Genomic DNA, 136984 nt, shown 5'->3' with positions numbered 1-136984 from the left:
TCAACTATTTTGGAAAAGACAGGAAGGATTGAAACTGATCTGTAGTTTTCTATTTTGTTGTTGTCACCTTTCTTAAAAATGGGTGTTACCTGTGCTATTTTTAGTTGTCTGGAAAGGTGCCTGATTCTATTATATTGTTGGCTGCTGCAGACAGAGGTACAGAGACATTTTGGCTACAGGCTTTTAAAACATTAGTATTTAGGCCATCATGCCCAGCTGAATTAGAGGGTTTTAGAGAGCTAATGATGCCCATTATTTCTGCACAGTTTGTGGGGGCTAGATATATACTATGGTCACATGTATTACCTTTAACACTGTAGTGCATGTTTTTACAGGGTGTTTCAAAAATGACCGGTATATTTGAAACGGCAATAAAAACTAAACGAGCAGCGATAGAAATACACCGTTTGTTGCAATATGCTTGGGACAACAGTACATTTTCAGGCGGACAAACTTTCGAAATTACAGTAGTTACAATTTTCAACAACAGATGGCACTGCAAGTGATGTGAAAGATATAGAAGACAACGCAGTCTGTGGGTGCGCCATTCTGTACGTCGTCTTTCTGCTGTAAGCGTGTGCTGTTCACAACGTGCAAGTGTGCTGTAGACAACATGGTTTATTCCTTAGAACAGAGGATTTTTCTGGTGTTGGAATTCCACCGCCTAGAACACAGTGTTGTTGCAACAAGACGAAGTTTTCAACGGAGGTTTAATGTAACCAAAGGACCGAAAAGCGATACAATAAAGGATCTGTTTGAAAAATTTCAACGGACTGGGGACGTAACGGATGAACGTGCTGGAAAGGTAGGGCGACCGCGTACGGCAACCACAGAGGGCAACGCGCAGCTAGTGCAGCAGGTGATCCAACAGCAGCCTTGGGTTTCCGTTCGCCGTGTTGCAGCTGCGGTCCAAATGACACCAACGTCCACGTATCATCTCATGCGCCAGAGTTTACACCTCTATCCATACAAAATTCAAATGCGGCAACCCCTCAGCGCCACTACCATTGCTGCACGAGAGACATTCGCTAACAATATAGTGCACAGGATTGATGACGGCGATATGCATGTGGGCAGCATTTGGTTTACTGACGAAGCTTATTTTTACCTGGACGGCTTCGTCAATAAACAGAACTGGCGCATATGGGGAACCGAAAAGCTCCATGTTGCAGTCCCATCGTCCCTGCATCCTCAAAAAGTACTGGTCTGGGCCGCCATTTCTTCCAAAGGAATCATTGGCCCATTTTTCAGATCCGAAACGATTACTGCATCACGCTATCTGGACATTCTTCGTGAATTTGTGGCGCTACAAACGGCATTAGACGACACTGCGAACACCTCGTGGTTTATGCAAGATGGTGCCCGGCCACATCGCACGGCCGACGTCTTTAATTTCCTGAATGAATATTTCGATGATCGTGCGATTGCTTTGGGCTATCCGAAACATACAGGAGGAGGCGTGGATTGGGCTCCCTATTCGCCAGACATGAACCCCTGTGACTTCTTTCTGTGGGGACACTTGAAAGACCAGGTGTACCGCCAGAATCCAGAAACAATTGAACAGCTGGAGCAGTACATCTCATCTGCATGTGAAGCCATTCCGCCAGACACATTGTCATAGGTTTCGGGTAATTTCATTCAGAGACTACGCCATATTATTGCTACGCATGGTGGATATGTGGAAAATATCGTACTATAGAGTTTCCCAGACCGCAGCGCCATCTGTTGTTGAAAATTGTAACTACTGTAATTTCGAAAGTTTGTCTGCCTGAAAATGTACTGTTGTCCCAAGCATATTGCAACAAACGGTGTATTTCTGTCGCTGCTCGTTTAGGTTTTATTGCCGTTTCAAATATACCGGTCATTTTTGAAACACCCTGTATGTTTGTCATTCATGGCTTCCCCTACGGAAGAAAAATATTCATTAAAAATATTTGCAATTTCCAGTTGGTCTTTTGTGAGCATGCCATTGTGGTTAATAGTAAAGTCCATACAGGATTTGTCATTGCAGGTTCTAAAACTGTTTATGACTGCCCAGATGATGGTACACCTTAGGGAAATGGCAGCAAGGGGCAGGAAAGTACACCATGTGCACTCAGTGTGTATGCCTGGGGGCCTCATTCAACATGTTGAAGAGGCTATTCCAGCAGCCACTGAAGAAACAGGGTGCAACCAACTGCAGATTGTGGCACACGTTGGAACAAATGATGCCTGCTGTCTGGGCTCCGAAGTCATTCTTGGGTCATTCCAGCGACTGGCAGGATTGAGAAGACCAGCCTTTCACTTCGAGTTTCGACGAAGCTCACAATTTGGAACATTGTCCACAGAACTGATCATGACCCTTTGGTTCTGAGTCGAATGGAAGAACTGAACCAGAGGCTTTGAAAGTTCTGTGACAAACTAGGCTGTGATTTCCTGGACTTCCACCATAGGGTTGAGAACTGTAGGATCCCCCAATATACTTCAGGTGTGCACTACACGTAAGAGGCTGCCACTCAGGTACATTACTGTGTGTGGGGTGCACACGAGGGGTTTTTAGATTAGGTGACTCTCCATCCAATCCAGATAACGACAGCAGTAGGAAAACCCTGAAGTAAGGTCGAAAGAAATGCCTCCCACAGGTGAGAGAGCATTAACATCTTAATGGTAAATTGCCAAAGAATTCATTACAGAGTGCCAGAATTTGAAGCACTCACGAAAAGCAGTGAAGCTCACATAAGACTAGGTACAGGAAACTGGTTGAAACCTGAAATTGATAGTGAGATTATCGGGGAAAATTTAAGTGTATATTGAAAGGACAGGCAAATGGGAAATGATGGTGGTGTATTTGTTCCAGTAGTTTTTTTAACTCAAATTGACTGAGATAGAAATTGAAGCTGCATGTGAGACTGTTTGGGCAAGACTCAGTATCAGGGGTGGACGTAAAAGGATAATTAGATCCTTCTGTCACCCACCAGACTCATCTCCTGATGTAACCGTAAACTGTAGAGAAAACCTCAGTTTATTTGTACATACGTTCCCCAATAATACAGTAATTATTGGTGGAACTTTAATCATCCAACAATAAATTGGGAAAATTACAGTTTGGTTAGTGGTGAGTGTGATAAAACATCCTGTGGAACTTTACTAAATGCCTTCCATGAAAACTACCTAGAACAGGTAGCTAGAAACCCCACTCATTATGGAAATATATTGGATCTAATGGCAACAAATAGACCTGACTTCTTTGAGGATGTCCACATCAAAACTGGTATCGGTGACGATGACACGACTGTGGCAACAATGATTACCAAAGTACCAAGGACAACTAAAACAAGCAGAAAGATATCTACATTCAGTAAACTAGATAAAAATCAGTAATGTCTTATCTCAATGAGGAACCTGAAACTTTCAGCATCAGTCAGGAGCATGCAGAGGAACTCTGGCTCATGTTTAAAAGAATAGTTTACCACACATCGGATAGAGATGTACACAGTAGAACAGTCCATAATGGGAGGGAACATCCAAGGTATACAGTCAATGTAAAGAAACTTCTAAAGAAAGAGAGATTACTGCATAATAGGTGTAAAATGAAGCGTAGAACTATAGACAGAGAGATGCTGAATGAAACACATTTGACTGTCAAGAGAGCAATGTTTGATGTCTTCTATGGCTACCATAGCAGAATATGGTCAAATGACATTTCACAAAATCAAAGGAAATTCTCGTCGTAAGGCTGTTAGTGACACAAAAGTTAAGTGTCCAGTCCCTGGCGAATGAGACAAGAACTGAAATTGAGGGTAGCAATGCAAAAACTGAAATGCTTAACTCCATTTCCAAATGTCCCGTTACAAAGGAAAACCCAGAAGAATTGCCCCAATTTAACCCTCACAACTACTGAAAAGATGAATGAAATAAATATTAATGTCAGCGGTGTTGAGAAACAGCTGAAACCGTTAAAATAGACCAAGGTTCCAGGCCCTGATGGAATCCCTGTCAGATTCTACACTGAATTTGGGGTGGGGCTAGCCCCTCTTCTAACTACAATGTATCATAGATCCCTTGAACAAAAAACTGTGCCCAGTTGTTGGTAAAAAGACACAGGTTGGTTGGTTGGTTTGGGGAAGGAGACCAGACAGCAAGGTCATCGGTCTCATCGGATTAGGGAAGGACGGGGAAGGAAGTCGGCCGCGCCCTTTGAAAGGAACCATCCCGGCATTTGCCTGGAGCAATTTAGGGAAATCACGGAAAACCTAAATCAGGATGGCCGGACACGGGATGGAACCGTTGTCCTCCCGAATGCGAGTCCAGTGTCTAACCACAAAGACACAGGTCATATCCATCTACAAGAAGGTTAGTAGAAGTGATCCACAAAACTACTGTCCAATATTCTTGACATAAATTTGTTGTAGAATCTCAGAACATATTCTGAGCTCAAAAATAATGAGATATCTTGAACAGAATGATCTCCTCAATGCCAGCCAGCATGGATTTCGAAAAAATTGATCATGTGAAACCCAAATTGCACTCTTCTCACATGACATACTGAAAGCTTTAGATCAAAGCAATCAGGTAGATGCAGTGTTTCTTGAGTTCCGAAAAGCATTTCACTCAGTACAGTACCTAACGCTTGTTGTCAAAAGTACCATTATACGGGGTATCAAGTGAAATTTGTGACTGGATTGAAGACTTTATGGTAGGGAGGACACAGCATGTTGTGTTGGATGGAGTGTCATTGTCAGATGTAGAAGTAACTTTGGGTGTGCCCCAGGGAAGTGTAAGGGGACTCTTGCTATTTATGTTGTGTTTCAATGACATTGCAGACAATTTTAATAACAAAATCAGGGTTTTTGCAGATCATGCAGTTATTTATAATGCAGCAGTATCTGAGAGAAGCTGCATAAATATTCAGTCCGATCTTGATCAGATTTAAATGTGGTGCAGAGATAGTTAACTTGCTCTAAATGTTCAGAAATGTAAAATTTTGCACTTCACAAAACGAAAAAGCATAGTATCCTCTGACTATAATATCAATGAGTCACTGTTGGACTCGGCCAACTCATACAAATACCTGGGTGTAACACTTTGTAGGGGTATGAAATGGAATGATCACGTAGGGTGAGTCATGGGTAAAGTAGGTGGTAGACTTTAGTTTATTGGCAGAAATCTGGGGAAGTGCAATCAGTCTACAAAAGAGATTGCTCACAAATCACTCATGGATCCATTGTAGAATATTGCTCAAGTGTGTGGGACCTGAACCAGATAGGACCAACAGGAGATACTGAATGTATATAGAAAAGGGCAGCACAAATGGTCACAGGTTTGTTTAATCTGTGGGAGAGTGTCAGAGAGATACTGAAGGAACTGCACTGGCAGACTTGAAGACAGATGTTAACTATCCCAAGAAAGTCTATTAACAAAGTTTCAAGAACCAGCTTTAAATGATTACTCTAGGGATATACTACACTCATGCTCATAAATTAAGGATAATGCTGATACATGGTGAAACAGTGCTCTGGTGGGCAGTTTGCGGGTTTAAATCACCTCAGGGTATGACCATGCGGTGCATTTGAGCTGCGGTCGTTGCACGGTGGTGCTGGCAGCAGTCCACATCACAGAGGTGTGTTGGTGCATGTCAGAGTATGGTGCAGCGAGTAAGTGTGCAGACGTTTTCAGATGTGCTAATGGTGACTGTGTGTTGAAAATGGCTCAAAGAACAGATATTGATAGCGTTAAGAGGGGTAGAACACTAGGGCGACTGGAGGCTGGTCAAACACAGCAGGTCGTAGCACGGGCCCTCTGTGTGCCACAAAGTGTGATCTCAAGATTATAGCAACAATTCCAGCAGACAAGAAACATGTCCAGGCGCTACAGTACAGGAAGTCCACAGTGTACAACACCACAAGAAGACCGATATCTCACCATCAGTGCCTGCAGACGGCCACGGAGCCACGGAGTACTGCAGGTAGCCTTTCTCGGGACCTTACCGCAGCCACTGGAACAGTTGTGTCCAGACACACAGTCTACACACGACTGAATAGACCTGGTTTATTCACCCGGAGACCTGCAAGGTGCATTCCACTGAGCCCTGGTCACAGGAGAGCCCATATTGCCTGGTGTCCAGAACACAGTACACGGTCATTGTAACAGTGGTCCCAGGTTATGTTCAGGGATGAGTCCAGGTATAGTCTGAACAGTGATTCTGGCCGGCTTTTCATCTGGCGTGAACCAGGAACCGGATACCAACCTCCGACCTCTTACTGTCCTTGATAGGGACCTGTATGCAGGTCGTCGTTTGATGGTGTGGGGTGGAATTATGATTGCTGCACGTACACCCCTTTGACAGATGAACTGTAACAGGTCAGGTGTATCGGGACATCATTTTGCACCAGTATGTCCACCTTTTCAGGGATGCAATGGGTCCCACCTTCCTCCTGATGCATGATAATGCACAGCCCCACCGAGCTGCCATCGTGGAGGAGTACCTTGAAACAGAAGATAACAGGTGAATGGAGTGACCTACCTGTTCTCCAGACCTAAACCCCATTGGGCATGTCTGGGATGCTCTCGGTCGATGTATCACTGCATGTCTTCAAACCCCTACAACACTTCATGAGCTCCAATAGGTACTGGTGCAACAATGGGAGGCTATACCCCAGCAGCTGCTCAACCACCTGATCCTGAGTATGCCAACCCATTGTGCAGCCTGTGTACATGTGCATGATGATCATATCCCATATTGATGTCAGGGTACATGCGCAGGAAACAGTGGCTTTTGTAGCACATGTGTTTCGGGATCGTTTTCTCGACTTATCACCAATACCATGGAATTACAGATCTGTGTCGTGTGTGTTCCCTATGCGCCTATGCTATTAGTGCCAGTTTTGAGTAGTGCCTCGTTGTGTGGCACCACATTCTGCAGTTATCCTTAATTTATGAGCATGAGTGTATAACCCCCTACATATCGCTAACATTAGGATCGTGAGGATAAGCTTACAATAATTACTGGATGCAAAGGAGCGTTCAAACAATCATTCTTCCTACACTCCATACTTGAATGGAACAGGAAGAAACTCTAATAACTGGTACAGTGGGAGTACCCTCCGCCTTGCCCTCACGGTGGTTTGCAGAGGATGGATGTAGATGTAGAACAGATTATTGGTACACCTACAACCACCTCCAGTTAGGTCATTGTCAGTTAGTTATCTTTTGTATCTCTTCTCTCACAGCAGTCCGTAGATCCACCAATACTGGATAGCTCTTACAAAAGAATGGCTTGTACTGTTTTACCTTAAACTCACTTACATACTCCTCAATCATTCCCGGTTTATCAAAAAATGTGTCTATATCTTCATAAAATGCCTTCCAGTTGATTTTTCTTCCTCTGATGTTGTTGTTGTTGTTGTTGTTGTTGTGGTCTTCAGTCCTGAGACTGGTTTGATGCAGCTCTCCATGCTACTCTATCCTGTGCAAGCTTCTTCATCTCCCAGTACTTACTGCAACCTACATCCTTCTGAATCTGCTTAGTGTATTCATCTCTTGGTCTCCATCTACAATTTTTACCCTCCACGCTGCCCTCCAGTGCTAAATTTGTGATCCCTTGATGCCTCAGAACATGTCCTACCAACCAATCCTTTCTTCTAGTCAAGTTGTGCCACAAACTCCTCTTCTCCCCTATTCTATTCAATACCTCATTAGTTATGTGATCTACCCATCTTATCTTCAGCATTCTTCTGTAACACCACATTTCGATAGCTTCTATTCTCTTCTTGTCTAAACTATTTATCGTCCATGTTTCACTTCCATACATGGCTACACTCCAAATACTTTCAGAAACGACTTCCTGATACTTAAATCTCTGCTCGATGTTAACAAATTTCTCTTCTTCAGAAACGCTTTCCTTGCCATTGCCAGTCTACATTTTATATCCTCATTACTTCGACCATCATCAGTTATTTTGCTCCCCAAATAGCAAAACTCCTTTACTACTGTAAGTTTCTCATTTCCTAATCTAATTCCCTCAGCATCACCCGACTTAATTCGACTACATTCCATTATCCTCGTTTTGCTTTTGTTGATGTTCATCTTATATCCTCTTTTCAAGACACTGTCCATTCCGTTCAACTGCTCTTCCAAGTCCTTTGCTGTCTCTGACAGAATTACAATGTCATTGGCGAACCTCAACCTCTTCTCCATGGATTTTAATACCTACTCCGAATTTTTCTTTTGTTTCCTTTACTGCTTGCTCAATATGCAGATTGAATAACATCGGGGAGAGGCTACTCTGATAACACATACAATTCTCTCACTTTCAATTTAAAGTTACTCAGTAACTCCTATTTTGCATGTTTCATTTCTCCTACTACAGTAATATTAGTAGAAGACCTATGTATTAATTGTAATAGGTAGTCATGTTATTCTTTTGTTTCCCTGTTTTACCAGTAATACCAACCACAAACATTTTCGTATCTGGTGATATGGGGCAAGGATACTTTTCTTCTCTTTACTGCTAGCAATTCCTGTGAAATTAATGATGTTTCACTCCCAGTATCTAAGTGAATAACAACTTTCTTTTGAAAAATATAGCCCACTACTAGTGGTATATCTCATTCAGTCCTATATTTTATTTTCTCTTCTTCAAGTAACCACTCACGAGTAATTATCGGGCATGTAAGGGCTGCTATCTTCTCTCTATGAGGGCCTGCTTTTCCTTTCTTACATCGGGAAGCCTGGCCCTTGCCCCAGAACATCCACTGTTTTCTGACAGCTGGTGCAAAAACAGTGGCTTATTAGCACCTACGTTGTGTATATTACTAGAATTAAATTTCTGAGATCTCCTTGATTATGTCTGTTATTGTTATTTTGCTTCCTTACTTTACAATATTTACTTTCATTTTTCCCCTTGGAATTTAGGTGTATAATTGTTTCCATCATTGTCTGATCGACAGTAGTCACTTTGTCTGGTCTCCTCGTACCTTGCACATCATTTCACGACCTTCAATAAACATTAACAAATCATTCTCTGTTGTCCACTCTTAATAGCATATTTCCTTTCTTAGATGGTAAGGTAACCTTTGAACCAACACTCAGCATACTTCTTATAATTGCCCCAGCTATAATCATAGTATCTTGGGTCAAGTATCTCAAGCATTAACTTTTCTTGAGACTGGACAACCTATATTATTTCTTAAACTTCTTCTGAAAATCATTCCAAAATAATTCTTGTGAATGAGTGGTTCCCCATCCAGTAGCACATCCTTCAAAATACCTTAGTGCAAAATCACTTTCTTGGACTCATCCCAACATTTAGGCAAAGATTTAGAAGATAGTCTTAAGAAAAACATAGGATATAATCTTCCTCTGTTTTGAATTTAGGAAATTGTTTGGATAAATTTGTCCCATTTTCTAGGTGTGATACTAATAATCCTACAGGAAACCCAAAATTATTGGTAAACCTCTTTCTATTAATTTCATCTTTCAATTTGTCCAAATCACCCCCAATTTCTTAACACAGCCTCTGTTGTTTCTGATGAATGAGGTGTACTGACAGACGATTCAATCTATCATGTACGTTTTGCTCCAGTAAATCACTAACGTGCTCCTCCAAAGTCAAAAAGACTACTCTTAGGATCTGACATTGTAGTTACATATGAATCTTTGTTAAGCTCTAAATCCTTTAATCGAACTGTCGTGTCTGAGATTTGTCTAGGGACCCACTTAGTTAAATCTTTATTCTGGTTTAGAACCTTATTTACATACCTAAACTGATCATTATTGTCATTTCTTACTAAGTCATACTACTCTGAAAATGAAATGAAATGAAATGAAGTCCCATGCTTCTTTACAGAGCGTAGGGGAACGATGCGGGAGATCTGCACTGCTTTACTAGGCAAGGTCCTAGTGGAGGTGGTTTGCCATTGCCTTCCTCCGACCGTGATGGGGATGAATGATGATGATGAAGACGACACAACAACACCCAGTCATCTTGAGGCAGGAAAAATTCCTGACCCCGCCAGGAATCGAACCCGGGACCCCGTGCTCGGGAAGCGAGAACGCTACCACGAGACCACGATCAGCGGACTCATACTACACTAGACTCTCGCTAATCCGGCCCTCCATAGTCTGGCCCCTCAGTAATCTGGCGTACGTCCAAAAAATGCGCACAATGAATTATCGTGCACAATAATGATTAGTTAAACAATGCTTTATATACTGTATTTGAAATTGTAGCTTTCTTTACAATTTGGAATCATGTCTTCCAAAAGGAAACATGTTAAGCTAGATCTCAAGCAGAAACTCGAAATTTTAGATACGTTAAATCGAGGTTCTTCGCAGAAAGCCATTGCTGCCGAGTTCAATGTTGGACGAGCAACTATTTATGACATCAAAAAGAAAGAAGATGTTATTCGACAGTACTCAACACAAGTGGATAGTGAGTTGGGAAAATGGAAGGCTATGTGAAAGAGTGAGCGTGGAGAATGGGACGTAGCTGTTTATAGATGGTTCATACAACAACGCAGTAAAGGAATTCCAGTCAGTGGCCCGATTATAAAGGAAAAAGCAGTTGCATTTAACAAACAACTTGGCGGTAGTAACTTGTTTGCAGCGAGCGCAAAGGTTGGCTAACAAACTGGAAAAAATGACATGGCATTCGGCAGCTGACAGTCACTGGGATAAGTCACTCAGCTAATGATAAGGATGCTCATGAGTTTGTAAGCAAGATACAGAAGATAATAGAGGAAGAATATTAAACTGCTGATGCCTTGTGTAATGCTGATGAAGCATGACTCTTACAAGATGCTTCCTTCAAAAACATTAGCTGCCAAGAACAAGAAGGAAGCTCACGGTTACAAGCAACGGAAATAGCACGTAACATTAATGTTGTGTTGTAATGCAAATGGGAGTCATAAACTACCGCTTATAGTGATTGGAAAATCTCAACATCCACGTTGTTTTCAACACACTGACATAAATACTCTACCAGTGCAGTATTGCACTCTGAAGAAAGCGTGGAAGGACAGACAAATATTCTCTCCGTGGTTCCATGAAACGTTTGTACCAGCAATGAGAAAAGAGCTAAAGAAGAAAAAGCTTCCACTGAAAGCTATCCTTATAATTGACAATGCTCCCAGCCATTCTTCATGTGCTTCTCTAAAGTCCAATGGTATACATGTACAAGCACTTTTTCTCCCACCCAGTGTGACAGCCCTAATTCAGCCCATGGACCAGGGAATTTTGGAATCAATTAAATGTCATTATTGACATTCACTTCTCATCTCCTTGCTGAATGAAAGTGAAAATAACTCTATCAAGACTATACTGAAGGCATGTAAAGCAATTAGCATACATGGTGATGTTTTCCAAGCAGCCGAAGCATGGGATAAAGTGTAGCGTGCTACCATAATGAAGAGCTGGAGAAAATTGTGGCTACCCTTTGATGCCGAGTTGGATCCAGTAGTGAGTGACAGCAATGAGCCAGTCAGTTCGGAATTATCAATTACATTGTACACTGACAAGTTCCATAACCTTCCAGGAGGAGAAGAAATTGATGATGAAGATGTTACTAATTGGCTGAATGAGGGAAAGCTTCGATATGGACCAAACTTACAGATGAAATAATAATCAAAAGTGTGTAAGAAAGTAATGATAAAAGTGATGAAGAAGAGGACACAGGAGGAGGGAGCATGAAGATTTCTCACACTGCTAGTGCTGAAGCTGCCGAGGTCTTCCTGGAGTACATCATGCAACAACCAGATACGTGCAGTACTGATGTAATGCTTATAAAGCGATTGCGTGATAAAGCATGCCACCGTCGCGTATCATCATTGCGACAGTTAAAAATGAGGGACATGTTTCATAGTGAGTGATACGACTGTAATTATGTAGAGTATACACTCATGGACTAAGTTTTCTTTGAAAAATAATGTATTTTTGGATTTAATAAAGTATATCCTCTATGTTTTAAAATTGTATCCTTTGGTTTAATAAAGTACAGTACACTATATCCCCTACGTTTTCAAAATAAATAAAAAACAAAATAAATGAATAAAATAAATTTCAGACACTCAGTAATCTGGCACTTCCACTAATCCAGCACCCATATGTGCCAGGAATGGCCGGATTAGCGAGAGTCTAATGTACTTAGTCACCTCCGAACATAACCCCTCTGTTAAGGACAAATGGCGGACTATAGTTTGGATATAATATTGTTCATTTCTATCTTTTTGTTGTGCAGGTCCCTTACGTATTCTTCAAGTTGCTGATTTGTCGTTTATAATTTGATTTTTAATTCATCACCTTGAGTTCTGATACCTGCAGTTAATTCAACCTTATTTGCATCTTGCTTGGTATCTAAATTTTCAATAATTTTTTTACTAAACTGCTCATTCCAACTTGTCAAGAATTCTTTCATATATTGCTACATGTTTATGTAGATGTATATCTCATCTGAAACTGACCTCCTCCTGCTGCAGATTGCCACCCCTACTGGGTTGATCTGGCAACGGCCTTGCCGCAGTGGATACACCGGTTCCCGTGAGATCACCGAAGTTCAGTGCTGTCGGGATTGGTCGGCAGTTGGATGGGTGACCATCCAGGCCGCCATGCACTGTTGCTATTTTTCGTGGTGCACTCAGCCTCGTGATGCCAATTGATGAGCTACTCGACCGAATAGTAGCAGCTTCGGTCAAGAATACCATCAAAACGACCGGGAGAGCGGTGTGCTGACCCCACGCTCCTCCTATCCGCATCCTCCTCTGAGGATGACATGGCGGTCGGATGGTCCCGGTAGGCCACTCGTGGCCTGAAGACGGTGGTGGTGGTTGTTGGTATGTTTAAGGGGGACTAAACAGCGAAGGTCATCAGTCCCCCCTGAAGACGGAGTACTGGGTTGATCTATTAAAACAAACTTTCAACCACAAATACACTCTAACTATTCATGAGACAAACCACCACCACTGCTTGAGTAACTCACTGTATTTCAGTGACGACAGGGAACTGGAACACCATGCTGTAATGACTTGTGCGTTGTGTGGTTATCGTGGCTTTTAACCACATTGCTCAGGACAACAGCACGATTTGTCAAAAATTCTTCCTTCTAAGATCTGTTTTTGATTGTATTTAACATATTCTTCTTACTCGAATTTCATCGATTTTCCAGCATAGAAATATTCTGGGTCCTTCACTAAGTCTTCATGATGATATGTTTTGTAATTTACGAGAGATGGCAGTGTGTTTAGATTAAGATTGCCATTACTGTGAAATTCTGAACTACTACTTCTTCTGTATTCAACTTTCAGACCAACCATGTAGTTCTCATTTAACACAGACTTCCCCAGTGTAGTAATTTCTGCGCTGGAAGCTGTAATTTTTTCTCAAATTCTAACTTTCTGCTAAAGAGTAGAAAGCACTTTTTCAAAAATATGCTTATATTGCTCCATAAGTTAAATTAACATCAACACTTCATATCAGACAGTGAACATACATTGGTCAGACATTGATTCTGTAATGTGTTCACTTATTACAGCTCTGTACAAAACGGACAACTAAGCCTCATCTCTCCTCTGTGACATCACTTCCATTGTCACAGTACACACTGTTCATCAGGGAACGACTCCTTTCCTTCTCAGCCTGTCCGATAAGGGGATGACTTCTCCAAACTCTCCCCATTTCGAAAACCTCACCAGTCCTTTTCCTTCACCCCTCTTCCTTCCCCTTCAACTCCTGCCAGGAGGAGGAGCTACTGGCTTCAAAAGCTTTCAAATTTGAATACCTTTATACGTGTGTTCTGCTGCCACTTGGTGAATTTTTTTGTCTATAAAATACGTTTTTTTCGAGAACTGATTATTTTTGTTTAGTAATTGTACTTATATTTAACAATGTAAGTAAAGACAGATTGCTATTTACCATAAAAATGACACTCACATACAGATTTTGGCCACAGCTTTCATCACTAAAACACACACACACACACACACACACACACACACAAAAGCAAGCAAGCACACCTTACGTGCAAATGACTGCCTGTCCTATCCAAAGGCCTCACATTTAGCTCTACAGCCAAATTTAACCATGCTGGACTTGTCGAAGATCTACTGTCCTCCTCCTAATACCTGCAATGGAAGCATTTCTTTGCCGCCAATCCCTCCAACCAAAACCACTCAAATTCCAACAATGAATGCTGCCTTTTCCAGTTCATACCACCAATCAACTATAATCGTCTTCCCCCCTCTCACCTTACCTCCAACTTAGCCTCATCATCCTTCCCAGGTCCCTTCCTCAGAACACCACCCTTTCACTAGAAGAAAGAACAGCCATACACAAACCTCAAAACAAATCCTGACCTAATCATCCTACCTGCAGACAAATGTTTCACCACTGTTGTTATGAATTGCAGTGAGTACCTGGCAGAAGGCCTCCATCTATAAACTCTGCCAAATTGATCCCATCCTGGAAGTCCAACACAAACTCCAATCCCTACTTAAGGCCTTAGGCCCTTCCCAGAACGTCTGCCCTGAACACATTATCCTCCTCACCCCTATGACACCCCAATACTCATCTTCTACATGTTCCCCAAATTCCACACCCAACAATTCTGGGTGCCCCAATGTGGCTGGTTGTTGTGCCCCCATTGAAATAATTTCAGCCCTCATTGACCAACACCAACCAAGTGCCCATGACCTAGCCTCACACATCGACATCCACCAGTTCCTTCACAGACTCTCCACCTCTTTACCCCCCAATCCTTACTCGTCACTGTTGACGTCACCTCCTCATACACCAACATCCTCATGCTTATGGTCTTACTAATGTTGAACACTATCTTTCCGAACATCCTTCAGACTCCAAACCCACCACCTCATTACTCGTACACTTTACTAACTTCATCTTAACCCACAACTACATCTCATTTGAAAGGAAGGTGTATAAACATATCTGCGGCACAGGCGTGGACACCTGCATTGGCATCCTCCAGTGCCAATCTTTTTATGTGCCATCTAGAGGAGACCTTCCTAGCCTCCCATAACACCAAGCTCCTAGTCTGTTTAGGTACATCGATATTTATCATCTTCAAGATCTGGACTCAGGGCCAAGACACCCTATCTTCATTCCTTCACAACTTTAATACCTTCTCCCCCATCCACTTCACGTGGTCCTCCTCAAACCAACATGCTACATTCCTAGATGCTGACCTCCTCCTCTGATGGCTCCATCTGCACCTCTGTCCACATTAAACCCATCCATCGCCAACAGCACCTGCATTTTGCCAGCTGTCATCCCTTTCACGCCAAAAAATCTCTCCCATATAGCCTGGCTACCCAGGGACGGTGTATCTTTGCACAGCTTTTTATATTGATATGACTACCAACTAGCTATCCAGCAGGATCAATGGCCACCACCAAACTATGGCCAAGAGTGAAGTCGACCACCCTGTGGTACAGCATGCAGCTAAACATAACACACTTGATTTCAATGGCTGCTTCACTGCCCAATCCATCTGGATCCTTCCCTAAACCACCAACTTTACTGAACTGCACAGATGGGAGTTACCCTTACAAAACATTCTCCACTCCCGTAATTATCCCAGACTCAACCTAAGGTAACATACTGTCCCCACATCCTCTGTCCTATCATCTCCTCCCCATTCTCATCTCCCACCATGTTCATTTGCAGCCCTCTGCCAACGCATCTACCCATCATTCCCTGCTCCTCTCCTACTTTGCTCCTTATTTCCCCACCTCCCTGCCCCACAACCTCCTGATGCTTCATCTGTTGGCAGTCTACTCCCTTCACACTACACCAGTCAGGGTTTGTCACTCTCCCCACCCATACACAACTAGCCCTTTCTCACTCCCTCCAGATTGCTGCTTGCATCCCTCCTGATGTTGCATTCCAGCCCGAGATGCCGGTCATGTGAGCGTGAGGTGTGATTGCCTCTGTGTGTGTGTTAATTGTACCTGTCTGCAACTTGACATGTCTTTTTTTTTATGGTAAGTAGCAATCTGTCTATTCCTATATTGTTGATATTCCTACCTGGGGTTTCCATAGTTTGATTTTACATATATTTAAATTCATTATACAATATGAGACATGATCACAGATATTTGCTTAACATTTTAATGTCATTTTCCTTCTGCTCATTGTGTTGTTTTACAACAGTCTCAATTTAATTTCATATTCCTTCGTGCAAATATGTACCACATTTGAAGATGACTGTCTCTATAATGCGCACTCATGAATCCATGTTGCTTCTGTTTGAAATTTAGACCATAGCAACTGATGGATATGAATGCACACACACCCACGAGTTGTCAGTACTGGAAGACAAAAAATAAAACTTCCCCCATTCACATCCTCTAACCCCACAGTAGCCGTGCTACTTGACCCTCTGCCCCTGTGGTAAGCAGCCAACTTTACTTAGCTCATGCGCAAATAAGTAATTAAAATGAAGCACATTTTACTTTCCCTGTAATTGTTTTTGTTTGTCACAGCACAGGAAAAGTACTCTCTTAAAAATATCTTAATGTTAGTAGACTTTTTAGATTCAGCTGTTAGCTGCCAGGTGCATGTTGATAACCAGGGACCACATTAATACTTGATTCGGGCCACAGTTTAACAACTACTGATGTAGAACTTGTCAGAAAAAAAGTCTACACAATAAATATTTACAATGAAAAACAAATATGCTACGTAGCTACCACAGATGCCACAAAAAGTGGTCCTCATGGATCAGGAATAAATAAGCAAAAATCTCAAACATATTTTCATTTAAAAGGTGATAAATAACTCGTCACAAAACATTTGTGTATGATTATTCTTAAGCTATATGTAGCCATGCATCATAAAATGGAAATATCATTTTATAACACTTATTCACAATGATAACATTACTTCACTGAATTTGTACAGGAAGTCAGTTTGCACTAACACATTATTCGATGTTATTAGTAACTTTAATGCTTCAGTTGATTCCAGTTAAAAATTTGTCAATAGAGTAGGAGTTGGCCACCAATAAACCTTTAACTTCATGTTAAACTTAACTTTATTAGTGGTTAAACTTTTTTTTTTACTTTCAAGTCTTTGTGAAGAATATTCTTATTTCTAGTATTGATTCCATGATCTGAAATGTTGCTTTGAAAAAGGGATATATTTTTAAAGGGAAATTTCATTAAGGAATGTGATTCATGCATTGTGGCGTAATGGTTAGCAATGCTCAGACTGGGGCCTGATAGTCACCAGTACAAAACTGACCATCTCCCAATGTTTGTTATTTAGTATTCATCATTTCTGGAACATTCTTGAAATATTTTATGGTTGTGCATTATGGAATATCTGATGGTTCTCCATCTAGGAAAGCAGTTGTCTTATGACTGTGCATCACTGTCAGTAATAAATGTACTTACAGTGCTAAGTGTTGCACTTCACTTAAGTCCCTGCCTTCAGATTTGGACTTTATTGTTTTTGTTGACATTCCTGAGCACTTTGTTTTAACATTGTTTTTTTAAATAATTTTGTATGTAGCCTGATGAAGGGAGATCCCTCAAGAGTTATTTAAATTTCTTTCGTAGCCTTCTTTGTCCAGTAGGTGAATGAAAGCACATTTCCAATCTTTGGGAAGTTTTTCTGTCTGCCAAATCTTCCATCACAATTTGCGTGAATTTGGTCCACAGTTTTTCAGCAGTTCTGCAGTAATACTGTCTTCTTCCAAAGCTGCGTTATTTTTAAGTTTGAGGATATGTTCTGAATCTCTTCTCTTGAAGGTGGTGAGGATTCTTTGTGGGTGTAATGGTTTGCGGCAATTTAGTACACTAAAATGTCATGCCATTTCCCAAAAGTTTTCCTGGTTGTTCAGGGGGAGTCTTCCATCTGATTATATGAAACTCTAATTTTGATGGATATATTCTTGGTCTATACCTGCAGAAGTCCTAAAGAAATCTCGTGTTTTGTAGTCGGAAAAATTTTCTTCGATGGAATTGGTTTTCATCACTTGTTATCCTGATTTCATAGAAGTTTTGTTCGTTTTCTGATGTTATAATTAAGGAAAGAGACTTTGTATTCTTCCAGTACTTTTTTTACATTCTGAATTCCTTCAGAGGGGCCTGGAGTTCTTTTTCTGTGGGATTTTCAGGTTGGTTTCTCATATGTTTTACTTGTGCAGATTTTGGTAGGTATGTTTTTTCTGGCAATTTTTTTTATAATTTTATTCTCGTTAAATGGTGACTCATGTTGATGTTCACTCCTGTGCAAACTTGAACATCATGGATTTTTTTCTGTAGGGGATAGGAAATGGCTATGCAATTGGTCTTGATATTTACCAATTTCCTGTATGAAGAATCTCCAAATCTCTTATTTTCGTGGAACTTTTCTCAAGGTGCTGTCACAATTTAAAATTTTATTTTTTTAATTTTTTATATAGCACTGCTCGAAGTCTTGTGCCATATTTGCTTGTGAACCTGTGAGCTAAATATTGGTCTAGTTTTCTGGTAATCTCTTTCATATCAATTTGCACACTGAAGTCGTCCAGCAGTATCTTTGCAGCTTGTTTAGGGATTTTTGCCATGACTTTCTAGTTTGCTCCAGGACTTTTTGGTGTCTTGTGGGTCTCTCATGGTGTCTATATAAGTGGGCACATGGATATTGATCACCATGTACTTCTTGTTGGTGCATTGGATGTACAATGCGATGAGGTGGTTCTTTATGGGTGAGACCCCTCTGATGAGTTGACTATAGTATTCTTGCATATCACAAACGCAATGTCCAGAAGAAGAGTGTTGTTGGTGACTTCTGCCAATCTAATGTTGTGTAATTTTCCATGTTCAATTAGTGTGTTGATGTTAAAGGGGTCACTGTGCATGTGAATTCTATATGGAAATTTTTCAGAGAACTTTGACATTATCTGTAATCAGGATTGCCTAGGCCCAGCAGAATTCGAGTGGCCAGTTGCCATCAACCATTGGGTGGAACTGTTACTGCATGGGATGATGGCGTCTTTACTCTCACAAATCACGACAGCTTGTGATTGTTTTTCCAATGTTTCCATTAGTTACCTAGAACCAGGGACTTCAGTTCCTTGTGCTGAGGCAGCTGCATCCACTGGGTGAACACACATTTTCCACAGCAGACACATTTTTTTAAAATTTTATTTTATTTTTTGTTTTGTTCATCCTGGATATTTCATAACAATAAAAACTTGCATCTTTTTAAGGAGTTGAATACGACTTCAGTTCCTTGTGCTGAGGCAGCTGCATCCACTGGGTGAACACACATTTTCCACAGCAGACACATTTGTTTTTTAATTTAATTTTATTTATTTTTTTGTTCATCCTGGATATTTCATAACAATAAAAACTTGCATCTTTTTAAGGAGTTGAATACAAGTGTCTACACACACACCGAAGTTTGGAAGCCATCAGTTAATTCTTGCTCATTCAATAGATTTAAGTGACTATTCACTTCTGTTGCAAATACCAGTTCTTATTCTGAGCTTGAACATGATGACCTATCTGGAACAAAACAATCTTCATGGAAATCAGCATGGGCTCCGAAAACATCATGCATGTGATGTTCAAATTGTACTTTTCATATATTCTCAGTGCTGTGGGTAGAGAAAACCAGTTTGATTTGGTGTGTGAAGCTTTCCATAAGTTTTGATTCAGTACATCATCTCAAGAAAATACATTCTTATGGGATATTTAACTAGGTTTTCAACTGGATCAAAAATTTTCTGACAGGCAGGAGATATATCAATTGTTCGGGAGAGTCATGAACAGATTATGGAAGTAATGACGGGTGTGTCATGGGGGGAGTATAACAGCACCATTACACCCCATGTTATACATTAATGACTTAGCAGATGGTATTTATTAGTTGTAATCTCAGGCTTTCTGCAGATGAGGCTGTTACTTTCACAGAAACTCTAGTCAGCAAAAATTGCAGTAATACCAGTAAATCATTATAAGCTAATGGCCTGGTGCGCTGACTGAAATGTATCTGTTTATGCAGAAAAACGCAAAATTTTACACTTTGTGAAATTCGAAAGCATAAATACCTACTGGCTACCAGATTAATGACTAAGCTCTAGAGTAAGAAAAGAGGTATGGAGCAGAACGACCACTTACACTCAGTTGTAAGTAAGGCAAATGGCAATCTCCAGATTCATTAGTAGGATACTGGCAAACAGTTTTACTATCAAAAAGATTCCGTACAGAAGACTTGGCAAAGCCCACACTTGAATAATTCCTATATTACGTTGGACTAACAACAGACACAGAGCATTCCAATGAGGTAGCAGGAGGCTGCACTGATCGGCAACTCCGTCTGGAGCTGCTATCTCAGCTTCAAGACGACGCATAACAAAATCCTAAACCCGCAAAGAAAAGCAAGATGACTACTGTGGAAGGAGGTAAGATTACTCAAAAAAGGTGATATGTGACTAGCCATAGGTTGATTAACTGTCAAGAGTGTATAACAAGAGAGCTGAAAAATCTTAAGTGTCAGACACACTAAAAAAGATGAGATCTCATCTTGTGAGAATCTGCTTAGAAAAATTTAAGAGTTACCCACAAAAACTACGAATATTCTTCAGACATGATATATGTATCCCCTTGAATTTACACAGATAAAATTAGCAAAATAACAGCACACACAGATGCCTACAAGCAGTCAGTTTCCCCACTCTGTCCACGAATGGAACAGGAAGAAACCTTAATATACGATACAATAAAATGTACTACCTTCTACCACAGACTTCACAGTGGCTCGCAGAGTTAGGATTTAGTTATAGATCCATGACCACGATCGGTGTTTCCTTTTCTTTTTATGATATATTACAATAATCACAGAGAACCAAGCAATTCATTGTTCAGCTGAAACAGGAACCATACTTGTCAGGTACTGTTAACTGCACACTACAGATTGATGGGAGACTCGAGGGAAAACTGACAAGGAATGGTGCTAATTACTAACAAGCAGTAAGAAGCTTTGTCAAATTCTACCCTGGTACCAGCAGCCTCTGTGAGCCTCGTCACATTTTCTTGCTAGTGGTTGGCCTGCTCAACAGACGTACAATGTCAATGGCAAACATTGAAGGTTTCATTTCTTCCATCACACATGTATTAGAATTATCAACTTCGGTACACTGATGCAGAGCACAGCACAGCAAGACCCTGTAGTTGTTTGATGTCCATGTCTCCTCTGGATTGTTAGGACCTGCAGTGAGAGTGAAGCTACTCAATGTGTTTTGTCATCTCATGGAGTCAACAACAAGTATCTTCACAGTAAAAGGGTTCTACGGGCTTCTAGGCAGGTGCGTGTAAATCAAGTGCTCACCCATGTATTAGAATCAATCAGAAAGTATTGTCCTACAGAATACTGTATGGTTTGGTTTAGCTAACTGCCACTCAATTTCTAATTTGTCACCACTTAATACCAAAGTGAATTTGCAGGGAAGAAATTAAATCTGGTGTATTTCAATACTGTCATCTTACAGACAGGAATTAGAAACATGCTTGTTCTGTTTTCCCGAAGTTTATGTCCCCGCTTTCCCTTGCTCAACTTCTGTCTCCCATTCTTTATGGATTTCAAGATTTCCTAGGGTAATCTTTCAATTTAGTCATACATTGTTTCCATCACTCTCCATATTCAGTAATGTCCTCATTAATAGCAAGTACATTAAACTCATTTCAGACATCACTCATCCCTGTTGCTTGTATTTTGCTGTTGTCTTACTTTTAATTCACCAAACTCTTGCTTCTATACAACAGTAATGGGATTTCCATAGTTTAATAAAATTTCATTTTTGCCTCTTTTTGTGCTTTGTAGTTAAGAATTCTGTTTATTGCTCCATATACCGCTTGAAATTTGTGCAGCTTTTCATCTATATCAATATCATAATCGTAACTCATCACAACTCAAATATGTAAAACATGACACTCATTCAATTACTTTATTGTTAATTACTATTTTCAATCATAGTGCATATTCACCTTGAAAAGCCATAACTTTCATCTTAGGTAATAACATTTTTAGATTGTATTCCGCACATATTTCATTTAGTCAGTGTACTGCTAACTGGAGGTCATCTTCACTTTCTTGCATTATTACTTTATATCTGTAGATAGTAAAGCACCTAGATTACTGTGTTCATCTAATTTCATTCCTGGATAATTAGCTGCTTTCCAACCTTTAAGAACACAGTTAACATAAATGTCTGAATACATAAGATAAGGGAAAGATTTAACACACATTGCTATAGTCATGCAAGACTGATAACGTGTGTGTGTGTGTGTGTGTGTGTGTGTGTGTGTGTGTGTGTGTGTGTAAGCTAGTGCTCGAAAGCTAGTGCGAACGCTGTTTTCTATTATGTATTTCTGCATTCCCACATTGATCCACTATAGGTGAGTGGTTGCCTTACCCTGATTTTGTGTCCCTTGAGCAATTTCCACTATCATTATAAATATTTGAAAACCCCAAAAGCAATTATGCAACAAGGACAATCTTTTGCCATTTGGAGCCGAAGTCACAGAACACTACTGATATTTAATATCAGTTTGGGGCCATTATCACACTGGATTAATAGAAGAGATACGCAAGATATCCGAAGAGCAACACGTTTCATCATCGGGATCATTTAGTCAGCATAGAGCATTATGAAGATGCTCAACATTTTTGAGTGGCAGATGCTACAAGAGAGGCAAGTCTGTATATATAAAGTAGGATAAGGAAGCAAACAGGGAGGAGGCCATAGACACAAAAGTACACACATTAAACAAAAATCAGGAATTCATTTATACTTTTAACATTCACAAACTGCTCTTTTTACAGGCAAAAATGTACGCAAATGTCTCTACTAACTTAAAATATTTTCGTACCTGAATATGGTGTTGCTGTTATTATTAAACCGAATCAGATGATTAGGAACTTCATTCCTAATTATCTTAACAAAACACAACAAATAGGTCTCAACCATGATCATTATGGCTATTAACTGAGTGGCTTTAATTTGGTTTAGTCACAATGTCACAGACGTGTTCACAGTATACTTGTATTCTTACGGCTATATCACAGCAATGCAAAACATGAAACACAAATGAAGGATGATTAATGAAATACACTGTACATAACAATGACTGAAGAAACAATTTCTTATATAAAATAACACTAGTTACATGCAGGAAACTGATGAAACGAACCCAATTTTGTAACACTGTAAAATTAATGCAACTGAGAGTCAAAGAGATGAGATGTTTCAGTCTTCAAACGATTTCTCCTTGTAACATCAAAATGGCACAAGACATATTAAACTTAGTAAAATCTCTTCCGGCTGTTTTCTTGGTGCTTTTGATAGAACATAATTCCAATGACAATAAAAGCAATAACTGCCAGTGTTCCCAGCAGCATTAAAATGAAGATCTTTAAACCACTGAGTGATGATGGCTTTGGATCCTCTACATGATCTGGGAAAAAATACACAGTATTAAAACATAGTTTCTTGATAAAAATACTTATCAAAACATAGTTATAGATGAATGCTATCTTACCTCTTGGTGGCTCAAAAAATGCTGCTGAAGGAGAAATTTGTGACCGATCTTCCTCGTCTTTTGGCTGTAAGAAAATAAATGTATGTAAGAACACCAAAATAACCTTTTATTGCCATCCTTTGCTCACAAAGTTGGTAAACTTACATCGCTTGGCATATCAAGTTCATAAAGACGAACTGACAGGATGTCGTGGTTATCACTGAGGTCGCCTGTAGCAGCAGTCATACCAAAGTAGTACCCAGTTGGTAGTCTGACTCCCTTCACAGATAAACATTCCTTCCAAGCAGCTTTGTTCTCAAAATCTGTCGACACTGAAACATTTCATTCTAAATAAGCCACTGGAAAGTATGTAGGAAATTAAAGTAAACAAAGCATCTTATTTTGTCTTCATAAGTGGAAAAAAAGTTACCCATGGTACACTGAAATATTCTCTCCTTCTGAACACAGACAAATTCATAAAAGGTATAAACAGGTATTTTTATAGGCTAAGTGCTGCAGAAACTACTTAGAAAAGCTTGTCAACATGCTACAATCTAGAATATAATAAGCAAAGAGAAACAGATTGGAAAGTTCAAGAGCAGCAGACAACTAATGCACCTGAAGAGCTTCAATTTAATTTGTGCTGTTAGTAATGTGGAGTTAAATACAAATATGTATGTAGTTGTTCTCAGTCATTTCCAACACTTCCAGCACAGTGCTAGATGAAAGAATAAAACCAATAGTCAGCATAATAGCCACTAAGTTCTGCATAACACACATGGAAATTTAAGTACATTATGCAGCATTTGTTTAAAGCGAACATAGTGCAAAAAAGAGTAAGAAAAATAGGATATTATATTACCCCTTCAGAGTAAAAATAAATCGTTTATCATCGTGAAAATCATCTGACATATCCTATACCCAAGCAAAGTAATACCCCATAGCTACTACTACAATTTATCAGAACAGCTGGGTCAGGGATGAAAACACCGCATTAATCATGTTCAGGTTAAATAGACAGTTGGTATTAGTCCGTGTTAAGTTATGTAAATGCTTTGTTTGTACTGTTAGATAAAAACAGCAGCTGACTAGAAGAAGACGGGGTCAGTGGCTTCTCTCAAGGCAGATATCTTTTTAATAACGTACATCAGCATAGTTTCGAATGAGAGCTCCTGTGAAGTTTGGAAGTTAGGAGATAAGGTACTGACAGAAGTAAAGCAGTAAGGGTGGGCTGTAGCTCATGCTTGGGTAGCTCAGTCTGTAGAGCATTTGCCTGCGAAAGTCAAAGGTCCCGAATTCGAATCTCAGTCCAGGACACAGTCTTAATCTGCCAGGAAGTTACATACCAGCACAAACCCTACTGCAAAGTGAAAATTTATTACATAACTGTTTTTGAAAAAATTACACAAACTCTTCCAGTTGTCTAGATCACAAACAATATACAACACTTCATGTGATGATTAGTTTGAGTTGTTCATAGCACCATCCCTCAGATTTGAAAGAACAAGATGAGAAACAAAATTGCTTTATATAAGATTGACTTAAACAGATTTCAGCAACACACACATTTCAAGGTACAGTAATGTATAAAAAGCAATTGCAGACCAATCATGGTACAGTCATTAGTAAGGTTAGAATGAATTTTCTGCATGTTTTACTGTTTTATATGAAGGAAAAGGAGCTATCAGATGATCATGAATCATAATCAATCTTACTACATTACAAAAATAGGGACGTAAGAAACAAGAAAGACATACCAATCTGATATTGGAGACAACTTGATAAGGCACTGGCCGTACCAAGAAAATAAAAAAAATAATGATTCTAAACCAATGGGGATAAATGAAAATAAATTATTTTATTACAAAAAATGAACCAGCATGAAAGCTATAAGTTGTGATCAGCAGACCACATGAATAATATATACAAACATACCACACTCATGAAAAATGCTGAATATAAAATTTTTTACACTTGCATCGTTAAAAAATGTATCTTGTCTAAACCAAAAAGAAAAAAATATACAAGTACACAAAGCCTATCAAACTTGTTTGTGACCTATTTGAATCCATAATAAGATTAACTTGTGTGTGCTTGTGAACAATCAACAACTGTCAGATAAGGCAGTACGTGGCGTGCAAACGCGCACATTTACAAAGCATGTTACATAATAGAAATAAAATTATAGTAGTAAGTAATAAAAATAAAAATTAAGAACAAAAAGAAAAACACATCCGATGTCAAAGTTGTAGTGATGAAGCAATTATCAATTTAAAAGAGGAGAGTTGCTAACAAAGGCAAAATATTGAATTAACGTTAAAAAACAAGAATTACAATATAAATGTCAATGTACGAGTACAGAATAAAAGACATTATGACCAAGCAATCAAAATAACAGAGGTTGAAAGGCTGCCAATGTGGGTGAAGCGCCACCCAAAATGTGAATGCAGCAGAGAGCGACATTGAGCATGCATTAACAGATGGATGTAGAACGATGGAAATGCAGCTCGCAGTTGTAAAGGCAGCACATGGTACAAACCTATCTCCAGTACATGTTAGCCTCATATAATTAAAGAAGTTTGTCGAAAATATTGAAGAAATAATTTTTATTAAATTCTTGTTGTTCATTTAATATAAGATCAGGGCTTTTTTTCTTACAACTGTAAACTTCTGATTCCTCCAATATATCGAGCATTCTTCCTTTGGGCATTGCATGGCAGCTCCCTATCATAGCCAGTGTCCTGCGCTGTATGTCCCTTTGCAGTGACATACATACTAAAGGCTACTTTATTTTGGCTGAACACACATTTCTGAAAACTAGCATCAAAAGAACAGCTCGTCTGGCCGATATAAAACTGGTCAATGTCATTACATTTAATTTCATATGCTCCTGATTTATTAAACTTATTTTTTCTAGGACCAACTTGGTGGCAAAAGTATGATTTTTGTGTGTCAGTTGTTTGGAAACCAAACCTAACATTAGTTTTACAAAAGCACTGTTCAATCTTGAGTAACACATGACTGTTTAGGCCATAGCTACAAACATACTTTGTATAAAAAATTTTAGACTTGAGGTCAATTTTGTAAGTGTGATATGTTTGTTTATATAATATTATTCATGTAGTCTGTTTATGACAACTTTCCAATATTTGTAATGAAATTGTTTCCTTTTATCCATATAGGTTTAGAATCACTCTCTTTTTACCTTGTTGGTACAGCCAGAAGTTTACTGAAGTCTTTAATATGAGGATGGTATACGTATATTTATTCCATTACATTATTTTTGTAAAGTCGTAAAATTGATTATGGTTCATCTTCATCTGATAGTTGCTTTTCCTTTCTTCCGTAGTATCAAGGTACACAGGCGATGTGGTCTAGCTTTAATGTATATGTTGACTTAATGTCTTACCACAATTGGTATGTCATAATTTTTTGTATATTGCTTTACCCTCATATATGTATATTCTTGAAGTCACCTATAGCAATTTTCTGCTTCTGCTTGTTCCTTCAGAAATGAGGATGGTTGTATGAGCAATCGAAGCGAGTTATCAAACTTAATTTTGTATACTGTTTGCAATGTGGACAATTAAAAGATTTTGTATTAAATTTTTTAAAGGTGTAACTTGCCTCATTCCACATCCCTGAAAGGCTCCTCTTCACGATTGTGTTTGTGGAACACAATGTGTGAAATAATGAACAAATTGGAAATCTTGCTCAGAACGCTGTATGGGATCTCAGCAGGACTTCTGCTGAACAGATGTCCTGCACCTCTTCACTGCCTCATTGAAAACCAATATTTCAATGCAACATAAAACATGTATTTCAAGCATCAGAACGTGCCAATGAATTTGGCAGTGAGCATCCAACCACAAGATTTCAAAAATTTGCAAAGGTTTGACTGAATAAGATTATTTACACAATGACATCTCTCCGAATACAAAAACAATAATTCTGTTGCCTTATCAGATGATCATAATGAAAACATCCGAAATTTCTGATCATCTTCAGATTTTACTTTCATGTCTGTATGGTTGCTGTATTTGCTCTCCCCATTCGTGGTTCATCACATACTCCAGTCCCTCATAAGGAAAATACACAAGAATCATTCAACATAGTTCCTATGTTAAAAATAGTTTCAAAATTGCACTGATCATAATTATTACTACAGTATCTGTGAAGGTTTTGGTAAGTATAATGGCCACAAATATTATAAAGCACATGGGGGTTCTCACGAAAAATCTGCAGCAGCTTTCAAAGGCAAAGACCTAGACATAAATGGCCTTCTAGTTACCTATTATGACCTTGCATGAGCATCATTACGAATTATTCGTCTAAACTAACATTCTTATCACAATCTTACATCAGTAATCATACTGCACATGCCAGAATACGATATAAAGAAAAAGGAACCTTGTAGCAATATTAGTTGCTCGTTTTCAGTCCATTCACAAATGCTGTCAAGAGGATGTCTGCATGGATGGTTGTGATGTTTCCCTGCACAATTTCTCTAGCTTTACCACTGAAGTTGGTCCATAAAATGTATGCAGGGGAGTAGGGAGTAGCATTTCCTAACTGTTTTACTAATTTTAAGAGCAGCCCCATTCACAGTGTCTTAATTGAGTTTTTTTTGTGTGTGGGGTTTTAGGGCGCAAAACATCTAAGGCCATAAGCACCCAGTATAGAACCAGAGAATGCTTGAACCGCAAGGGGAAAAACCATTACGAGGTCCAATACAAAAAGGAAGAAAAAACAAATCTAAAAAATCAAGAAGTTACGGAAGAGTATCTAAAAGACATTGACAAAAAATGGGAGTCACCGGGTAGAAATTAAATCTCATTTGCTATATTACTGCTTTTAAAAAAATTTAAAACGCGAGCCACAGCTTGCACATAATCTGCTAAAATGTCCAGCAAAGCAGGCGGCAGCCCGACCCTGAGACATAAGTGGCTAAAATAGGGGCAGAGGATCAGGAAATGTCTTGAGTGTTAATGGCTGGCTACAGAAAGGACAGCTGGGTGCAGGGTCGCCACTCAATAAGTGGCAGTGACTAAAGCAGCAGTGCCCTATTTGCAACCGAACTAACATTATTCCTCACGGCGAGACGGCTGGGAGGAAGTCGACCAGGCTGTTGGGAGGCGTTTCACTTCCGAGTTTATTCCCATGAAAGGAGCACCAATCGTCATGCCAAAGTGACGTGATACACTGGTAGAGGAAAGCACAAATATCTTGCGAGGGAACAGAGTACGAGGCGGGCCGCCCGAGACAGACAGCGGCCTTGGCTGCAGCATAAGCAGCGTCATTCCCAGGTAAACCAACATGGCCAGGAACACAAATGAAAATCACTTAGGCTCCCAAATGGAGACAGTCCTGAATCCATCAAACGATGGGGTGGGCTGGATCGGGAGCATCTAGACTCTGAAGGGCACTGAGGGAGTCAGAGCAGATCACACAGCGAGTGAGCTGGTGCTTACAGACACAGTGAACAGCCTGATAGAGGGCAAAAAACTCGGCTGTAAAAATTGTGCATGGTCAAGAAGCCGGTATTGAAACTTATCAGTCCCAACGACAAAAGCACAGCCAACGCTGTGGGCGGACTTTGAACCATCAGTGTACAAAAATATGCTATCGGCAAGTTGTGACAGAAGTTCGAGAAATTTGCAGCGATACGTCAGCTCGGGAGTCGAATCCTTTGGGAACGAGCTGAGGTCAAAAACAAACAAAAACCTGTGTCTGAAGCCAAGGTGGTGAAGGGCTCTCTCCCATTCGGAAAGTGCATGAGGTGTGAACTGCAGTTGCCGAAGCAGGTGACGAAAGAGGACACCGGGAGGCCGCAGAGAAGAAACGTACATCTCACACTGGCGGTCAAGAATGCCATCAAAAAAAGGGTCACAGGTTGGGTGCCCTGGCATGGAAGAAAGCCGACAAGCATACCTACTGAGTAGGATGTCACGCCAGTATGACAGTGGTAGTTCACTGGCTTCTGCATAGTCTCTCAACAGGGCTAGTACGGAAGGCACCAGTGGCAAGACTGATCCCCAAATGGTGTATTGTATTTAGACGGCGTAAGATAGAAGGCCGTGCAGAGTAGACAATGCATCCATAATACAACTTGGAGCAGACACGAGATCGATAGAGGCAGAGGAGGGCAGTCCAGTCAGCCCCCCAAGAGGTACCACTCAATACACGAAGGACATCGATGGACAGGGTGCAGCATGCAGCCAGGTAGACACGTGGGGAGACCAACTGAGTTTCCTATTGAACATAAGCCCCAAGAACTTCGTTGCATCCGCGAACGGGAGAGGATTTTGGTCCAGTCGCAAAGACAGTGGGAGAAACGCCTTGTACCGCCAGAAGTTGACACAAACTGATTTGGAAGCAGAAAAGCGGAAACCATTTGTGACACTCCACGAACAGAGATGGTCCAGACAACGCTGAAGACAGCATTGCAGAAGACACGTCCGCTGGGAGCTGCAATAAATAGCAAAGTCGTCAACGAAAAGAGAGCCGGAAATGCCAGCTGGAACGCAGTCTATAATGGGGTTGATGGCTATGGCGAAGAGGACGACACTCAGTACGGAGCCCTGAGGCACATCGTTTTCCTATGAAAAGGTGTGGGATAAGGAGGAACCCACATGTACCCAGAAAACTTGGTCCGTTAAAAATTCCAGGATGAAAGTGGGAAGAAGACCGCAGAGGCCCCATGTGTGCATAGTACGTAGAATGTCTGTCCACCAATAGGTAACATAGGCTTTCTCCAAATCAAAGAAAACTGCCACTGTTTGTCGCTTATGCTGAAAATTATTGATGATGAACGTTGACAGGGTGACGAGATGATCAACCGCGGAGTGGCGCTTTCGGAACTCTCACTGAACATTACTGAGAAGAGGGTGTGACTCCAGCCACCACACTAATCGACCATTGACCATGCATTCCATCACCTACAAACACTGCTGGTAAGGGAAATTGGACGATAGCTTGAAGGAAGACATTTGTCTTTACAAAGCTTAGGTAGGGGAACAATAATAGCTTCACGCCAAAGTGTGGGAAATACACCGTCAGTCCAAATACAGTTGTAGGTATCGAGGAGAAAGTGTTTTCCCAGAAGAGGAAGATTCTGCAGCATGAGGATGTGGACTGTATCGGGCCCAGGAGCAGAAGACCTGGATGAGGAGAGAGCATGCTCTAGCTCCCTCACAGTAAAAAGAGTATTGTAGCATTCTCGATTCAAAGAGAGAAAAGAGATTGCACAAGCCTCATCCGCCTGTTTTCAAGGAAGGAAGGCAGGATGGTAGTGGGTGGCACTTGAAACCTCCAGAAAGTACCGACCCGAAGCGTTGGAAACATCGACAGGGTCGACTATGAAGTTTCCCGCCACAGTCAGACCAGAAATCGGGGAGTGGGGGGTAGGCCCGTAAAGTCGACGCAGGCCACCCCAAACAAGAGAGGACAGTGTAAATCTGTTGAACAAGCTGGTGAAGGAAACCCAGCACGCTTTCTTACTTTCCTTAATAGTGCGATGGCACTGCGCACGTAGTTGCTTGTAGCGGATGCAGTTCATTAATGTAGGATGACGGTGAAAGACACGAAGTGCACGTCGTCGGGCACGAATCGCATTGCTGCACTCCACAGTCCACCAAGGGAGTGGGACTCAACGGGGAGAAGTAGTGGTACGAGGGATGAGGATTCGGCAACCAAGGTAATAATGTCCACAAGGTGCTCAGCCTGATCATCGGGGCTGGGAAACAGCCGGTCGTCAAAATCTGCCAAGGAGGAATATAGCCTCCAGTAAGCAAGAGAGAATTTCCAATGAGCGGGCCTCTGTGGCGGGGTATGATTATACAGGCGAGTCACACAAGGGAAGTGGTCACTCGGTTAAGTATCGGAAAGAGCACACCACTCGAGACATTGAGTGAGATGGGCAGAGCAGATCGAGAGGTCTAAGTGGGAATAAGTGTGCGTGGAATCAGAGAGAAACATGGCTTTGCCAGTGTTAAGGCACACGAGATTAAGATGATGAAGAAGATCTGCCAAAGGAGAACCTCTCGGGCAGGCAACAGGCGAACCCCAAAGAGGACAATGGGCATTGGTGTAACCAAGGAGCAGAAAGGGTGGAGGAAGCTGAGCAACAAGCTGCAACAGGGCCGCCCTAGTGACAGCAGAAGACAAAGGGATGTAAATGGTGAAGAGGGAAAAGGTGAACTCGGGAAAGAAAACACGAGCAGCAACTGCTTGCAGGTGGGTGTGCAAGGCGATAGGACGATGACAATCATCATCTTGTAGATACCTATGACTGTATTTGGACTGACGGTGTATTTCCCACACTTTGTAGAAGCAGCATGACCCCACCATGAGTAGGAATCCCTGCTGTAAAGGGACGGTCCATCCGTAGTGAAGTAAAATGGGAAAGAGCAAAATGGTCTTGAGGACGTAGCTTTGTTTCTTGGAGACAGACTACAAGCGGACATTGAGAGCGCAGGAGCAGCTGGAGGTCCGCCCTGTTACCACCGAAGGCCACGGATATTCCATTTTAAAGGGTCATAAAATTTAGAAAACACCAGAGAATGAAGAAGAAACAATCACCTTGACGGCTGCTTAGGGTGAGCTGTCAATGGAGGACAGCCACTAGAATCCACAGATGGAGGATCTTCGTCCATCAACTCAGCGGGATCAATGGAGCTTCCCCAGTGTCGGTCAGTTGAAATGGACCGACGAGTCAGAGAGGGGGAAGACTGTTTGCCTTTGGATGATTGTTTTGGCTTTTGGCGATTGGCAGAAGAGCCAGACGGGTGGAAACTTGAGGTACGCAAGAAATCTTTCCGGAAATATTCCTTTTTGAATTGACAGTTCGCTGGCTGCATTGCAACCGTCTTCGCAGGTGAGGGCAAAGAAAGGGTAGCAGAATCTACAGCCTGGGAAGCGGGAGATGGAGTGTCTGCTTGAAGGTGAGGCAACTTTGCCACGATTGAACTGAACTGAAAGTCACAAGTTTGTGTAGCCATGTTTTTCGTGGGGCGGGGAGAGGCTAACATGGTGCTGTAGCTTCCAGACAATCAGTTTACGGCTCGCCAACAGTATACGGGCAACAGGAAAAGGTACCGTCTCCTTCATCCTTATCTCTTGAACAGCCTGCTCATCTTGATAGATGTGACAAGAACGAGAAGCAGCAGATGGTCTCCATGACAATGCAGCAAGGGGAAGGAGGTGGACAGGCACCTTCATGTGCATTCCTGCTACAAATGACACATTTGGCTGCGTTTTTACATGACGTGCTGGTATGATTGAACTGTTGACATTTACAACACTGCAACGGATTGGAACTATAAGGGCGTACAGAGATGACTTCATAGCCTGCCTTTATCTTGGTAGTAAGTGTTAACCAATTGAAACTTGGGAACAATGTGCGAGTGGAAAACAAATCGGCAGCTTTCTTTTTCATAACTATGAACAGCAGTAACACCCTGATCCGATAGATAATTAGTTATTTCGTCCTCCGTCAAACCATCCAACAGCCGGGTGTAGATAACAACGCGGGACAAGTTAAGTGTCCTGTGGGCCTCCACTTTTATAGGATATTTGTGGAGGATTTGGGCCTTCAGTAGTTTCTGGGCCTGGAGAGCACTATCAATTACCACTGCAGAGATGAGAGAATGACTTCACAGGGCCGGAGGTGCCATCCACGCCTTTCTGTATAACAAAGGGGTTAACAGTAGCAAATGTCTCGTTTTTGTCTAAACGTGAGACTACTAGAAATCGAGGCGCAACAGGAAGAGACATTGAGGCAGGTGCCTCATTCCATTTTTGTTTATGAGAAACACTCTGAGAAAGAGAAGGAAAGTCAACATTGGGAAGAAGTCCCCCACGATTGCCAGCATCTCCGATGGCGCACTCCTTCCAGCAGGGGCCCTCCAAAGGGGAGCTCCCGCCTTAGGCGATTGTCCCCACCTTAGGTCACACTTCCCGAACGACTGACAGAGGGACCACTTGGCAAAGGCAATCACCCCTCCCTGGGCCTGGCATGTACCAGGTGGTACCTGCGGGTCCTACATGCCAACTCGGGGCGGGGAATTACCCGTTACCCAGTCTCCTGCTATGCAGCAAATGCGTGGGTGGCCGTCAGGCACACACAGGGAGGAGAAGAAAAGAGAAAGAAAGGAGGAAAGAAAGAATGGCCATAGCAGAGGAAAAAGAGATCAGAACAAGGAAAAAAAGGAACAAGGAAAGAGCGGAGCAGGGGAAACTGAACAGGGAAAGAGGAAACAGGGAAAGAGGAAACAGGGAAAGAGGAAACAGGGAAAGAGGAAACAGGGAAAGAGGAAACAGGGAAAGAGGAAACAGGGAAAGAGGAAACAGGGAAAGAGGAAACAGGGAAAGAGCAAAACGAGGAACGAACAGTGCAGGGAAAGAGCGACGCAGGGAAAGAGCGGCACAGGAAAGGGGCAGCGCAGGGAACGAGCGGCACAGGAAAGGGGCAGCGCAGGGAACGAGCGGCACAGGAAAGGGGCAGCGCAGGGAAAGAGCGGCACAGGAAAAGGGCAGCGCAGGGAAAGAGCGGCACAGGAAAAGGGCAGCGCAGGGAAAGAGCGGCACAGGAAAAGGGCAGCGCAGGGAAAGAGCGACACAGGAAAAGGGCAGCGCAGGGAAAGAGCGACACAGGAAAAGGGCAGCGCAGGGAAAGAGCGACACAGGAAAAGGGCAGCGCAGGGAAAGAGCGACACAGGAAAAGGGCAGCGCGGGGAAAGAGCGACACAGGAAAAGGGCAGCGCGGGGAAAGAGCGACGCAGGAAAAGGGCAGCGCGGGGAAAGAGCGACGCAGGAAAAGGGCAGCGCGGGGAAAGAGCGACGCAGGAAAAGGGCAGCGCGGGGAAAGAGCGACGCAGGAAAAGGGCAGCGCGGGGAAAGAGCGACGCAGGAAAAGGGCAGTGCGGGGAAAGAGCGACACAGGAAAAGGGCAGTGCGGGGAAAGAGCGACACAGGAAAAGGGCAGTGCGGGGAAAGAGCGACACAGGAAAAGGGCAGTGCGGGGAAAGAGCGACACAGGAAAAGGGCAGTGCGGGGAAAGAGCGACACAGGAAAAGGGCAGTGCGGGGAAAGAGCGACACAGGAAAAGGGCAGTGCGGGGAAAGAGCGACACAGGAAAAGGGCAGTGCGGGGAAAGAGCGACACAGGAAAAGGGCAGTGCGGGGAAAGAGCGACACAGGAAAAGGGCAGTGCAACAAATACAAATTTCATGAATGTTGTAGCTCTGTTATTAATTCAGTTTTTGCAATCAATCTACTTTAACACATCACAGCAGTATCTGAGCCCGGCTCATTGTATTGTAAGCTACTGTCATCAGAAGCTACATCTCATAAAATATGTTATTCAAATAGTCCTGATTGCTAATTTTTTAAATAATGTTGCAGATTATAAATTAGGGTTAGTCACTTCAAGTTGTTACACTTCTCATCTTGTCCATCAATTGTTTGTTTGTGGTTTTAGGGCGCAAAACTTCTATGGTCATATCTTGTCCATCAAGTCTGCAGCACCTTTTATATGGTTTTCTATCATACACTGTGTACTTGTCACTCAGACTATTATTCAAATAGTGTAGGATAACGCCTCAAAACCCTTCCTGTTAAACACAATGTAGGGTTTACCTTTTCCATTGTAATATTCAAATAGTTGCTTCATATTATACTATTGTTTTTTTTTTTATTTTTTTTTTTCATACCAAACTATTTAATGTATGACAATGAAAAATTATTTATGGATGATGCTATACTGCAACAGGTAAAATTTGTCTACTTATAACTACAATTTGCATGTTGGCATGTTTAGAGAAGTATGGCAGTCAGCACATCCAGCACTGATCCTGAAGTGTCACCTAGATTGCTGACTACCTACTCTTCAGCAGCACATATTTAATTATCATGTCTTTCATACGTATTTGTTGTATTTTAGCATACACACTATACCTCACGTGGTCCCTCATTCCCTTGTTTCTTGGCATAGCCTTCTCTTTAGCATACTGAATAATACACTACTTTTCTTTCCCCGGCACAGCTAAATATGACAAGAGGGAAGCCCAGTTGCACTTCTGTCCTCTACCATCTTCTTTGGTTCTGTCACATCATCACAATGCAGTTAAGTATAGGAATTAAATTCTACACTTTTTCAAAGTAAGTGAGATTAAATGAAAATTGTCATTATAACAGCCATTTACTTAATGCTTAAATCTTTATACTACAATGAAAGAATACAATTAACTTCATAATGACCAGTTGTGGCACTAATTAAAAACTAAGCATTTTTCTCATCACCATCTCAGACAGAAAAGCTTCAGTCCCCAAATCAGCATAGATTTAGAAGTATCACTCCTGCAAAACTCAGCTTGCCATTTTCTCACACAATATTCTATGAACCACAAGCAGATTTTGTATCCCTAGACTTCTGGGAAGTGCCCCGCTGGAAACTGTTGATAAAGGTCCAAGTATGCGGAAAATGTTTCCAGGAATGTGAGTAGCTTGAAGGCTTTGAAATGGAATTACTCCATTTGCTACCATTCTACTCCTTAGATATTTTTTTCTCTTTTTTTTCATATAATATACTGGTAGTTAACATGTCATATCTACATAAAATATTGAAATTCTAGTTGAGGTAAAATTCCATTAAAACTTATTATTCAATAGTTCATTTAAGCCAGGATGAGCCATTTAGTTTTACACAAACTTTTTCTTTTAAGAGAAATTGGTAACTGACAATGTTCACATACTGTGTGTACATAAAAGTATTCTGTGCTAATGACTTTTTACTGACATTAGACATAGCTAATTTGGCGGCTCTATTTCACTCTTTCCAGTAATCAGTCTACTTTCTCTAAGAAGTTATTAACTGTAGTATTATTAATAATTAAACCCTTCATTGGCCTGAAAATACTTTTATATTTGAAATTTTTATCTAGTTCTAGTCCTGTATCTGATGTTATACTTTTGTTGATCTAAATTTGCTGAACCATATAATATATTTTATATATTATATCAAAGGCACTAATTAAGAAAATTTAAAACCTGAGAAATATACATTAAACTCTGTAAACCACAGCAGAAGTATACTTGTGTCAACCAAATAGCACAACGAATTTTATTACTTTTACCATTATCTGACATAAAACTAAACAAAAGTATTACTTGATTCAATAGACTGACACCACTACTAAATTTAACCTTTGTAACATTATAAAACAAAATTTAATTACTGATTTAATTATTTATCCTAATGAATGTCTATATATACCACCACCTAATAGCAAATCTGAAGTTCACACCTGGTAATCTCTCTATCAACTCCATCTCGTCAACATTTGCATCTCAATGAAAAAGTTCACGTAAAATTCTGAGCGTGGATATCGATTTTAGTTACTTGTCTCACCACAGGTCTCAGTGAAAATACTTCATCAACCTATTTGTTCTGTGTAGACAGACAAAAAGACTCGGTGACCAATTCTGAGAAATATTTCTTAGTTGCATATCATCTTTCACCAGATGTTTGACGAAGATTTTGTCAGTGTTTACAGGAGTATAATGGAGAGCTGTAATACAGAATGTGTTTTGAACAAATTGCCAATGTCTAGAACATATTTTGTGCAGTTACTAACTTGGTTTGTTGGTATTATCATCTTGAAGGAAATTTGATGAGACAAGGATTATTAGTGATCTTGTGGACCAATTGTTGCAATATGAACAGACTCAGTATGAATTGGTCATCACCAAAGAGTGTTTTAATATAAACAGATGTGAAAGGATCTTCAACTTCAATCAGTAGTGTTGTGTGTGTTACTGAAATGTGAGATCACAAATGAAAACAATTTCAGAGCTTGAGACTTCGATTCATCATGCGCCACTGAGTAATTGTATAAACGCAACAACTTTAGTACCACTGTAGCTTCCACAAGTCATAGAACCCAGTATGTTGTCTTGGACGGCAAGGGTGCTGTAACACTACGAAGTGGTACAACATGGAAACAGCACAGGTCGTCAGTAGTACTGAAGGAGAATGATTGACTGGTTTATTTGAAGAATTCTACAAAACATGGAGCTCATGTGCTGTGTGCAACCCTTTTTTGTGAACTGCTTGAGTGCTTGGGATTCCACCAAGATAGATTAAAGGAAGACATCAAAGTAATTTAGAAGGGTCCTGCAAAATTGTTACCTGTAGGTTCGATCAACACGCTTGGTGAAATCAAACGGAAATACCTGGAGTTGAGACAATGTTCTTTTCACGAAAAACTATTGAGACAATTTAGAAAACCAACATTTGCAGCCGACTGTAGAGTGATATTACTGCTGCTGATGTCTATTTCGCACAAGGCCTGTGAGACAAAATAAGAGAATTTATGCCTCATACGGAGGCATGCAGACAGTCATTTTTCTATCACTCCATCTGCGAGCAGAACAGGAAAGAGACAATTCAGGACTAAACATAGCAAGTCACCATCTCCAAGACAAACTGTTATTAATTGGTCCAATCATTTCACCAAAACTGACTGTGTATCACAGAGGAATCCGGGTCAGGGTCGGCCGGCAGTCTCTGATGCAGCAATTGAACACGTTCAGAAGGTAGCCACATTGAAAATTTGTAAACATTATCTGAAGGTATACTGCATTCAGTGCGGTATCAAACATATCTGTATGTTTTTACCTTTTTGGCAATTAAACGTTACTTTTGTACAAACAATTTATGAACCCTGTATGTAATTGTTATCTATTAAATGTCACATAAAAGGAATGTGTTTACTTTTACAAACAAGTTTCCTTGTAACTAGCTGATGTAAGACACTTACAGAAATGAACTTCGTTACTAAAATAAAAGAAATCAAAGGTAAACAAATTGTGAACAAAATTACGTGCCAAATGAAATAAGCAACAAGGCAATGCATTTTCCTATAGTATTGCATTTAACAAAAAGCTGGTTTGAGCAATCAGAAATTCTACATTCACTAGGTTACATTATTGTTAAACTAAATTCAACTACTTCTTTCATGTGACACAACAAAGATTTTCATTATTCTCTTTAACAATGAAGTAACCACCATGTGTAACTACAAAGCCACCTCTGACATAAAAAAAATGAAATACATTATTGAAGGCAGAATTACCAAATACATGAGTCCCTACAAAAACTTACTATTTCCAAGAAATTTGTGGTAGTGTCAAAGGCTTTACCACAATTTCTCACTTTTCTCAATACAGGTTGTATCAAAAATAATCATCCTATTTGGCATGTCTATTTCTGAAACTAATAACCATATCCACTGAATTTCGTTTTTTGATGACTGGGAAACCCAAAAAGTTTTTTTCATACCTTTTCACCTATTTTGCTAATGGACTAAATGTGATGAGTGACAGCAGTATTTGTCAGCAGTGGAGTGTTTTTGTTTAAGAATGGAAGGACTTTCTTGGAGCATTTTGTAGAAGACTGCAACTACAGAATTAGGTTAACATGATGTCTGTGCTTGTTGAGTATCCAAATCCCTTTTTGATAACCACAAAACTCAATGAATGAGAGCTTTTCTGGACTTTCCTTTTCATTACGAAGAAATAGGGAAAATCCTACTAAACAGAATTGTGATCTGTGACAAGGCATGGGTTTCCTATGCTAACATGAAGACCGAACAGCAGTCAGAGGCATGCAGTCAGAGGGATGCAGTCAGAGGGATGCAGTCATGCCACTTAGTTTGTCATAAGCCAGCTGCAATCTCAAGTGGCAGAATTTTACAAGAAAGGGATTTATCAGTTCGTGAACAGTAGTGATAAGTGCTTAAACCTAAATGGTAAAGAAGTAATGTGAAAGTGCAGTTTTATGATTTCCCTAATAAATTTGCTTAAACTATTCTAGTATTTTATTTTTGTATAGTTGTCATAAAATGTAACATGCCCCTTCTTCTGCTATGCCTATGCTATCGGTTATTAAATACACATTTCACTGCTGTTCACACAATTTCATATTGTGCACTTTGACTATGTTATCATCTGTGGCTCCAATTCTGGGACATTCTTGGCAGGATTAATTCTTCAAAACAATTACAGCCACATAAGAGTCAGCTGCCCACTTGTTTCTTGATTTTCAACAATTAAGAGACTTGTAATCTTTCACCAAGTTTCTACTGGAATTTAGTTGCCTAGAACAAAATAATTTTATTTCAACCTGGCAGTCGAGTTTATTCATTCAAATGAAACACACACACACACACGATTACTTTAAAAACTGTTCTGTAATCGAATTTCACTGATACCAATACAATGTGTGTCAGAGCAAGCACCTTTCACTGCTGCTTACTCTATTGTAGTTCAAACAATGGAAAATCCAGGCTGGAATAATGACAATGTTATGAGAAGGATAGACTGCTACACACCAGATAGGGTTAACAAAAAGACAAACACGTAAGCTTTTCACTAACAGGACCTTCATCTGAATTAAACAAAACAAAATACAACACACACACGAGGCCCGGCAGCCAGAGACAGTGGTCGTGTGTGTGTGTAATTCTGATAAAGACCATTTTGGCTGAAGGCTTACATGTCTGACAGTCTTATGCAGCAGTCCTGTCTCTCTTTTGCCATTAAATACACCATTACCCCTCTCAGTTATACAACACCCCGTACTACTTTTGCTATGTTATTCACAAATATGAGTACATTTAAGAAATCAGTAATTAAATGGACAGCATTACAAATAAACGGATACTGTTTACACTGATAACAGCTGTATCACATTGGTGATACCTTAAATGCCAACTATAGTCCATTTAAAATTTGTTGCGACTTTTGACATTTGGCTGACCGCAGGAGGTCAAGACACTGTTGCCCGGGCAACACCAAGTGCGAGCTGGCTTTCCCTACCACGCCACCAATGGTTCGGCTGGCAAAGTGCCCCTGTTACCACACCACAAGTAACCGTACCACGTGGTGACACACATTAGATGCATCGTTTGTCAGCTCTCATTGTAAAGTTGAATTTTCTCGCATTGAAATGTTGTTCTGTAGTTGTCAGGTACTGTGAACAAGTATTTTGTGTTGGCATTGTATTAATAACAGTGCAGTACATCCGAATACAAGATATGCAATAAAAGTGTCATCCAAGAACATGGTCACCATCTGAGAAGAAAACGTTCTGCTGCAAAACATTCCTCAGAATTCGAGAATACTAATGGACAAAATGCCATACCGCATTGTTGTGATGCATAAAGCTCCAACAGTGCAGAGGAGGGAAGCTGATATTTTGCTCTGGGTACAAAGAAATCTTCCATGAGATAAAGTTTAACCTAGCATGTATAAAGCGAATTTAATGGATCTTAGTGGTGTACGAGTCAAAACTCCACGCTACCAGGTCGACGAACTGGCTAACGGTGAAGCGCACAGTTTAACCAGGCTTCCTCCGTATCGTGATAAATTAAAACAGACTAGTTGAAAAGTAATGTGGTAGAAAACAGCAAAAAGGTTACACTCACTGAGGTTGAAATGTTGACTAAAGAAACTGCTGCAAACATTACATGACATGACTGGTCTTGACAGCCAAACCAGGAAGATAGTTTAGGAACTATTCATGAAGGACTGTGACGAGATCTGATGAATACATAACTTCTCTTGTTGCTACATTAAACGGCTTCTTTTGTCAGAACACAGGAGAGTTTAGAAATATTCATCTCACTAACACTGTAATGCAGTTGAATCCTGAAATAATGTATTATTAAACTAACAACTGAATGCAAGTCAGGTCAATAGTTTATGAAACATCCCATTCTCAGTATCAAAATAAACGTATATCTTCATTTATATTGTTACAAAATCTACAACAGTTCTCATTTCACTAGCTATCGATGGACCTCAATAATTACATTATTTGATGGAGAAAATCTATAGTCTCTTGAATATTGCAGCAGATATGGAAGTTTCACATATTAATTATACGGTAAAACACTATTGTCTTTGCGCACTGTCATTTGCCAAAATCTTGTTTCGATATCTCAAAATATTTGTAAGATACGAAGAATTTATGAATATTTCATCCTGGCTTATTCACTGACGCTAGAGTTTGTAACGGAGCACTTAACATACATTCCATTTTCTCGAGATTGGAAACAGACAGCTGTATCCCTCCAAGTTCAAAGATTAATTCAATATATTGTCTACATTTCGTCAACAACGTCATCCAACGTAACAAGCACCGAACACAAATTCACAGCGACACCTGTTTACAATTGCAAACTCTGAATTTCTTGCATTAGTTTACCTATTATCGAAACATCGCAATGACTATGACCGTGAATGGAATGATAGGCGGTTTGCCACGAAACTGATGAATCAAACTTACTACCGAATAGTTTCTTTATAGTCGTTTCAGAAAGATCGTAGATCAGCCAGCTTGCTGTTCAACACGCAGTCAAGCGACCCTGCCAGATTCCGCACCGAATAATTCTGTGATCACCTGCTGATGCCCACAGCACACGCTGCCAACTAAGCTTCCCTCCGCTCGCTCCGTACTGAACTGTCAAAAGTCGCAACTTATTTTAAATGCACTATAACATTTGTTTGACTACACTGTAAGAGCTTTATAAATGATTTGTGATTTTCCTTTACTTTTCTGTACAAACTGACTAGTGACAAGAGTCCCCAATCACTGAGTAACATTGTGTTTGAAACTTAAAGCTTTGAATGTAACTGGTAATGCCTTGTTTTATTTCAGCCAATTACTCGTGTGTCGAGATTATTACGTATATTTTAGACAGTATATGCTGTAGCAGCCAAGAACATCAGTCAATATCAGCTGCTGTGTTAATGTGAGCTTTGCACACCAGTCGCCAGAGGCACTACGTTTTATTTTGTTCTCTGTGTGCAATGCAACATTCTGTGAATGTTTTACAGGGTACTATGAAGTACCTTCCTCTGTGTTTACTGATTAACAAATGTTACCTATTCCTGGTAGACTGGAGTTCATATTTCGTATAACTGGTTGAGTATCTCGAATGTGCAATTAAAGCAGTTTGCATGGCTAGCAACTAATTGATCTGACATCTCAGCATTGTGACTCGCTGTAAGATTACCTTCATTGTGGGCTTATAATCCTCCATTATGGTTTATGCAGGTAGAAGTAAGTTTTTGTAACGTCAGAACAACTATAAGTTTGATCAAATTTGCCTTGGTGGTCAGCCAGTTCCATTATCATTATGCAGTTGAAGTCAAAGACATAATAAATGCACCACCAATTTCTGCGACAAACTCAAGGCCAAATTGAGTCACAGGTTTTCTGCCTCCAAAGAAGAGCACGTGCGACAAGTCTTAACACAAGAAAATAGCGGAAACAGAAAACCATCGCAGTATCTATGGCACTTACACAGTAAAAACAGCGCTTTATCATCACAAGTAAGATTGAAGCTCTGGCTAAACAAATGAGTGAACTGATTTCTCATCGCAACTCCAGCAATGACAGCGGGCATTATTGCAAGAGCAAACAGTCATTCTTGCCCAAAGTGGCACAGAGCAGCCGCTTTCTGTTTGCTGTTATCACAGAAAGTTTGGAGATCAGGCGCGCAAGTGCACCTCACCTTGTGCTTACCTGAGTGCTAGCAACAGTCAGATGTAGGTACATCCGATTGCTGATTGCAGTCTCACCATCTCTTTTTATCAGAGATTGGAAGATGGGACAAAAATTTCTTGTGGACATTGATTCAGACTTGTGTATTTATCCACATACCTTATAGCACAGTTGCTGACCACCAACTTCATTCTGCCTCTCTGTAGAAAGCAAGCAACTGATCCACAGCAACTTACGGTGCTCAATGTATCAAGATGGACTTGGGATTGCACCGTGCCTTCGCCTGCAATTTCACTGTTGCTGACATCATGGAACCCACAATTGAAGCTGACTTCCTGGCGCATTACCATCTGCTACTGGATGTAGTGAATGCAAGTCATCAACAGCATCACAGGCTTACAACTGTTGAATTCTGCTGCAGCACAGTGATACGCACCACCAAGCACGTCCAGGTGCAAGTTGTAAATATATCAAGCTACATGAGAAATTACCAGCTAAAACAAGATTTCCAAGATAGGTACATCACAATACTGTCCACTGCATTAAAGCTACCAATGGTCCACCAGTTTCGTGCAGACCTAGGCAATTAGCTCCCGACTGCCTAGCCAACACAAAGGCAGAATTCGACTCAATGCTGAAAGAAGATATTATTCGCCCTTTTTGCAGTCCATGGTTATCATCTCGCCACCTAGTACCCAAGAAGTGTGGCTCATGGCACTCGTGTTGTGATTATCACGCGTTTAGCGTTTGGACAGTTCCAGACAGAAATCCAGTGCCCTGTTAAAAGACTATGATTACAACTAATGCTGTGTGCGGTGCGACCGTGTTAAGTGTGTTAGGCTGCACAAAGGCCTTCATGTAAATTCCTGTGGCAAATGAGGACATCTCAAAAACAGCCACAATCGCGCCATTCAGCTTGTTCGCGAGTCTCTTCATGACATCTGGACTATGCTATGCTCTACAGCCTTGGCAAAGGTTTCTTGACTCTGTGCTGGAAGGATTGTTATTATGTTTTACCTACCTAGATGAAACCCTCGTCTATTCGGGCACTGTAGAACAGCATCAGCAACATTTGAGGGAAGTCTTTAAGCTTTTGAAGCAACACAGTGTAGTACTGAAACCTGCCAAGTGTTTATTTATCTAACTACAGATTACATTTTCAGGCAGAAAAACAACAAATGCTCACCGTATCAGCACAATCATTTAGAGTTCATTGCCAAATTCACCACATTCTAAGGCACTGACACCATAACAGACTGGCTGTCTAAAGTTAACAGTGCAACATATGCTACTGAGTTTGCATGACTTGCAAAGACACAGGAATCTGACCACCAGCTCCAGAATCTACTGAAAGGTGAAACATCCATCCTATAGTTAAACTGGTTGACAATCCTGGTGTAGACATGAAGCCATATTGTGAAATTTAAAGGGTAAGGCCTCTTTCTTTTTTGTCATCCACGTTCTATGGATGTGACTTCGACAACCTGCACAACCTTTGTCACCCACATTCTGTGGATATGAGTTCGACAGCCTGTGTCACCCCGGCGTTAGGTCAACAACTTGCCTGGATTCAAAGCATACTGTACGGCCTAGCCTGTAAAACGATTGTCACGAGTGAACATGTGCGTGCATTCAGTGTCAGCGTAGCAAGCTACCCCCTCGCGTGGATGCACCTATGGGAGATTTTCCAGACACGAGAACACAACTTGCACATTTGCACATCGCCATAGTAGGTCCATTAACTGAAACTGCTCCTTTCACTCACTGGCTAGAAGCAATACAAGTCAACAATATTTTGGTAGAAATCCTAGCCTTCACCTTTGTGTCTAACAGCATTTCACATTTTGGTAGTCTGCTGCACATCAGAAGATCAGATTACAGGAAGACATCGAAGCAATTCAGAGCCAGGTTGCTAGATTTGTTACTGGTAGGTTTGAACAACATGCAAAAATTACAGAGATGCTTTGGGATCTCAAATGGGAATCCCTGGAGGGAAAGCGATGTCCCTTACAAGGAACACTACAGAGAAAATATCGAGAACTGGCATTTGAAGCTGACTGCAGAACAATTCTACTGCCGCCAACATATATTTCATATAAGGATCACAAAGATAAGATACGGGAAATCAGAACTCATACAGAAGCACAGACAGTCTTTTTCCCTCACTATTTTTGTTGAGTACATAGATGTAGATGTAGAAAGTACAGACTGTGGAGAACCATTTGAATTAGAACTACTTATTCAACTCAGCATATTCTGCAGTGCTATTCATCACAGTACAAAAAGCTACCACCCATCAAGCAACAGCCTAAGTGAACGTTGGCACCATTCTTTGAAAGGAAGTACCAATGTGTCATGACATTACAGTAGTTGGATAACAGCCTTAATATGGTCCTGCTTGGTCTTTGCAACACATATGCACCGGACTTTGCTTCTACACCAGTGGAGCTCGTGTATGACAAAGCACTACAGCTCCCTGGCGAATTCGTCAACCCAAGTTCTGTACAGCTCACTGATCAGGACCTGACAGACTACATTTGTCACCTGGAGGAACATAACTGCTTGCATTCGCTCTCATCAAACATCCGAACATAACATGAGATCAAGCACGAACTGTGTGAACCCAGCATTACAACCATCTTACACAGGCTCACATCGTGTCGGTGAAAGAAAAGCACAAAAACCAGTGAATGGCAAAATGACCACAGTCTCTAAACTGACAGAGTGAACCAACTTGTGTGTTCCCAGAAGTATCTCCAACATACATACTGCATAACCAGCCTCAGCCTCATCGTCAAGCACAACCACATCCACCCAAAGCAGACGTACTACATGCATGCAGAACACACTCCAGATGTCGACCGCATCTCCCAGCCAGACTTTTGGATGATGCTCCACTTCCCCTGAAAAGCTGATGTAGTGACCAAGATCTGAGTTACTGTCAGCTGCCGTGTCTACTTGAGCTGTCAGAGTTCACTCACCAGTTGCCAGAGGTGCTGGTTTTTGCTCTGTTCTCTGTGTGCAGTGGGACACCCCATGAATGTCTTATAAAATTCTTGGAAATTATACACAGTTGCTTTCAAACTCACCTCTTGTGCTAACTAGCCTGAAATATTATCAAGTACATTGTTCTGTGTTTATCTGTCAATAAATGTTATTTGCTCCTGGTACACTGGAGTTCGTATTTCATACAAATGGCTAAGTATAACATGTAATAATTATAGTTTTTCACATGGCTAAGCAGCTAGTTCCTTCAACAGAGACTTTTTTCTCACACAATCTACTTTTCTTCTGACGTTCAGAGATCACTTTAGCAGAGGGTCAATCCATACCAAGCGGTCCAGCACTGGTTGTTTGACTATCTCGGAAAAATTTTATATTTGCCGAGTGAATTCCCCAATGTTTAGTAGTCACAAAAAAATTTTTTAAAAAAATTATTGTTTATTATTTTGAAATGGCAGCCGTACTTGTTCCAGGCCGCAAGCGTTTTTTCGTATTTGCAATCATCTACATTTTTTACAATTATTCAGTAGAGGATAGTCCTAAGCCTTCCAGATAAAATGCATTTAGTTCAACACACTCTGGGCTACAAATTAATATCAAATCAGGTCAAATCACTTAGCTGAATGTATTCTTTAATATATTTTTAATAGTTCAAAGTTATCAGCCACAAATTAAAAAACTCAATTTTTGAACAGTAGTTTTCCAAAGAAAGATTAATTTCTCAGCTTTAATATTTTTTCTCCTATTACACTATATAGTATAGTTACTTTTTATAGAGTATCAATGGTGAGCAGCTTACACTTTAAAAAAATACACAATTTTAAAAAATGGATTTCTAAAAATTTTTCCATTTTGTGGCCTGCAGTATCTTTATTGGGGGACCAGATAAAATTCTGAAAATTTCACAGTTAATAGACCTTTATGATATCAAACTTCAGTATAAATTTCAACTTTGAGATTCAATTGGAAGTTACAGAAAAAAGATTACAAACACGAGTCAAAAATGCGTTTTTTAACATCTGCGATATCTAGTAGGCTAATCAAATAAAAGTATACCAACTGCATAATGTAACACACCACATTACACTAGCTAATGAATATTTGTCGAAACAATGCTGTGGTAATTGTTTCAGCAGGCTGACAATTGCCTATACAAGTCTGATTGTCGTCTTCCCCCTTACACCAACAATTGTCTCCTCACACTTATTTAGCTAGAAGTTCTTGAAGTGTGCAGTTGGAAAATGGTGTCTCATCAGTGTTCTGTTGGTGCTGTGATTAATGAAGCGTGTCACAAAAGTATGTATGGAGTGTATCCTAAAGACATTCCTTTAATCGAAGATTACAGTGAAGAAGGAAAAAGTGTTATTTACAAGTTGGCCCAGAGGTCAAATCAACATGCAAGTACCATAAAATGAAATATTAAAAAAAATTTCATCGCCTTTTTGGTCAGTCTTGCATGGAACCTTTTGAGAAACTTAAGAAACCTATAACAAAAGGTCTGTGAGAAATAACATTTGATAATCATTCTAAAAATAAAAGCCCTTTTGTAAATCTCATACCAGGAAAATCATTGTGTCCAACATGTTATTCTAAGATATTTGTAACTCACAAGAGAAAGGATAGTGAAACCTCAGATACAGAATTTTGTGGTTTATCAGCAACCATTAAAAAAGGAGATACAGCTTGTGAAGTCCTGGGTATATCGCCTGCTAGTAAAATTAGAAAACTGAGTCAAGATAAAAGACCAAGTGCCTTGAATACAAAATTTGAGAAAGTGGCAGCTACAGTCAAAAAGAATTTGGAAGTTTCATTTCAAAATACAATTTGTACTAAAACAGATGGAAGTTCTAAAACTTCACCAACCAAATATGATAATTTGATAGAAAAACTAAACGCAGCACTTCAAACAAAGAGGATAAAATCATCAGTTTACTGCTGAATTCTTGGAGTCGAGCAAAAGTTAGTGATGAATTTAATGTGTCAGAACATCTTGTTGAGTTAACATGCCATTAGTAAAAGTACAGGGAATTTTACCAGCATTACAAAAGAAAAGTGCATCTAATTTGGTAGATGAAAACACAATCAATAAAGTTATTAAGTATTATGACGATGATGATAACGACAGTTTGATGTCTGGGAAAAAAAGACTGTGTCTCTGTGAAAGAAAATGATTCTAAGATTCAAAGACAAAAAGGCTAATATTGTGTAATTTAAATGAACTATTCACTAAATTTAAAAAAGAAAATCCTGACATTAAAATTGGAAGATCGAAGTTCTGTGAGTTGAGATCAAGATGGTGTATGGCAGGGGCATCTGGCACCCATAATGTTTGTGTTTGTCTGTATCATCAGAACGTAAAGTTGAAGATAGATGGGGCCAATCTTAGAGAGTTGACTATAAAGACCTTTTGGAAGTTATGGTATGCAATATTGACAGTTAACAACTGTATGATCAAGGGAAAATGTGAAGATTGTCCAGGCAAACAAGCCTTACTTGACATGTTTGAAGAATCCGAAGAAGACTATTTGATGCCTGACAATATAAAATACACACAATGGGTGACACAAGACAGAACTGAAATGGTGACAGTCAGAAAATCACGTGAAGAGTTTTTTGAAGTGTTGGTGGCTAACCTTGAAAATCTGAAAATGCAACATTTTACTGCAAAAGATCGAAGTAAATATATGAAAGACAAAAAGCAAACCTTGGCAGCTGACGAATTCTTAGTTCTTGCTGACCTTTCAGAAAATAATTCCTTTGTTGTTCAAGATGAAGTACAAGGGCACCACTGGGTAAACAAACAGGCCCCAATTCATCCACTTGTATTCTATTATAAAGATGAACTAATGAGCCACAGCTTTTGTGTCATAAGTGACTACCCTGAACACAACACTAAAGCAGTGCACATTTTTCAAGTAAAATTAACAAACTACATTAAACAGCACCACCCTTCCATAAAAAAACTGATTTGCTTTTTGGATGGGGCAGCAAGTCAATATAAAAACAAAAAAAATATTAACATCTCCTTTCATAAAGAAGATTTTGGGTTTGATATAGAATGACACTTTTTCACTTCATGCCATGGGTAGAATGCTTGTGATGGTGTCGGGGGTACAACAAAGCGAGCTGTCACAAAAGCCAGTCTGCAGCGGACCGATGACAATCATAACACCTCAAGAAAATCTTTTCATTGTTTTGTACCCCATTCACACAACTTACTGAAGTGTAAGATCACATCAACTTCGCCTGATAGTGAACTTCATCAGTGTGGAAAACTTGTATAACTGGTTCTTCAGCTTGAGTTTACGATGAACAGTGGGTGGATTGGCGAAGTTGATACTATTGACTGTCAAAACCAAGATTTACATGTTTTATTTTATCACCCTCCAGAACCAAGGACATCTTTTTAAAAAATTGAGAAGGATCAAATTTGGATGCCACTTAAAAATGTACTAAGGAAGCTGTCTCCCATGGAATTTACAACTGTGACTGGGCAAACTTATAATCTAACACCCAAACTGAGTGAACAAATTTCTTAAATGTTCAATGAGAGATGTACTAAAAACAAATAACAAGAGAACAATATAATGTAATTAGTAGGCTTATTTTCAATAAAAAAGTAATCATACATATGATTAAATTATATACTATAACTGATATATTTTATTTCATAAGCCTAGAATCACAGATGTTAAAAAATGTATTTTTGACTCGTGTTTGTATTTTTTTCCCCATAACTTCCAATTGAATCTCAAAGTTGACATTTAAACTGAAGTTTGGTATCAGGAAGGTCTATTAACTGTGAAATTTTTAGGTTTTTATCTGGTCCCTCGACAAAGATATTGCAGGCCAAAAAATGGAAAAATTCAAAAATCAATTTTTTTAAAATAGTGATTTTTTTAAGTGTAAGCTGCTCACCATTGATACTCTATAAAGTAACTATACTATACAGTGTAACAGCAGAAAACAATTAAAGCTGAGAAATTAATCTTTCTTTGGAAAACTACTGTTCAAAAATTGAGTTTTTTTTTTAAATTTGTGGCTGATAACTTTGAACTATTAAAAATATATTAAAGAATACATTCATCTAAGTGATAATGATGTTAATTTGTAGCCTAGAGTGTGTTGAACTAAATGCATTTTATCTGATAGGCTTAGGACAAACCACTATTGAATAATTGTGAAAAATGTAGATGGTTGCAAATACGAAAAAAACGCTTGCGGCCTGGAACAAATATGGCCACCATTTCAAAATAATAAACAATAAATTTTTTAAAAAAATATTTTTGTGACTAATAAACATTGGCGAATTCACCCAGCAAATATAAAATTTTTCTGAGATGATCAAGCAACCAATTATTTTTTTCTTGGACCACTTGGTATGGATTGACCCCAGAGACAGAAAAAAATAATAATAATAACAATAATAATAATAATAAAAATACTAATAAGGCAAGTATAAGGAAGTCAGAGAACATAAGATCTAACAAATGTAGACAAAAACAGTGGATAGTACATACAACTCCATTGCATGTGTAGTTATACAAAGAAGTTCCCCTGTACAACTGTACCCCTGTTGTCCACGTAAAAGACCCTTTACTCACAGAGATGTACATCACACATACTCATAGAATTTCTGCTGTGAAGTCATCAGACAACTGTTTTACGAACCAGGGCTGAGAATGTTACACACAAGTAGTCAAATTTGTGATATATTTACCACAACAAGTTTCGGGACTATGTCATGCCATTGCCAAGTGCTTGAAGTTTAACCCATCGGGCACTGTCGAAAGCAAAAGGCCAGCAGCAAACATGCATTGTCAAACATAAAACGCTTCCTTGACAATCAATACGGGTGCACAATACTCTCACAAGCCTCAGTTGTAGTGGCATGGAAACTTTAAGCACTTTATAATGGGATAACAGAGACCCAAAACACACTGTGCTAAGCATATCACACATCAGACAACTTGTACGTAACATTCTCAGTACTTGTATAATTCTCTTCAGGGCTGCTTGAAAGCAGCAATTTACAAAGCTGTTGTACGGTGGCCTGGCACTAGTGGGATTTCACAGGCTAAGAATGTGTGTGGCTGCCCAGTAGTCAATTCATCACACCGTAGATGGCCAAAGGCCCATGTGCTTAAGTGTCAACCTATGCAACAAAAAAGCATTGCAGCAATCTATATATTCTCAATCTTATGTTGTACTGCAATTTTAGTATGTTTATCATTAATAATAACTTCAACTACACATCTTTGTTATCTTGACCTGACACTTACTGAGTGAATTTTAAGATACTGTAAGAACTGAAACATGTGGCTGAAAGATGTATAAGGAATTCAATCTCGACTTTCATTGCTATATATGTGTTAAGGTCTTTAGACAGCTTTTAACATTCTGTCATTCTTCTACACTCAAGACTAGAAAATTCAGAAAGTTGCCTATTAGCTTGCATAACTAAAATTAAAAAATGCAAAATGTAGAAGGACTGTTCCCTCATTTCATTTCATACATACCAATATCATTTTTTTATTTATTTATGCTGCAGTTACCAAAATACTCAATACATTAGAAACACTTAGAAAGGACAGCCTGTTCTGCTGATCAGACACGATGTTGTGCCTGTAGTGTGACAACTTCTAAAATAACTATTACTACCAAACAACATACAAAATCATTGTGCCTGTCATCTACGATACTACTGATGAAAATATGGCAGCTAATTCCTCATCTGCAAGTTAAGTGCCCATTCAAAACTAAAATTAAGTGGTTCGCACAAACCATGCAATGAATTATATACACCTACAAGATGCAACAAAAAAAACCAGAGGGTGTTCCATTATATAATGAACAGATAACTACCAAACAGGTCTTGTTTCCGAGCTTCAACCAGCTTCTCGTTTCCAGGGAAAATACTCACTGGTGGAGAGCAAAAAGGGAGAAAGAAAGAAAGAACAACATTAAAGAAGAAGAAAAAGGAGAAGGACTTGACAAGTCTATCTCTATAGTTATGATTTTTTCTCAAAAGTTATGCATGCACAATGGCTGTAAATAAGCACTGTACAGATGTTCACAATATGAAAATGACGTATATGGGATATCAATTGAAAATAGAAACAAATTTTACTATAGGGTTTAAACTTATAAAACAAAGCTAAAAAGTTTCACAACACGCAATGAACATCAAAGAATGTGAAAATGCAAGAAGCCACATACTCTGCAAATAGTATGTTAATGAACACACTATTGGAGTCATACCAGTAGTCACAATGAATCATCTACGGATATAAATATTTTATTACATATTCTTGTTATTACACATTCAATGTTTTAAACTTTTGTGTGTTTTCTTGCTTATTCACAGAATTGGCATACACACAGTTACAACACCAACTGCAGAAACAAGTGTAAGAAAAATAATGCTCAGAAGTGCTTTAAATGCTGAAACATAGACAAAATGATTGTAGCATTCCAAACAGATCAGTTACTACTACAAACATCAGTATCACAGTAGATAAAATAATGTGCCTGCACAAATACACAGAAAGAACAATAAATTACTTTTAAGCACACAAAACATTTAAAATTGGAGAAGATAATGTACAGACAACTTTTCATAAAATGAAATATGTACAAAGAAACTTTAAAAGACTGATTTACTACGAGGATTTTATAAGGGTTTCACAAAACCTACATTCAAATCTGTTAAAAAAAATAAATAAATGAAAAGGCAACTGGTGCCAACTGGGAGATACACTGCTGTCTCGAGGCAATTCTCGAATAAGAACGGTGTGAACAGGGCCAAATTTTATTGTTTTAATAATTAGTTGTTACAACAATTGTTTGATCTAGGCAAGAACGGGTACATCAGACGAAACGGAATGCATGCTAAATACACACTTGCAAAGCTGCAGCAACACAGCAGACAGGTTTACTATAACATAAATGCAAAAAATTACTTATTTTGTGACATCCATGCCAAACAGGTTTACAAGTCAATTTGCTACATCATTATCTCAACACACAAATGCTCTGTAGTATACTGATTCACACATACAGTGAAATACTTTCTAAACATATATTCTGTTAAACTTCATGTGCAATAGCAATAAGTGAACCATTTACTTATCCTTTAAGTTCAAACTGCACAAACCTGCTGCAAATACATTTTTATGCATTTGCACTTTAGCCCTCAACTGCACCTAAGTCACATTTTCAACACACAAAATCAATATAACACGAACTTTAATGCCTTAAATCACATACTTCCAAAACAGAAGTAGCAAGTGGCTAAATAATGCCAATTTCTAACAAAAAGTTCTAGGAAGAAAGGGAGCTGCTACTTATTAGCGTTCCTATACAGGCTTTTACAGAGTCACAAAAAACTATTACTTACACACACACACACACACACACACACACACTCTTGGCTCATTGATTACAAAGGTAAATCAAGGGGATTGCTATGAACCCAGCAGAAGATTTTAGTATTTTGTTTGAAATATATTGCTATGATATAATTTTTTGAACACAACCTACGACCAGCTTAGAGACAGAAGTGATGACACTTTCTGCACGACTTGACCATCATTTTGCAGGACAATGCTCAAGCATGTACAGTGCAAGCTGTTACTGATTTGTTTGACTGATGGGGCTGCTTAGTGCTATACCACCTACTGCACTCCCCTGACTTAAGCCCTCGTGAGTTCAACTCTATTTCTAAACTGAAGAAACACTTCACAGCATTCGCTTCAGAACTGCTACAAATTCGTCGCGCAATAGACCGCGCCGCTCGAACTGTCAACACAACTGGCATTGCTAAGAGCATCCTATGACTTCCACATCGCTGGCAACAGGCTATGCACAATGCTGGTGACTATTTTGAAAGTCAGCAAAACTTTGAAAATGTATCTATTTTGTACGAGCTGTAAATAAATAGTTGTCACGATTAAAGTTCCAACCCTCATAAAATACATCAAGATAAGGTTCTGTTAAAATGTCTTCACCTCAGCATAGTGATGGACACCCAGATTGCAAAAAGGAAGGAAACGGTAACACTGAAGTATACCATTATAAAAAGGAATGATGAAATAGTGCCTGTTTGTACTGTCACTTTCCATGCCAAAAGGATAGTTAACAGTAAGGGTAATAAGGAAGTAACTATTGCTATTAATGATATAAAAAATATAAACGCACAGAGAGCCACCATGTGTCAGTAAGTGATACATACTCTGGAGATCTAGTGAAGTTGACATCTTGAGACAAAAGTAAACATGCCATCGAACAATACTAACATCTACATTTTTACAAAAGAAAATAGGGTACACAAAGAAAAGACGAAACATGTGTCTGCCTTGGCAAACTGTTTTGAAACTCCAGGTGATACAAAGGAGTTTTACAAAGATGTCCTAGACAAATAATGTATGGATGTAAGACGGGAAACTTGAAAATGACAGTGTGACTGTAACACGCAATACTTTTTGTGTTTGTCATTTCTTACTTTATGTGGCACTGATGACATGATGGAAGCTTCACAATTATGTTATGATAGTTATAAGTACTATTATTGTACAATGCCACAGTATTTCTATTATTACCATTTGTATTCTCAATAAATTAAAAAACTGCAAGAATATGCATTTTACAACAACACAGGCATTTAATAAACTGTACAGCACATAAAAAATACATCGCTGAAAAAACTGGAAAACACACTTAATGTACTGTTATAGAAATTAATTTTTAATATATGTCATTACAACACTTCATTAATGTCAGTGAGATCAAATGCTCCAACAAACCTATCTGGGTGAAAACAGAAAAACTCATTTTATGAGAAATTGTGTGTGTTGCACTTGCAAAGTTTGAAAAAAAAAAAAAAAGCTCCTCAATTATGAAGTATGGATTGGCTGAGTAATGCCTGCAAAGGCTAAGGTTAGGGTCCAGATCTTAATTCGGCATGCTGGCTGGCTAATGGAACCCAACTACAGGCCCCACATAGTGACACAAAGTTTCTGAAGCTCTTAAAAAAACTGACACTTGGAATATTGTCAGCCTACTAGTTCATATAATGTCTGCTGATTTCCTGTATGTCATCCATGATGGAACACAGACTGGCAAAACAGCTTTCATATTTGTGAACTAACAAGAAAATGAATTCTAAATGTTCAACATACATCCCACAGTTCCGACAACAGATAGATGGGGCATAGTACACTTCTTTGATCTACTGCACATATAACCACCACCTGCTTTCCTACACACACACACACACACACACACACACAGTGTGCATTACTAATTCTCCACTTTTTCCTTCCTACTTTTCCTCTTGCATCAGTTTTGATCAATAATGGACAATGTGAGTAATTCTTCATAATCTGAGTTTTCTTTGGCACGAACATTCCTTCATCAAGTTGCTGGCTGCATTTTTCTTCTCTTCTTGTCCATAGATATTTCTGATTGCTTCTAGCTCCAGGAACCCATGAAATCCACATACATCATTTCTCAAAGTTCTACACTCTCTTCTGTAGTGTTCATTTATTGCCACTTCTTTTCGATGTTCAAGCTGCTTTTTCTGCTATAAAGTGGTTACTAGTTTCTTGTCAAGTCTACTGTCATTAATTTTTTAAAGACGGAATTAAAGAATTAAAACCTTCATTTTCCTATAATGTCTATTAATCTGTTACTCACATATACTCCAATTAATGTAACTTTGTGATTGACGTTACAAAGAGCTAAATGGTGGGGGCAGCCACCCACCAATTGTTCTTTCTCAATCGCAATGTGTTCACTGTGTTACCTGTTTGGCACACGCTTGCAGAATTTTGTCTACTGTGGCTGCCTCACACCTGTAACACTGCCCCTGCCACTACAGTCTGTCGGTCATAAAGTTTGTTTTAATCACAGTATGATTCTTTTTTGTTACACAGTTCACTAGTTTTTCAACATTTGCTTGGTATTTAATTATCTTTGTGCCACTGCAAGCAATTTGACCCCAATCTAAATTGTGTTCTGACTGTAACATTATGAAAGTAGAATGATGGCTGTTAAGTTGAACAGATGTCATATGAAACACTTGCAACAATGGAAACAACATTACCTGCTTATTGTTGCACCCACTAAAAGGATTTCTTGCCTCAGCTGTTGTGTGTTGACTCAGCTTTTGTTAGTGTATTGCCATATCATGTGCCATTGAATTACAATACAAGTAGAGAATGTTTTAGTGGTCCTGACATACAATTTTTAATATAAAATATTTTCAAATACTGTTTATTTCTGTCGATATAACAAATTTTAAATGAAGAAGAAAAATTCAATGACATATCATCTGATGACACTGGAGGATTGGTGCTATTATTTATGAAGACAGTGAATCGGCTGAACATTCTGAGGACGACGTCGAAGATTTGCAAGCTATTGTTCCTGAAGTTGATGACATCTCAAATCAATATTTTCATGTACATATATTTCATCCGTCATTTGTTTACAACAGTAATAACAATAATAATAATAATAATACGAATAGTAATCCCACTGTTTTCATGTGTAGAAATGGAAAAGAAATGGGAAAAAATCTTGAGAGATTACATAGGAAGCAGCCAGCACATAACATATTTAAGATGACTCCAAGTCCTAAATGGCATAGTGTAAGGAATGTTAATATCATGCAGTCAGCATCTGTATTACGTATGAAGCCCAGTGTTATCCAGAGTATTTTGAAGTGGATCAACAAAGAAAGTAACATTACTTTCGGGAACAAATGGAGAGCTCTTGAAAGTAAAGAATTTGAACATCTTCTAGATATGTCTAGAAAATTTTAATGACAGAATGGAAATTATTTGTTGTACCTTCATGTTAGTAAGCTGGATTATTCTAAGGATCACATAAATAATTTCAACAACATAGATCATACAGATCATTGTCGACAGCCATCTGCATTGGTCAGCAAGTTGACTGCAACTGGAAGGAAGAGAAAACAGAGTTTCGGACTGTTATTAACAATTTTCAGTTGCCACACAATCAAAACAGAATTGGCAGAAGTTCACGTAGGCTCTGCTCCATCATGAAGGCCATTTACTTTCGGATTAATGAATTTAAATGCAGTTGGAGAAGCACTGAAGATGAGCTGTGCTCTGGCCATGCAACTGAGGTCACCACAAAGGAAAGTACTGAGAAAATCTGGTATGTGGTAACGCAAGCCCACTGAATAAAAATTTGTGAGATTGATGAAATAAGGCACTTCAAATGAGTGAGTGCACAATATCCCGCATGGAGAATTGTCTGCGAAGAAGCTGTGTGCGAGTTAGGTGCCACCATTGCTCACAGTCGATCGAAAGTGTATCCAGCATAACATTTCAAAGCCATGTCTGGCACTATTTAATCACTATGTGCAAGACTTTTTGCACTGGTATGTGACTGTTTATGAAACCTGGGTCCATCATTACACACCAGGGTCAAAACGGTGGTCAAAACAATGGACAAAAGCTGACTAAAGTGCACCAGAGAAGGCAAAGAACATTTTGTCAGCTATTGAGGTGATGGCCATTGTTTTTGGGATTCCTAATGAAAAATCGTCATAAAATCTTCTCGGTTTTCAAGCCACATCAATTCCAATAAAATTCTTGACCTTTCGATGGCTACTTCCGCCATCATTGTCTGGAGTAAAACTACAGTCTGCTGGGGCTGGCACTATTTCCTGCTTTAATACCTACGATTACGGCCGATGGCACCAACCAGAGAGGGCTGAAACAATGTGTGCGCAGAAGATGAGTTGGGTAGCTCATAGCAGCTCTGGCCCGCCATGGGACTGAATGATGTCAGGTGGCACGATGAGCTTGAGCCACATTTGGAACTGCCGCTCCCCCTCCCTGCAAGTGTTAAGCATGTGGTGTTACTTTCCTTTCGACGTCCAAAGCCCACCCCCACGCCCAACTCAGTGTGTAGCCTTTGTCTCTGTTGAAAATGTTGCTGTTCATTCTAATCCCAGCCGCCTCTCTTACAACAGAGGAGGAGCTGCTGCTGCTGCTGCTGCTGCTGCTGCTGCTCTCACAAGGGACACCAGGCACATGAAAAGCTCTATTGTCTTTAACAGGGTGCAACATATCTCGTATCTTGGGGATGGGCCAGAACACTTGTCTCAATCCATGTCTAAGCAGTACATGTCCTAACTTGCTGCTCACTGCCCCACATTATGGCAAGAAACCTGCCAGCTTGGCTTCTTCCGCTGATTCACCAGGTGTCTTCCTTATTTTATGTCTGCAATGTCTCTTTTGCTGTAGCCATTCTCCCTGAACAAGTACCTCAAATGCTGCAATTCAGACTGCAGGTGGTCGTCGTCAGAAATAATTCTGACTCTGTGTATTAACGTGTTCAGGACTACTTTCTTGTGTACAGGGTGGTGAAAACTACCGGTTTTTAAGTATCTGTCAGCGTGTGTTGGTTTCCTGTACACTGAATGACCGAGCCAGCCTCCTGCCTACCGCTCAACTAAAACATCTAAGAATGGTAGCTTGACATTCTTCTCCATCTCGATGGTAAATTTAATGTTGCGATGGACACCATATATGTGATCCACGAAATGCTGCAGTGTATTTTCACGGTGAGGCCATATCAGAAACATGTCATTGATGTACCTAAGGAAGCAAGACGGACATAACACTGCAGAGTTCAGAGCTGCTCCTCAAAGTGTGCTCCATCAAGAAATTCACTACTGCAGGATACAGTTGGGAGCCCATTCCTGTGACATCTGTCATTTCATAATATTTGACACGGTACAAGAAGTACATTATAATTGCGTAGGCTTCCGCAGCTATGTTGTTGTTAGAACATGATGGAACAGCTTGACGATTCCAGGTGGAAACTGTTGGGCCAAAAGATCCAGCATGTCATACTGGCACCCTCGTAAAAAGTGACCCACGTCCAGATTAATCATTACTTCATTTTAACCTATTTTCAGTTTCTTGAGTATTTCAGCAAATGGCTTTGGGTGTTGAAAGGAAGCAACGCTGGATGCTTTACCGCTTGTAGGGAGGCGGGAGTGGCAGTTTTAAACGTGGCACCAGCCCACGTGCCACCTGACGTCACTGTCTCGCACCGGGCTAGAGCCCCTTGTATCTCCCCAAACGTAATAGATACAAACATGCCGTTTGGACAGTGAATTGCAGGGACAGGGGCTACTTGACTACATCACATTTCATGTTAGTGCTACGTTTTTATTACAGAGATATGAGGACCCTAACGTTAAATTTTAGCGTAACATGATGGGCTTAAAAAGAGGGTTTCAAATATGTGTATATCATAATATTTAGGTGAATAGTTTTTGAGACACAGATATGTTCCTGTATCGTATTCGCTCTTCGAAGCGTTGTTGTCCAATGCGACCTTTCCTGTTGACCACTGAGGAACTTCACAGGGAAGGCGCTGTTTCCCTGCTTCACAATAACGCCGCAAGGTGACACACGAGGCAGCTGGAGAGTAGGGTATAAATGTGCGGCTGGGGTAGTGAGACATTGCATTTCTGTCACTGTTTCTTGGAGCAGACATGTACACCAACAAAGATAAGTTAGATATGCTTCTAGTGTACGGTGAAAGCAAAATAAATGCTGTTACAGCGACACGGAGAGCTGTATCCTGATCGTGAGTATCCTACGCACCAGCTTCTTGCATGTATTTGCTTATAAACTACTTGAATCGGAATCATGGAATGCCATACAGAGGACAAGGCAGAAAACTGCAACTGGCGAGGTACACGAAGAGGGCGTTCTAGCGTTGGCGCATAACGACCCTACTGATCGTCGCGATGTATCACCTCAGAATGTGGTATAAGTCAGAGAAGTGCTCTACGCATATTGCACTGGCATAGATTTCACCCGTTTTATCTCTCATTATAAGCACTATCTGCTGTGGATTTCGAATGGCGCATAACGACCCTACTGATCGTCGCGATGTATCACCTCAGAATGTGGTATAAGTCAGAGAAGTGTTCTACGCATATTGCACTGGCATAGATTTCACCCGTTTTATCTCTCATTATAAGCACTATCTGCTGTGGATTTCGAATGGTGCCAGGAATTTTGCCCGTTTGCTCTGCAGCGCCTACAAGATGATCCAATGTTTTTTCAATGGGTGCTTTTTACTGATGAAGTGACTTTCACCAACCACAGTAATGCAAACTTGCATAATATGCATTACTGGTGAATAGAGAACCCTCACTGGCAGCAGCAAGTAAAGCATCAGCAACGGTGGAGTGGCATCATCGGAATGTCATTGTGGGGCCGTACATCATTCCAAGTATACTAAATGGCAATAACTATGCACAGTTCCTGCGAAATGTTCTGCCCATTCTGCTGGAAGCGGTACCACTAACTATGCGTCCGTGCACGTGGTTCCAAGATGACGGCTGTCCCGCTCACTCTTCCCACGTGGCTACAGAGCTGTTAAATGAAAAATTCCCAGATTGTTGGATAGGACAATGTGCTGAAGTGAAGGGGCCAGCCCAATCTCCTGATTTGATCCCTCTTGATTTTCTTCTGTGGGGAGCAATCAAACAAATTGTATGCTCGAATACCAAATACACCAGACGATATGAAGCAACGTATCATCAAAGCGTGCGCTGATATCTCATGTGACACCCTCGCAGCCATTCACAAATCATTCGAATGGCAACTACAAATGTGCATTGCAGCAGAGGGTAAGCATTTTGAGCACATGCTTCAGTAGAGTTTTGTATCATATACAGTATGTGTTTTTCATCTTTGTGTGTATTTGCTTCGTATCAATATATTTTCAAATAAAAAACAAAAATGTATGAAATAATTGGGACCAATAAGGTCATCCTCATTTACATTTGTATTTCTGTTACTTAAAATGTATAAACATCTTGTAGTATTTTAATACTGTATGTTGTCTACTATTTTGTATCACAGTTGTCAAATAACTGAATAATATTTGCGCGACATCATCAGTTAATTTTTGCGCAAAATATCGCAGTATGCAGTGCTTTTTTTTCCAAAAAAAGTTTGAGGGTGCTCCGACATTGGATATAATGCAGCGAAAATTACTTATAACCTTATAACTGAAGCATGGGATACCACCAGTCTGCTTTTAGCCATGATGTCATCAACATGCCGAACTTAAAAAAAAAAAAAAAAAAAAAGTATTGGACTCTTCAGTTGACTTTAAGCTCAAATGAAGCAGGCAATACCAAGTCAATTTCGGTCTCAAAATCATTGAATACCTGGTTCTTTTTCGCGACTTTATAAGCAGCGAAATATATTTACTGTCACCTCCTGTTCATTTTGAAACGCACTAATGCAAGAATTTTCCATAGTCTTCTGTTTGGCATGAAGTATTATTTGGGCAGCAGCTTGATGAGCAGAACTTTCTTAATGTTTAAATATTTTTTTACGCTAAGAAACCATTTCTTCTTTTCTGGAACCACCTGAAGATGACACAGATACTGTAGCCCAAGGCTGTGCAATGTTCATGCATTGTTTATTTCTTTCTATGACTAAGCTTTCAACTTCTTCGCAAATTCTGCAGCCAAGTTTTGTGTTTGAAACGACCAACCAGTCATTTTTCTCACAAAATGCAATTTCTTGTTCCAAAGTCCAACATTCTGGACGATCATTTAATTTTCTATCGCGCACATGTTAGTTCACTGCATTTTCACACGTAGGTTCAGTGCTCAGGTTTACAGTTTCACTTTCGTCATCCACTGATGTTGAACTTCCTGGCTTTTCACTGACATACAAATTATTAACAGTTTTTGGTTTTTTAGATGCAGGAGAACAAGTAAAATAGTTTGTTAGTTTTCTGCTCATCTCTCACCGCCAACTTAACTTACAAGTTGCAACGAAAGACAGAACACACTGTAAAACTTCGCACAACCGCGAAGGATCATTGTAGCAGGACCGTAGAGACATCTATCGGTAGCTCGGCGTTTGAGCGTACGCATATCCATTTAGCACTACCATCGCCCACTATTAGCGGGCCAGGGCAATACACGCTTGTCGAACTGGCTGCCAGCAATTCAGTTGTCGAAAACGGTTGCTGCAGCTCCGAAATGCTTAAAAGAGTCAATGACATCGCTTTCCCCACCAACAACTGCACTGGTATTGTTCGTATTGCAATTACCAACACGGAAAAATTAAATAAAAAATTTACGTCCGTGAAATAAATCTTTGGCACTCTTCCAAGTTCTCAACATCGTAAAAAAATTACTTTGTCGATGAAAAAGTTTAAGGGTACACGTCCCCCCGCGTTTCCTCAGAAAAACAGCACTGGTAGTATGTATTACTATTGTCGGGTAAATGGGCTTGTTTATGCAAGGCCGAACTCGCAATGTTTACCATGTACTCTACACAACAGGAAAGGTCGCAATGGACAACACCGCTTCAAAGGACAAACACGATACCAGACCGTATCTGTGTCTCACACTATTTGCCTAAATATTATGATATACACATATTTGAAACCATCTTTTTAAGCCCATCAAGTTACGCTAAAATTTAACACAGGGTTCCATTTTAAAAAAACAACCAAAGATGGCCTCATATCTCTGTATTAAAAAATAGCACAAACATGAAATGTGATGTCCCTGCAATTCACTGTCCAAATGGTTTCTTTGTATCTATTACAGTTGGGGAGATACAAGGGGTGTTATGACTTAGCTGCCTCACCCCGTGTAAGTGGGAAATAGTGCCAGCCCTGGCAGTCAATAGTTTTGCTCCTGACAACTATGGCAGAGCGAGCTCGAGAATTTTATTTGAATTGACACGGCCTGAAACCACGAAAATTTTAAAATTAGTCACGTCACCGCGAAGACTCTGAGAACACAATAATCCTCGTTCATTACTTAGAAAAAGGCAGAACCATATACTTGGTCTTTGAATTGGTGCCTCATCCACTATTCACCAGAGATTTTCCCCCAAGTGATTTCTTCCTGTTCCCTAACTTGAAACTTTGGCTTTTTGGGAAGAAATTTTCAACAAATGTGGCATTGCAGTCAACGAGTATTTTGCAGTCTGACAGAACCTATTTTTCCAATGGAATGAAAAAGCTGGAGGATCATGGAGTAAAATATACAGCCCCTGAAGAAGACTGTCAAGAAATAAGATGAGTTGTTTATGAAACAAATTTTTCTTCTTGCTTTTTTTTACCAGACTTATCAAATCACCCTCATATAATTGCAGCAGTGTATAAAGGTCACAATGAGGGCGTAGTAAATTTATGTGACAAAAAGAACTGTCAACCTATTTTCAACAGTTTTATGGCTTCACAGAAACATCATGCTGCATTCGGTTCAATGACGCACAGCAACAATGAAGAATCGTAGACCCGATAAATTAGCTCCTACAAAGGATATATCTGTATAGTGTAGAAGCACATTAGATGATGCACATGAACCCCGTCAGAATATTACAATTGATTGACAACTGGTAAATTTTAGAGGCAGGTATTCTTTTTGTCAGTACATTCCCTTCAAAACCCGAAAGCATGTTAACAACTTTGGAGCTGACAAAGGAATTGGAATGGAAACTAATTACTTCTTATGCTTCACGTCTCTTCAGAGTCTTCGAATCAGCTACAGTATTTTCCTATTGCGTAAAAAGGTGCAAGGTAGTGACACTGCTAATTAGTGAGGACCTAAATTATAAAATGTATGACTAGAAGATAGTCCATGCTTAAGTTTTACATTAGTACCCTCAGTGCTTTCATAATTTGGCTACACTTAAATCTTGAATGGAAGAAAGAAACCAATTACAAAATAAATTCTTGAACTGGGAACATCTCTAGTACAGAAAAATTGCAGTTGGGACAGCAAAGTTCCTCCTCTTCCTTCAGCACAAGTACAAAAGGGAGAAAAACGTGGATGATGCTTCCTATGCGAACATCACATGAATGGGAAAACATCCAAAAGTTGCAAGTGACCTTTCTATTTGTCTGTAAACAACATTCAAAGTTGCTTTCTTTTAAATTTAAGGGTGTCTAAGATAAAGGACAGAAAGACATCTAAAAGTGCTTATATACTTTGTTTTCCTATTTTCAGTTCAGTAACATAATTTTTTTTATCTGCTTACAGGAATAACTGGAATAATACTGAAAATATATCTCGCGTAAATTACTTCAGGTCTTTATGACCCCAGTGGCACTCAATGAAACAAAAACTTCTAGCACAGACAAAGTTTTGTGTGTATAACAAAATGGACGCTCTTTGACATAAAACATGGCCGGGGGCCAGCCACCACAGAATCTAAGTTTCCACCGACCGTGGCATGGTAAATTAACATATACACGCTGATAATACATGCAACTCCAGCTATCTGCACAATTAGCAACACTACAGTCTGCCAAAGTTTCTGAGGAAGTCATGTCTTCTATTTGAGGTGTAATGCTACTACTTCTATGTCATTGGTCTAGAGGTAAACAGTGTGTCGTCTGAATCCAATGTCTCTCATTCAAAACCCCTCAATGCCTAAATTTTTTATAGTAAGTTTCATCTGAATGCTGAAGTCCAGACTGAATCGTAGCACAGCTACAATGCTTTTTGTCAGCTACTGTTTGTCATTCCAGATAGTATAAAATGCTTTAGTGTTGTTCAATGATGCTCCACAAAAAATATCAACAATCTCCATTTTATGCTTGATAGCAACGGAGGCGGATGACCCACTTTCAAATGATGAGTATTGTATTACACTAATGTCCAGGACATGAGTATAGCTCAAAACTAATTTTGTAGTTTGTGATCCAATCAGAATACCTTTATATGTTGTTTAATGTTATTACTAATGCTTTATAGATCGTATCCTTTCCTTTTATAAGTGATTCTTCATGGAACTTATTCATCAGAAATTCATATGTTTGTCAAGCCACAGTGAGTAACTGTCTCTGATTGATAATCTTACGGAAATTTTTGGAGATAAACTGTGTATATACATTCCACTGCATGCTCTACAGCAATGGAGGTACACTGCATATATTGAGGTCCACGTGGAGACATTTGTATAGCGAGGAAGCTACGTATTCACAAAGCAGACATATTAATGCAGCAAACTGAGTCGAGCTTGTGAAAAGACTTAATGTGTACAGCTTTTCTTCAGATTTTGTTAAAGAATTTCTCTTAGCAATTTGCAGCTCTATTAAGTAAAATGGAAAATAAGAACCCAGAGTGCACTGGTCTGCACCACGATTAGAACTGAGAACACACACTGCTTTCCCATCACCAGACATGTGGAACCACCTAGCTAATGAAAATCTGCTTGGAGCAGGTCTCCCTCATCACAATATTAGTCGTTGAGTCTTGTAACATTAAACATAAGAACCGCTGTTACATACATGAAGTACATCATTCCTACAGTCCAAAAATTAAATTTTCTGCCTCATTACCTCATCTTAAATGGCTATTACGTAGTGCAAGTCATTGAAGTGGAAATGGAATGCCAAGTGAATTTAACGGAACAATTCAGGGCCTCATGCAGAGGAAAATGCACAGTCACAGATTTACCAAATATTTGCAATGGTGTTGCTCTTTCTTACCTGTGCTAGGGACATCTAAGTAGCGAAACAATTGTCATCCTCGTCTTATACCGGTTCTCAGAGGGAAGGCATGAGTGCGTTTAGTTTTTGCATACTTTCTAACATCACCTTTAAAGGCTATCTATATTTAAGACATTCAATTAGATTTAATGCAGGATCTCTCATTTTGTAAGCATTCTGATGTGGAAGAGGGCTGTTAGTGCTGTTGTTACATAATTTCACATAGGGATTGCAAAGCTAGTGGCATTAATTTCCACTCATGCCTCATACAGAATGAGAAATCCTGAGGCATATTCCCATAATACAAACAAATAAAACACTTTATACAATAGTTTGCTACAAAAACTTATTTCAACAGAATAAAAAAATTGGAAATCGACATTACCCCACTTCTCAAGAAACAAACTAATGAATTCAATGCCATGCAGCAATCAATTCATTTGAGGATTCAGAAGAGAAGAGAAGAGACAGAAAATTATGTTCATTACCACAAAGAGTAAACTGAAGTGTGGGCCATTTGCAATTCTGTGCCTTCATACATTTGTCACCTAGAGATCTATGCATATAATGCATATTAAATATGCCTGTTTACTGCTTTCATAACATTCTGTTCTTGTTTGGTCCCTAAATGATTCAAAGAATACAATTTCATGTTATCAATTGTTCCTTTGAATCTTTCCAGTGACTTTTTTGTGTGTTGTTGCTTGGTATTCGTAGATCAGACCACAATGCCTGATCCTGTGAGGTATGGGTCCGTAGCTGCTAGAAAGCTTACTAGCTGTATTCAAAATCGAATGTCACAAATAAAACAGGCACTTGGTTACCCAGAATTTCACAGTTAATTTACGCGGCTACATAAACAAAAACAAGAAGACGCCCTAATTTATCCATTCACATAACTCATTCGAAGAGCAGCAGGACATCATCTTCCATTTATAGTTGTAACACTATAACCAGCAGTTGAGCCAATGGTAAGCCATGGTAGTGGTCACAAATTTGTAGCTACCCGTCGAAGTGGAAGAGTCCATACTACATATCATTTGATGAGTACTATGTTGTGACAAAAGTATCTGTCATCACAGTGTTCAATCAACAGAAATTGTTGCAGAGTTACATCTGTGCTACCAGCCTCCCATTGTTGTCTTACATCTCGGGCTTTTCTGTCGCAATGGAAATGAGTTGCCTAGGTAAATGTGTATATTCTGTGTGGAAAAACATCTGTATTCCATTCTTCCTGATTCACTGGTCATGTGCACTGATACCAAATATGGATAGGAAAGTCTCTTACGAATTAGTGGTTAACAATCATAATAGCAGTAACAATAGGAAACTAATAAGGAATATGCTACAGCCAAGAACAAATGCGATTTATGGAACGTAGTACTTTATAGAGCAGGGGTTCCCAACAAAATTTTCTTGAGGACCCCCTCATCGAGCATGTTTGGTACCTTGTCATACTAAAGTATCAAGTACCTAAAACAGCCAAATTAAGAGTCTTTTTATACGTTTTCTAGTTTTGGTACATACAAAAAACGTTGACATATTCATTACTGAAAAAATATTGAGCTTAAAACTGCTCATGCAGGAAGGGGCCAAAACAAAAAATCTGTTATAATACGAAATATATTCAATATATTTTTTTATTCTAATAGCACCTTGCGGACCCCTCTGGCACAGCTCGCGGACCACCTGTTGGGAACTACTGTTATAGATAAACATGTAAGATACAATGAAGTACAGACTGTGCATAGCACTGAACACAGTGACTGGACAACAATAATACAGATTACAGAATAGGCCCAGCATTCATTTGCGATCGCTTAAATAATACTGTTACTTTAATGTTTCTTCAGAGGGCACCAGGGGGCTGACCCATGCGGCCTCTATAAGTGGGCCTGTGAACTCTATAGGTTCGCGATCTCTGAAATCACAGGTCATGAGTGAAGGTACACCACTCCGCCCTGCACTGAGATTACGAGTCATGGAAATCACCAATGACTACGCTGACATCCATTTAATCATTCAATAATGGCAGCTGCTCCAGCATGCAGTCAGCAAGCACTGGCGAATAGGGGGAAAAGTGATTTGGGGGGGAGGGGGGATCGGGCGTGTTGCCCCCCCCCCCACCCCTCTTGTGAGAGGCCATAGGGCAAGACCGGTAGCAGCATCTCCACAGCCATGTCCTTGTTGAAGTCAGCAATGGAGGAGGTGGCGGCTGTGGTGTCGGGTGCAGGGGGTGTTGCACTGGCGACGGCAGTCAAATGGCAGGGGCGGAGGCAGGATCCCAGACAACGATCTGCCTGGCACAGACCTCTGCTGCGGCATGGACTGGACTGTCTGTGACACAGGAACAGGTATTGGCAGGGGTGGGGGTGAGGGTGGGGATGTGGGTGGGGGTGTGGGTGGGGGTGGCCTTGGGTCCTCCAGAACGGACCCTGCCCTGCAAGGCCGCAGCTGGTCGAAGCGATGGGACGTCCGCCCATCAAGAGATGCAGATGACGCACAAGCGCTAGACCAGCGACACTTCATGACAACAGGAACCCACTTCGGCCGTGGCCATAACTGCTAGCCCAGACAGGGACACCCAACTGGAACCACTGTGGAGCTGGTGATGCCAGAGGATGTGGCATCAGAAGCAGTAGGTGAAGGAAAGTCGTTGGTTGGCAGAATCGCTAAAGCCTCTTTTTCGATCCGAGAATTCCACTGCGGGGTGGGAAGCGTAAGCAAATTGTCATTCAGATCCAGCTGCATATTTGAGCACCAACACCACACCACGACCATGCTGCGGCATCTGTAGCCAACACGAGACGTTGACCCAGCTGAAAAGTGGCCAGACATTGGGAAGATTGAAGCTTAAATTTAAGCAAAGCAAACGCTCCGTCACAAGCTACGGTCCAGGAAAAAAGGCACATTTTTACGCAAAAGCATCTGCAGGGGCTGACCAATAATGGGTGCGTCCAGTAAAAACTTACATTAGTACACAACTTTATCTAGAAATGCCTGCAGTTCCCTAATGGAGGTTGGATGCAGCAAAGTTGCAATTGCTTCGGCATGGTGACAACAACCTGACCCGTGCAAGGAACCTCAAAACCTAGGTATTCAATTGGGGCTGAAAAAAATTGAGATTTAGCGAGACTGCACTTTGAGACCCACAGACTGCAAAACAGAAAACAATGATCGGAGATTGCTAAGATGGTCTTCGGTGAAAGAACCCAAAATAATGGTACTGTTGAGGTAATTGATGCAGCCCGGTACAGAAGCTTTCAGCTGTTCTAAAAAATGCTAAAAAATTGCAGGCGCACTAATGACAATAAAAAGTAAGCGCTGATACTGACATAGGCCAAGAGGTGTATTGACATCGAGAAGGTGCCTAGTGGTCTCATCCAAGGGGTGTGACGGATCAATCCTGGGAAAGCAGTGGTTGTCTAACAATTTTGCAAGCATTTCTTCAGGGCGGGGAAGAAGTTAGATATCTATCACTCGAGACAGTGAAGTCGCCTCAGAGGCAAAGCTTACCCATCGGATTCTTAACGGTGACCAGTGGTGTGTGGTGTGGCCCATTCACTGGAAGAAATAGGCTGAATTATTTCAAGCGATATCAAACGATCTAATTTGGCCTTAACAGTTATGCAACACGACAGGCACGCATTGCAGGAAACAAAAAGGCAGATGGACTCTTTCCTGGCAATGTGCACCTGTAAACTTGTAGCACACGGAAAACAGAGACAAAAACTCAAGGGTGAAGAGACGCCAGTTGCTGACATGGAACTTGATCTGACACTAAATTTACACTGGCATTGGAGAAACAGGAAGCGTTGAATGCATCTACCCATACACATCTGCGATATGGGAATGATCCAAGACTAGAAGGTGAGAGGGCGAACACCAGATTTGTACGAGACAGGAGTGGAGAACTGACCTAGGATCGGAATCTGTTGTTTATTGTAGCTAACCAACTTCTATGAAACCCTGTGTGAGGGGAGAGGAGCCCAAGTCCATGTGTGTGTGTGTGTGTGTGTGTGTGTGTGTGTTTAGTAAAGTCACTGCAACTGGTGTGTCCACTTGCATTTTAGTGGCTTATTAAACACACACAAAGTCAATAAACAATTTGTTCAGGGAAACAGTCATTGTAGAGACACAGTTTATGACCATCAGTACAACTGTGTCCACCATGTTAGATGAGGAGTTACACACCAATGCAATGTGGCCTTTCGACAATTGTTACAAACCGCCCAATTCTTAGGGCATGCAGCATGCTCGTGTTGGACAAAGCAGTACAGGCAAGATGGAAGGGGGGCACGTGGCTGCTGCGTGATGCGACTCATTGCTGCTGTGGCTGTATCTGACACTGCCCCATGGAATGCTGGGTCGAAGGTCGTACTGCTGCAATGCAGCATGCCTAATGGGTTGAATGAGCAACTTTTGATACTCACCTCCCCCTCCCACCCCCCCCTCCCACCAATGTAGCAATCTGATCGCCTGTGGCCCTTGACACTTCAAAGGACTGTGCTACGTTGAGCACATCCGTAAGGATCAGATTCTCACACTGCCTCAGATTCTCACACTGAAGTGCTTTCTCATGGACTTCCCTGGGGGCCAGAACATCACACAAGACCGCTCTTCTAGTCCATTTGAGGTCGACAGTGGGTAGTATTTTACTGTTTCTCGACATTTTGGAAAATGTGGTTTTGCACAAACTGTTCGTTTTGCTAAGATAAGCTTTCACTGCAAGTCAAACAGGACTCATCTGTGCAACTCATTTGTATTTTTCAATGGTGTAATCTGCTGTAAGTTTGAAGCCATCCCTCAGCTCGGCGTTTGGTAGCACAGCTCCGGTGATGGCTGGTTGGAGCAGGCTGTGGTTAGTAGTGAGGACGATGTGGACTGTTCATGGAGTTCTGCATATTAATCGTGCAGTTGAGGCTAGGTAGTACTGCTGCCAATGTTTGGCATCTTGAGATTGTTTACCCTCTTTTGGATGCTGCTTAGTGAGCCTTCTAAATTCTTGTACGATTCTCTATCCAGTCTGATAAAGTACTCTGAATCGTCATCAGGCATATATGACATTGATCAAACAATGGAAAATCCAGGATGGAATGTAACAATATTATGAGAAGGAAAGTTGCTACACATAATATTAGTATATGGCAATGAGATAGTTAATTCAATTTTTTGGCTGTATCAAGGTAGTACCACTTTTAAATTTCAACTGGTTTTGCATTTACATTGTGAACTGTATGCACTATCACCAGGGCAACCACAGAAAGCTAAATGTAGCGGTTTCGTGTTTGCTCTGCAGCACGATGTCCCTCTCACGATCTAAAGCAAGGACAATTGCTGGTTTAGATCTTCTTGGACAACTGACTTCAGTTTTCTTTTCTTTTTTCTCTGTAAATAGGCAGAACAAATTCATTAACAAAATGCTGAAAAATGTTTTCATTGTTCCAACTGAACAACAGCCTGTTTTTATTTTTAACTGTCAGGCTCCTTTCGTAACGCAATAAAACTGATTCCTCTTTAGATTCATATTGTTACTATTATTACTCTTATTCATTTATTCCCAAGAACTTTCCTATCCATATTTAGTATCAATGCACATGACCAGCGAACCTGGAAGAATGGAATGTAGGATGTTTCACCATGCAGAATATACCTAGACATTTCATTTCCAGAGCATTAGGAAAAGCATAATAATTAAGAGGAAAATGGGAGGCTGGTGACACAGATGGAACTCTGCAATAATTTCTGTTGATTGAACCCTGTGATGACAGATAAGTTTACTCATCAAATGATATGTAGTATGGACTCTTCCACTTCTACAGATAGCTACAGATTTGTGACCACTACCATGGCTTACCATTAGCTCCACTATAGGTTATAGTGTTACAACTGTAAATGGAAGATAAGGCCCTGCTTCTGTTCAAATGAGTTACGTGAATGGATAAATTAGGGCGTCTCCTTGCTTTAGTTTACATAGCTGCGTAAACTAACTTTGAAATTCTGTGTAATCAAGTGCCTCTTTTATTTGTGACATTTGATTTTGAATACAATTGGAAAGCTTTCTAGCAACTACGAGCCTATACCTCATGGGAGCAGTCATTGTGGTCTGCTTTACGAATACCATCAACAACACAAAAAAAGTCACTGGCAAGATTCGTAGGAACTATCAGTGACATGAATTTGAATTCTTTCAATCATTTAGCGGCCAAACACAAAGGAACATTATAAAAGTAGTAAACAGGGTACTTAGTATGCATTATATGTACAGATCTCAAAGTGGCAATTGTATGAAAGCACAGAATTTCAAATTGCCTATATTTACAGTTTAGTTTCTGTGTTAATGAATAAAACTTTCACTTCCTTCTTTTCTGAATCCTCAACCGAAGTGATTCCTGTGTGGAACCAAATAATTAATTAACTGTGTTTCTTCTCGCTTTCACCTCTACCAACTTACTTCTGCATTCTCGTGGTGGTTGTGGATTTTATTTGAATTTGGTATTACACTGTATGTAGACAACATCTATTTCAAACTGGAATGTGTTTGGCATCATACTGTTTTGTGGCGAGTGGAAGAAGGTTGATTTGCAATTACTTTTTATTCCACTGAGGTAAGTTTTTGTAGAAAACTACTATAGAAAGTGTTTTATTGTATTATTGGAATGTTGTACATATGATGGAAAATAATATTCCTCCATATTTCACATACTTTATGAGGCAGAGAGGAAATTAATATCATTAGCTTTGCTATCCCTGTGTGAAATTATATAACACCATCATTAAACAGTCCTCTTTTGTGCCAGAATGCCTCAAAAATGAGAGATCCTGAATTAAATCTAATTGAATGCCTTAAATATAGATGGCCTTGAAAGGCGATGTTAGAAAGTATGCAAAAAAACTAAACACACTCGTGCCTCCCCTCTGAGAGCCTGTGTAAGACGAGGATGACAATTGTTTCGCTACTCAGGTGACCCTAGCTCAGGTAAGAAAGAGCAACATCATTGTAAATATTTGGTAAATCTGTGACTGTGCATTTTCTTCTGTATGAGGCCCTGAATTGTTCCATTAAATTCACTTGGCATTCCACTTCAGTGACTTGCGCTACATAATCGCCATTTAAGATGTAATGAGGCAGAAAATTTAATTTTTGGACTGTAGGAATGACATACTTCATGTATGCAACAGCAGTTCTTATATTTTCTGTTATAAGACTCAACGACCAATATTGCAATGAGGGAGACCTGCTCCCAGCAGATTTTCATTAGCTAGGTGGTTCCACATATCTGGTGATGGGAGGGCAGTGTGTGTTCTCAGTTCTAATCATGGTGCAGACCAGAAGAATCAAACAGTTTTCCATTTAATCTGCTAGAAGAAATTCTTTAACAAAATCTGAAGAAAACTGTACAAATTATGTCTTCTCAAAAGCTCGACTCATTAAGGTGTGTCAATGGTCGTACATGTCTGCTGTGTGAATACCTAACTTCTTCACTACACAAACCTCTCTGAAGAGCTTTGACTCAACTGTCAACCACACGAATTTGAGTGTTGTTTACTGCGTAAGACCCAGATGTCAGAGGAACAGTTATGAAGTGAAAATAGTTCTTCAGTGCCACATCATGTTATAGTAATTACGCACCGCTATAGACATTTACTGACACTGGTAGTAGCATCTTCCTTCCACTCCAGGTAGCTTCAAAAAAATGGCAGTACCTTAAATATCCCTTCTGATCAGCATCAAGTTCTTCACAAATCTGTACAATGTACCCACATTGCTATAGAGCATGCAATGAGAGAGAGATATACACAGCTTATCACAAAAATTTACCACAAGAGTATCATATAAAGGCTGTTACTCACTGTGGCTTGACGAAAATATGAGATTCTGATGAAAAAGTTACAGGAAGACTCGCTTATAAAAGGAAAAGAAACAAGATATAAAGCATTAATAATAAAGTTAACCAACATACTGAGATATTCTGATTGTATCACAAACTACAAAGTTAATTTTGAGCTATAATAGTGTCTTGCATATTAGTGTAATACAGTGTTCACCATATGGAAGCTGGTTGTCTGCCTCTGTGCTGTCAAGCGTGAAATGCGAATTGTTGACTTTTTTGGTGGAGAATCACTCAACAACAGTAAAGCATTTTTTTACTATCTGGAGTGATGACCGGTAAGGGAATGGAGTGCCACTGTATGAGCTGCTGCAGTGGACGCTGCAGAGCTCTGACACATGCGGTCTTCAAAGGCAGGCAGTCTGCCAAGAAATCTTTCGCAAAAATGTAATTGGAGACATTGTAGCTGGGCAGTCAGGACTTCAGCACTCAGATGAAAGGTGCTACAAAAATTTAGGCAATGAGGGGTTTCGAACATGGAACATCGCATTTGAGACGACAACTGTTTACTGCTAGACTGCATGCATAGACATAGGTGTGTAGCATCTCGAATAAAAGACATGTTTTCTCCATGAACTGCCACAGCTGCAGTGTTGCCAGATTGTGCAGACAGCTGGAATTAAGTGTACTATATGCGTGGTTGTGTTGCTTTACCATGTCACAGTCGGCACAGACTTAGATTCAGTGGCGGCTGGCCCCGGTCATGTTTTATGTTGGTGTTGGGTTGTTTGGGGAGAAGAGACCAAACAGTGAGGTAATCGGTCTCATCAGTTTAGGGAAGGATGGTGAAGGAAGTCAGCCGTGCCCTTTCAAAGGAACCATCCCTGCATTTGCCTGGAGCGATTTAGGGGAATCACAGAAAACCTAAATCAGGATGGCCGGATGCGGGATTGAACCGTTGTCCTCCCGAATGCGAGTCCAGTGTGCTAACCACTGCGTCACCTCCCTCAGTACCATGTTTTATGTCAAAGAATGTACATCACAGGAGGCTTTTTATTATTAAGCTGAAGCTTCCTCCATATTCGGCCAGGTGTGATGGATAACATAAGGCAGCTCTGTTGTACGTTAAATTTATGATTGCAAATCAATGAAATTTTCCCACTATCATGCAAATTCAAGAATTTTACCACTATCTTGCAATTTCAATGTGCCAGCACAAATAAAGAATGAGTAATAAAACGTTTGTGATCTAAAGAGATATAGTTGTATTATATAAAAATGCCAGTGTCTACACTTACATTTGTATAATAAAGTCAATACAAGTCAGCATTTCAGGTGGAAACAATCTGTAGAATAACTTTTTACGGGTTTCATCTACTTTTGTTAACAAAACAACATTTTCCCAAAGGCATGCTGCTGCCGTTCCAGCGTAACTAACGATGACCAAATTCACTTTAAATACTCTAAAGCTGACCATTCTATCCAAATACAATGCATACTAAAAACCAAGTTTTAAATGTATTCATTAAACCAACAATGATCAATAACAACTAACTAATATTGTTACTTAACAATGCAACATGTACACAACATCATACACGATTAAAAAGCTTACTTTATTGAACAAAACTATATACGTCCATACCTGTTAAGACATCATTCTCATAACGAATAGCAATGTGTGTATCATGTTCAACATTGCGAAACTTAGCTTCACATCCAGCCAACTGCGTGTGTGTACCATCCCTATCATGGTCATAATGCAGGGAGCCATTGTTTACCATTGCAGAAATATATGGGTGCTGATGCTGCAACATAGGCAAAACACTGAAAAATTTGCTTGCAATATGTACAGAAAAACCATCATGTCACAGGATAGATGTTATAAGATAATGGCAACAGAGGAAATAGAATGGGATTTGGAGGGAGGTGGAGAAAATTATGCAGAAAAGTACTCAAATAAATAGTAATGACTTTTTTATGCGTGTAGCATGCAGGAAGAGATGATGAATGTGACAATGGAAGAAAATCAAAAATTAAAGACTGAGGGGAGGGGGGGGGGGGGGGTCATCTTCAAAAGAAAGAGGAGGAGGAGGAGGAGGAGGAGAAAGAGAGGTCAAGGAAGTATGATGAACAAACATCTGAAATGGGGGAGGGAGAGCTTAACCTTTGCTGATGAATCAGCTGTTTATATTGTTCTCAGGCATTCAGGCAAGTGAAGCCAACTATGAAACACAATATTTGGGCAATGTAACTTCATGTCATCACCATCTGATAACTACAGAATGAGCATCTTTGGTATGTTGCAAATTTTGAAACTCTTGTTCCACAGTGGCTCTACCACCCTATCAGGCACAGAAGTCACTCTCAACTAACACTTTGAGTTTCAGCTGGCTGAAGGCTGGGGTCCACACTTAACTGAGAGTGGAGGCAGTCTCTACCAATCAGGTTGTCGACCACTTGTACCACAAGAGCCTCCTCTGAAACTCAATGTCAGAATGAGAAGGTGTCTTTGCACTTTCATTTGTTCATATTTCATTGAGTCCCCTGCAGAAGCACAGAGGAACGGAGTTTGAGCTTAGTGTTTGAAGGTCGCAATCCATCGTCACTCCATACAATGCAGCATGCAGCCAGAAGAGGTGGGAAGCTATGAAAAGGTAAAGGAAGTGCAATGTAGCTAAGACACTCATTCAGCACGGATTACCTGAAGATAACAGCGAGGTATGCTGGCGAAATATTGTGTTTACAAAATGATCACATCTGCATGGACACTCAAGAGCAGTACAAACAGATTAAGAAATAATCAAACCAACTTGTTATAAGAGTGTAACAGAAAGTAAATAGTCTGATAAGACACAAAATTAAAAAAACAGAAGGAAAGACAATGAAAACAGCATTAGGTGTTACTCTGATAAGAGGAGGAATATGTGGCAGGATCACAAACACAAATGACAATAGGTATGGTTGGGCCAATACTTTTCCTACATTAATCTTTTCAGGAAAGACTGAATCCCTACTTATTAAAAACATTTCAAAAATTAATTTTTTTTAAATACGAAATATACCCTTTCTTCACATTTATGCCTGCAATAAAGCCTCATATTATACTGATAAAAAATCATAGTTGCATATGTAAGCAGTGTTTCAGTTCTTAGTGATATCTGTTTAAGCAGCATCAAATGATCCAATGGTAAAGTAGAAAATGTTGGAAAATTCTATACAACTAACTACAAAACAGACAATGTTTATTGCTGCCTTACATTGTGAGGGCCATTGTGATTGCTGTAAGTGTCCAGTATTACAGCTAAGCCTTCATGGTAATCCATGTTGCCAAACACTGGTCCTGGGGTCATACGATGTTTGGCATACCAGATTGCTAAACCATCTCCATACAGCTCCTTCCCCTTTCCATGCACTTTGAACTGAATTTGCAGCTCCCAGTTACGAACATGACAAGGCTAGAATTGAAATATTTTTTATTGCATCAGTTAAGTATAGATATAGATGTATTCACAGACTATATTCATTTCTCATCTCTGTAACAAACATTTCAGTATCATAAAAAATGTACTCAAATAACAATGAAACATTTAAAAATTAACCTCACAAACTCAGACAGCAAAACACGGACAGAAAATTCATTCCTGTGTGTCTTAGCAATTACTTTCCTGTAATGAGACAGAGTGAAGCACGACTTAAGATGTCACAATATACTATACATACAGAAAGTCATGTAGAAAGAATTATTTAGAAACTGATGGTGCAGACACAACAACAAATATATGTATTAATGATAATAGACTAAGAGCTGCCTTTAAAAACACACACAAAAAGTTTTGGATTAAAATGTTTTAATCGCTATACTGATGACCTAAGCATCACACAAAGGCACATTCTCTCACTGAACACCAGTCCTAAGTGAGTGGGCAGTGTGGTCTGTGCAGAGATTTATGAGGAAAATCTCGCCACACAACTTAATATACCTCCATCAAGATCATTAAGTCTTGGAATAACAGAAAAATCTATCCACTGCTAGGAGTAATCTGTCTCAACAGCTAACTACACACCTGTGAGATAGAGTTTGGTCTAGAACAAATGGAACCAAGCATAAATAAAAGTTTTAACTGTCAGATACAAATTAATTTTATCCACTGTGAATTGGGCATTACACATCAATTCTCAGGGAGAAGAGTCATTATCTTCATAAGATCACCTCCAAAAGGGTGAATGTTAGCAGCATTAAGCAATATATTGTCACTACATTTCATTTGGCAAGCATTCAATCTGAAACAACATTGTATGTGGTGCCATACACACATAGTTTACAGTTACCATAATTTAACAAAATTCCTGTACTGTGTGGCTGCTACAGACACAATAACTACAAGCACAAAATGAAAATGCTTGACATGAATAAAACGGGGTGACAGAATGAAACACACATTATAGGGGAGGTGCTGAGTCACAGATAGGCACAACAAAAAGACTGTCACAAATAGCTTTCAGCCAGTACGGCCTTTGTAAACACACACACACACACACACACACACACACACACACACACACACACACACACACGTCTGCAGTCTCAGGCAAGAGAAACCACACTGCAAGCAGCAGCACCAGTGCATGATGGGAGTGGCAACTGGGTGGGGGTAAGGAGAAGCCTGGGGATGGGAGGAGGAGGGATAGTAGGGTAGGGATGGCAGACAGTGCTGCAGGTTAGACCAAGGACAGTAGAGAGGTCAGGGGGTGGGGGTAGTGGAAAAGGAGAGAAGCAAGAAGACTGGGTGCAATGGTGGAATGAGGGTTGTATAATGCTGCAATGTGAACAGAGAAGGGACTGGATGAGAGAGGACAATGACTAACGAAGGTTGAGGCCAGGAGGGTTATGGAATCATTAGATTATATTGCAGGGAAAGTTTCCACCTGTGCAATTCAGAAAAGGTAGTGCTGGTGGGAAGGATCCAAACGGCACAGGCTATGAAGCAATCATTAAAATGAAGGACATCATGTTTGGCAGCCTGCTCAGCAACAGGGTGGTCCACTTGTTTCATTGCCCAGTTTGTCGGCTGCCATTGATGCAGACAGATAGCTTGTTGGTTTGTCATGTTCACATAGAATGCACCACAGTGGTTGCAGCTTAGCTTGTAGATCACATGACTGGTTTCACAGGTAGCCCTGCCTTTGGTGGGGTAGGTAATTTTGTGACCTGACTGGAGTAGGTGGTGGTGAGAGGATGTATGGGGCAGGTCTTGCATCTAGGTCTGTTGCAGAGGTATGAGCCATGAGGTAAGGGGTTGGGAGCAGGGGTTCTGTAAGGATGAAGAAGTATATTGTGTAGGTTTGATGGACAGCGAAATACCACTGTGGGAGAGTTGGGAAGGATAGTGGGCAGGCTATTTCTCATTTCAGGGCATGATGAGAGTTAGTCAAAACCCTGGCGGAGAATGCAATTCAGTTGCTCCAGTCCTGGGTGGTACTGTGTTACAAGGGGAATGTTCCCCTGTGGCTGGAAGGTGGAACTTTGAGAGGTGGTGGGAGACTGGAAAGATAAGGCATGGGAGATCTGTTTTTGTACAAGGTTGGGAGGATAATTGTGGCCTGTGAAGGCTTCAGCAAGACTTTCGGTATATTTTGAGAGGGACCGTTCATCACTGCAAATGTGAAGACCATGGATGGCAAGGCTGTAAGGAAGGGATGTCTTGGTATGGAACGGGTAGCAGCTGTCAAAGTGAAGGTATTGCTGATTGTTAGTAGGTCTGATATGTACGGAGGTACTGAGGTAGCCATCTTTGAGGTGGAGGTCAACATCTAGGAAGGCGGCTTGTTGGGTTGAGTAGGACCATTGAAGCAAGCAAATGGGGGTGAAGTAGTAGTTGTTCTGGAGGAATGTGGATAGGGTGTCCTCAGCCTCAATGCAGATCGCAAAGATGTCATCACTGAATCTGAACCATGTGAGGCATTTAGGATTCTGTGTTTACGAAGGATTCCTCTAGATGGCAAATGAACAGGTCAGAAACTCAACCATCCAGGACGTCCCATTGTCGCCAATTACTGTGCCCCCACAGAGAATCTCTGCTCCCGTAGACCAACACCTTTATTTATTTATTTAATTACATGTCAAGTAAGACCAAATTGAGGATCAAATCTCCAAAACCATGGAACAAGTCAAAACATGAAATTACAGCATAAAAGTAATAACGGATAAATGTAATTTGTTTATAAACCCAAAGAAAGCCCATAAGTTTAAGTAAGTGCAATCAACAATACAACAAGAATCAGCTTAATTTTTTAAGAAACTCCTCGACAGAATAGAAGGAGTGGCCCACGAGGAAACTCTTCAGTTTCAATTTGAATGCACATGGATTACTGCTAAGATTTTTTAATTTGAGTGGTAGCTTATTGAAAATGGATGCAGCAGTATACTGCACACATTTCTGCACAAGACTTACGGAAGTCGGATCCAAATGCAGGTTTGATTTCTGCCGAGTATTAACCGAGTGAAAGCTGCTTAATCTTGGGAATAAGCTAATATTGTTAACAATAAATGACAGTAAGGAATATATACAAGGTGTTTCGGGAGGAAAGGTCAATATTTTAAACAGTGATAGTGTAACTAATTCTGAACAAAAAATGTTACATGAACATAGGTCCGCAAATGCTTCGTTAGGGAGGTATGGGTATTGAAAGGAACTTTAATTCTGCAAAACTTATGTGCAAACCATGAATGTATATGCAATACAACTGGACCGTAATGTGATTTTCTTGGAAACAATGCATGGATACATGCCATGTTACACTATGCAACCTACCGCGAATTATGATCATATGACATATGTAGTACAATCACCTGTTGTTTGCCCAATTGTGCCATGGAAGCCGCATTGTGTAGTGCAACAGCGACGGATCGGTTAGCTGTATAGTGTATAGTATTAAGTGTTTGTACAAGCACTGCGAACAATGCCTCATGTCTACAGTGATGATGAATGCACAGATATGGTGTATGTTTATGACTTCTGCGACAGTAGCGCTACCACTGCAAGAGAAGAATACCACAGGCATTTTCCGACTTGACGATTACCAGATCGCAGGGTGTTTACCAAAGTGTTTCTCACTTTGCGTGCAACAGGCTCTCTTCCAAGTAGACATTTTTCGCCCGAGCATGGATAGCAATTTCAAAGTTCGTTTTGGGATAAATATTTGGTGTGGCATGATTGGTAACCTTTTGACAGGTCCATTTATTATCAATCAGCGATTGACAGGAGAGAGGTACCTACATTTTTTGGAAACCCCACATGTTACCTTACGTGTGACGGACCATCTTCAACCGCACCTACCCTAATCGCTAGATTGGTCGTGGCGGTGCTATTAACTGGCCTCCAAGATCACCTGACCTTATACCTCTAGAGTTCTGTTTATGGGGTTGTATGAAACCATAGGTGCGCAAAGTGAAGGTAAATACACGAGATGAACTGCTTTGTCGCATCATGGACACTGTTGAATTGATCAGGAACCAACCCCAGGCAACTGAATAAACGACACAACATGTTATCACTAGAGTGCAAAAGTGCATTGATGTTCATGGTGGGATATTCGAACCTTTTCTATGAACAGTACAACATCTGTACCGTAAGTGTTAAAGCCGTTTGTTAAACACATGGTACGTCTTTTTCAACTGAATATATGTAACACGAATGTTATAATGCATTATGTCTTAAGCAAATAAACATTATGTAAAATGTGTAACATAACTGTACTTCTCTATAACTTTGTTTCCAAGAAAATCACGTTATGGTCCAGTTGTATTGTGTATACGTTCATGTTGTGCACATCAATTTTGCAGAATTACAGTTCCTTTCAATACCCACACCTTCCCAACGAAGCATTTGTGGACCTACGTTCATATAATTTATTCCCCCCCCCCCCCCCCCCCCCCAGAATTACTTACACTATCATTGTGTAAAATATTGATCTTTCCTCCCCAAACATCCTGTATATTGGGAGGTCAATGTCAAAATAAGCAGACTCGTGAACAGGGGTCGACATGAGGTTCGTGAACTTATACCACTTATTGCCTGAACCACCCATTTCTGAGGCAAAAATATCCTTTTAGAACGGGAAGAGTTACCCCAAAATATAATACCATATGACATAAGCGAATGAAAATAATCAAATTAGACCAATTTTCATGTCGAATGATCACTCACTTCAGATACCGTTCAAATAATAAAAAAAAGCAGCATTAAGTCTTTGGGCAATATCCTGAATGTGGGCTTTCCACGACAGCTTACTATCTATCTGAACGTCTAGAAATTTGAACTGTTCAGTTCCACTAGTCATATGCCCATTCTGTGAAATTAAAACCTCAGGTTTTGTTGAACTGTGAGTTAGAAACTGTAAAATCTGAGTCTTCTGTGATTTAGCGTTAGCTTATTTTCTAAAAGCCATGAACTTAGGTCATGAACTGCACTATTTGAAACTGAGCAAATATTGCACACAACATCCTTTACTATCAAGCTAGTGTCATCATCAAACACAGAAATTTTAGAGTTACCCATAATACTACAGGGCATATCATTTATACAAATAAGGAACAGGTGTGCCCCCCCCCCCCCCCCCCCCCTTGACCGTACCCCGCTCATATCCCGCATCACAGCCATTCTCAACATTGTGAATAATGACCTCTTGCTGTCTGTTGCTAAAGTAATAGGTGAACCAACTGTGAGCTACTCCTTGTATTACGTAATGGTCTGCAGCAATATTGTAAGATCAACACAATCAAATGCCTTAGTTAAATCCAAAAATATGTCTAGCATTCGAAACCTTTTGTTTAACCCATCCAGTACCTCACAGAGTAAGGATAATATAGCATTTTCAGTTGTTAAACGACTTCTAAAGCCGAACTGTACATTTGATAGCAAATCGTGTGATATAAAATGATTAATTATCCTTACATACACAGCCTTTTCAACAACTTTAACAAACACTGATAGCATAGAAATACGTCTAAAATTATCTACATTCCCTTTCTCCCTTTTTATAAAGTGGTTTTACTACTGAGTACTTTAATCGTTCAGGAAACTGACCATTCCTAAAGGAATTACAAATATGGCAAAATACAGGGCTAACAAGAGCAGCACAGTACTTGAATAATCTGATAGGCACTCCAACATAACCATGAGAGTCCTTAGTCTTCAACGAGTTAATTATTGACTCAATCTCCCTCTTGTCTGTATCACAGATGAGTATTCCAGTCATCAATCTCAGAAAGGCATTTGCCAAGAAAGTTATATGATTCCCTGTAGGAACTAAATTTTTATTCAATTTACCAGCAATGCTTAGAAAATGATTGATAAATACTGTACATACATATAAAGCAGAAAGGTGGAAGGAGTATACAGTGTCTATAAAAGGGCGATGTACTTCAGGGCAATGTTATAGAAAGGGAAGATGAAGTAGATGAAGATAAAATGGGAGATATGACACTGCGTGAAGAGTTTGATAGAGCACTGAAAGACCTAAGTCGAAACAAGGCCCTGGGAATAGACAACATTCCATTAGAACTACCGACAGCCTTGGGAGAGCCAGTCCTGACAAAACTCTACCATCTGGTGAGCAACATGTATGAGACAGGTGAAATACCCTCAGACTTCAAGAAGAATATAATAATTCCAATCCCAAAGAAAGCAGGCATTGACAGCTGTGAAAATTACTGAACTATAAGTCTAATAAGTCACGGCTGCAAAATACTAACGCGAATTCTTTACAGACGAATGGAAAAACTGGTAGAAGCCGACCTCGGGGATGAACAGTTTGGATTCAGAAGAAATGGGGGAACACATGAGGCAATACTGACCCTACGACTTATCTTATAAGCTAGATTAAGAAAAGGCAAACTTACGTTTCTAGCATTTGTAGACTTAGAAAAAGCTTTTGACAATGTTGACTGGAATACTCTCTTTCAAATTCTGAAGGTGGCAGGGCTAAAATACAGGGAGCGAAAGGCTATTCACAATTTGTACAGAAAGCAGATGGCACTTATAAGAGTCGAGGGGCACGAAAGGAAGCAGCAGTTAGGAAGGGAGTGAGACAGGCTTGTAGCCTCTCCCCGATGTTATTCAATCTGTATATTGAGCAAGCAGTAAAGGAAACAAAAGAAAAATTTGGAGTCGGTATTACAGTCCATGGAGAAGAAATAAAAACTTTTGAGGTTCGCCGATGACATTGTAATTCTGTCAGAGGCAGCAAAGGACTTGGAAGAGAAGTTGAACGGAATGGACAGTGTCTTGAAAGAAGGATATAAGATGAACATCAACAAAAGCAAAACGAGGATAATGGAATGTAGTCGAATTAAGTCGGTTGATGCTGAGGGAATTAGATTAGGAAATGAGACACTTAAAGTAGTAAAGGAGTTTGGCTATTTGGGGAGCAAAATAACTGATGATGGTCAAAGTAGAGAGGACATAAAATGTAGACTGGCAATGGCAAGGAAAGGGTTTCTGAAGAAGACAGATTTGTTAACATCGAGTATAGAGTTAAGTGTCAGGAAGTCGTTTCTGAAAGTATTTGTATGGAGTGTAGCCATGTATGGCAGTGAAATATGGACGATAAATAGTTTGGACAAGAAGAGAATAGAAGCTTTCGAAATGTGGTGCTACAGGAGAATGCTGAAGATTAGATGGGTAGATCACATAACCAATGAGGAGGTATTGAATAGGATTGGGGAGAAGAGGAGTTTGTGGCACAACTTGACTAGAAGAAGGGATCGGTTGGTAGGACACGTTCTGAGGCATCAACGGGATCACCAATTTAGTACTGGAGGGCAGCGTGGAGGGTAAAAATCGTAGAGGGAGACCAAGAGATGAATACACTAACCAGATTCAGAAGGATGTAGGCTGCAACACGTACTGGGAGATGAAGAAGCTTGCACAGGATAGAGTAGCATGGACAGCTGCATCAAACCAGTCTCAGGACTGAAGACGACAACAACAACAACAACAACAACAACAACATATCTGATTTATCAGTAACAGAAATATTTTTACTGCAAACTGACTTTGTATCGTCTACCTTGTGCTGCTGACCAGACACTTCCATCACAACTGACCATATGGTTTTAATTTTATCCTGTGGATTAACTATTCTATTTGCATACCACATACTCTTTGCCTTCCTAATAACATTTTTAAGCACCTTACACTATTGTTTGTAATGGGCTACTGTAGCTTGATTGTGATTACTTCTAACATTTTGATATAATTCCTACTTTGTTCTACATGATATCCTTATCCCACTAGTAGCCACCCGGGCTGCCTATTACTGCTAGTACCCCATTTAGAACACTCTAATCGAAAGCAATTATCAACGAGCATGAGAAATGTGTTAAGGAAAGCATTATATTTATCATCTATGTTATCAGCACTATAAACATCCTGCCACTCTTGCTCCTTGACAAGGTTTAAAACACTCTCTATTGGTGTTGCATTACCTTTTCTACATAATTTGTAATTAAATGTGACATTTGTTTGAGTACCAAAGCCTTTTAGTGTTAAAATTTGTGCAGAATGGTCTGAGAGGCCATTCACCCTTCTACTAACAGAATACCCGTCTAGTAATGAAGAATGAATAAAAATATTGTCTATGGCTGTGCAGCCCAGTTGGAAAACAACACTCTGCATCAGACCATATGAGATCTACCAACATTCTTTTTCCTGCACCATCATATACAAAATTTATACCATTGTCACCACATATAATTAATTTCTGGTACTTCCTACAAAGTGAATCAAGAACCCTCTCTAGCTTGAGCAGAAATGCTCTTTAGTCAGAGTTGGGGGACCTATAAAAGAACAACAATTAGAAGTTTAGTTTCACTAAATTCAACTGCCCCTGCACAACATTAAAATATCTGTTCAGTGCAGTGTCGTGCCGTGGAATACTGTTTTTTACGTACATAGTCACTCCCCCGCCCCGCAAGGAACTCCTTGAAAACCCTTCAACCTATTACTGGGAACCTACACTCCTATATAAAAGATACCAACCATTTCCTCCACCAATTCTCCACAGTTCCTGTCCCTTTGCCGCACGGTGCCCTGCTCGTCACCATTGATGTCACCTCCCTTTACACCAACATCCCTGATGCCCATGGCCTTACCGTTAGTGAACACAACATTTCTGAACGCCTGACAGATTCCCAATCAACAACCTCCTTCCTAGTCGCCATGATCAACTATATCCTCACCCTCAATTACTTCTTCTTTGATGGCATTACCCACAAACAAATCCACGGTACAGCTATGGGCACCCGCATGGCACCATCCTGTACCAACCTATTCATGGGCCATCTAGAGAAGTCCTTCCTAAACACCCAGAATCCTAAACCCCTGAACTGGTTCAGATTCAATGATCACATCTTTGTAATCTGGATCGAGAGTAAGGACAACCTATCCACATTTCTCAAGAACCTCAACAAACTTCTCCCCGATTTTCTTCATTGGTCCTACTCAAACCAACAAGCCACCTTCCTAGATGTTGAGCTCCACCTCAAAGGTGACTGCATCAGTACCTCTGTCCATATCAAACCTGCTAACATCAGCAACACCTCCACTTCGACAGCCACCACCCATTCCATAGCAAGAAGCCCTTCCATACAGCCGAGCCACCCGTGGTCTTCCCATCTGGAGTAACGAGCAGTACCTCTCGAAATAACCTGAGGGTCTTACTGAAGCCTTCACAGACCGTAATTATCCTCCCAACCATGCACAAAAACAAATCTCCCATGCCTTTTCTTTCCAGTCTCCCACCACCTCCCGAAGTCCCACCTTCCGGCCACAGAGGAGCATTCCCCCTCGTAACGCAGTACCACCCAGGACTGGAGCAACTGAATTGCTTTCTCCGCCAGGGGTTTGACTAACTCTCATCATGCCCTGAAATGAGAAATACCTTGCCCACTATCCTTCCCAACTTTCCCACAGTTTTATTCTGCCGTCCAACGAACCTACACAATATACTCGTCCATGCCTACACAACCCCTGCTCCCAACCCCTTACTTTATGGCTCATACCCCTGTAATAGACCTACAAGCAAGACCTGTCCTATACACCCTCCCACCACCACCTTCTCCAGTTCAGTCACAAACACCACCTATCCTGTCAAAGGCAGGGCTACCTGTGAAACCAGCCATGTGATCTACAAGTTAAGCTGCAACCACGGTGCTGAATTCCATGGGGACATGACAACCAACTAGCTGTCTGTCCGCATGAATGGAGATCGACATACTACGGCCAAGAAAAAAGTGGATCAACCTGTTGCTGAGCAGGCTGCCAAAGAACCTTCATTTCAATGACTGCTTCATAGCTTGTAGGATTGTAAGCTAAGTGAAATTATGACAGGTTAAAATTAAATGATTGTTTGCAGAACCATTGGTTGCTTTGTCCTTCCTCCCACCTGCTTAGATGTGATAAGGTTCTTTTGAGCAGTTATCAGACAGCGCCAGACAACAGGCTGTACTGCGCATGTGCAGCTACGATGATGTCGGCAGCACGTGCTTGGTGCTTGCTCTGCTCATACGCTTTTCGTCGCATTTCTGGTGGAATTTCGTGCGTGGTGGGGCATCACGTGACCATGTGCAGCCCTGCGGTGTGTTGTTGAGATGACATACAGAGTTGTACTTAGAGCAATTGTTTCATCGTATCCCACCCAGATAAAGGATGCAAATAAGGAAGCAGAACTTGGCAAAATATTTCAAATTAGACTCCACAGGTCAAAGTACCATAAAATTTTGCTATGGGATGACTTTGACAGAATTTTTTTTAATTCATACTCTGCAATATTGTTATGTAGCATTTCCAAGAGGTTTACATCTACACAGCACTGCAAAAAACTAGTAGACTAGTAGGATGGAATACAAATTTCTTGCAAAAAAAAAAGTTTTTGTGTAGCTTACACCGGAATAAAGGACAATAAATTTCATGGCTATTTCAAAATGTGTAAAAAATTCCTTTGTTTGCTCGTCTCCCATCGGGCGCCTCCCCAGGTGGCGGATAGGGGAATGCTCACCAGATATGGGGGGTACCGGGGAAATAAAATACCCGGGTTGGACCAAAACTAGCAACTGCTGCCTTGTAGTATGATATTGGCTTATCAAAGGCTAAAGGAAGAAAACCTTGAGTAAAAATTACCTGGTCCTCCGGGTTGGGGGTTGTGCAGTGGGCTAGCTCCTCACTCACATAAAAACATAAAAATGCTAAAAAGCCTAATAATATGCCTCGGAAAAATTGGAACTTTGGACAACGAACTGGCGATGAGAAACGGAAAATTATGTTTGGATGCTGGAATGTGCAAGGTATTTCCACTAAAATAAATTTACTACCTGCAGAACTTGACATGTTCAACATGGATGTTGTCGTACTCTCTGAAACAAAGAAGAAAGGCCAAGGAGAAGAAGAACTGGATAATTATCTACATATCTGGAGTGGGGTATCAAAAGCAGTATAGCAGGAGTCTCCATTATGATAAAGAAATCATGGAAAGAAAGAATCACAAATTGGACATTCATCAATCAACGTATTATAACTGTTGAAATGACATTATTTGCTAGGGAAGTTGTGATTATTGGCGTATATGCACCCACGAACGATGCAAAAGATAAGGAGAAAGATACATTTTGGGACACCCTCAGGGAGACTATTGAAAAAATCCCAAGAAGAAAGGAACTGATTATCATGGGAGATCTGAATGGAAGGGTAGGAATTAGAGAATCTTGTAGAATAGTAGGAAAACATGGAGAGGACGAATATAATGACAATGGGGAATGATTGATTGCAATTTGTGAACAATTTGATCTAAAAATTACCAACACATTTTTGAAACATAAGGACATTCATAAATATACTTGGCAACAGAACACCAAAGAACTTCGTTCTATAATAGATTATATTATCATTAGGCAAACAAGTACTTTCAAAGCAGTAGACGTCAGATCTTTTAGAGGAGCCCAGTGTGGATCAGACCACTATCTAGTTAAAATGAAGTCTTTCTGGCCATGGAAGAATGCAAGGAGTGATACAAGTAACATAAATAAAACGAACCAGACTGAGAAAGATGAAAATTTACCTTTTTATAGTGACAGCCTACAAGACGAAAGTATCAGAACACTCTTTGCGGCCAGGATGGAAAGGAAACTGGTTGAATCATTTGAAGGAAGTACAGAGGAAATATATGATTATATAAAAGCTAATGTGAAAATCACAGCAACAGAGGTGATGGGTAAAAAAGATAGAGAAAAACGAAATGTGTTCCTTCATTGGTTGAATGATAAATCAGAAGAAACAAGATCAATATACAAGGAAAAGAAGAATGAAGTTATGAAAAAAGTAAGGATGGCAAAAAATTAAGCATGGGAAAGAACATGTGCCAAGGTGAATAGCAAATTAGGATTTGGGAGAGCAAAAGAAGCATGGTCAGTATTGAAAGGGCTTCGACAGGATACAAAAAGCAAAACTAATCTCCAACTGATAACACAAAAGGAATGGGAAGAATATTTCCAAAAATTATTAAATGAGGACAGAGAAGAATATCTAGAATAAGGAACAGGGGAAGATAAAGGACATGAAGATGATGAGATCCAGATTTTAGAAAGTGAAGTACTTCAGGTGTTGAGAACAGGAAAGAATGGTAAATCACCGGGACCAGGCAATATCAATCTGGAGTGTCTGAAATATGGTGGTGACAAAATTGTGAAACTGATAACACAGCTCTTCAACAAAATGATACCTGGAGATACAATACCCAACGAGATGAAGCTAGGTTACATTAACGCAATATTTAAGAAAGGGGATCACAAAATTTGTTCAAACTATCGAGGAATTTGTGTTACAAACACATTAATGAGAATTTTCGCGAAAGTAATTAAAAACAAACTGGAAAAAAATTTTAGAACCCAAGAAGAAGAATGTGGATTCACAGCTGGGAGATCATGTGTAGACCATATTTTCACATTACGATAGATTTTGGAGAAACATAAGGAAAAATCAAAAAATATAGGATTAATTTTCATAGATCTAGAAAAAGCGTATGATACTGTTCCAAGAAAATTACTTTGGAGAGCACTACATATGGCAAACATAAACCCTTCCTTGATTAAAATAATACAACAGATGTATAAAGATAACATTTGCCAAGTGAAAGTTGGTAATAAACTTTCACAGAAATTTAGAACAAGCAAAAGCCTTTTACAGGACTGTCCCATGTCACCATCATTATTTAAAATCTATATAAATATTAGCCTTAGAACATGGTCTCGTAAATGTAATAGTATGGGCTTAGAAATAAGAGATGGAGTTTACCTACATGATTTATTATTTGCTGATGATCAAGTAGTCGTAGCACAAGATGGGGAGGATGCTAACTATATGTGCAATCAACTAGCAGTAGCATACAAAACTTGGGGTTTGGAGGTTAATTACCAAAAAACAGAATACTTGACTAATGATTCAGATGAGCTATACATTGAAGGAAAGAAAATCGAAAAGATAAACACTTTCTGTTATTTGGGATCCATTTTAGAAATCGAGGGAAAATCAGAGTCAGAAATCAATAAAAGAATTAGTAGTGGATGGAGGGTCATTGGGATGCTTAACTCAGTCTTATGGAGCAGGAATGTAATGAGCAGAACTAAAAAATTAATATACAAATCCATATTAGAGAGTGTGGTTCTGTCTGGAACAGAAACCTGGACAATTAACATGAAGCACATTAAAAAATTACAAGCTCTAGAGATGGACTTTTGGAGAAGATCGGCAAGAAGCTCCAGGAAAGAAAAGATAGGGAACACTTAAGTAATAAGGAGAATGGAAATAAAAGAAAGAATATATGACGTAATGGATAGGAAGAAATTACAGTGGTACGGGCATGTACAACAAATGGAGAAAACCAGAATACCAAAATTGATACTGGAGTGGGAACCGGAGGGGAGAAGAAGAAGAGGACGACCTATGACCACCTGGCTCCAAAATGTACAGCACACAATGAGGAGAACGGGCGCAGAGGAAGAAGACACACAAGATCGAAACACCTGGAGAAATATTTTGAGAATATAGTTTAAGAACGTTTATTGTTTGTATTGTAATTTCCAAGTAAATTATTATGTTGGAGATAAGCATCTGTAACGAGGAAAAGCTCGAAATAATAATAATAAAAAATTAATATGGTTATCTGTGAGGCAAAGAAACTGTACAACTGACAGTTTATAATCTACTCTAGGAATAAATGTGAAGCCATGCGGGGAGTTTAAACGATAAAACATGGTACGCAATTTAGCATAGAATGGCATTCTATAAATTTAAGATGTGAACACAAATTAAGAAATATCTTCAGGCCTAGAGGAAGTACGAGACAAGTGCCTCGAGATCGAAAAACAGTTTCACAGAAGGCAGATTTGTAAAATTCTGCTACAGCTGTCATTATATTTGAAACAAAATATTTAGTTCAAAACTCCTGACCAATTTGCCTACTTAGTCAGCTTCAAGTCAATGTTTACGTATGTTCGTACATATATAGCATTAAGAGATCTTACGGTGCCATAAAAGGAACACGACATCAGAAACTACTCCAGCCAGCGTGGGAATTTCATAAACCACAGTAAAATGCTTCAGTCCGCTCTAATTGCACATTTCTATGTCCAGATGCACTCTGAAGTACCTGATATTCAACTTTTCATGTGGTTTTCGTGATACCAATTTTTTCGGCGGTCCAGTACTGTATTCTCATGTTTGGCTCTTTATTATGGTACGTCATTCGTCCCAGAAAATGAAAATTTGTAATTGAAATTCAACGAGGTTGAAAGTAGCCAAAAGTGCGGAATGAAACTTCATTTCAAACAAACTAACTGCCTCAGCGGAAAAAAAAATTAATAGGAGCAAATTTCTCTATAAAATAGCAGAAATAGCTTCATTAAGACATTAATGGTTGATTACTAATAATGTGGAAATAATATAAAATCAGAAAATTGAAACTACCAACATTTTTTGGTCTTTCATGGTTATGAGAATGTATATTAATTCACTTGATGGCTCCCGGCCACAGAAATCTGTTACGATTTCATTTGACGTGGGAGCTGTAATTGAAAAGACCCGCAATATTACGGACACAAAACATATACACGGGTCACGTGGGGAAGGAGCGCCCCCACTATAACTCAGTTGGCTTTGCGCATGCGCAAATCTATCAGCTTGGGCTTTTTCCGGGTACCATCTGGCTACTTGCTGCTACTGCTCATACGGCAAACAGCCACGCTTCAAGTAGCCAGAAGCGGAAGGAAGGCACTGCTCATACGCAAATTCAGCTCTGCCCATGCACACGAGCCCACTGGCAACTGCTCATACGAACCTATAGTGTACATCCCAATAAGAGCAAAATTAGTGTCAAAAATGCACTTTGAGTAATGCAGTCATAAAAATTGTGTGGGTAGACTGAGATGAATTTGGGGTTTTGATAATTGCAAAGAAAGATCAAGAGAAATTTAACATTTCAGAACTGAATCCAGTCAGCAAAATCATATTTGCTACATCTAATATGTGGTCTTGCAGTGCAGTTCCCATACATCAGTATATTCATTAGGAAAGATTATGCCATACACAGTCTGCAAGAAGTACTATTACCAGGTAGAAGTGCATTTCGCGTCTGTGGCGTTCTCAGAGTGTGCTGCAGTTGCTAATGCTTCATGTGATGAATGATGGAAAGTGATCACGACAAATCACAAGTTTGATGTGGATACCCAATCACAATACTCAGTGGTAATTTATTATGATTCACAAATTAAATTAGCTGTTGGTTTGTTTCACTCACAGCAATTTAACTGCAGTATTAGGTTACAAACCAATCACAAACTCGTAATTCATGACATACTTGTAAAAAAAAATAAAATAAAAACCGCCACATATTTGTATCAACCAAGATTGTACATTTCACTGCTGCTCATTTTGCTCACAGTGATTTAAGCTGTACTATCATGTACCAACCTAGTCCCAACACCGCTGATCATGACATATTCAGAAAAACAGTCAAATATTTGACAATCCCGACTAAAGATTGAGCAAGTCTCAATAGCTATCATATACTATCGCCTGACTGTCTATGACAAATGAAAACGAACTGCCAATAGCAGCATGCAGTGTAAGAACTATGGGTGCTGTAAGTGCACTTTAGTCGATGATTGCATTGTTGACATCATCCAGTATTCACAGGATGGTTTACACAATAGCTGCATCATGAATAATGCTACCACAGCCTCTCATTGTACATTCCCCCACCAACGGGAGGGTCTGAAATGTGGATCGCCCAATTTAATAAATTTTTGCAAGGACGTTCTATGTTGAATAGAAAGAGAGAGATGTTTTGGCTTTTTGCTAGACAGTTCCTAGCTTTTTAAAAACTTGAGGTCAAAGTTGATGATGGAAAATCTTATTTTCAGTGCTATACATTGAACAATCATCTAAAAATATGAACATTTAAAAAAATATAATATTGGGCCCAAAGTTACTAATGTTCAAGTTATTAATGTTTTCATGCTGTATCATTTGATGTTTCCAGCAGGCAAGGCATTTGACTCTAAAACTGCTGATCCGTGTGTGATTCTTGGTCATGCCATTTTTTCATTCAATATTTTTTTGTGTGTTTATGATAATATTCTGATAATCACAATACTTTTCTTTGCCTTTTTTTAAAAGTAAGACCTCAGGAAACACGATAAATAATCAAATAAGTATGCATTATAATGTACTGACAGCTATTTTAAAATATATATATATAGGAAGTACATCTTTGCTTAATACTAACTTATTGTTTATTCATGAGCATTCTTGCGCTTAGTGGGGTGATTGAGAACTATCAGATATCAATTCGAGTGTGTGTCCAGCGTATAAAAGCATATCTTGAAAGACAGGTGTGGACAACTGGTTATGAACCAATGTGTGAATTAAGATAGCATCCACCAAACCTTGTAAGTCTCTGCTCTCCTGTTGCATTATTCTGGAGTTGTGTAATTAAATTTTCTACTTGTTAGGAAAAGTAAACATCACGCAGTTGACACAGAGAGGTACATTATTTATTATTTATTTATTTATTTCATGTTCCGTAGATCCAGTCAGTGAGTCAATCACAAGGATGTGGAACGTGTCAAATTGCACAGATTTCAATTTAAACTTACAATAAATACAAGGGCAATTCAATCCCAAATTGTACATAGTTTAAGGAAGACGTACTATAAATACAGTTATAGATACAATGTCAGCTAGATAACATAACAACCATTTAACAGAAAAAGAAGTTTCAAATAAAGGTTAAAGATAAGAGCACAAAGTTAAATCAGATATTAGGCCTACAAGAGTAAATACAGGTACAGGTACAGCCAATTTGTTGTTACAAAAAGTGTGCTAATGCTCAAATGTACAATAAAATCAATTGAACTACTTCTAGACACAATAAGTTTAGTGATGGTATACATTTTCTTTCAGATATTCATCCACAGTATAAAAAGATTTCTCTGTCAGGTAATCTTTGAGAACTTGTTTAAATTTTGGCAGTTCTGTACGAACACATTTGATATGTAGCAGTAGAGCATTGAACAGCTTAATGCTGGAGTAGTAAACTCCTTTTTGTACCAGAGTGAGACGTTTCATTTCGAAACGTAGATTGTTTTTGTTTCTGGTGTCTTGGTAGATAGAATAATTTTTGCACACAAATGCCAACAAGGAAAAAATATACTGTGAGGCAGTTGTTAGGATACCTATCTTCCGAAACAAGTGCCTGCAAGAGTTTCTTTGATGGACCCCGCACATTATTCTGATTGCTTTTTTTTTTTTGGATGGTGAAAACTTTATTTGCAAGTGGTTGGTTCCCCCCAGAATATGATAGCATATGACATCAATGAGTGGAAGTAGCCAAAGTAGGCAACCTTAATGGTGTCAAATTCAGTTACTGAAGAAATTACCCGTAATGCAAATGTTGGCGAGCTAAGTCTTTTACATAGATGAAGAATGTGAACTGACCAATTACGTTTGCTGTCTATGTAAGCACCCAGGAATTTTGTTATCTTCAACTTTCTGTATTGGTTGATCTTTACATTTTATGTTAATTTCATCGAGATTACTTTGTGATGTATGCAACCTCATACAATGAGTTTTATCTGCATTGAGTGAGAGACCATTTGAGGAGAACCAATTTAAGATGTCATTAAAAACAGTATTTGTAGTTTGTTCAAGATCGTGATTTATAAAATCGTCAATTAGAACTGTGGTATCATCAGCAAACAGGGTAAATTTGCTGTTTGTCTCAGAACAAAGAGGAAGATCATTAATAAAGATGAGGAAAAGCAGTGGGCCCAAAACGGAGCCTTGATGCACACCACATGTTACTGTGTCCCATTCAGACGAGGCAGGTTCTCCAGAAAAGCCAATTAGCATTACAGTCTGCTTCCGATCCTGTAGATATGATTGTAGCCACAGGCCAACAGTATCGCCTAAACCATAGTATTCTGCCTTTTTGAAAAGAATTTGGTGGTTTACACAGTCAAAGGCTTTCGTAAGATCACAAAAAATACCTACTGGAGACATTTTTTTGTTAATGGCTTCCAAAACTTGGTTGCTGAAAGAGAATATTGCCTGTTCAGTACAAAGACCGGCATGAAAACCAAACTGATTTTTGCTTAAGATACTGTGGAAGTTGAGATGGTCTACAATCCTCTTGTGCATGAGTTTTTCAAGGATTTTTGAGAAGGTAGTTAATAAGGATATTGGGTGATAGTTTGTAACAATGCTTTTATCACATTTTTTTAAAGAGAGGAATCACTACAGCCAATTTTAGTCTGTCAGGGACAATCCCTTCTTGTAGGGATGTATTGTATATGTTGCATAAGACGGGACTAACAAATTTATAACAGTGTTTCAGTATTTTACTAAAAATATTGTCCATACCAGTATAATTTTTATTTTTTAATGATCTAATTACTCTTATGACTTCGCTTACAGTAACTGGAGGTAAAGATAACTGTGGGATTCTGTTGCTAATAGCTTTCTGTAGGAGGGACAATGATTCTTCCATAGAACCATTGCAGCCTGTCTTCTCTGCTGCTCTCAAAAAGTGGTTATTAAATATTTCTGCAACCAACTCAGGTTTCTTTATGATACTGTCCCCTGTTTTAATCTCTACTTGAGACATGTTCCCTGTTGTCCTGTCAGTTTCCCTCTTTATTACATTCCATATAGTTTTAATTTTATTTTCTGAGCTTTCAATTTCTGATTTTATGCACATACTTTTAGATTTATTTATAACCTTCTTGAGAATGCTACAGAAAAGTTTGTAGTGTTGTCGTTTCTTTGGATCATTACAAGTCCTGAGAGAACTGTATAACATCCTCTTTGTTCTACAAGATGTTATTATCCCTGTAGTGATCCAAGACTTCTTGGCATTGCCTATATGACAATTTCTAACTACTTTTTTTGGGAAAGATAGACTCTAGAGACATGAATTCATTTAAAAATGAATTGTACTTTTTGTTTATATTTGTTTCCCTATAAACTGGGCTCCAATCTCTCTCTTTTAGGCTGTCATTGAATTTTTTAAGGCCCTGTTCATTTATTATCCTAAAAGATTTCCAAGAATGCTTGGAACTGTTGCACACACTGATGTAATTGAGCCTAAGCAATTGACCACCATGATCAGAAAGGCCAAGGATTGGATGTACAGTGATCTCATTGCATTTAGACTTATCTATAAATATATTATTTATCAGACTTTTACTGTTAACAGTAACCCTAGTTGGGAAATCTACTATTGCCATCATATTATAAGACTCCATTAAATGTACTTGGTTGTATCACTTTCACGGTGCAGGTTGGTTGAGCGTCATCATCTGTGATCACAATGAAAATAGCTGTCAATACAATATACTTATTTGATTATAAATCACACCTGACGTTTTACTTTTAAAAAAGGCGAAGATATGTATTATGATTATCAGAATATTATCACCTGAAGGTATATTTAAAAAGAAAAAAGCTACAACCAAGAACCAAACATGGACCAGCAGTTTGGTAGTTTAATGCCTCGAGCGGCCACCAACCTCACTGGTTGATGGATACCCAAGGTACAGCATGAGAACACTAACATGTTAGTAACTCAAACATTATTAATTTTGAATCCTGTATTAGGTTTTTAAAAATATTGTTATTACACGACCCTTCATTGCATAGCACTGAAAACACTATTTTCTGTAATCAACTTTGACCTCAATTATTTCAAAACCTATAGTGTCTAGCAAAATGCCGAAACCCACGTGTCTTTGTGTCTAACATAGAATGTCCTTGCAAAACTTGGTCAAAATGAATGACCCACATGTCAGACCCTCCCCTTGTAAGGCACTATAAAACTGCAACGTACAACAGTAATCTAAAGACCATGATCCGAAAACGAACATAATAAAAAAATTAAGAAACTTCAATATACATATACGCACCTATGTCCATTAACAAACATGGATGATGTCGAAGACCTTGGTTCATCCCAGATCTCTTGGTGATAAGTAGAGACCAGATTATGTGAATCATAAAAACCTTAAAATGCGCGTGAAATACGGTTAAAATACATGAAAAGTTTCGTAGTATGCGCGATCAAGTAATAAATAAACATGGTACTTACTTTACTGTCTGTATTGTATCTCAAAGTCGAACCTGTGCATATAAATCACCAGGAAGAGCGCCGGCCACGCGAAAAGTCTGTACATTTAGAACGCTGATATTTTCTGAATACTTTCTGGTAGAGGTTAAGAAGGGGCCTTTCTGGGATTATTTTCTAAAAATTTGCACATTGGAGACGCATAACGCTTTTAAGAAATGTTCCTCCTTTGCTATTGTTGTCCATAACAATCGGAGGCCATGCACGTGAGTTGCAGCGAAACAATCGATATGTACACGACCAACTTCGAGATATGTCGCAAGCAGAGGAGCACGCTAAAAAACACCGTAATATTTTATTTGTTAAAAAACATAAAATCATTTTTTTGAACAGCGCTAACTTTTAATAATACTATTGGACCAAAGCACCATTTACAATTTACTTTACATTTTTCTACTATTATAAACATAAACAAAAAAGTACTGTTCCAAATGTGCGGCAGTACGATTTTGTCTTCGATCACTAAAATCATTTTTATAAGCAGAAAATGACCGTTTACATGAACTGATAATTGGACAGTATCTGAATTTGGATGCTATGTTGGCACTTACTGTTTTTGGTAAAAGTTCAGCCGTCCATTAATAAAACTATCAATTTGGCACAAGGGTTAAAAGCCTGGGTTATTGTTTAAAATGTTTTAAAACTTATCTAAGTTTTCTTGGGAATGCCACCGGCACTGAGGAGTTAACTAGAATAATTTTATTCATTAACTGAATATATTCATTCAACGTCAAACATGGAGTTGCTAGCTTTTTAATACTTGTAGTTATACGGGAAAAATAAGAGCTACATCACAGCCACGTCTTTTTAAATACCGGAATCATTAAAGGCTTCCTTGTACTGGCCAAGTGCCAAAGCCTCTGCACTATCGTAGTAGTTTACTACCCCCTAATGGCCTCGAAATGTTCGTTGTAGAACAACACAGCTTCGACCCACGTTCCCCAACAAGTTAGCACTGGTTCGGGAGGTAAAGGCACATTTGCTAGTTTTTCTTCGTAGGTCTTGATGGGAGCACAAGCCTTTTAGAAACACATTCTTTGTGGATGAAATCAGTTCATTTACATTCACAAACGTGGAACGTACTTCTTCAAGCAAGGCGATGTACGCCACGAGCACAGCACGTCACATGAATCAAATACTCGGGATGGCTTTTCCTGCCTTGATCATGTAGGGAGCAGCACCTGAAATTAAAACTAAACACAAACACCCTTTCATCTGCCGAAGATTCTGGAAATATTTTTCTAATAGCTTCGTTCACAAATCTGGCGATCGTAGAATTATTTACTTTTTCATGTTCTTTGCAGGCCGGTAAATAGTAAGAATTCGCGTCTTCTTCTAAAGCACCAACAAATTTGCAATGAAACGGCCCCAAGTATCTGTAGTTTCGTCAATTGAAATCCAGATAATGCTGTCACTGAGTTCATTGGGTATTCCTTCCAGAACATTTACGTAAATTGTCGGTATGTAATTTTTACGCAATGTTGATTAATCTGGTATATTTCGATTTAAGCAATATTTGCACGGGAAGCCTAAGAGGACAGGGTTTGTAAGTTTGTGAAGAGCAATATTGCTTGCAATGAATGCTGCACAAAGATCCACGTTAAACCGACTTTTCTTTGGACAAATCCCTACTACTGAAACTTGCTATTGTCAGAAGTTGTCGTGGTCCTTTCATCTGCATTGCTGCGACATGAAGACCTGTCTTTCATGGTCTGTTTGAAGGACTTTTTTGCACGAAACTTATTTCTCGCAAACTCGTCAATATAAAAAAATTCCATCATATGTAAATGTTCCAGAATGGTCAGCTATCACGAAACGGCGTTTCTTTTTTCGAGCGGCATGGCGCAAAATACGTTATACATTACACGTCGTAAAAAATGGCTCTGAGCACTATGGGACTTAACAACTGAGGTCTTCAGTCCCCTAGAACTTAGAACTACTTAAACCTAACTAACCTATGGACTCACACACATTCATGCCCGAGGCAGGATTCGAACCTGCGACCGTAGCGGTCGCGCGGTTCCAGACTGAGGCGCCTAGAACCTCTCGGCCACACCGGACATATCTCAAGACGTTCAACTGTGTACAAGTACATAGAAAGCTAAACTGAAACAGTGGTCGTGTGACTAAAAGCTTGTGTTGTTTAATTGTTGCCGACGCGTACACGGTATGACAGCGAAGGGGATTAAACAGGGACGTGGGCGCAGGAGCACTGACTCTCTGTCTCTTCCTGTTCCTCTTCTGTAATGATTTCGCTAGGCAGTGGCCTCTCGATTACCGATTGCGGGCAGTTCTAGGTCCGAGGTCAATCTGCGAAACATCAAAACTAGATCGAGCAAGAGACTGCCCATCTAAATTTTTAAAGAATTGTAAACACAGAGCTAAAACATGCATCGTCACTAGTTTTTTGTTAAAATATATAATAACCGGTGAAAAAGAGCCAAATATGCAAATGCATATGCAAGATGCAAATGCATATAATCCGGTCGAGGCAGCTAAGAAGCTCTTGTTCCTGTAACTGAGCATCCAACTCAGTTGTCACTCTTTCTGCATCAGTCTTCTGACTGATTTGATGTGTTATCACGGATTCCTCTCCTGCGCCTACCTTTTCATATCATAGTTATCAATTATTTGTTGGATATATTCCAACCTCTGTCTTCACCTACATTTCTTCCCCTCTACAGTACTCTGGAAATTATTCCCTGGTGTCTTAACACGTGTTCTGTCAGTATTTTCTGCATATTTCTTCCCTCATTCATTATGCAAAGAACCATCTCTTTTCTTATCTTACCAGTTCACCTAATTTTCAACATCCTTCTATAGTACCATAGCTCAAATGTTACAATTCTCTTCTCTTCCAGTTTTCCGACAGCCCATGATTCACTTTCATAGAATTCTATGATCCAAATGTAGATACTCGGAAATTTCTTCCTGAAAATAAATCCTATTTTTGATAAAAGTAGACTTCTAGTTGCAACAAACACCTTTCTTCTTGTGCTAGTCTGATATCCTATTTTCTGCATCCATCATGTGTTTGCATTCAAGGTAGCAATTTTGATGTTGAACTTATCACTATTCTCATTTCTGCTACTCATCATTACTTTCATCTTTCTCTGGTTTACTGTCAATCCATAATCTGTGGCCATTAGACTTAATTCCATTCAACAGATAAAGTATCATCACTTTCATTGATAAGGAGAGGTCACCAGTGGTGGGATCTACTTCTTCAAACAAGTAGACAGTGATGTAGGTTAAGTTCACAGCTATCACACCGTGCAGCCATTCACCCTGGTGGGCTCTCATTTGCAAGTAACTGATAGAATTTTTTTTTGGAATTTTGAGTGATGCTCAATAGCGTTAATGCATGTTGTAATGGATAGGGTAAGGGCTTCACATGCAGGAGGTTGTGGGTTTGAATCTTGAGAGGTGCATTAATTTTTTTTAGTTTTAAATCTTTATTGAAATGATTTTGAATATAATTTTCATTCAGTTAATTAGTTTCAATGTAATTTTATATTCCTATTCCTTTTGCAAATCATTTTAATCACCATATGAACTTTTTCATTTGTTTCATTTTTTCTTTGCATCATTTTTTTCCACTCAGTACTCAATTATTTGAATATTCTGACCAATCGGCTCCAAATGACAGACAAAATAATCTGTTTATATTGATTGTGCGATGGCGTGAAACTTTTAGTTACAAGACATACAATTTTTTCTGCCCAGTAATCACCATACAAACATTTAAAACATTGCCTAAATTCCTATTGCACTAGGGACAAAATAACACTGATTAAGATTTAACGAAAGAAGGGTTTATTAGTAAAACGAAATTCATGTGAAATGAGGAATAGACATAATAAACACAATTCCCGGCACAAAAAAGTAGGATGACAAAACAAAAGAGATAAATCAAAATATCACACAAAATTAATTAAAAACATATGAACAAAGATTTCAAGTTGAAAAAGAATGTTAGGAACAAAAATGAGAGCAAAAGAAGTTGATATTATGTTTACAATGATGTGACAAAGAAATGAAAACAAAAAAAAATTATGTAAATCAATTAACTGAACAAAAATGATCAACCTCACTTTCTTAAAAAATCTTATGCACCTGACGAGATTCAAACCCCCAATTTCCTAAAGGAAGCCCTTACCCTATTCATTAGACCATGCAACTTTTTTAACGTTATTGAGCATCATTCAAAATTCTGATCTTTTTTCCTTTTTCAATTATGTGTAAATGAAGGCCCACCACAGTGAATGGGTCATGCAAAAGGTACTAACAAATCTACGGCCTAGGTGTACACACCATGGAGGTACATGCAGACGGACCCGGATGGGAGGTGGTAAAGGGAAGGACTCCAGTTCAGACAGAACGGATCACACGCGAACTGCAATCGTTAGCCCTGACCTGGGACACCAATGCGGGAGACGGACTGCCATGGGTGGAAAAAGGAGACGGTAATTCGGATGCTCAGGAGAACTACAAATGTGTTCAACGTAACTGGCGAGCAGTTGTGAACGTCGGATCTGCAATGGAGGGACTCCCGCCTCCATAAGGACACTGGTCAACGGACTTGTTCTAAAAGCTCACGTCACTAGGTGAACGCCACAGTGGTTCACTGGGTCGAGTACACGCAACGCTGAGTGTGCCGCCAAACCATAAATAAGGATCCCATAGTCAAAGCGGGATTGAACAAGGGCTTTGTAGAGCTGCAGCAGAGTAGAGCAATCTGCTCCCTAGGTGGTGTTGCTCAGGCGGTGGAGGGTGTTGAGGTGCTGCCAGCACTTCCCCTTAAGCTGACGAAGGTGAGGTAGCCAAGTCAATCAGGAGTCGAAAACCAGTCTTAAGAATCGGTATGTCTCCACTACAGTGAGTGGATCATCATGAAGGTAAATTTATGGTTCCTGATGAACAGTACGATGCTAACAGAAGTGCATGACACACGACTTAGTGGCCGACAACTGGAAGCCGTGGGCGATAGCCCATGACTGCGCCTTATGGATGGCTCCCTGTAGGCGCCGCTCGGCAACACCAGTACTGGTGGAGCAGTACAAAACGCAGCAGTCGTCTGCATACAGAGGGTGAGACTGACGGCCCTACAGCTGCTGCTAGACCGTTAATGGGCACTAAAAATAGTGATACACTCAATACAAAGCCCTGCGGGACCCCATTCTCCTGGATATGAGGGAAACTATGGGAGGCACCAACTCGGACACGGAAAGTACGGAACTACAGAAAATTCTGGATAAAAATAGGGAGCAGGCCTTGGAGACCCCACCCGTATAATGTAGCAAGTATATGATGTTGCCAGGTGGTGTTATACACTTTGCGTAGATCAAAAAAGACTGCAACAAGGTGTTGGCTTCACACAAGTGACACAATGAGGGAAGCTATTTCACAACAGCACGACCGCAAAGTTGCAAAACAGTTTTCACTGTTCTCAATGGTCATTGCCGGCACAACTCCTCTGACTCTTGTGGCTATTCTCTCAATACTATCCTTCCTGGTATGCTAAAATGATACAAAAGATGCAATCAAATCAAACACATTTTGTACTTTCAACAATTAAGATGATACATACAGTATCAAAAGCAAAATCATATGCACATTTACATAAAACATATAAACACAGAATTAAACATGTGCAGATGTACCTTATTGTGGGACAGCGTATCTAGAGGATCATATAGACACCTTTCCCAGCTGCACACCTCAATAAGCATACTTATACTTACTTTGTTCCATTCCATTTTTACAATAAGAAGCTATCATTAGACATTTACTTTTTCTGAACAGCAATACAAAAAAGAGAACCTTCATTTGTTTTGTTACTGCATTTTTTAAAAATTACTCACTGAAAAATTGTAGAACATATCGCACAACAGCCAAAGAGTAAGGGTCCATGTATTTCTCGTCTACTGTCCACCAGTGAAAACAGTAACAAGCCGACAGCCCTCCAAAGAGCCGTGTTTTGTGCATGCACCTCTTCTACTGCACATGTATGAACTCACAGCAGAATAGAATGGTTCCTATTTCTCTCTAGCGGATAAACCATCTGCTAAAACCGCAGCTTCACTCTTTCTTGTACACATGAGGTGTTCCGGAATATCAGCTTTACAAATGCTTTTGCATCCCCTGTAAAGAGTCACTTAGTCATTTGCCTGTTCAAAATCCGAGTTCTGCTGCTGATACAGATCATTTGGAGAAGACAATACATCCTCAGCTGACTTATCAGAAAAGGGCATAACCAAGCTAGAAAACCTCCAGCACAGAAACACCATGTATCTTGGACTCTCGACTTTGGGGGGGGGGATCAAGAACAGCACCAGGGCAACAATAATAGCTCAAAAACCTTCAATCAGGGAAACATTATTAATCAGACATTTTATTACTCCTTGTTTTAAACAATCATGACAGTGCTCCGGTGTGCCCCAGCCTGGAGAGGTGCACCTTTAGCAGGTTGCCTCACAGCTATGGTCTGCTCAGCCAGAGCAGCAGTGTTAGCAGCAGCTCACAATGCAGATGGGGAAGAGCTATCCACGACGTAGTGCACTGAGGCACTCGGAATTGCGCCAATGACCCACTGCAGCGGAACTGGCTTTCATTCACAATCCCCGCACATGCAAGCAGCAGCGAACAGTATCGGCCTTTACTCGCCCAAGCTAGACGAGTAAATAGCTGCAGTGCGCTGGGCCCGAACTGTAGGCCATCAAGATAGGAGGCTGCAGCGGGTCCACAGATCGGAAGGTCCACAGATCGGAAGGTGCTCAGTCAGCAGCTAGGCCAGCTCTTAGCAGAACTAGAGTCGGAGTGGTAGCTTGCAGACTGATGTCACCTTGCTGTTGGCGTAGCTCTCCACTCTTAGATGGTGGCTGCCAGACCGCATACGCCTATCTAAAAATTAGAGGTATTCATACGGACTTTGCTATCCCCCGTTGTGCAACAGTTTTGGTTTCTAAAATGTAAAACTTAACAGTGCCCTGTCTTAGCCATATGGCAGTCAGGGCACTGATACCACAGAGGCCCTGCCTTCTGTTACGCCATCACTATTACACCTCTGGTCTGAGGTAATCGCTCAGAACTGTGGAGCTGCTGCTTCAACAGGTCAGGCTTGTTGCAATTCTGTTATCTAGCCCCATTCTGTTTCCCTTCCATGGGCTCCCTACATAACCAAGGGCAGCATTTGAATGTTAATCAAATAACCGAGTAAAATAATGCCACTCTCCATTACGGAAGATCGCAATCATTATGGAGAGGATTAAGGGCCGAACAATAATAGGCGTAATGACAGACAAGCACCAGCCTGGCCATCGGAGTTAAACTAAATAAAGTTTTCATGTCACTCAAATTGAAACTGCATTTAAAAAGTCGGTACTTTTCACTATTAATATGCACCATGATACAGATTATGATCTAAGAGGTGATAATGTGAGAGTGTTAAGTAATTACTGAAGATGTGCTAATGTCATGTCATCAACATTAAAGTTCCCAGTATTAATTATGCTGGACTTTTAAACAGCAGGAGTCAGATCAAAGCACTATTCAATAAACTGCCTCTACAGTTAAGTTAGTCTGCACATATCCTATCTTTTCTTGTGAGTGTCATACCATCAGTGATGCGAGAACTAGTAGCAAGCTTGTTAAGAATAAAAAATACTTGAAGTTTTACATTGAGAGCAAAGAGTGTGAGCGAAGTTTCCTGGTAATTCAACTGTTATCCGTTTGGTGTACCTTAGGGACACACTGGATGACAGCGAATAAATGTAAAGCGGATTCTGCTGTGAATAAGTTATATACATCCAGAAAAGGAATGAGGAAAGAATGGTTGCATTTATAGGATGGATAAATCAGAAAGAGATTAGTGCAATGTGTGTGAATTTATACTATTTTAATGTGGATAAGGCGAGAGCTGCACCCCATCTATGTGGTAACGAGTACGTTACAGAAGAAGGCAACTAGAAGGAAGAAAATACAGAAACTCTTTTCTGTCAGATTTGCAATAAATTCAAGAAATATCTTACAAAAATTGTTGTAGGTGGGTTCATGGGGCAACTTTTACAGCAGAAATGATTACAAAGGTAGGAGAAACATACAAGGATGTTACAGAGGTCAGAAGTGTGAAAGAAGATGACATCGGGTGGTGTAGCATTGGTTGTCAGTGTGACAAGCTCTCATTTGAAGGCTTGACTTGAGAAAGCCATAGTCACACCTGAATACTCGAATGAAGTATCAAGGATGAAGTGGAACCTGAGACAGGTTACTGGTATGGTCTCTGTAGAATTTCGTGTTGAAACCAATTTTCTGACCACAAATGCCTGGGTTGTATGGAATTTTGTGCTTTGTGTAGATAAAGCATTGATTATGGATGTGGGTATACTGTTGTTTGATGTGGACCAAGGATGAGAGACTATAAACATGTTCTCTGCTGACAAAGGCTCTGCCACTGAGTTGTGTACATGGGAGATTGATTGGCTTTCACTGCTTTAGAATACTTACACATGCCAAACTATACCTCATTATCCTATTCTTTACATCAAGATTGAGATGCAGACAATCTAAAACCCGCAAATCCCTTCACAAGGTCCTACAACTGCCGTTCACCCCTCAGGACCCACATACCACTACTTTCCACCTACAACTTAAAATAAAAACAAATGTCCCAAGTATGCCATTGCAGCAGGCTTGACAGCTCCAATCAAACTATCTCAGCCCTCTACTTGTTTTTAAAATAAAAACTGGCCTTTGTTTTATTTGTTCCACACACATTTTGCCTTTTACTTTAAGGCTTCTTTAGTGGAATCTAGAAAAACACATGTTCTGCTTTTTATACAAATAAGTGATTACTTACAGTTATTCAAGTTTTTTGCAGGCATCCTTTTCCTCACATCTGGTCGCATACTGGAGGTCGCACTACAACTTAACTTATGAAACATAAGCACATTTTCATGCAACCATTGAGAGGCGAGAAAAAGAGAATAAATTTCTAGTGCCAAATTGAAACCATTCTTTTTTAAAGAATATGTGACAAATCACGAGACTGTGAGGCACAGCTTAAATAGCTGCAAGTGAAACTGCAATGAGCTGCTGTTACGTTTATAATCTTGTCTGTCACAAATATGTGGCAGTTTTTTTTTCTGTACATATTACAAATTACAAGTTTGTTGTTAAAGCTGGGACCTAAAGGCACAGGTCAAAATAAATTAATGATCTTGGTTGTCAAAATATTTACCAGTTTCTTCCACATGTGCTACAATTTCGGAGGTTGTGGTACAGTGACCTGAAGATGTGACAATTTTCCTTCGTCTCTCATTTTAAAACATGTTTACTGCTCTCTGACTGACTCTGTATAACCCACTGCTGCCACATTCCCTTTCCTATGTCAATTCTAGTGTGGAATTGCAATTCTCTGCCTTGAGTCATGACATCATGAGTTTATAATGTGAAGGATGTAAGTGGCTTGTTATTAAATGTTGTATGTGGTTGTCTTAATAACTGGTGTAATCTATTCTTTTTATTCCGAATTTGTCACTATTTCTGAGTGTGTGTCTAGGCAGGAACCTAAGAGCACATCTGCAAGAGAACCAAGCATGAATCACATTTATAATCTTAATTCTCAGAAACTGAACTTTACCAGGTAGACTTCCAAAATGTAAATTAGATACCAATTTGACTGGCAACTCTTTAATCAGGACAGAATTTGTTTTAAAAGATTAATGGAGGGAACCAGTGTAAAAGATATGCAATAGATGACAATATATAAAGCACCCAATGATCTACAAAAGAGTACATACGAGTAACTTAGCTTCACTGTGAACATGAAAACCAAAGTGGTAGTACATACTGTGCCTGGACTATGGTATATATGTTCTGAGATCACTTCTCCTGCCTCGGACATATGCCCACCACATGACACATTTCTGATAGGATATCGAAAACAGAATCTTATTACTTCCACTGTTTATTTCTTACAAGGATCTTTGTACTTCTATGAAGCTGCTGGTGTAGAGCCTACCAAACAGTTATCTTAATCCTACTCCATTATTGCAAAACCTAAGACTCTTTACCACAAATTACATCAACAAACTAGTCACAGGCTCACATTGATTAACTGTATCCATCTCACAAAAAAAACGAACTTAATCAACAAACCCTCCTTCAAGAGGACAAACGAAAATCCAAATACCTGGGCTGCAACAGCAGGAAATTGCAAACTCGGGTGCTTAACCACCAATGCTTGAATTGATACCTTCAAACAAGATCACAGAAGACAAAGTGAGGCACACATAACAAAAAATTTGTCAAAAAAAAAAAAAAAAAAACACACACACACACAAATTAGTGAGAATGAATGAACAAGTTTTATGCCAGGATTTTTTTTTTTCCCAGATGGCTACACAGGACTGTTTGAAAATACAAACGCACTGACAGAACCCTGTAACAACTCTCAATAAATGGTTTGTAGCTACCTGATGTTCAGGGTGTAATGAAGTGGAATCGTGGCATAGGTAGGTTAAGGGGTGGAACTGTAATCACTGCAAAGCTTCTATGAATGAGCAACAAAACATTCTGATGGTGTCAATCGTCTTTTTACTAACTGGCGTGGTTTCACGATTAGGTGTAAGCTTTCAAAAAGTTGAGGGACTGTAAAAATAGTTCAAAGCTGCTACATTGTGGGCTGATGTAAATTTGTTCATTTGTAAACCCAGAAGACTAAGCTGTTGTTGAAACTTCTATATTATTCCGTAAGCTATCCGTAACAGAAAAAGAGTAATACATTAACTTCATTTTAATACAAACCATACTGTATGTACATGTACACAGTCATACTGGACCCATAAAATACAGGCTACATTCAACTCAATACTGACCATGAGCTTCCACCATATCTGCTATTGTTCTGTCTTGTTTAAAAACCACTATATTGGTACTGGTCAAATGAAGAAAGTAAATCAGTCTTCTCTTAATATGTTAGAATTAATTTCATAAAAAGATTCTGCTGCTGATCGCGTCACAAACTCAACGTCACTATTAATAAACGGTCTGGGATGTACAACAACGCCATCAAAGAAACGAATGCGATTATTGTAACTAAAATGAATGTAGCTAAATGAAATATTCTGCATAATGCACTGCCAATTTATTGTGATCCCTAACAGTTGTGCCCAAACGATCACCATTAATTACAGTCAAATATTTTATGACAATGGTTGTCAAGCACCGTACTTACGTCCCCAAGGTGTATGTACTTATCAAGCATGCAAAACAGTTACTGTATTTTCGCCAAATAAACTTACCACAGTGTTCCATAATAATCCCTGCTTGCTCTGCTGATCTGGTGTTAGCCTGACATAGTTATTCGTAACCATAGTATTGCCCGAAAAATCCCAGTAAGGTATAGTCATTCCAGAACCTGTCGTGCAAACGCTTGATTAAATTACAATTCAAAAACCAACATATAATCGCATTTATATATTAATTTGTTCACCTTGGTAAGGTTTTATAAGAGAATGTTCTCTCTTCATATAGTCCTGTGTATTCCATTCTGCCGTTATACCACAGCTGAATAGCAGTAAAAAACTAAAAGTTAACACGTATTTCGAAGCACTTTCTATACTCATGGTATTCACTAAACTTTTATTCAGCTTCAGCGGCAGATACACATTAAAACCAGTAAAATGTCATGTGAAAAGAATTAGTCTTTATAAAAATCCAGCAGAATACTTCTACACAGCGCAGTTCTAAAACACACGATGCAGAAGACTACACGTCGTGAAACACTTTTTATTTTTACTGCTACCGAAAAATGTCAAAAGCCCGCAATAATAACAATGTCGCAACACACAATCAAAATCATATAAAAAGAAAGTAAAAAAATATGCAAGTTCAGTATATCCAATGCGCACTGTACTCGACCTAGCAGTGACAATGACAAAGATCTTCGATCTTTTCTTCTGTGTACATGGCACAGTCCAAAGATGAAGTTCACACTTCACAGATTTATGAGCATGGAGGTATAAGGATCCATGTTTATGAGTGAGAAGGCATATCATCACTGGAAATCAGACACCGATCGACGTTGGCAGCATATCTGAACGATTCGCACTTGATGGAACGGAACAGGACGTTCCAACATTCCATTGCATTTCTAATTAGTGGCATCAATGCAGTGCATCAACGAATCAGAACGGAATGGGAAGTCAACGTCAAGGTTTCTCGGGGGAACGACAAGTCAATGTAAAGGTTTGTTTAGGTAGTATACTAAAGTGATTAACGTTAGGGGAGAGGGGGCCCTCTGAACCACAGAGCACAATGAATCAGGTAGCTTAATTTCAGTGTAAGGTGGTAAATTATTTTTTCCTCTGTGCATATGTTGTCAGTACTGTTCTATCGACTGTCATTTGTTTTCTGCAGGATCTAGTTCCCACCATTAGTGTTGTACTGGTGATGTGTTAGTTTCACAATAGTGAAGTAATTTTTGGAGACGTAGATAGATTGAATTTTGTTCAATCCTTTGTCACCAAATTTTAGAGAAAGTATGTCATTTTATCAATACTGTATTTTTATGATATAGATATTCAAATATTAACAATGTTCATACATAACCTCATATGAGCTTTGTTTGAAATATGTACTGTTGGGGCACACTGAACCAAGCTCTCCTGGGGAACAATGAGCCATGGTTTGTTGTGCCCCAGGGTAGTCCATTGTGCCCCAGGAATATTTTAACTTTCCAATACAAGCACTCTGTACTTTATTTCCTTAGCATGGATAAATACATATGTGTAGATATTTAAGGCATTGAAATTACAGACGTTCAGCAGTCCTGTTTTATACTATCAAGTTTGAAGATGGTTCGTTTGTGCCGCAGAAGGACGGACAGAGTTAAAACTGACCACGGTGTTATGCAAGAAGCTGTACAGGATGTTCTTAATAAGGGTAGGCAGTTCGCCAAGCAGCTAAATCTCATTCAATACCTTACCCTACTCTTCGACAATATGTTCAAAACATTAAATGAGGTTCCAGTGAATGATTGACACCAAACTATGAAAATCGAAAGGTATTTTCTGTGGAGCAGAAGAAAGAATTAGTGGAGTATTTGTTGCATTCTTCTAAGATATGCTTTGGTGTTGACACTAAAACATGCAGGCACTTAGCAAGTGAGCTGGCTGTGAAAACTCCTGAGAACTGGACAGAGGGAATGGCTGGTGTAGACTGGTTCTATGGGTTCATGAAACGAAATCCCAGTTTTAAGTATCTGAACCCCAGAGGGCTGTAGCTTATCCAGAGTAACATCGTTTAATCGGTATACCGTTTCGAATTTCTTCAAAAACTTGAAAGACCTGTACCAGAGATACCCTACTTTCGCTGACTGTACAAGGATTTTCAATCTGGATGAAGCAAGTACCTCAACTGTACCTGATAGGCTTCTAAAGGTAGTAGTGGCACAAAAGGGCAGTAAACAGATTTCTCAATCTACTAGTGGAGAATGTGGTGTCTTAGTGGCCACCTGTTTCATAATCAGTGCAAGTGGTTCAAAAATGGCTCTGACCACTATGGGACTCAACATCTGTGGTCATCAGTCCCCTAGAACTTAGAACTACTTAAACCTAACTAACCTAAGGACATCACACACATCCATGCCCAAGGCAGGATTCGGAACCTGCGACCGTAGCGGTCACGCGGTTCCAGACTGAAGTGCCTAGAACCACACAGCCACACAGGCCGGCAGTGCAAGTGGTACTTTCCCCTGACCCCAGCAATGATATTTCCTCCAGTATATTTTAAACAACATATGATAAGTAATGCACCAACAGGTACCCTGGGGTTAGCAATAAAGAGTGGCTGGTTGAATAGTGAGCTTTTTGTGGATGTCGTGAAACATTCCATCCACAAATTCAGTAGTAGCAAAGACAATACTGCGCTTCTAATTTTAGACAATCATGAAACCCATCTGTCAATTGAGGTAATAGATGTAGGAAAAGCCAATGGGGTCATTATGCTAACTGTACCCCCACATACCTCAAACAAACTGCAGCCTCTAGATGTAGGAGTGTTGCCTTCATTCAAGGGAACTTATTACTCAGTATTAAATTCAAAACTCCTACACAAAAAAGGCACTCCTCTCACTACTTATGATGTAGCTGTATGTGTCAAAATTGCTCATGACAGATCAATGACACCCACTAAGATATGTTCGGCCTTCAAGAAATGTGGAATATTTCCATTTGATGAAGACATCTTCACTGACGAAGACTTTATGGTCAGTGAAGTAACAGACAGGGTCGTGGAGGCAAACAGAACAACTTCAGATGTTAATTCTCTCCATCATGTCAAGGATGCACGATCTGCAGGACAAGCTTCAGTCGATGTCAGCCAGCCACAAGATGTGCAGCAAGCAGGACCATCTGCAGTACTTAACACCCAAATAGCTTTTCCTAATGGAGTTTCTCCTGAAATAATTCGAGGATATCCAAAAGCAGAGAACAGAAAGGAGAGCAATAAACGTACGAGAGGACGAAGTTTAATTGTAACTGATACACTGGAGAAAGATTTGTTGCAAGCCACAAAACATCCCAATAAAAAGGTCAACCAGAAGCTTTATGAGCAGGTATCAGCTGACAACATTAGTGAGGCGCATTATGAAGATAATGATGCCAATGTGGATGTTTGTGGTGAATCTGAGCACAACTTTGAAGACATGAGCAAATTACCAGAAACAGATGATTTCGTTTTGACCAAATTTGAACTGAAAAACAAAACACCAGTTTACTATATGGGGAAGATTTTGAAATCGAAGGATGATGCAGGAAACTATCAGGTACACATTTTTGAGAAAAAGTGAAAAAATGAGAGTGAAGTTTTATTTTCCTCAGGTAAAGGATGAAGCTTTTGTTCCAGCTAGCAACATACTTTACATGCTCCCACGACCTGCTACTGATGGTGTGACAAAGAGACAAAAATCATATTTCAAATTTGGAATCAGGTTCGAGTCCATGGATGCTCCAAAATAAGTTACATGACTGTTGTGCCTACAGATTTAATTATATGATCTACCCATGGAATATATGCTAACATTATGTTTAAAGTACATTTACAATTACTTTGTATGCTAAATAGGTTCTTTCAATGAATGTGTTTAAAGTTGTTCATTGTACCCCACATGTGGGGCACAATGAACCATTTACCAAATTTTCTTCAAAGGCGTGCAGCTAAAAAACAATTAATGACAATGCAGTCATATAAGGCCATTTGATACTTGAACGATTAAACTGTAATATCTGTAAATCACAACTCGGTAATAAAATTATTGCATGAGTAACACGAAGAAATATTTTTTATGGTTCAATGTGCCCCACTGTCCCCTACAATACAACAGGTTATATTACGATACGTTGATAATTTTTGCTTTTGGACTGTTTAATTACAATTGAATGAAACAAAGTTTTCCTGCCATACGTGTTGTGCCTTTATTCTTTATAGTATATAGTTTAATTTTGGTACAATGTATATATAGGTTATAAACAATTGTAGTGGTTGGTTCTTCTGTGACGTAATAATAATTTATAATTCTGCTTACAGGGTCTGTGGATGTTGTTTTACATGTTATGTTTTTGTGCCATTGGGACGCTGTTCTTCTTCTTATAATTGTCATTTGAAATTTTGTTTTCCAGATTTGTAAGTAAAATTTTAAACTATTACTACACCATAGATAAGCCAACCACCAGAACGGTGTATAACCTATATATCCATTGACCTAAAATATAAACAATATAGTATAAATAAAAATATGTAGATAGAATAAAGCCCATAATTGTATTTCATTCAGTTGTAATTAGATGACCCAAAAGTAAAAATTATCAATATACACTAATATCACACGCTACTGAAGATGACGGAACTGCAAAAGTTGAAGATTACAGGTTAATGCAAGTGCGAGAGAACCCATTCCAAATGTGAAATGCTGGTACATTAACAACTGGTGTAACCACAAACATATTGAATGAGAGCACCCAAACGTGCATACACTGTGGTGTAGAGGTGCTGCATGTCATTTTGTGGGATGAAGTTCCATACCTGTTGTACTTAGTAGATCAATACAGGGACAGTTAATGCTGGTTGTGGTTGATGCCGGAGTTATCGACCACTGATGTTGCATACATGCTCGATTTGGAGACAGAACTGGTGATCGAGCTCGCCAAGGCATGTTGACACTCTGTAGAGTGTGTTACAATAGCTGTATATGAGTGAGTGTTAATCTGGAATGCTGTTCATTAACGACAGAACAACAGGTCGAATCATAACAGTGAAGTACAGATTTGCAGTCATGGTGCATGGGGTAGCCACGAGACATGCTATTGCTGTCATACGAATTCACAACCAGGTTTATGTCCAGAGTGTCTAGGCTGCAGACAGGTTAATTGCATGTGCTGGTCTGACCTCCTCTTAACCAACATGCGACCATCACTGGCACTGAGGTAGAACTGGGTTTCACAGAAAATACAACAAACCATCACTCCACTCCACCCTCCAATGAACTCTCGGTTGGGGTCAGTGGAATGCAGGCTACAGGGAGTCTGGCTCAGAGCTGTCCTTGAAGTAACCGCTTTGTAACAGTGGTGCCAACTGCTGCTTGAACTGTATCTGCAGATGGATGCGATGTACCACAGCCATACACCAAAGACGACAGTCCTCCCTCTCGGTAGAGCCATGTCGCTCCGGAGCCAGGTCTACTTGCAACCATATCTTCATGTCACCACTGCTGCCAGCAAAAATGTGCAGTGCCTACATTCATGATAAATCTTTCTGCATTGTTGCTGAAGGAAATCCGGTTTCTTATGGTCCTATTACATGACGTCATTCAAAATCATTAAGTTGTTTAGAACAGCGTCTCCATCGTCTTAAAAGCGTTCTTGACTGACAACGACCAATCTTAAAGGTAACTATCGCTTACAACCATGACAGCATATATTTAAAGCAAACCTGATTTGCATCCTCACAGAGGAACTACTTGCGCCACTCTTATGCGAATGGAGCGAAATTTGGATAGGTGTCACACATACTAACTTTCATCTCCCACAATTCCTTCTTATTGTTGGGATTTTTTTCCATCGGTGTAGTATTTTAATTAACCTATACTCGCAGTGCTCACTGATATTATAGCATATGATTTCGTGTTCTTGTCCCTTCACAACACTATTTTATTGTTTGCTTTGTGTTCATGACACATTACGAACATTCCATAACAACTTGGACATGAGTGTTCGGTAGGCTTTTTGAAATGATGTGAACAGTCATGGAACCCAGCAGGGGCGGTATCTGTCATGTTCTAAATGCCATGCAAGATATTGAAAATTGATCTATCACTGATTTTCACTTTTTCGTTTTTCATCTCGAGTCTGTTAAGGTTGTCTTGCCTATTTTTATATAAATGAGTTGGTCAGTTTCGAGATGTGTCACGACATAAGAACTAAATTTTGAAAGTGACACAAGAAACTTATTATATCCCATAGAATTGGTGGTTACCTGCTGAATATTTGTTAAGGGACATCGCTTTGAGACTTAAAAGGTAAGCATGATTTCATGATTATCCTGAAAGTAAACCTTTTTCTGTTACTAAAATGATTGTGATGAGACATTTTTTAAAAGTTGATGATCTAAAATTACATTCTTGTACAATTAAATCTGGCATGTATCCATCAAAATGATCAATGAGATAAGAAATAAAGCAGTAAAATAGTTAGAAAACATATTTTTATTCATGTATCAGTAATGTTAAACTGATACTGAATGTGAAAATTCGATTTAGGATAAAATCAGAAATGAGAACAGTACTATTTACAAACAAAAATAATCATTTGCAAAGAGCCTTTGAGGAATCTTGCTAGAGAATGAAAATGTTCAACATAAATTTTGATATAATGTTATACACTGCTGTCCAAAATACGTCTATTCACATTAATGGGTATAATGTGTTACTTACCTGTCATCTACTTTATAACACTAATGGCAGGTGTGGCTCATGGTTCACATACTGGGGAAGACTGCAACATTTTTCGATCGGAACTAACCTAGACCTCGGGCTCTGCTAAAGATCAGTCTGTCACCATAAGCAAGATTTCAGGAGGGGTGGGGGCAATATCACACTCTAGCCAAACGTTTACATGCTGTACCTTCTTTCCATTTCATAATCAACTACTAAATAACATCAAAACCTAACTTCAAAATAAAACCTACAGGTAGCTTATTTATCCCCCAGCGTCATAATTTCCAACAGTTTACCATGACGAATCGTATTAAAAGACGCATTTTGGAGAGATCTTTAATGTGGTGTATGATACCTTCGCCACATGTTTAATGTTTTTGCTATTTTCATTTCTAAACTTCAGATGTTTAGCGTTTTGTGTGTTGAAATCGTGGCGTTTATGAGCTCGCGCGATGAAACAGTGATACTTCCATGATGTCACAGATATTGTGCTGTGCTTCTCTGACACGGGCAGCCGGAACAACCGCCATGGTAATTTACACAGCATATTTATACTTGTTTATCACAAAATATGCATTTTAAATGATGAAGCGCACACAATCACTCAGGTGCATATGTACAGTGCTTTGTTAAAATTATGTGTGTACCCTTCCCTGGATTGACAAAGTTTTTGTTCATGATTCGTGTTTAAATCGGGCCTGGGAGCACCAAGTTACTTAACTTTTATGCTAACCACATGTTCCAAAATTTTACCTGATAAGTTGCACATTGAATTCATATTGTGTTGTTTGCACACTCATGGTATACTGCTGTTGATCGTAAGAATGTAAACCTCACTAAACCCATGCCTAATTCACTTGCAAAACGAAACTTGCTGATAACCCACATTACCCACAGTCAGCAAGCAAGGAAATTTAAGTAACAAGATATAGTTCGCTCACTGGGTATATTTCGCGCTCTTTTCCTCTAATCATTCATGAAACTCTCGCTGGATGGTGAGACAAATGTTGCCGTACTCTAGTGCACACTGGTGACACATTTGCAAACTTATTCCAACGGTGGATAGAATACCCGATAGCAGGAACAAAAAACTGTCTAAAACACTATAAAAACAAAAATACTAAACTTCGATTAATGTCACAATTAAGCATACTAGAGAAATACAGAGACAGGGATTCAATAACGAAGATTCAGCAACTATTCATTCCATTTTCATGTAAGCAGTGAAACATAGAAAATTGTGTGCAGGTTGGCAGGACACCCTAAGGGTGAAACACCAGAGCCTTCGAGATGACCATAAGAGCTGTACTCCGAGGAAGCCACGCCCCAAACCTCTGCTATATAGAGCTAAGTGATATCTCAAGGCGCAGCCTAAAGCCTAGCGACTACCTGTTCGAAAAATATCGCTTGATATCACATATCAACAGTTCCAAAAACGTTGACCACCATTAATTAAATCTGCATGGAAAATATGCAAAATGCGTTCCGCTAATTTAAATTCTGTAAATATGTTATCGGAAATTTTTTAAATAGATATTTTGCGGGGGCTCCGCCTCAGAGCCTTTAATTACAAGCAATGCCTGCCGATTGGCAATTACAGAGAGTAAGAAACTTGTTTTGCCTTGTTTGTGTAATACATAATGCAATCCCAGTATTTCTCTGGACGAATGTGAGAAACCTCCAAGAACCACACTCAAACTGGTCAATATAACTGACTCTTAACACTCGAGGCTCACATGCAGTCAGTCTTCATCTCCTCAATTTAATGTAGTATCTTGCATCAATCCCAGCATGCCAATTCGTCACAGAATTAGCTACTGCATCTGCATGATGATTGGTGTTGTCACACCATTAAGTCCTGGAGATGACACCTTTTGGAGCTTGATGAAAGATTTGCGGTTTTTTCCCCTTCACTTCTAGTACAGAAAGTGACATATTCTCTTCACAAACAATGCATTTGCGAAACAAAAGTGGAGATGACGGTTTTCAGTATACTGATTTAGGTGGAAATAAACCAGTCTTTAGTTTGCCATAATATAATTGTGGACATAAGAATGCACATCAGGTTAATATTCTAGCAATCCTATTTCCTTAGAAACTGTAATCACTACACTGGACAAAAGAAAGAAAGTAGAACCAAGCACAAATTTATGAAGTGAAACTGAAACATTAATTTTATAAAATGGAAGTTTACAAATTACAGTTCGAAATAATAAAAAAATTATTTCCTTAAGAAGAGCTCATAAAGAAAAGAATATCCAAGAAGAACGACATATGATATAAAACTACACGAAACATAGTATTACACCTGATCCTCTTTGAAGGCAAATAATAATTGCTGCCGCCAAAACCCCAAAATTGTCCAGTAGCTAAGTTAGTAAAAATCGGGTTTACTAGTTAGTTTTCTGCCTGAACACTTAGCATGCACAGCTCACATAATCTATTTCCAGTCATTTTGAGGATGAAGTCACACTTTTACCCTTCATAGAGGAGTGAAGAATCATCCAATTTTGCATGTAGTTACAGACAAAGGAAGATCAAAAAATCTTTGCACAATCTTGTTTTAGATAATAAGTTATTAATATTGTAATATTTTTGGGTATTTTTTCAATGTTTTTGTTCACCTTTTTCATTTGCTGATTATGTAATTTAAACATACTAGATATTTCTATATACTGATATGAAAATCAGGATTGCAAAGAAGAAATTAAAGAACCAGTATGTAGAATGAAAACTGATCATCTGTAATCACTCATTTAGTGAGTGACATGGATCATTTGCCCTGTAACTTTGTTCCTCAGATTTTCTAAGTACTGAAAGATCGACATTTATTTCTCTGCCACATTCCAAATACCCATGCTGAGTTTTCTCTGTTCTGTTCAAAGATGTTTATTGTTTCTTGTACATGGATATGTACCTTAAATAAATCCAGTTCAATAGCCTGCAAAGCGTGACATACTGATTCTGGCATTGAGTAATTCAATTCTCTAACATCTGTGATGTATATGTGCAGACTGAAAAGACGAATGAAAATTTGTAGCAAGGCCATCAATCGAGCACTGAAGAATTTGCTTATCATTAGAAGAGACACAATAGCTTTGGGGTGAGTGCAAGCATTGTACAATTCGTATGTCATCTGTCTTGATTTAGTACTGCCACAGAGAGAGAATTTCTCCAGCTGTTCACAATTATTGGAAAACTGTCTGCAAATTTTCGAATGCTTTTATGTTTTTGTATCCATTGAGTTTCACTGAACACAGGAATATTTGGTATTGCAGCTCTTCTGACCAAACTATCTCGAAAGAAATTAATTATGGTTCTTACTATTATAACTACATTCTGGACATCACTTAATCCATGTAAGTCACGCACCACTAAATTGAGACACTGAGAGGAACAGTGTGCAAATAGTGCTTTCAGGTACTCATTTCTAATTTTTTACTTGCCATATCCTTCCTTTGCTGCCAACACAGAACAACTGTAAAACCTTAGACCAACAAAATTTTCCATTTTCAGGTTAAAATTTGATCAAGCTTTAAGAATTTTCTGTGGATATAACAACTGCACTACGTTTTAAAATAGGCACAAATCTGACAGGAACCGGTGTTACCACTGTGGCAAGGCTGTTGGCAAATCTTTGATTACCCCTATAAAATCACAACCATTTGTGTGATCTCTCGAAATTGTAATTGCTAAGAAACTGAGCCTTAGAAGCTGCATCTGCACTGAAATCACATACAAGACTAAAGTATTTGCATATTTTTTGCTTTAATAATTACTCTCTCGGACATACACTTTGGCCGCATCGCGAAGGAATTATGCACATTGGTCAAAAATTGATTCATCTATATCTACATCTACATCCATACTCCGCAAGCCACCTGACGGTGTGTGGCGGAGGGTACCTTGAGTACCTCTATCGGTTCTCCCTTCTATTCCAGTCTCGTATTGTTCGTGGAAAGAAGGATTGTCGGTATGCTTCTGTGTGGGCTCTAATCTCTCTGATTTTATCCTCATGGTCCCTTCGCGAGATATACATAGGAGGGAGCAATATACTGCTTGACTCCTCGGTGAAGGTATGTTCTCAAAACTTCAACAAAAGCCTGTACCGAGCTACTGAGCGTCTTTCCTGCAGAGTCTTCCACTGGAGTTTATCTATCACCTCCGTAACGCTTTCACGATTACTAAATGATCCTGTAACGAAGCGCGCTGCTTTCCATAGGATCTTCTCTATCTCTTCTATCAACCCTATCTGGTACGGATTCCACACCGGTGAGCAGTATACACGCATATGGGCATCGATGAAAAATACAAAATTGTAAAACTTTGACGGCCGATGTGAGGCGACATGTCGATACCATGGCATAAAGTCTTCACGAGTTTGATATCGTGATCTCGGCTGGAGAATCTGTGCCTCAAAAACAGTCGTGTGGACAATATGCGCAGATGTCAGCATGTGAGAGAGAATGTGCAGTTGGGCTCAAAGAAGCTAGTTGGCGTAATCGGCGAATAGCTCGACATCTGAACAGGAGCGATGCCACTATTCGACGATGTTTGCACGAATGGACGAACCATGGATAAACACAGCGTCAAAAAGGAAGCGGTCGACGTAGAGAGCCGACAGAACAGAACGTCATGGACGACCAATCGTCAGGGGGGCACTCAGAGCCCAGGATTCGTCATTGTCATCAATCTGTTATGCGACAGATGCTTCACTGACTGCAAGGACCTTTAATAGGCGGGTCACAGAAAGGGGGTGAGCACACAGCATCCGTTGCGCCGACTACCTTGATCTCTGTACACTAACAAGCTCGTTTGCGGTGGTGTCGAGCACATTTGGCCTGGATTCTCGTTGATTGGAGTAGAACTGTCTTCAGTGATGAGTCTCCCTTTGAACTGAGCCCCAATGGCCAGCGTACAGATGTCTGGAGACGCCGGGATAGCAGTGGGGTACCAACCCGATTGCTGCCCGCCATATGGCCCGACAGCCAGGAGTGGATGGTCAGGGGTACCATTTCATTTCGTAGCAGGACTCTTTAGCTTGTCATCTGCAGCAATCTTATACCACAGTCGAACGACGACCATATTCGACGCCCCGTTTTGTTGCCCTTCGTAGCAAGCCATCCTGAACTTACATTTCAGGAAGATAATGCCCATCCATACATGGTGAGAGTTTCTACTTCAGTCTTCGTGCTTGCCAAATCCTATCTTGGGCAGTAAGGTCTATGGACCTCTCCCCAACTGAGATCGTTTGAAGCATTATGGGCAGGGCCCTCCAACCAGCTAGGGATTTTGACGATCAAGCTGAAAAACTGCTTTCATGTGGGCCAGAGGTGGATCAACGCATTATTGACTTGCTCAATTCGTGAAGCTCTTCCTCTTAAATAAATTATCTAATTCGTTGGAAATTGTAATCATCCATTCATACATCATATCTACTGATTTCCATCCAATTCGACAATTCCTTCGTGGTGCGACTTCTTTTTTAAGTGTTTTTAGCATTGTCTTATATACACTTAAAAAAATCGCCAAAATTTCTTTCGTAATAGGTAAATGAATATTAAGATAAATGAAATCAGAATAAAACGAAGGAAAAAAGTAAATGAACAAAATGCTGAATTTAAATTGGGAGGTGAGGCAATAATCAGGAATGGATGGAATTCATTAGAAAATAGTGACATACCCGTAATTCCCACGGCAATACGGACCGCCGGCCGCTGTGGTCGAGCGCTTCTAGAGGCTTCAGTCCGGAACCACGCTGCTGCTACAGTCGCAGGTTCGAATCCTGCCTCGGGCATGGATGTGTGTGATGTCCTTAGGTTAGTTAGGTTTAAGTAGTTGTAAGTCTAGGGGACTGATGACCTCAGATGTTAAGTCCCATAGTGTTTACAGCCATTTGAACCATTTTTTTGCAATACGGACCAAACAGCTTTAAGCGGAAATGACGAAGAGGTGAGGAGCACCTACCTTTCCAGTATCCTTCTTGCGCTGTCCAGACACGTTAGTGAGACAACCTGTCAGAAGCCTATATAACAAACATTTGCAGTGTGGAGCGCTGCAAGACGTGTAGGAAGAGGGTCAGTGGGATCCTGAAAGGTACCAACAGGGAGCGGAACCATGTCGCCTCCAGTACCGTGGTCAGCTGCGGTAGGTTGAGGATCCGTGGCACGAACTGCCCGTTCGAAATGGTCCCACAGATTCTCGACTGGGTTTAGACACAGGGTGTCTAGTGGCCAGGGGAGTACAGTTAACACATCCCACTGCTCTTTGAAGCATGCATGTGCTCTGTGAGCTGTGTGACGCGTTGCGTTGACTGATGCTATCGTGCTGAAGAGAAACAAATTGAATATTGGGATGGATGTGGTCTCCAAGAGTAGATAGATACTTGTGTGGATCCATTGCACTTTGGAGGATAACGAGATCACCCAGGCAGTAGTAGTATGGTATTCTGCCTCACTCACGGCACGTCTTGCCATGGGTTAAGTATCTTCCACTTTTGTCTGTCCATAGCCAGTCTTCTCATTTCTGAATATTTGTCTTCTTTTACATTGTCCAACATTTGATATCTTCTTTTTCCTCTTCCCCTCCACCATTCCTTCCTTCAATAAACAGTCCCGCATCAAACAATGTACAATCCAGTTCCATTTTCTCTTTCTGATAACTTTCAGCTTGTTTCTTTCTTCTCCACCTCTTCTTAATACTTCACCACTCCTTACTCGGTCTTCCCATTTCACTTTTTCCATTCTTCTCCATATCCACATCTCTAGTGCCTCCAATCTTCTTTCATCTTCCTTCCTCAATGTCCAGGTCTCTGCACCATACAGTGCAACGCTCCAGATGTAACATTTGGCAAGTCTTTTCCTCAGATCTTTGTTTAGTGGTTCACAAAGTAATGTCTGTTTCCTCTTGAATCCTTCTTTTGCCATTGCATTTCTTTTCCTAATTTCTGTTGAGCAATACAAATCATCCATTATTACATTTTCCAAGTAATTGAAGTTATTCACGTGTTCTATTTCCTCTCCCCTTATTTTCATACGCCATTCTCTCCCCTTTCCTCCAATGACCATGATTTTCGTTTTCTTCTTGCTAATCTTCATTCCATATTTTTCTAATTTTGTGTTTAGATCATCTAACATTTGTTCTGTCTCTCTTGCACTCTCTGCCATCACAACTATGTCGTCTGCAAATCTTATACACTCCACTCACCGAACCCCTATACAATCTCCTCTCCTTCCATCAAAACTTTCATTAATAATTTCCTCGTGATAGATATTGAACAGTGTTGGTAATAAACAATAACGTTGTCTTACACCTCTTCCCAGTTCAACTTCTTAACTCATCACACCTCCTACTCTTACTCTTGCTCTCTGGTTCAAATATAAATTTCTAATTAGCTGTCTATCCCTCCAGTCAACTCCATGTTTCCTTAGAATTTCCACCAGTTTGTCCCATCTGACACAGTCAAAAGCCTTTTCAAGATCAATGAACACAACATACACCTTCCTTTTCTTCTCCATGTACCTCTCCCCTACCACTCTCAGTAGCTCAATGGCATCTCTAGTTCCCACTCCTCTCCTGAAACCAAATTGTTCATCTCCTATTACGCAATTCAGCTTTCCATATAGCCTTCTGTTGAACGTCCTCAGCAAGACTTTGGCTGCATGCGATATCAGGCTCACTGTTCTATGTTCCTCACACTTTTTGCTGCTCTTTTTCTTTTCTATAGGTATTAAGATACTTTCTGTAAAGTCTTTTGGCCACGTTCCTGTCATGTATATTTGATTACACAATTCAATCAACTCCCTTTTCCCTTCTTCCTCCAATGACTTTAACACTTCTGCAGGGATCTCATCAATTTCAATTGCCTTACCATTTTTCATCTCCTTCATAGATTCTTCAATCTCACTAGTTAGTATTGCACTTCCTTTGTCATCATCTGCAACTTGATCTTCTTCTTCTCTCATAAGGTCTTCTTCACTTGGTCGGCTGTCTGAAGTGTATAGATATTCTATACATTCTTCCCATCTTCTCATTATTTCTTGGGGTTCACTCACCATTTTACAGTCTGCTGCCTCTACTTCCTTTAGTCCACTGTTGTTTCTCTTTTCCCTGAATGTCAAATCCATTCCTTCTTTGTACATCAAGTCACCCAGGGAATGCCACGAAAACATTCCCCAGATCATAACGCTCCCTACTGTGGACTTGATCCTTTCGACGAGTGTTACAGAGAGGTTTGCTTACAGACGTTCCACGCCGATGGAGCATAAATCGTGATTCATCTGAAAAGGCCACCTGTCGCCACACAGTGGACGGCCTGCTGCCTTACTGGCGTGCGAATTCCAGCCTTCGTCGTCGTGAACAGCAGTCAGCACGGGTGCGTAAACCAGGCACCTGCTGCGGAGGCCAAGCGCAGCAACGTTCGTTGAACGGTCGTTGAGGAGCCAGTGTTGGTAGCCCCTTGGTTCACCCGGACGATCAACTGCTCAACAGCTGCACGTCTATTCGCCTGGACACATCTCTGTAATCGTCATTCACCCCTGTCAATTAACAGTTCTGGATAGCGCCATTTTACCATGCACGGTATACCTTAACCACGGTGACATGGGGACAGTTCACAAACTTTCGGAAATGCTTCTACCCTTGGTTCGAAAGCCAATGATCGTGCCCTTTTGGTCGTCAAATAAATCGCTCTGTTTCCTGCATTACGACGACTGCACTGCTACTGTGTCCACCGGATACACTTTACATACCCTCCACTGCTACTGCTGCCAGCTGCCATCTGTGAGTGCACGTTGACGTCGAAAATAGGCGGTGATCATATTAATGTGAGTGCGCCATGTATGTGACTGGCCGTGTAAAAACAATGAAGGATTGCTCTTGAAACTGTTTCTTTATTTTCTGAAAGTTCAAAGTAAATTTATTTAAAATTTAATTAATGAGCCCTGTGGTGTATTCGTTTGGCCTTTTCACCAATATGTTACAATACTTTAGTTCGTCCAGTCTTAGAGTACTGTTCGTCTGTATGGGACCCTTACCAGTTGGGTCTCATTCAAGAGATTGAAACGGTCCAAAGAATAGCAGCAATATTCGTGACTGGTACATTTAGCCATCGCGAGAGCGTTACAAATCTCATAGAAAGTTTGAAGTGGGAAACACTTGCAGATAGACGACGCGCTAAACGGAAGGGGTTGCTCACTAAATTCGAAAAACCGATCTTCGCCGAGGATGTAGAGCATATATTACTACCACCAACTTTCACATCGCGCAATGATCACCATTCAAAGATAAGGGAAATTAGAGCTCGTACTGAGGCGTTCACGCAGTCGTTTTTCCCTCGCGCTATCCGCGAGTGGAACAGACCGAGGGGGGGGGGGGGGGGGGGGGGGAATATGACTTTGACGCGAATAGTGCCCTCCGCCACACACCGCTTGGTGGCTAGCGGAGTACATGTGTAGATGTAGATATTTGTGCCTATTATATTGCGTGCGATCCTCATTGGTTCTTCTAAATGCGCAGTCTTTTACTGTTGCGTGAGACGACATTCTCATTGTAGCGTGATTAAAATTCCTTTGCACATGACAGCCCACGAAAGTTGACGTACTGCATACTCACATTGTCGCGGCGCACCAACAGTGCAGCAGAGCACCACACGGTGGGCAAATCGCAACTATGCAGACTTCGCTTGCCAGATTGCAACATATGATTAGCCCAGCCAGGTACCAGGCAAAACATGCGCATCAAAATCTGCATCTACGCACATACCCCGCAAGCCACCGTACGGTGCGTAGCGCGGGGTACTCTGTACGACTGATAGTCATTTCCTTTCGTGTTCCAATCGCAAACATAGCGAGGGAAAAAGGACTGCCTGTATGTCTCTGTATGAACCCTAATTTCTCTTCTCTTCATGGTCCTTACGCTAAATGTATGACAATACGCTCTGCAATCGCTGTGCAGTCTGCTTCGAATGCCCAGTCTCTAAATTTTCTCAGCAGTGTTCCTTCAAAAAGAAATTGCTCCGGTGCCTTTCTTTAATCCGACCTGGCGCATATCCCAATCAATCAAACAGTACCCAGGAACAGGTAGCACTAGTGTTCTAAATGTGGTCTCCTTTACAGATGAACGATACTTTCCCGAAATTCTCCTAATAAACAAAAGTCGATCATTTGTGTTCCCTAAGGCAATCCTCACGTGCGCGTTCAATTTCACATCGCTTTGCTACGTTACACCCAGATGTCTAAACAACCTGCCTGTGTGAAGCATGACACTGCTAATTCTGTATCAAAACACGACGAGTTTGATCCTCCGACCCATCCGCGCTGACTTTCATTTTTCTACGTTTAAAGCTAGTTACCATTCATCACACCAACTAGAAATTTTGTCTAAATCATCTTGTACCCTTCTACAGCCACTGAATTTCACACCTTCCCGTACATAATCGCATCATCATCAAACAACCGAAGATTGCTGCCCATTCTGTCCGCCAGGTCGTTTATGTAATGGAAAATAGTCTTATCACACTCCTGACGATGCCCTTGTCTCCGTCAACACTCACCGCCGAGAACAACAAACTTGTTTCTATTACTTAAGACGTCTTCAAAGTACTTACATAACTCGGAACCTATTCCATTTGCTCGTACGTTCATTAAGAGCCTACAGGGGGCACCGTGTCAAATGCTTTTCGGAAATCTAGAAATATGGAATCTTCCTGTTGCTCTTCATATACAGTTCGTGGTATATCATGTGAGAAAAGGGCAAGCTGAGTTTCGCACGAATGATGCTTTCTAAAACCGCTTTTCGATCTCATGAGATTTAGTACATTCGAACTAGAACTCTGCAGCAGAAAGATGTTAAGGATCTTGGTTTATAATCTTGCGGATCTGATCTTTTACACTTCTTGTATTAATGAGTCACCTGCGCTTTTTTCCAGTTGCTTGGGACTTGGCGCTGAGCGTGAGGTACGAACGAAATTCTGTCTCGAAATCTGGCAGAAAACCCAAAGAGACTCTGGTCATACATAAAGCACACCAGTGGCAAGACGTAATCAATACCTTGACTGCGCGATAACAACGGTGACAGTGCCACTAAAGCAGAGTTATTAAACATGGTTTTCCGAGACCCCTTCACCAAAGAAGATGAAGTAAATATTCCTGAATTCCAATCAAGAACAACTGCCAAGATAAGAAACATAGAAGCAGATATCCTCGGAGCAACGAAGCAGCTTAAATCACTTAATAAAGGCAAGGCCTCCGGTCCAGATTGTATACCAGTCAGGTTCCTCTCAGAGTATGCCGATAAAATAGCTCCGTATTTAGCAGTTATATACAGCCACTCGCTCACAGAAAGATCCGTACCTAAATTTTGGAAAATTGCTCAAAGTCACACCAATACCCAAAAAGGGAAGTAGGAGTAATCCGCTGAATTACAGGCCTATATCACTAACGTCGAGTTGCAGTAGGGTTTTGGAATATACTGTACTCGAACATTATGAAGTACCTCGAAGAAAACGATTTGTTGACACATAGCACGGTTTCAGAAAAAAAACGTTCTTGTGAAACACAACTAGCTCTTTATACTCATGAGGTAATGAGTGCTATCGACAGGGGATGTCAAATTGATTCCATATTTTTAGATTTGCAGAAGGCCTTCGACACAATTCCTCACAAGCGTCTTCTAACCAAACCGTGCCTACGGAGTATCGCCTCAGTTGTGCGACTGGATTCGTGATTTCCTGTCAGAAAGGTCACAGTTCGTAGTAGTAGACGGAAAGTCATCGAGTACAACAGAAGTAATATCCCGCGTTCCCCAAGGAAGTGTTATAGGCCCTCTATTGTTCCTGATCTATATTAACGACATAGGAGACAATCTGAGTATCCGTCTTACATTGTCTGCAGATGATGCTGTCATTTACCGTCTTGTAAAGTCATCAGATGATCAAAACGACTTGCAAAATAATTTAGATAAGATATCTGTATGGTGCGTAAAATGGCAACTGATCCTGAATAAAGAAAATGTGAAGCTATTCACATGAGTACTAAAAGAAATCAGCTAAATTTCGATTACGCGATAAGTCACACAAATCTGGAGGCTGTAAATTCAATTAAATACTTAGGGATTATAATTACAAATAAGCTAAATTGGAACGATCACATAGATAATATTGTGGGTAGAGCAAACCGAAGGCTGCGAATCATTCGCAGAACACTTAGAAGGTACAACAGGTCTACCAAAGAGACTGCTTACACCACGCTTGTCCGCCCTATTCTGGAGTACTGCTGTACGGTGTGGGATCCGCATCAGGTGGGACTGACGGATGACATCGAAAAAGCACAAAGAAGGGCAGCTCGTTTTGTATTATCGCGAAATAGGGGAGATAGTGTCAGAGACATGATATGTGAATTGGAATGGAAATCATTAAAAGAAAGGCGTTTTTCGTTGCGACGGGATCTTCTCATGAAATTTCAATCACCAGTTTTCTGCTCCGATTGCGAAAACATTCTGTTGGCACCCACCTACATAGGGAGAAATGATCATCACGATAAAATAAGAGAAATCAGGGCTCGCACAGAAAAATTTAAGTGCTCGTTTTTCCCGCGTGCCGTTCGAGAGTGGAACGGTAGAGAGACAGCTTGAAGGTGGTTCATTGAACCCTCTGCCAGGCACTTAATTGTGAATAGCAGAGTAATCACGTAGATGTAGATGTAGATAAAAGCAAGCTAAGTTAGGGGGTAATATCATGCAGTACTCTTTGTAAAACCGAACTGGGATTCCATTCGGACCTGGTGATTTATTTGTTTCAACTCTTTCAGTTGTTTCTCCATGCTACTGATGCTTATTAGTATGTCTGTGCGACTGTCAAACGACGATACGTTTGTACCTTTCTCCTGCGTGAATGATTTCTTAAAAACGAAATTGAAAAACTTCGGCGTTCGTGCTGCTTGGCTGTCAACTGCGGAGTACCGCAATTTTAATCACATCATAGTTGCAATAAACATCAAGAATTGCTCTGACCGTGCTAAGCCGTTCGCGCGGCGGTATGTGCACCGAGAAAATTTAAAATAAAATCTCGACCTCATAGGTCTTTGTTTCTACAATTTGAAGAGAGCTTAAAAGAAGCAAAACTGGATTTTTTCCAAACCGATTTTGATGGCTGGGTCCACGTTTTGAGCTATCCTCGAAGAATTATTGGTCACCTTTGTTACTGACAGTAGCTAGACGCATGAAAAGTTGGCCAGCGGCCCCAAAGTACTGAAAGCGACATGTCGGCGTCGTTTAGAACACTCGTGTTGCTGCCAACCCCAGCCATATAATAGTTATAACACTATAGTTCCGTCTTGAAGTTTTTTGGGTTTAGTGTGTGTGCGAACAATTTTGGTTAACAATAGTATTTTACTTATATTCAAATGCCCTATTGAATATGAGATACCAACACATAACTTTGATAAATGATTTAAATGTCAGTTTTGTTCCACCAACGGCTTTGTATTACAACAGCCTTCGTTAATTTATGTTCGTTGCTACAAATAAGTACCACATGTGAAGATGGTCGTTTCTATAACGCACATTCACAAATCCTTGCCGGCCGGTGTGGCCGTGCGGTTCTAGGCGCTTCAGTCTGGAACCGCGCGACCGCTACGGTCGCAGGTTTGAATCCTGCCTCGGGCGTGGATGTGTGTGATGTCCTTAGGTTAGCTAGGTTTAAGTAGTTCTAAGTTCTAGGGGACTGATGACCACAGATGTTAAGTCCTATAGTGCTCAGAGCCATTTGAACCATTTGAACTGATGAACTCAGATGTTAAGTCCCATAGTGCTCAGAGCCATTTGAACCACAAATCCTTATTACTTTCGTGTCAAAGTTTACACCACAGCAGCTGATCGATAAGAGTCGCAGACGCCCGTCAGTTGTCAGTACTGGAAGGTAAACAATTAAACTTTCCTCCTCTCACACCCTCTAACACCTCAGTGGCCTGTACCTCTGAGACACGCGGCCAGCTTAACTTACCTTACGACCGAATTCTGCAACAACTATTAAAATTAGCTACAACTTATTATTGTCTCTGTACTTTTGCTTCTACTGGGCAGGGAAACTACACTTCCAAGCACTCATAACGTTAACTCACGTTTTTTGCTTCGGCTGTTAATTGTTAGATGCATATTAGTACAAAATACGATTGATAACCAAGGACCACACGAATACATGATTCGGGCCGCATGCGTCACGTGGGCTGTAGTTTGCCGACCACCGACTAAATCCTTCCATTTTTAAGTCTTTTTGAAGGTGAACAACTATTGTTAACCGCGGTAGTTTGCGAACGAGTTTAACTGGAGATGGCTTCAATTTATTAAACGACGGCGACACTCATTTCCTTTGTCTCAGCCAAGCAGATTGGCTTTACGAGATGGGTCCCTGCCAAGGAGACGGGCGCTGCCAAAGCGACGTCTGAACGCACTCATTATCTCTGTCATTGCTTGCCCAGTCTGTCGGCATTCGTGTACCCAGCCAGACACATGCCTAGCCGCCCCTCAACAGTGTAACTTTGGTCTCACATAAGCAATGAAGGAATGAAATACTGATACAAAACAATACAATAATGACAACAATGCTCCAAAGCAGGGACGCTGTTAACCCTCCGTTACTCGCGCGATAATTCCTGACATGGCTACTCGCGGGGATGAAGGGTGTCATTCACGTCTTGTTGGAGTCTAAATATAATACATTTAATACACAAATGGAGTAAGGTATACATCAGGTGATAAATATTTTTGCAATTGTTCGTAAATCGCTCCAGTACCTCTAGATGGCAGCAAACTTGTAATTCTCTCCGCAAACACTTCTTTTAGGACTACTATCAAACCTTAGAATTCTCAAGTGCAACATGAATCGGTTTTTACTCATGCAGATGTAGCATGACTCAAGTCCATTGCCCTTTAAGTTATCCCATAACTTTGATAAACTCTTTTTGGAACGTCCTAGAGAACCACAATATATTACAAAGCAATAATGTTCTTATCTCTATAACATCAGTTTCTTTAGTAGTCTTTTCCCTAGAAAGGTGACCTCGAAGTTCACTGATGTAAATATTAGTACACGTTGCAATATTGGGTATTATACACTCAAGAGCCAAAGAAACTGGTACACCTCCCTAACATCGTGTAGGGCTGTGCGAGCACGCCAAAGTGCTGCAACACGACGCGGCGTGGACTCCACTAAGGCCGGTATTACACTATCAAATTTCTTTGTCAAAGACTTGATCAAAGATGTGATCAAATATTCCGTCAAATATATTTGACAAAGATCTTTGACGTAGCGTTACAAGGGGTATTACACTGTCATCAAATTTTTCGTCACAGTTCAAGATGGCTGACAACAACAACTTGTTATTAACCGCAGCAGTTGCACGTACCGCAATTGCATTGTGTGCACATGCGGAAAAGAAGTGGAGGGAAAAAAAGGAACCATACATACGAGGTTGACAGTCCTAAATTCCTGGGATTACAGCTTGATAATAAATTCAGTTGGGAGGAGCACACCACAGAACTGCAGAAACGCCTTAACAAATCTGTATTTGCAATTCGAGTGTTAGCAGACATAGGCAACATAAAAATGAAAAAGCTTGCATACTTTGCCTACTTTCATTCCATAATGTCATATGGGATAATATTTTGGGGTAAATCTTCAAGTCAATGGAACGAAAAACTAATCTAATCTGGGTGAAGCCGTGGGTTTTACGACGACACGATAAAAGCATTCAACAAAACTTGTTACGTGAGCTTATAGTGGAAGACGTCAAGTCGTACATCAATTACTTAAGAATGGATGAGCATGCATTTCTGTATGTGCTCAGTGAAGTGTATTCTCATAGCACAATATTCACTTAAGAGCTGCTACATCTTCAGAAGACAGGCTCACTGTAACACTCCGATTCCTTGCTACAGGAGAGGGTTAGGCTAGGTCAGGTCTCCAATCTTCTTAATCAATTTTTGTATTCAGCGTGCCTCACGTTGTAAAGCGCCTCATCAGCTTCAGACATCTCTATTAATTTTGTAGTTGTCGGCACACACCAATTGTATTTACCGTAATGTTTATAAAAACACTACAGACGACAGAACGTCGCAGCGATGCTAGCGCTCCATGTGGTAACATGTCACATTGCAGTGAACAGAAGACAAGCGATTTCTTTGATCAAATGTACAGCGAGGCCCTAGATTTGATCAAATATTGGACGACATTTGACAAAGTCCCTATTACACCATCAAATATCTTTGACAAAGATATTGGACAAAGATATTGGACAAAGAAATTTGATAGTGTAATACCGGCCTAATGTCTGAAGTAGTGCTGGAGGGAATTGACGCCATGAATCCTGCAGGGCTCTCCATAAACCCGTAACAGGACGAGGGAGGAGGTCACTTCTGAACAGCAGGTTGCAAGGCATCCTACATCTGCTCAATAACGTTCACGTCTGGAGAGTTTGGTGGCCGTCGGAAGGTTTAAACTCAGAAGAGTGTTCCTGGAGCCACTCTTTAGCAATTCAGGACGTCTGGGGTGTTGCATTGTCCTGCTGGTACTTCCCAAGTCCGTCGGAATCCACAATGGACATGAATGAATGCAGGTGACCAGACAGCATGCTTACGTATGTCTCGCTTGTCAGAGTCGTATCGTATCAGGAGTTCCATATCACTCCAACTGCACACGCCCCACACCAATATGAAGCTCCACAAGCTTCAACAATCCCCTGCTGACATGCAGGTTCCATGGATTCATGAGGTTGTCTCGATACCCGTACACGTCCATCCGTTCGATACAATTTGAAACGAGACTCTTCCGACCAGGCAACATGTTTCCAGTCATCAACAGCCCAGTGTCGGTGCTGACGGGCCCAGGCGAAGCGTAAAGCATTGTGTCGTGTAGTCATCAAGGGTACATGAGTGGACGCCCGGCTCCGAAAGCGCATTTCGATGATGTTTCGTTGAACGGTTCGCACGCTGACACTTGTTGACGGCCCAGCATTGAAATCTGCAGCAATTTGCGGAAGGGTTGCACTTCTGTCACGTTGAACGATTCTCGTCTGTCGTTGTTGATCCCGTTCTTGCAGAATCCTTTTCCGGCCGCAGTGATGTCGTAGATTTGAGGTTTTAACGGATTCCTGATATTCACGTGAAATGCTCGTACGGGAAAATTCCCACTTCATTGTTACCTCTGAGATGCTGTGTCCAATCGCTCGTGCACCAACTACTACAACACGTGGAAACTCACTTAAATCCTGATAACTTGCCATTGTACCAGCAGTAACCGATCTAACAATTGCGCCAAACGCTTGTCTTATATAGGCGATGTCGACCGCAGGGACGTATTCTGGCTGTTTACGTATCCTGTATTAAGAAACTGGTTTATACGTATGTATATATACAGGGTGGTCCATTGATAGTGACCGGGCCAAATATCTCACTAAATAAGCATCAAACCAAAACACTACAAAGAAAGAAACTCGTCTAGCTTGAAGGGGGAAACCAGATGGCGCTATGGTTGGCCCGGTAGACGGCGCTGCCATAGGTCAAACGGATATCAACTGCATTTTTTAAAATAGGAACCCGCATTTTTTATTACATATTCGTGTAATACGTAATGAAATATGAATGTTTTAGTTGGACCACTTTTTTCGCTTTGTGATAGATGGCGCTGTAATAGTCACAAACGTACAAGGACGTGGTATCACGTAACGTTCCTCCAGTGTGGACGGTATTTGCTTCGTGATACATTACCCGTGTTAAAATGGACCGTTTATACCAATTGCGGAAAAGGTCGATATCGTGTTGATGTATGGCTATTGTGATCAAAATGCCCTACAGGCGTGTGCTATGTATGCTGCTCGGTATCCTGGACGACATCATCCAAGTGTCCGGATCGTTCCCCGGATAGTTACGTTATTTAAGGAAACAGGAAGTGTTCAGCCACATGTGAAACGTCAACCACGACCTGCAACGAATGATGATGCCCAAGTAGGTGTTTTAGCTGCTGTCGCGGCTAATCCGCACATCAGCAGCAGATAAATTGCGCGAGAATGGTTCAAATGGCTCTGAGCACTACACGACTTAACGTCTGAGGTCATTAGTCGCCTAGAACTTAGAACTAATTAAACCTAACTAGCCTAAGGACATCACATACATCCATGCCCGAAGCAGGATTCGAACCTGCGACCGTAGCGGTCGCTCGGCTCCAGACTGTAGCGCCTAGAACCGCACGGCCACTCCCACCGGCTTGCGCGAGAATCGGGAATTTCAAAAACGTCGGTGTTGAGAGTGCTACATCAATATCGATTGCACCCGTACCATATTTCTATGCGCCAGGAATTGCATGGCGACGACTTTGAACGTCGTGTACAGTTCTGCCACTGGGCACAAGAGAAATTACGGGACGATGACAGATTTTATGCACGCATTCTATTTAGCGACGAAACGTCATTCACCAACTGCGGTAACGTAAACTGGCATAATATGCACTACTGGGCAATGGAAAATCCACGATGGCTGCGACAAGTGGAACATCAGCGACCTTGGCGGGTTAATATATGGTGGGGCATTATGGGAGGCAGGATAATTGGCCCCCATTTTATCGATGGCAATCTAAATGGTGCAATGTATGCTGATTTCCTACGTAATGTTCTATCTATGTTACTACAAGATGTTTCACTGCATGACAGAATGGCGATGTACTTCCAACATGGTGGATGTTCAGCACATAGCTCGCGTTCGGTTGAAGCGGTATTGAATAGCATATTTCATGACAGGTGGATTGGTCGTCATAGCACCATACCGTGGCCCGCACGTTCACCGGATCTGACGTCCCCGGATTTCTTTCTGTGGGGAAAGTTGAAGGATATTTGCTATCGTGATCGACCGACAATGCCTGACAACATGCGTCAGCGCACTGTCAATGCACGTGCGAACATTACGGAAGCCGAACTACTCGCTGTTGAGAGGAATGTCGTTACACGTAATGCAAAATGCATTGAGGTTGACGGACATCATTTTGAATCTTTATTGTATTAATGTGGTATTTACAGGTAATCACGCTGTAATAGCATGCGTTCTCAGAAATGATAAGTTCACAAAGGTACACATATCACTTTGGAACAACCGAAATGAAATATTCTAACGTACCTACGTTCTGTATTTTAATTTAAAAAATCTACTTGTTATCAACTGTTCGTCTAAAATTGTGAGCCATATGTTTGTGACTATTACAGCGTCATCTATCACAAAGCGAAAAAAGTGGTCCAACTAAAACATTCATATTTCTTTACGTACTACACGAATATGTAATAAAAATGGGGGTTCCTATTTTTAAAAAAACGCACTTGATATCCGTTTGAACTATGGCAGCGCCATCTAGCGGGCCAACCATAGCGCCATCTGGTTTCCCCCTTCAAGCTAAACAAGTTTCGTTCTTTGTAGTTTTTTCGTTTGACGCTTATTTCGTGAGGTATTTGGCCCGGCCACGATCAATGGACAACCCTGTATATGTGTGTGTGTTTGTGTGTGTGTGTGTATTTTGTTTGTATATTTTATGTATACTTTTTATTTAAGAAAATAATAATAATATAGGAAATAATTAAGCTAAAACCTCACACAGATAGGTAGTTGAAATGTGTGCTATCAGGTAGTCGTTAGTAGTTATGTAGCTAGTAGCTGAAAAAAAAAAGGATTCTTTAATAAGTTATTAATAATCATCTTGCCATGGTAATCGCGCATCTTCAGGGATGAAATAAGCGGCGAGTTCATCTTTAATGTCTTGGGCAGTCTGCCTAGAACGTCGTGGAATGTTCATCAATCGTGTAGACGCTGTAGAAGGAGTGATCTCGTTTGTCCAAGTTCTTGGCATTAAGTTTCCGTTCTCCTCATGATCCACTGCGGCTTCAGAGGTATAAATTTGTGTGAAAGCAAAACTTTTTCGCAAGAAATAATGGAGTTATATACAAGTCCCAACAGTTTGGGCTTTCTCAGGCTGTAGTAACAAAGCGATTTTTAGTATCCACCCCGGGACACGGAAGGAAGTATGCCGAACCCATTTTCCACACTCTGCCGTGTTCCTGAAAGTCTAGTTAAAAATTACTTTCATTGACCTGCAAGGTTGTTGTCCACAACACGGCTTCATGATATGGTTGTTGAGGGGAAACGCGTCGTCTGCGGCAATAGCATAGGGTACTATTTTCTGTCTACCTGAGACAACACGATCGCCTGTGAAAACGATGGTACCGTTCCTCATATTCTTAAAAAAAAAAAAAAAAGATGTATTTCGAAAAACACCACCCTCTGAAATTCGACCTTGGCAACCTACATCAGCATACCAAAAACAACAGTCAGCTTCCAGTAGACCAAAAGAACAATACTGAAAAACGGCTTACAATTGCAAGTATCGGTTCTAGAATTAGCTGGGCTTTGAAATGCGCTGTTTGCCATCCATTGCACCAATGCAACGAGGACAGTTCCATTTTTCCTCATATTCCTCTACTAAAAGCAACCACTCTTCTTGTGTCTGTGGCATCTGAAAAAAATAAATAGAAACTAATAATTCCTAATAATAGGGGTCTATTAATAATTATTAATAGCATTAATAATAATCGATATTCTAATATTAATTACCATTAATAATAATTAAAATTGTGTAATAAAATTGCGTAATAAATGGGTAGGTAATAATTTTATTTATATATATATATATATATATATATATATATATATATATATATATATTCTAATTGTCAGCTTTACATTGCTCCGAATTTTTTACTGTTGCTATCGCATTTTCCCCCTATTCCTACATCAATTCTTTTCTTTTTTATTTCCATTGCTTTGTTATTATTTATGTTAATCTATTGTCGGTTTGTTTTACGATGAATTCAAGGAGGATTTCTAAGAAGAGAGGGTTGCGTGCACGGATACAAACGAAGGCACAGCGAGCACTTGAGAAGAAATAATTAATCAAGGAGTGGATCATCAAATAACGTGAGGAAACAAAGTACCACCCACACCAAAGCACCACAAGAAGGTATTTGCTTCACCAAGGAAAAATCTGAGAAAAAGGGCCAAAAATCTCCTACAGAAGAGGCATATAATGCACTACAAGCAGCTGTATCTAAAAACAGAGGTGAGTTTGACGCCCGTGGAGAGTATGTTGCGAACGTTCCACGACCCGTGGACAAAGGAACAGTACTCTTGTTTATAAAAAGAATTATCCTACACGGTTTGCAGAGCATAAAGCCGCTGTTTCGAACATTCTAGGCCAATCTCAATCAACAGGACCATAGCTGCTCGTCACATCTACCCATTCCTTCAACTCAACATGTACATGCCTACGAGCGGATGCAAACCAACATCTAGCAGACATTTACTTCTGCCTCTGACAACACCGAACAAGGCTTTCCACATTTTCTGGACTTGCATCATTTATAAATCTTAGTTAGAAGTAATAATCTTTGCGTTCAATTTTTGGCTCATTTTTTTAAATGAAAAAAAAATTGTTTATTATTCTTTTTGCTGACAAACTGATGAATGAAACTGCATTAATAACAAAATTTGTATAATTTATTAACCTACCTTTACAAACTCCTTCAAGTTGCCAATAAGCTGCACAAACTTCAGGAACAATGTTCCATATCACATGCTCTTCGAGACTTTGTATAAAATACTGAGACTGCAGTAGGAACCGCCAGTTGCTAGGTATCTGAGCGTAAGTACCAACCGCATAGTAACTGGTGTAGCTTTCCGAAATTTGCTGTCAGCCTTTGCTATATTCGGTCAAAAGAAATTGATCAAAT

The 136984-nt window shown here is 40.0% G+C and overlaps 1 protein-coding gene across 1 annotated transcript; it reads right to left on the bottom strand.

The window, feature by feature from the left end:
* Nucleotides 1-22743: 22743 nt before the first annotated feature.
* LOC124787772 (vesicular integral-membrane protein VIP36) lies at nucleotides 22744-109126 on the bottom strand. Its single transcript, XM_047254661.1, has 7 exons — nucleotides 108672-109126; nucleotides 108481-108596; nucleotides 76705-76902; nucleotides 75090-75252; nucleotides 23664-23830; nucleotides 23520-23583; nucleotides 22744-23435 (listed from the first exon to the last, which is right to left on the bottom strand). The coding sequence occupies exons 1-7, from the start codon at nucleotides 108802-108804 to the stop codon at nucleotides 23284-23286; spliced, it is 993 nt and encodes a 330-aa protein (XP_047110617.1). The 5' UTR covers nucleotides 108805-109126; the 3' UTR covers nucleotides 22744-23283.
* Between the last annotated feature and the right edge of the window lie 27858 nt (nucleotides 109127-136984).

This window comes from Schistocerca piceifrons, chromosome 3 (genome assembly GCF_021461385.2).
Source record: "Schistocerca piceifrons isolate TAMUIC-IGC-003096 chromosome 3, iqSchPice1.1, whole genome shotgun sequence".
In the NCBI taxonomy this organism is placed as follows: Eukaryota; Metazoa; Arthropoda; class Insecta; order Orthoptera; family Acrididae; genus Schistocerca; species Schistocerca piceifrons.
This window is presented reverse-complemented; position numbering and strand designations above follow the sequence as displayed.

Coding starts and splice junctions, on each gene's coding strand:
- LOC124787772 (XM_047254661.1), bottom strand. CDS start 108,804: ATGAGTATAGAAAGTGCTTCGAAATACGTGTTAACTTTTAGTTTTTTA. Junction 108,597..108,671: donor TCTTATAAAACCTTACCAAG/GTGAACAAATTA, acceptor TTTGCACGACAG/GTTCTGGAATGACTATACCT. Junction 76,903..108,480: donor GATTATTATGGAACACTGTG/GTAAGTTTATTT, acceptor TTTCAATTCTAG/CCTTGTCATGTTCGTAACTG.